At 38.3% G+C, this 144,179-nt stretch overlaps 1 pseudogene; it reads left to right on the top strand.

The window, feature by feature from the left end:
* The first annotated feature begins 9,130 nt into the window (after positions 1–9,130).
* On the top strand, positions 9,131–60,038 carry LOC122218407 (annotated as a pseudogene).
* Positions 60,039–144,179: the final 84,141 nt, after the last annotated feature.

Raw genomic sequence — 144,179 nt, forward strand, 5'->3', positions numbered from 1 at the left:
ATGACACCTTCTGAAGTTAACTGAAGAACCAGTGCACTGGTAAAGAAGAATTTATGTGTTTAAACCAGTTGTTCCTAAGTAAGTCATACAAAGTCACCTCTTCCAACTTCCTGCTCTGTCCTCAACAAACATGAGTGCAATTATGATCATCACTGCAGAGGGTGTGAGTGGCAAAATGTCATGGTCAAGGCCCTCACGAACCTTAAAACCCATCAAAATACTTCATAACAGAGTTCTGCTTAAATTCTCTTAGGATAAATAAAGATTCAATATTTCCAAACAGGAAACTCCCAAATTTAGGAGAAAACTCCAGGCCATCTGCAATGGAACCAAGAAATGGCTCCTTTATATATTAAAGCTCAGCTTCTTCCTCAACTGATTTTCCCAAAATGTTAGAGAAGAGTTCAAATCAACTCATTTTGTGCCAGGTTTCCACTACTGGATCAATCAACCATACCCATGGGCTGGAATCATATTTTACTATTATGAAACTTCTAGAACAATCAGGTTGGAGTCAGAGTGGACATTTTTCAAAAACTCATGCTTCCCCAGAGCTCTGGAGATTTCTAGACAGTTTTAAGTTCACAAAGGAGAGAAAGAAAGATAACTGAGTAGGTTCTGTCACTCTAACTTTCTTCACCCAGAATAGATAACATTGATGTGTTCGGGATATTGGGTTACTGTTGCTGAAACAGGGTATGAAAAACATAGTTCCAAAATTGTCTGAGGAAACACACAACAAAAGTATAATGATGTTGAAAGACCAGCATCCTAAATGAGGTGGGCATTCCTAAGGTCAACTAAATTCAATTAGCTAACATAATTTGTACCACCTGAGTAGCATACTGTCCAGTGACCATAATTTCTTACTTATGGGGTGATTATGAATACTAGGCACTGTGCCAAGCTCCAAGTGAGAGCAGTAAATGTTTTATAAATTCTCGGTGGCTGTGCTTATTGGTCCCTAACAGACATCAGATGCAGATTTGCTAAAAACTTTAACTGAAAAATGGACACAATGACAGTACCTGCCTCAAAGAGTTTTATGAAAATTAGTCAGTTAATGTAAAATACTTAAAATGTTGACAGACACACATTTTGTGCTTACTATGCTATCTTCTATTATTATTGTTATTATTATTATTATTGCTATTATTAATGATAGCCAAAAATTAGAAATAGCAACTTTATTTTATAAGCTTATTTATTTTTGAGAGACAGTGGGGGAGGGGCAGAGAGAGGGAGAGAAAGAATCCCAAGCAAGCTCCACACTTAGTGCGGGGCTTGATCTCACAACGTGAGATCATGACCTGAGCTGAAATCAAGAGTCAGAAGCTTAGCTGACTGCGCTACCTAGGCACCCCAGAAATAGTTATTTTAGTAAATATATTTAAAATTTGAATTGTGGACAACCTGGGGGTTGCATTCCAATTGCTGGTATCTAAAATAAAATATTTACACATTTTCTAGAAAATATCAGGCAGTTACATTTGTACATTTGTGTGAGAACTTTAGAGATTAAGATAAAGAAGGCAAGCTCACGAATGAGTCCAATATTCAGCACCACATTTCCCCTTGAGGTAGTTGCTATTTCCAACACTATTTCAGAAACTAAATAGAAACTGGTAGGAGAGAAGCTGAACAGAACCTTCAAAAGTCTCATTGGCTAATGGGAAATTGAAAAAGGGGAGGTAAGGTTGCTGGGTATAAAACAAGATACCAGCTAGCTTTGAATTTTAGATTAAAAAAATCATAAGATAATATAAGTATAAGATAGTATAAGCATGTCTCATATAATATTAAAAATTCAAAGTTCAGGGGCACCTGGGTGGTTCAGTCAGTTAAGCATCTGAGTCTTGATTTCAGCTCAGGTCATGATCTCACAGTTCCTGAGTTCAAGCCCCACATCAGGCTTTCTAATGTCAGGGCACAGCCCACTTCAGATCCTCTGCCCCCCACCACCACCTCTCTCTACCCCTCTCCTGCTCACATGTGTGCTCTCTCTCTCTCTCTCTCTCTCAAAAATAAAATTTTTTAAAAAATTCAAAGTTCAAAATTAATTGGGCAGTCTTTTTGTTTGTTTATTTATCGTTTTGTTTGTTGTTATGAACTCTGGCAGCTCCAAAAGGAAGGGCTATGGTAAGCAGCCAAGGTTTTTAGATAAGACTTCAGAAAATCTATACTCTAGGAGTAGTAATGAAGCAAAAACAAGCCAGACCTCACAAAGAGCTTCAGATCATCTCAAATGCTAAATGCATTAAAGTAATATACACTTGCCTCCTAGAAGGAAAAATAAATTCTTGCTGGAGAAATATAAAATCTTCTAGAACCTCAAATTATCTCTATAATTTTCCAGTATTTAATTACATATTACCAGAATTAGCAGAGGTTAGAAACTTGACCAAAGTTAACTCCGTGTGTGTGTGTGTGTGTGTGTGTGTGTGTGTGTGTGACAGAGAGAGAGAGAGAGAGAGAGAGAGAGAGAGAGAGAGAAATTTATAAGGAATTGGTTCATATGATGATGGAAACTGAGAAGTTCCCAAATCCACCTTCTACAAACTGGAGACCCAGGAAAGCCCGTTGTTTAATTCTGTCCAGGTTTATAGGTAGGCCTGAGAACCAGGGAGGCTGGCAGTTTAAACCCCAGTTTGAGAACCAGAGAAGATGAAATAAGATGACCAACTTAAGCAGGCAGGAAGCAAGGCCAGGCAAATTCCTCCTTAGGTCCCTTTTTGTTCTATTCAGACCTTCAGTGGATTGGGTGACACCCACCCACAATGGGAAGAGCAATCTGCTTTACTGAGTTCACTGATTCAAATGCTAATCTCATCCACAATCTGACACACACACCCATAAATAATATTTAATATAGGCACCCCATGCCCAGTCAAATTGACACATAAAATTAACATCATATGTCTGTACCTTACCTACCAGTTCCACTCCTAGTTATATTTCCAACAGAATGATATACATATGTGCCCCAAAAGATGTGTAAAAGTTATTCTTGCAGTATTATTCATACTAGCCAAATGCTGGAAACAACTCAACAGTCTATCAACAGTAGACTGTAAAAAGCATGGTGTGTGTGTGTATGTGTGTGTGTGTGTGTGTGTGTACTAGAACAATGGCTATATGCAATAATACAGATAAATCTCAAAAATATAATTCTAAATCAGAGACCAGACATAGAAGAATACATACTGTCTGATTCCATTTACATCATGTTCAAAAAAGACCAACTCCTCTCTGATGTAAGAACTCAAGATACTGACTACTTTTGAGAGGAGGGAGGGGTACTTATTGGAAGGAAGTATAAAGGAGCCTTCCAGAATTTTCCAGAATTCTCTTGATCTGTTTGATGACTACACAGACATTTTTATTGCACGCATCTGTATACAACATGTTACATATATATATGCATATGTGTGAGTGTGTGAGAAATTATATTTTTATAAAAGATGAAGTTTAAAAAATAAGGTAGAGACCTGGGACATGGACAGTTAATAAGCATAAAAGTTAATGAAGAAAATAATAAATCCATTAGCATAAAGGACAATAAAAATAATAATAAACAGCAGCTGAAATAAGGTGAAGCCCTTTCTATAAAAGTCCTAAACTATATGGATAGCCTTATTGGAGCATGAAGAATGAGACCAATTTGGGGTGCATCAACTGAGTGATGGGAATGGAGCTGGAAAGAACCTTTTCTGGGTACAAGCAGTCAGACTCCTAGCAAAGGTGCACATTTACAAATAAAAACAGGCTCTGCAAAAAAGCCCTAACCTAAAGGTTTGGCAAGCCCAGCTGCCTGCACACTAGCTTATCAGCCTCAACTCCAGGCCTAGATAACACGGCTGAGTCTAGTTCTGCAAATGTGAAGCATATGCAGGTAGATATACATGCACATATATGGTTTATTTACAGCATCACCCTCTTCCTCCTATTGTTAAATGATAAGAATAGTTCAGAGAAGTTTCATGTTCTTTGAGAAAATTGATTATTCTATTGTTAAATCATATTTGTGCTGGAAGTCCTTCTTCAGAATTGTATTTTCCCAGCCTTTCAAAGTCCTTCTGCAATATTGTTTTTTCCCCGTCTCTCTCTCCATATCTAAAATCTAGGTTTTTTTCCATCAATGAAGTTGACAAATTTTGTAAATGTTTAACTAGATGCTGGCCACGGGTATCATGTGTGTACTGAGGTAAGCAAAATGGCTTTTATTTCATTCAGTTTAACAAACATCAGTGATATTTCTACTACATATTAGATCAAACTGAGCTTTAGGTAAGGGTTTGACCCTGAAGAATTTCTTTAAATAATTTACACTGCCACTCAGATATTCCCTGGGACTTCAGTGTTTTCTGCATTTGTGTAGTTCTACCTGTTTCCACTTTTAATAAGCTGATCTTTCATATCTGCACAGAGCTCATTTCAAATTCAATAATCACAATGGAAGGCAATGTAAATCTTTAAAACTTCTGCTTCGAGAAGTTATATTTTTTTAGCGCTCATTTTTAAAAAAGCTGCCACAACTTATTAGCAGTTCATGGATGCTAGCAGAAGAAATAAGATTTCTGGGTCAGAGGCAAAGGACTCTATTTACTCATGGCATAGCAGACAGCATGAGTATTAGCATATTTACATTTCCCCCTTTGTTCCAAGTCCCCCAGAAGGGACGTGACTGGGCCCAAATACACCGCTGTGCCCAGAGTGGTTTGCATTAAAGAAAAGGAGCCTTAACCTTATATAATTGGCAGTATGTATACTTGTCCTTTGCTCTACAGAGACTTTATTTTTCCCTCTATAGTTCAGTATGCCTTTGGAGAAAGACACTATTTTTTTCAAGGCTGTTGCTATACAAACCGTAAAAGATAGCTAACAATGAGAGGGCATTTAGTATCTCTGTCATAAGACACAGAAATATGAGTGATCCATGGAAAATGATCTCCCAAACATGCAAAAGAATTTAGTAAAAAACCTACATTCTACTGACTTGGGCCAAAACTCCCTTAAATTCTCCAAATAATAATTAGAATTGGAAGATAAATTCCATGTGTGAATAGAAGTGATTATTTTGTTTTTGAGTTTGTCATTTTCATTGGGTAACTCCATAAATAATGTATGCCAAGTAATTTGTGCATGAAATAGAACTTCTTCTGGGATGATAAAAGTTGGTGGTAACTTTGGTTCGTTTTGTATCACTTCTGATTGACCTTTCTCCTCCACATGAGATGATCCAGCAAAACACACAAAGCACCAGGTACTCAACAGACATCGTGGTGTGAAATCAAATAAGGGTTTGACAGAGCAAATGATATTTCCCCCAGGGTATGAAGAGAATATTGAATATCTACACAAACAATACCACCAATTCTAATCCCTTGAAAGCTCTTGGGTTAAACACACACGAATCCCTGTTGTCTGGTAGCTCTACTTTTAGCCCTTGTAATGGTGTTGTGTTCCAAAAGCAGACCTTCTAGAATCAAATTCTCATACTCTTCTTGGCCAAGTAGGAAGGACAGTTTCCGCCTCTAGCTAGGCCATCCCTCTAATGCACAGAAAGTGATGTCAAATGAGGAGCCTTTGAGGTCAGACCCTAAATGTTCAACCTTGTTTCTGTTCCTTAAATACTTTGTGACGTTGGGGTACCACACGATGTCCTCAAGTCTTGGTTTCCTTGTCTGAAAGATGGCATTCATACTACTTGGCTGAAAGATGCAAAGACAAAAGGAGAAGAAGACTTTATGGCATAGACCCACATAGAATAGTTGCTGAATTTCTACTCATTTTGCTCTGTTCTCTGTTATGTCACAGGTGCTGAGCTCCTGCCAGCTCTTCTCTTGGGTTCTACAGGTATGGAGGTGGAGCCCAATGGACTGGTGCTGAGATACTCAATTTCCTGTCTCAGATTTTGCTCTTCTTTGCTTGTCCAATTTTTCTCCTGTCCACTTGGCTTGTGTTTCCAAGCAAAGGTGTTTCATCCAGCTTGGATTCAGCAACTATCTTCCACGACCCTGTAACCTCCAGCTCCAGAGCCAAGTTATATTTTCATTTTTATTCCCCTCTCCACAGGCCTTCTGAATAAATCCTTCTTGCTGAACTTCTTCATAAAGCAATGGCCCAGATTAAGTCATTGATGTGAATCTTCATTTTAATTATGTTATTCACAGAAACATTAAGCTCTTTTCAGAGTGCAGCATGGCTCATTCTTTTAAAGAATATGATACCTTGGGTTATGTGAAAAAGCTATAAATGAGGCCTATTAGAGACTGCTTGATCTACTTCCTCTGGCACCAGGAGATCTGGCTTGAAGCTGCTCTTTAAAAGCTCTCCTAAATATGGTGAGACCTGCATTACTCTGGCTGTTTTCTTCCATTTCTCCATGAGCATTTCATGTCATGTAAAATTTGCTCTCCATTCACAGAAAATGTATTTAATTCACTGATATTTAAGAGTGTGCGTGTCAGAAAAATACAGAGAGAGTGAGATTGAATAAGAGAGACTGAGACTCAAAAGGAAACTCAGAGGAAAGATTAAAAATAAAAATAAATGTTCTAAATGGGCTCTGAACATACAAAAGGGACATTTTCAGTAGCAGAGAATGTCAAAGATTAAAGATGACCTTGAAAGGATCCAGCTCAACCTCTTCATTCTACAATTAAGGAAATTAAGGGCCAAAGATACAGAAGGAGTAAGAGATTTAGCTTGGAAGAGAATAGAATGAAGGACAGCCAAGTCAATATGCTTTCCATTGTAATATAGACAAAAGCAAAAGTCAGTCAGACAAGCAAGGTGTGGAACACTTGCTGTTATGAGTTAAAAAAATGTTTGATATTATTCTGAGAATGTTCTATCAGAGAATCAGGAATATCTGAGTGCTGAGCTATTATTACTCATCCTTATGTGTCCCAGGGAACTTGGGAAAGTAAGACTAGTCATATGGTGAAGCAAGTATTTATTTACAAGTGAGCCAGTATTACAGACTGTCAAAGTAGGACCTTTTGGTGAAAGCTGAGTTGGAGTATGTGACTCAGACAGGAACCTAAGTAGGACTCTTACATTCTTCACTCTTCTAAAAGTAAATCTTCAGTATGCCTAGGACTAGGCTAATTCAGCATGGAATATTACTCAGCCATCAAAAAAGAATGAAATCTTGCCATTTGCAGCAACATGGATGGAATTAGAATATATTATGCTAAACAAAGTAAGTCAGAGAAAGACAAATATCATATGACTTCACTCATATGTGGAATTTAAGATATAAAACAGATGAACATAGAGGAAGGGAAGCAAAAATAATATAAAAACAGGGAGGGAGATGAACCATAAGAGACTTAAGTACAGAAAAAAAATTGAGGATTGCTGGAGGGGATTTGGGTGGGGGGATGGGCTAAATGGACAAGGGGCATTAAGGGGGACATTTTGTTGGAATGAGCACTGGGTGTTATATGTAAGTGATGAATCACTAAATTATATTTGTGAAATCATTATTACACTATATGTTAACTAACTTGGATGTAAATTAAAAAAGAAAAAAAAAAAACTTCTGGAAAAAACATTTCCTCAACTAGCCCCAGAATTCTATCTAGAGGTTTCAATTGTAAAGGTTAAAAAGATAGACAGAGAGGGGTCACAGGGCCCATGAGAGTAGAAAGATGGTAAGACCCCAAGTTCCAGGCTTCCAGCTCAGCATTTTTTCCTTTATACATCATGACCTCTGAATGCAGCATTAAAAGCACAGGCATTTTTCATTGTTCCAGTCATCAGCATTAAGGTCTGCTGCGAATACGCAGGATCTGGTCTGCTCAGAGGCAGAAAAACAAATTAATGATCAACTGGTCACAGTTATGGCCTTTAGTTTATGAGCCTGTCACAACATTTCAAAACAACTCTCCTTCAAAATGATCCTTGGAGCTTTCTATGCTACCATTTTAACATAAGACTAGTCAAACTAAACAAATGTTAAACTAGCACATTAAGGACTTATGAAATCCCACAACTACCAGAAAGTCATTGAAAATACTTTCCCAAATACTCTCAATTCCAGTACCAATGTTAAGAAGACATCTGCCAGCATTCAGATAGTGCATTCAGAAAAAGTCCTTCTCCACCCCCTAATCAGTGCAAGCTGAAATCAAAATCAAACCGTTTCTCCTCTTCCCTCTTGAACTGTGTATAACAGACATAATAGACGGACCCCCACCTGACTAAAGAGTGATATTACAATTTGAAGTGAGCTGTCAAATTGGGTGCGTTTTTCAGTCTGCTTACCCAAGCAACAGCTGCTGCCAGAGCCAGGCTTCTGAAGGGTTCAAGAGAATCTGGAGGCTTCTGAAGGATTCTCAGCAGAACCATTGACCTGAGATGGAGGGGAGAGCTCCACTGGCTGAGTAGACTCAAACCAACTTTTCTCACAAATTATCTAATACTAATATTTTAGATAGAATTTTTTAATCTCAATTATTTGAAATTATTTGAAATTGAGCTTAGCTTCTCCTCAGACACCAGTAGGAGACCCAGCAATCCGCAAACTACAATGGAGATCTTTCAACATTAAGAATGGGTCTGAAAAGGGGCATCTGGGTGGCTCAGTCGATTGAGCATCCCACTTTGGCTCAGGTCATGATCTCGTGGTTCATGAGTTTGAGCCCCACATTGGTTTCACTGCTGTCAGCCTGTCAGCCTGTCAGTGCAGACCCCGCTTCAGATTCTCTGTCCCACCCCCCCCCCCACCGCCTCTCCCCAACTTGTGTGTGCTCTCTCTCTCTCAAAACAAAACAAAACAAAAATAAAACATTAAAAAAAATAATGGGTCTGAAAAGACAGAATTTCTTTCCTAGATTGCTAATCAAACCAAGAGACTCCAGGAATAATCTAGAAGCTGGGTCTCTGCTGTGGCTTTAGTCTGTTATTGTTGGCATTCCACCACCTTACCTTAATATGCAACACTGAAGTTCACAGAGCTTTTTGAGATACATTGTCTGAGTTTGAATCTCACCACAAGGCTGTGGAGAAGGCAGAGAAGATACTATTTTCCTCTTTCATATATGGAGAAATTCTGACCTACAGATGTCAAATGCCCCCAATCTCCCAGACAATAATAGCAGAGTTAGAACTCAAACTCAAGATGATCGAAATCAAATTTAATGCTTGTTTCCACTGCCACATTGTGTTACCCAACCTCTCTAAGGTACCTGCAGCCTTGTCAAGGCCTCTAGAAGCCACAGGTAAAGTAACTAACAGCCTCTCCTTCTACCATTGACTTGGCTGATGATTGCTAGCTAGCATTGAAACAGTAACATAATGTGGTGGTTATAAGGCTCTAGAGCAAAACTGTAAAGTCGGGATCCTGGATCTTTCGTGCATTAACTATGTGATTTGGGACATGATAATCGTTCTGTGCCTCAGTTTTCTCTTTTGTAGTACTGGAATAAAAATTGTATCAATCTCATGGGTTTTGTAAGAAGTCAAATTAGCACACAAAAACCAATTAGAATATTTCCTGTTACAAAATAAGTGCTTAATACATGTTAGATATCATTTTTCTCCAATTCTTAAATTGAGAGGCAGATGGAGTCAGGTTAGATTAGGAATAGTGGGCTCTGGGTACCTCTATCTGCCCAGAATCCCTTTCCCTACAGAGTGTCTCTCCTAGGACCCTCCTACCCACCTCCCCATAATTAGTCACTTATCCTAACCATATTTTATTTTCTTGCCCCTAAAATTCTCACCGTTGGGTTCAATGGGTCAGAGCCCACAGGAAAGATGGTAAGCTCCTAATTGAACTAGTATCTATGGAATAACAGGTGTTTATTATCTTACCTTTCCCAGATACCATATTCGCATTTTGACAACAGTCTTCTGAAGGCACAACTGCACACCTCGTAGCTCACACACCTCCCACAGAAAATGAATCATCTGAGCCTACCCCGAACCTGAAGCAGAATTTCCTTGGGCAGAGTCTGGTTTTTGTTGTTGTTGTTGTTGTTTTTAATAGTGTTTAATAATGTTGAGATCTAATTCACATACCTCTCTATTTACCCTCTTAAAGTACACTATTCCAGTGAATTGTGTAATCATCACAATAATCTAATTTCAGAACATTTCATCACCCCCAGAGGAAACTCCATATCCATCAGTAATTGTCTCCTCCTCTCACTGATCTACTTTTTGCCTTTATAGATGTATCTAATTCTCAACCTTTCCTGCAAGTGGATACATCTAATATGTGGCTTTTTGTGACTAGCCTCTTTCGCTTACTACAATGCTCTAAAGATTCAACCATGTTATCTCATGTATCAATAGTTTATTCCTTTTTATTGCTTAACAATATTCCATTATAAGGATGTACACGACCTTTTGTTTATCAATCAGTAGATGAACATTTGGGGTTAGTTGTCTCTCCTTTTTCTAGGTTCTTGAGGTGGAGTGTTAAGTTATTGATTTGAGATCTTTATTCTTTTTTAATACAGGCATTTGCAGCTACAAATGTGCTCTAAGTACTGCTATAACTGCATCCAATAAATTTTGCTATGTGTGTTTTCATTTTCATTCATCATAAAGTACTTTTTAATTGCCATTATGATTTTTTTTCTTTGACCCATTGACTATTTTGGAATTGTTGTTCAAATTCCATACACTTGTAAATTTTCCAAATTACCTTCTGTTACCGATTTCTAATTTTATTCCATTGTGTTTGGAAAACTTTTTTTTTTTTTTTTTTTTTTTGTATGATTTCAATGGCTTAAGGTCTGGAGGGAAGTAAACATGATTTTTCCTGGCAATGTAACACCTACAAATGATAAATTTTTTCAGGTTTATTTATTCATTTTGAGAGAGAGGGAGAGAGCACATGAACAAGGAAGGGGCAGAGAGAGAGAGGGAGGGAGAGAGGATCCCAAGCCAGCTCTCCGCTGTCAGCTCAGAGCCCAATGTGGGGTTAGATCTCATGAATGGTGAGATCATGACCTGAGCCAAAATCAAGAGTCAGATGTTTGACTGAGCCACCAGGCACCCCAACAGATAGTCATTTTTAAATGAACAAAATGTATTGAAATTTTTGGCAAAGGTGAATAAATATGATGGGCTTATTCATGAAGCAAAGAGAGTTGTGGATCTTTTACTGTAAATTGTTACATAGATGATATACAAAGAGACCCAAACTAGAATTTGTGCTTTCTTTCTGTCAAAACTGTAGGTTTTTTTGTACTCAGAGAACAAAGGTTCTTTTTATTATTAAAATATTTTGCTATGCTCTGTGCTTTTGACATGTTCTTGCATAATTTTTATAAAATTTCCTACTAATCTTTGTAACTTATTTTTTAAAAGGTATTTCCTAGACCTATTTCTTATCTTCAGATCCTTGTTACTTGTGGTCATCCCTGGTTGCCTCTAAAAATTCTTACTGATTTTGCCACTATCTAATTCAGACCCCAAATTAAAATTAAAGCAAAAAGTGGGGCACCTGGGTGGCTCAGTCGGTTAGGCGGCCGACTTCGGCTCAGGCCATGATCTCGCGGTCCGTGAGTTCAAGCCCCGCGTTGGGCTCTGTGCTGACAGCTCGGAGCCTGGAGCCTGTTTCGGATTCTGTGTCTCCCTCTCTCTGACCCTCCCCTGTTCATGCTCTATCTCTCCCTGTCTCAAAAATAAATAAAATGTTTAAAAAAAAAATTAAAGCAAAAAGTAAAGATTTTTTTAATACACAAAATATCTTTCATTTTCCTAAATGGCTGTTATTAACCAAAACGTTTTCATCTTCATTTTATAAAAAGAATACAAAAGGAATAATTAGGTTTGCTTGATCTGTCCAAATTTTGCTTATTTCAAACACTATTGTGAGTCTTCTTTTATTTATGAAATTTAGGATTAAAATTAATCTGGGGGCTCCTGGGGAGCTTGGTTGAGTGTCTGACTCTTGATTTTGGCTCAGGTCATGATCTCGCAGTTAGACTCTGTGTTAGGCTCCACACTGACTGTGCGGAGCCTCCTTGGGATTCTCTCTCTCCCTGTCTCTCTGCCTTTCCTTTGATCGTGCTCTCTCTCAAAAATAAATAAATAAACTTTATTAAAAAATACTAATCTGAAAAATTAAAAGGGTTCAGCCTTCCTAGCTTAGCCATAAATAAAATGTGTTAATAAAATATGTTCCAATGATTGTGTACTTTTCAGATTTAAAAAAAATCATACTCATACTCAAGAATGATGAAATATCTGTCTATAAACAGATTTGTTTTCCAGTATAATACTCTTATCAATCAATCAATCAATCAAGGACAACCAGAATATACCTAACATAAAACAGTTAAAAGTCCAAAAGTTTTATTAATGCTCTTAGTTTTCATAACATCCTCTTATTCTCACAAAAGTCATTAATTGATAACAAATTAATTATATGCTATAACTCAGCAAAGGATCTCACTCTCCTCTGCTCTCATAATTATGATTGTTATAATAAATTAGCCAGTGCTTATCTGGTATTATCCATACAGGCAAACTGCCATCCCAAGAAACCATCTAATTAGTTTCTACATGATTTTTGACCAAAAGATTGGGTATCTTGAAAACAGCATGGGAGAAAGACTGCATATGTTTGTTGGACAAGATCTAGCAAGGGATTGACCCTTGGAATCATGCTTCTCGGGAAAAACATTATCTTTTTCCCAACTCTAAAAACGAGGAAGATGGCACTATTCAAAGCCATAAGCTGAAATTCTCAGAGAATCTCCAGAAGCAGAGGCCACAGAATTTAAGACTTAGTAAACGGCTAGCTCTAAATTTCTAATACCGGGGGAAAACTACTTCTGCCCAAGACCACTGAAATAAGACGCCCCCTGCTGAATGGTGGGAGCCATTTACTATGATGCACTTTGCATTTTTTAAATCTTCTTACCCATTTCTTCCCACTTCGTTGGTTTAAATTCTAACTTCTTAGTAGACAACTCTGCCCTGTAATCATGGTACTGTAATCATGGTACTGCTAATGCCATACATCTGATAATCACAAAATATAGGATTAAGGCATAAGCACTGTGGTTCAATAGGTCAAGATTATGTATGTTACCAGAAATGTTCATCGATACTTCAGTTTAGGCTGATTTATAGTGTTATTCGAGTCTTCTATATCTGATTTTCCATCCACTTGCTCTGTCAGCTACTGATAAACAAGTATTAATATTTCTAATGACATTTGTGCATTTGTCTATTTCTCCCTTCAATTTTTTGCCTCACATATGTTGATGTTTTGTTTTAGGTGCAAATGCACTTGCGATTATTCTGTCTTCTTGACAAAGTGTCATTATAAAATGTCCTTTATCCCTGGAAATATTTACATTTACTATTCTAATGTTGACTTTATCTGATATTACTATTGTCACTTGCACTCTCTTATAAAAAGTATTTGTATGGCATACCTTTTTTCATCCTTTTACTTTTAGACTGTTTCTTTATATTTAAAGTGTGTCTTATAAATACCATTTAGTTGGGTTGTGCTTTTTTTTTATCCAATCTGACAGTTTTCCTTTTTACTTGAGGTATTTAGCCAATTTAAATTTTATGTAATGATCACTTTGTTTGGGTATAAATGTGTCTGGGATAACTAATGTATGTGTCGCCTTGGCTTGACCACGATATCCAGATAACTAGTCTAGTCATCAGTCTAGTATATGTACTGACAACACAAGCACTAGACCTCAGTCTAGGTGTCTCCGTAGAGGTATTTTTTTAATGAGATTAGCATTTAAATCAGTAAATTTTGAATAAAGCAGATTACTTTCTATAATGAGAATGGGCCTCATCCAATCAATTGAAGGCCTTAGGAGAAAAAAACAAAACAAAACAAAACAAAAACTGAGGTCTCCTGAAGAAGAGGGAACTGTGCCCCAGACTGCCTTTGGATTCAAGCTGCCATAGCTACTCCTCTGAGTCTCTAGACTGCCAGCCAGCTGTGCAGACTTTGGACATCCCAGGCCCTATAGTCATGTGAGCCACTTTCTTAGAACAAACCTCTCTCTTTCTCTCCCACCCCCCTCTTTTTTCTCTCCCTCTTTCTCTCCATATATGTGCATACTCTATTTCATCTCTTCTTTGTGCCTTCTTTACTCTTTTTTTGTATTTTTAAAATTAATTGCATATTTTTTCCTATACCATTTTTTGAATATTTATTTACTTATTTATTTTGAATGAGAGAGAAAGAGAGCGGGCAAGGGACAGAGAGAAGGAGATAGAGAATCCGAAGCAGGCAGTGTGGAGCCCAATGTGGGGCTCCATCGAACTCATGAACCCTGAGATCATGACCTGAGCCAAAACCAAGGGTCAGTTGCTTAACTGACCGAGCCACCCAGGCACCCCTTTCCTACCATTTTATTACAATTTTCAACTTATGTGCTCTCCCTCTTTTTTTTTCTATTTAAATTCTTGGTGTAGGGTTACAATACAAAGACTTAACTTATAGACTACCATTAAATAATCTTAAAGTTGGGGTGCCTGGGTGGCTCAGTCGGTTAAGTGTCTGACTTCAGCTCAGGTCATGATCTCGTAGTCTGTGAGTTCGAGCCCCACGTCAAGCTCTGTGCTGACAGCTCAGAGCCTGGAGCCTGCTTCAGATTCTGTGTCTCCCTTTCTCTCTTAACCCTCCCCCACTCACACTCTCTCTCTCAAAAATAAATAAACATTAAGAAATTAAAAAATAATAATAATAATTTTAAACTAATAATGTGTAATGCCTTTACAGTCATATACTTTCATTTCCCTCATCCACTATTATAGCCATATATTTTATTTGTATACATGTATGCTTGTTATGAACTCCACAGTAAAATGTTATTTTTGCACTAATTATTTCTTTAAAAATATTTTAAACTATTAATTTTTAAATTAATTTTTTAATGTTTAAAAATACATCTTTGCTTCTGGGGTGCTTGGGTGACTCAGTTGGTTGAGTGTTGGACTTTGGATCAGGTTATGATCTCAGTCCGTGGGTTCGAGCCCTGCGTCGGGTTCTGCACTGACAGCCCAGAGCCTGCTTGGGATTCTCGCTCTCCTCTTATCTATCCCTGTCCTGCTCTCACCCCCTCTTTCTTTCTCAAAATAAATAAATGAATAAACTTTAAAAGTAGGTATTATTTTATGATGAGCAAACTGAAGTTGAGACTGCTTAAGAGGCCTGACCACAGTAACACAGCCCATGAAACCAGGATTCAAATGCTGGTCTTCTCATTTAGTTAAGAGTCTATGCCTTTTTTCTTTTCTTTTCGTTCTTCTTCTCTTCTCTTCTCTTTTCTTTTTCTTTTTTTTTTTTTTTTTTTTTTAACCCTAGTGTTTAAAAGCATGAACTTCTGGAGCCAGACTACATAGGTTCAAATCCTAGCACCAAGCCTTATTGGTTAGCCTTGAGCAAGTTACTCCAGGCCTCTGTGACTCTGTTTTCCTATCTATAAAATGAGAGAACAGATTCTACCTGTAAGATTATCATGCGAACTAAGTGAAAAAATAAATATAAATGTTTAGGACAGTGCCTGGCAAATAACAAGTGCTCTGTGTTTACTATAGTTATTTTTAATATTATTGTTACTACATCAGATTATCTTATCTTTGTGAGATGCTTTACCATACATAATCTAATGTTCTCTTTTCAACAGTCAACTAGAATGGGGAAGACAGACATTTTTATTGCCATTAGTATACAAATGCAAGCCAAAGGGGATACATTTTGCAGAAGGGCTCAGAATTCAAATATAAATCACTGTTGCTGGGTTCTGTTGCTCTCCATTGCATTTGGGGGGTAACAAATTTGCAGAGCATAGCAACATAATGATCTTACTTAATCCTGTTGTCCTGTCATCTTGACTTTTGAATGATAGTTTTGATTAATAAAATTTTTAGATAGGTCTTTTTATTTCTTTTTAACATTTCAAAGGATTAATTTCATTGTCTTCTGATATGTAATTTCCTATGACAATTCTGCAGTTATTTGTATTCTGTAACTTTTCAATTTTCTCTTTCTTCCTCTGGCTGGTTTTAAGATGTTCTCTTTATTATTCATTTTAAACAATGTGATTGCAATGCACTTTTTTGTGATTCTTCTTTGCTTTACCTACTTGAGGTTCATTGGGATTCTTTGAATTTTGTTCTTGTGTTATAGTTTTCATCAAATTTTAAAAATTGAGGCCATTATGTTTTCAAATATATTTTTCCTGCTCTTCAGACTTCTTGATATTTTCCCACAGATCACTGAAGCTGTATTTTTTTTAATTTTTACATCTTTTTTGTCTCCATCCTTCATTGTTGATACATCATATTGCTTTTGTTACAATACAAAATGTATAATGTTTTGTACATTATATTTCTTTTTATTGTTTTCAAGTATGTAGTCTTTTCTGTTACAACCTCTAAATCTGTGATTAAGCCATCTAGAAATTTTCATTTTAGATAGGGCATTTTTTTTTATCTCTAGAGCTATATTTGAAATTTTTTATATATCTTTCATATCTCCTTTCATCATATTATTTTCCTTTAAATTCTTAAGTACATAGAACATATTTATAATTGCTGTTTGGAAGTCTTTGCTAATTCCATCATCTTTGTCACTTAAATACCATACCTATTGAAAGATTTTTTTTCATTTTTTACTGATCATATTTTCTTAGTTCTTTGCATATCTAGAAATTTTTGTTAGTATTGTAGACACTGTATTTTTTTTACATTGTTGAATGCTTGATAAAATCGTATTTCCTTAAAAAGTGTTGGGCTTTGTTCTAGAAGGCGGTTATTTAAATATCATTTTGGTCTTTTGAAGCTTGCTATTAATCACATTTTAGAATGGGGCCAGACTAGTCTTTTCTCTAGATTCAGGTTAGCCCATGACTAAGGTAAGACCATCTGGAGTCTTTACTGAATTCCTTGTATATTCAATCAGGTTTCTCTATTCTGCAGAATAGAAATTTAATTTCCAATTATGTATAAACTCTGGAAATAGATTAACTCACATTTCCTCAGTAATTATGCTTTTTTTAGAAGCTTTGCTTTACCTGGTTTCATGCCCTATGCATGTGCAAAATGGTATCAATCCAAAGATTCAATGAGATGTCTTCATACATTTCTGGAGCTATTTCTCTGCATAGTTTGTTCCTTTACAGCACTCATCCCTGAAAATTCTAGCTGCCTCAAAGTCCTTTAATTCCTACACTTGTCTATTTAACTCAGCAAGACTATTGGTTTCCTCTTTGTGCTACTTCCAAGAAGAAATCTGGGAAAATAAAATGATAAGGTTAACCATTTTTTCCCCTTTTCTGAGAGCACAGTTTTGAACTGGCATTTGTCTCCTGTCTTAAAAGAGTTGTTACTTAGTCAATACTAGCCAAAGCAATCTACATCTTCAAAGCAATCTCTATCAAAATAACACAGTATTCTTCACAGAGCTAGAAAACAATCCTAATTTGCATGGAACCCTGGCAATTGCACTACTAGATATTTATCCAAGGGGTATAGGTGTGTTGTTTTGAAGGGGCACATGCACTATGATGTTTATAGCAATGCTATGGACAATAGCCAAAATACAGAAAAAGCTCCAATGTCCGTCGACAGATGAATGGATAAAGATGTGGTGTATGTATACAATGGAGTATTACTTGGCAATCAAAAAGAATGAAATCTTGCCATTTGCAACTAAGTGGATAGGACTAGAGGATATTATGCTAAGCAAAATTAGTCAGAGAAAGATAAATATCTTAAGACCTTACTCATGTGGAATTTAAGATATGAAATAGATGAGCATAAGGGAAGGGAAGCAAAAATAATATAAAAACAAGGAGGGGAACAAAACATAAGAGACTCTTAAATACAGAGAACAAACTGAGGGCTGCTGGAGGGGTCGTGGTGGGGAGATGGGCTAAATGGGTAAGGGGCATTAAGGAGGAAACTGGTTGGGATGAGCACTGGGTGTTATACATAGGGGATGAATCACTGGAATCTACTCTTAAAATCATTATTGCACTGTATGTTAATTTGGATGTAAATAAGTAAGTTGTTACTTATAGTGCCCAGTTTTTTAGTCATTTTTGATAAAAGTACAAACCCTTATACTCCATAATAACAAGAAGTAAAATTCCAAATAACTTTTTTTTTAATATTTATTTATTTTTGAGACAGAGAGAGACAGCATGAACAGGGGAGGGTCAGAAAGAGAGGAAGACACAGAATCTGAAGCAGACCCCAGGCTCTGAGCTGTCAGCACAGAGCCTGACGCGGGGCTCAAACTCACAGACTGCGAGATCATGACCTGAGCCAAAGTCGGATGCTTAACCGACTGAGCCACCCAGACGCCCCTCCAAATAACTTTTAAGACAGGATTCACACAGCCATGTATGTATTTCAAAACCTCAGGCTTTTTCCTCATCTCAAGGAAGACAACAATATTTTCTGAGTCAGCACATCAGTGATGACTCAAGATTTACTTCAACATATGATACTTTAGGTCTGAATTTAAACACCATATGTGTTAATTCCATAATGGCATAGGGAAAAAAAAAAATCTTTTCACTTCTTGCAACATCCACCACTAAATCCTGGCCTGGCAGTTTTACATGCTAATCTTCACTCCTTTGAAGGATTTTAATACCAAATCAAAAAGAGTGGTAGTGAGTGGCTTTCTCCATGCATATCAATTCTAAACAATGTCAGCTTCTCTAAAATTGCATGGAACCTAGGATCTCTGAAGAAGTCTTTTATATTTCACTGCAGGTGACACCTCTCTGGTTTTATGTAAGTTTTCTTTGCTCAGTAATTTCTTTTTGCAGAATCAAAAATGGGCAACTATCAAATCAATACAGCAAAATATTCAAGAACCAAGATGGATGCAAGGTAATGAAATCTTTTTACATTCAGTACAGCTGCTGAAAAATGCTGAGTGATGTGGCATTTCATGCTCTGTGAATCTAACTCATAGTGCCTTTTATATCCCACCACTCTGCCAGCCTGTGATGAACCTGACTGTCCTCCAGAATTTGACTACTCTTCACTAGGACGAGAAAGAGGATATCTGGAAATATAGAAATGTCAGGTAAGTCCACTATGCGTACTTTAAGAAGGTAAACAGCCAGGGTGAAGATCTTGTACAGAATTCTCAAGGGAGGATGAAAAATCCAGAAAGAAAAAAAAAAAGGAACAGCACTAATAATTAATAGCAATACTAAAGTAAGTAAGAATATAAAAAACGTTATGAAGAACCAAAGGGAAAACATGAAAGGAAGCTCTCTATCTATATATTTATAATATGTTAATAGATGAGAGCTCAATATTAAAAGCTGTCAATTTTTACCATATTAGTTTGCAAATTCCATTCATTCATAATTTAAATACAAACAATGTGTTTATTAACTTGAAACTAGGATTTAAAACTTCATATGGCATAATAATGGTTTAAGAATATCCAAAATAAACCTAAAATAAGTGAACAAAGGCAGAAGATTTGCGCGAACAGATAATATTTATTATAATTATGTAGGAATTAAAGCAATGTGGTATTAATGCAGGAATAAACAAATAGATCAATAGAATAAAAAAAGACAAGGGAAAGGAATGTATATAGAATTGATATGTAAAGTGCTAGTATTACATATCAATGGGCCTTTCCATCTTTTGACTAATTTTTCAACAAATACCTTGGGAACACTACGTGTTCTGTATGGAATAAAATATTAGATCCTTATAACACGTCACACAAAAATAAATGCTAAATGAAGATCTTCTTGTAGGTCAGTTTCCCCAGGAAACAACTCCAAAATTTATATGCCAATGGGTCACTGGGGAGTGTTCATGGGAGTGAGAAAAACAGAATCAGACAAAAGGAGAAGTTAAACTTTATAATTCAGTTGCAACAGGTTTCAGCTGACCGCACAGGGAGCTTTGGACATATGAAGGCTCTTCGGAGACATCCTGAACTGAAAAGCAGTCTGCCCCCAAGAAGAGGAGGAAACTTCTGAGGCGCAGCACCCTTTGGCCTATGGAAGGATCCAGCTATGAAACCTCGTCAGGCAAAACTCCCAGTAGCTTGAGAAATAAGTGTCATGTTTTTTAAGGTGAGATCTGAGAAGTGACGTGTAGCATTCACTATAGTCTAGTCCTTGCACTGCTCAGTTCTAATTGCTTTGTACACACTCACCCAGTTGGGAAGAACTCCTTTAGGATTCTTGTTGGTCTCTTTTTTGGGGGACACTGATAAGACAGCCCTCCTAGCTGTAACTAGTGTAATTGCCAAACAGTTATCTCCCTCTTCTGTTGCTGAGTGAGTTGAGAAGACCCTGGACCCTGGGGCCTTGACCCAGCCTATACCAAAGGAGTCATCAAACCATCTTGGTCTTGTCATGAGAAAGAATTTAAGGAAAGACAGGCAACACAGGGGACAAGCAACATAAGCATGAAAGTTTATTAAGGCAAAAATACACTCTTGAGATGCGAGAGCAGGTGAGCTCAAGAGAGAAAAAGAGCTACAACCCTGGGGTTTGGGTTTTTATCTTTTGTCCATAATTTTTAAGTAGGGGATAGAATATTCACTACTTGGGGTGGGGAAACAGGGTTTTGTGCCTTCCTTATTTGGTTAGGGGTTTCCTGCCATGGCACCTGCCATCTTGGGTCTGTCTGCTTTGATCTGGCTTTTTGTGGAATGCTGCCCAGATAGGTCTCTGACTTCCCTAATAGTTGGCCATGACCTCCTCCTTGCTGGCTTCCAGGTATCCTTTTCGAACCTAGCTAATTGCCTACTCTAATTCTAGTAGTCATTCTTTATTCCCTTCACTCTCAGCTAGCATCACCTGGTGGAGTAATCTAGACCTTCATTTCCCAGGGTTCTGCGCCAAGGGCGATCATGCCCTCTTCAGACTATGGCTTTTGCATGCTTACTCTGATAGTTAGGGTCAATCAAACTCTGTCAGAATGATGACTCTTCTCTTTGGCTACTAATCTTGTGGCATAAGGAGCCCAAAATGATTAGGTGATAGCCATAGCCATAGCTTAATGTTTAATGTTCTTTTGCTGTATCGTCTGGTGGAAGTATTATCCTTTTGGAAAATAAGATCTTTAGCATGAAGAGCCTAAAACTTCAGGAACCAAAAAATCTAAATTTTCCAAGTGGGCCTAGCAGAAGAAAGGCATTGGGACCATTCGTACTTCCACTCCTTAATTCCTAGACCGCGTATTTTTCCCTATTAAATATAGAGTACCAGGGGCACCTGGGTGGCTCCATCAGTTAAGCATCTGTCTTCGGGTCAGGTCATGATCTCACAATTCGTGAGTTTGCGCCCCGCATCGGGCTCTGTGCTGACTGCTGCCTGGAGCCTGCTTCAGCTTCTGTGTTTCCCTCTCTCTCTCTGCCCCTCCCCCACTCACGCTGTCCCTCTCTCTCAAAAACAAATAAACATCAAAAAGATTTTTTTAAGTATATAGCACCATATTCTATTCACTGATTTAGTTAATATACTATGTCCCGGAGGATCATGCCCATTCTTAAATGATAACATCTTTACGCTGGCTTATCTGTTATACTTTCTAAAAGCTATATTATCCCTTCATCTGGCTGTAAGCTTCTGGGTAGTATAGTATGTGATAGGACCACTGGATCTTATGGTTACATGCCTACTGCTGTACCTCCTTTGCTATAAAATTAGTCCCTTAGTTTGAAGCAATTGTAATCCCTGGCAGTGGTTGAGACAGTCTGTAAGTCTTTCAGTAATGGTGCTTGAAGTCCTATAAGCAAGAAAGGCAAAACAACTCAATTCCCTTTAAAAGGAACCACTACGCCTTCAGGATGGAAAAGGTCTAATATAATCAACCTATTACAAAATCTGCTTGGTTTCCTAGAAAGATGGTACCACATTGAGAGCTCATCTTTTGTTGATTTCCACTATTGACAAGTTGGACACTTGAAAGCAGTCATAGTTAAATCAACCTGGGTAGGTGAGAGTCCATATTTTTGGGCGTATGGTTATTATCTACCCCTATGATAATGATAACTCCAGTTTTGTATCCATTGTGCTAGCTCTCAGGTATGGCCTAACAACAACAAAAAAAAGGTTAATTTCAACTGACTACATCTTTCCACTTGGTTGTCTAGTGACTATTACATGAGGGATATTCTTTGGTGGTCATAATGATACGATACAAATATTATAACAGTCTCATTCGTTATACAATTGTTTCCATCTTTCTTCCAAGGCTTGAGCACCTGACCTGTAATTATTTTAGGATCATATCATCTTCTTTGCTATCAAGGAGCCCAATCTTACCATCAGCCGTGGTCTAGAAAGGACAGTTTCCATTGGGCTTCTCAATATTACTTTGGCCCCTCCTGTAAGTTCATTCTTTATTGCTTTAATAAAGGAGTATACACTGGACCCTACTATAGAACATAGTTGCTGATAGGTTTCCAGCTATATGCATTATTTTTCCAACCTTGTATAGTACATTCTCTCTAGCACACTCACTTCTCTTTCTTTTAATCTGGTCTTCCACTCTCCGCAACGGCTCTGGCATTTCTGCTTCACATGATGTGATACCTCACGTCTTCCAAGTTTTTAAGTCATCCTAGTATCTGAAACTGTGTTCCCTTCTTAGTGGGTGCTGAGCCAAAATACACAACCAAGCCAAAGAACAGGAAAAGGAAGGGTTTTACTTGCAACAAATAAAGGGGAACAGCAGGTATCTTTCCCAAAGGAGCATCTCCCCAAACAACAAAATTGGGCAAGTTTTAAGCTAAGGGCTCATGCATATTCATGAAGAAGTTTGTGCATAGGGGAATATAGTAGGGAATTGGGACATAAGTCATGTTACGGTGGCTGAGTCCAGGTCAGAGTCATGAGGGCTGGCAAAAGTCACCATCCTCAATTCTCTGGCTCCAGTTGGTAGGGTATCTGAGTTCTCAAAATGATTTAGATTCTGCAAAGATAATTCATGAATATGCATCAGGTCAATCTTCACTTTTAAATATGATTAGGTTATTTCCTGGACTGATAGTAGCTGTTTGCTCTTATATTCTTTCATAAGATGACTGGGAGCCCAAAATGACTTTCCCTATGTTAAGAAAGCTATGCCTGTCTTCTTTTTTGGGGGGTCCCTAACTCTTTCTGCTTTTAACCTAAACAGCCTGTTAGTACTGACTCCTGAGGCCCTTGTCAGAGTGTTAAAGTTTTATCGTGGATAACTGGTCCCATATCACTAAAGACTCCCTTATCCAACTTTGTATTCCAACTCCTTTAATCTAGAACTCTCAGGATATTATAGTCCAAAACACACTCCCCATCTCCTGTAAGAATATATTGGTTTGAGGCTGCCTGGGTGGCTCCGTCAGTTAAGTGTGCAAGTCTTGGTTTCACCTCAGGCCATGATCTCACGGTTTGTGGGGTCGAGCCCCATGTTGGGCTCTGTGCTGTCAGCTCTGTGCAGAGCCTGCTTAGGATTATCTCTCCTCTTTCTCTTCCCCTCCCCTGCTCACACTCTCTGTCTCTTTCAAAAGAAAGAGAAAGAAAGAAAGAAAGAAAGAAAGAAAGAAAGAAAGAAAGAAAACGAATAAATTGGGTAGATCCTGTAGCTCTTCTGAGGTGTAGCCCTGTTCTCCCCTTAGCAGGCTCAGTACTTCCCTTGGCTAGGTTCTCCTACAACTTAACCCTAGTAACTGATAAGATGTTCAAAGGGTGGGGAACCAGAGAGATTTTAAGGAGGGCAACTGTTCTCACACAGTGAAGAGGACTCTGCATAATCTTAATATAAACAAGGAGCACTAGACTCTCAGCAAGGAGTGGGTCACTTATTCAGGCTTAGAACATTTAGGAGAATATGGGAATTGAAGATTTTTGAATGCATTAACTCAAATCTTGGAATCTTACTCTTCAAATGCTACCCTGAACTTGGTGTAGTAGACTTCCCAGCACTGAGAATTCAGTTTCTTTGGAATTCCACTATCATGAAACCAGCAGCATAAGACCAGCATTTTCTGCCCCCCAGCTGCAAAAGCTGAATGTCTTATATGCTGCCAAGGACATCCTCTGGTTATCACAAAGCCTGAACTGATGATTAAAAGTCTTCAGCTTTTCTTTTCTTTTTCTAATTTATCAATAGTCCTCAGCAACAGCCATCTATCGTGATTTTTTTTAAATTAACATTTGATAAGTAGAGCCTGGAGGGTATGTGTGATGTTGAGCAACGCTTCAACAAAAGACTACAAAGAAAAATGAAATAGAGAAGTTTATTATTCACAGGTCCTAGAGGAGGTATTCAGCATATGGGAGGTCAAGACAGGGGGCAGGCAGAAAGACCCTGGTGGCAGAATCTGGGCACATGGCTTTCTTAGGGCCTGCTAGTGGAGTGCTTTGGGGTTCCTGGGCTAAAGGTAGATTCACTAATTCAAACCAAAAAGAGCAGGAGTTTGGTAAGCTTCATAGGGGTCTTATCTAAGGGCCACAAAGGGGAAAAGCCCTAGGCAGGAGGAAAGAATGCTTATCACAAAGGACAGCTGTGTAGCCAAATCACAAATTTACATTATGTGTGACTCTGTGGCTATTATCTAGAGCATGAGTTCACAGCAGGTGCTGGTGTCAGTTCAAGTTCAAAGCCCCTGCAGGCTGCTTGGCTAACACAAAACAGATGCCAGAGCAGCAACATTATGGAGCAGTTTAGCTAAACTCAACACCATCCAAGTTCAATATCCTTATAAATCCATACTGCTTCTCCTGAACCTCTCAATCACTTGAGATGTTGTACTCACCAGTGTATTTTCTTCCAGCCTCAGTGAAAGTTTTAAAAGTCACTGAGCTACCCCATGCCAGGGTTTATCATTATTTCATCTATGGCCTAATTTGCCATAGCCAGCCAGGTGGTAGATGATTCAGCTCCAAAACCCATTTTTGAATGTTTTGTAGCACTGTTTCTTGGGCCAATTGTCCCAGGTTGTCTCTAGAAAACAGACTCTGAGAGGGAGATGGGCATGAAGCTGCTTTATTGGTAAGTAATTTGGGTAAAGGAGGAAAGGAAGCAAACTTGGGCAGAGAGAGAAGCTAAATGGTAACACATTGCAACAGAGACCTTAATCAATCCCATGGAGAGACTGCAAGTTGGACTGGCCCTTCAGAGAAGTCCCAAACTGAATCCAGGAGCCCAGCTTTTGTCCTTCCGCAGGAACTTGTAATTGAACACAGGGCTATCTCTGAAGAGGGAGCTGAATCTTGAACAAAACAGGTCTCTTTGTCTAATTTGAGCGACACACTATGTTGCCAGCTTTCAGAAGACAATGCTTGAAATAGACTCTGGGCCACGCACCAGAGCACCCACTACAGCCCTAAACCTGTGAATCTAATAAAATTTTCCCTGCTGCTCATTTTGTGTCCACCTTTTATTCTTTAAAGTGGTGAGACAACGAATCTCGGATATTGAGGTAAAAATTCCAGCAACATTTCTACATAAAAAATAGTTAAAAGACTTTAAAATGGACTGGAAGAACATATTATAAATTCCTGAAAATGATTATCTTTGAGAATAAAATGATTATAATGGGTCTGGGAAGGAAAACAGGACTTCAGCTTTATCTCTGGGTATTTTTTTATGTAAAAAGTCAAAAGTAACATTGCAAAATTTTTCTTTTAAAATTCTGTGTTACTTCTCTGTATATTTAAGTTAAAATAAAAGGAGCCTAAGTGAGAAAGCTATCCTGAGTCATCATTTACATATGGTGGGCTTTACTACTCCAAATTTCAGAAGCTGCAGGTGGTATATAATGGTTCTCAGTGTAATTTCACCAGGACAGGACTTCCAACTGGCATCGCTGTCAGTTTAACAACCAAGTGTCTAATATTTTGATTAGTTTTATGTAACCCAAGACACAGTATTCTTTACTTCAATCAACTAAAATAAAATGTAAGCTTGACTGTATGTCAGAGGCACCTTTGATAACCTCTGGCTGTGGCTACAGTCTGAGGGTTAGGAATTGGCCACACAAAGCACTGGGCAGGTTTCTCAGAACAATGCCCATGGGAGTGGGGAAGTGCGTGCGTGTGTGTGTGTGTGTGTGTGTGTGTGTGTGTGAGTGTGTGTGTGTGTGTGTGTGTGTGTGTGCAGAGGCTGGGCTCAGCTGGGAGAGGCCTGCAGTGGTTGTAGGAGCTCCAGATAAGAGAAGACAAGCTGCCTTAGAGCCATCACACTGGCTCCGAAATGCTTCTCAACATTTCCCACTAAGTTTTGCTCTTCAATCCTTTCAGGGTATGCAGACGTGATGATGCTATACCCTGGTTTGCTTCCTCTTGACAGGCCAAGTTCAAAGTCCAGCCTGAAATACAATCAGCTCTCTGCAGCTAACCCTCAATAAATTGAATCTGCCCAGAACTCTGTGGCCCTTTCGATTGGCCAGATATCAAAAACAATTCATATCATTCAACACTATAGCAAATGTATCTCAAAGATTCAACAATTACTCATGAAGGATGAAGGACTCCTTTAAATAAATTTCTGCATATGGACCCTATTTCTTCATGTGGACCCTGCATATGTGAAATATATGCCCATCAAATACATTTCAAGAAAAAATCATTTTGCAATTTTTGTTGACCAAAGAATAAAATAAAAATACATAAAAGTACATGAAATGAACAAGAGATCACCAATGCTACATTAGCCCAAAGCTCAGAATCCTGGCACATTTTTTAGAACCCTGATATTTTAGTTATATTATGAACCTTAATGAGAATAAATGATTCTCATCAGGATTTTTAAGACTCAGAGCATAGTCCCAGGACGCCATCAAGAATGCTACTGACCTAAAGTTTATTGATCTGGACTTTATTTTCAGATTGAGGCTAAAATTGAATCTGGGGAGGGAAAGTTTAAGCAAACTATCTTTTATTTCATTTATTTCCTCCCAATGTTGAACTCTTAAAGTCATGGAAATCAATTGTTCCCTTACTTCTTAGTGCATTATAGCTTCACACTATGAAGTCATCTTAAAGGGACCTGAGAAAATCACGTACCTTGAATAGTACGTCAAAAGAATCACATAGCTCTGCAGAGGGGATGGAATGGTGAGAAACCATTATCAAGACTTCTATTGATTCAGTGTTCTTGTTCTTCTGGTGCATGTGATTACCCTTAGACAGACAGCCCAGCATTATGATTTCCCTGCACACAGACATACTCTGGGAATAGAAAACAAAACAATAATGAGAGGTCAAACTGTCAAACTACTTTGAACCACATAAAACCAAACTTAATAAATGTTGCTCAGAAGATGCACATGAATAATCATTAGAGCTGTTTCATGTCTGCCCTTCTCTGACAACTCAGGCCTCTGTCAAGATCCTTCTTTATCAAGAATTGTTCCACTGAATGCTTCTAAAACTATTTCACAAATAATCTAAGCATTATACTCTGACTTGATAATCAAGCTACTATCAGCATCAGAGAGTAGATATCATAAACTAGGTGAATAATCCTACCAGAAGTCTTTCTACTCAAAGAAAGACCAATCACATATTTATATATTCAACAAACAACAATCAGACAAGCCTGAAAAATGTTAAGTGTTCTTCTCCCTCATTACACAGGTAGCCGAAGTGTAATTTTTTTTAAATGGCATAGCCTTAGGTAAGTGATCGCCAGCAATGTAATTAATATAATTAATCAAAATGAAATATATAAGAATTGACAGTCTTTTTTGCTAGACTCAGAAGTAATAATAAATAATTTGAGTAAGCTGAGGGCTCATGACTACTTTCTTGTGCCCCCAGCTTACAAAAGAAACTAAGCAGATTATTGTTTTATGAAATTTGTAATGCTGTGAAAACCTGAATTTCATAGAAATGACATTGACCAAAATAATACAGTGACCTTCGAACAGTAATATACTCTTTTCAAATCATGTCATAGTCATGGTTGTAAATTTTTATCGATCTTCAGAAGCATTTCCACTCAACTGCACTTCTGAACAGTGTTACATGCTTGCAGGATGGCTCAGTGAGGCAGAGGATGGAGAATATAATAAAGAACAATTTGGTTCATCATGGGATGAGACATTTTACATGCGTCTACATCAGACAAAGTGACTATAAGCCTATGGAGGTCATTGGGAAAATCACAGAAAAACTAACAGAGTTTTCAATCCATCTAAACAAAGTTTTACCCTTTTGTTTTTATAAATTTGCAAGGAATGACAAAGATTAATTTACTTGAATAGAAATTCATTTAATTCAGCTTCTTATATCATCCTATGCAGCAATATCCACCTAGGCATTAGCAGAAAGAGGCATAGCACAGGATCAAGCCTATAGAGAAGCCATGATCTGAAAGAACTGTAGCAATTAACGAGTGGTATAGCCAATATTTTTTGTTGGACTAGAGCAGACACGATCCTACCCCCCAAAGTATTTACCATATTTTTTTCTTGATACAAGCAGACATTAATCAAATAATCACATTATGAATATATGTAAAAAACTGTGATGAGGACTATGAAGGAAATGTACATGGAGCTATGAGAGCTTTAGCAAGATGATCTGGCTTAGTCAGCAATGTCAGAGAGAGACTTCCTTAGGAAATGACCTTTGATCTGAGATCTGAAGAATTTCTCAGAATTGGCTAGGGGCAAAATAAAGAGGTAAAATGTCATGTGCAAAGGCCCAGAGGCAGGTAGGAGTACAGTGTATTTGAGGACGTAGGAAAGATCCTGAGTTCAGTTTTGAATATATGAAATGGAAATGCCTATAAAACAAGAAGGTGGTTAGATATACACATAGGTCATGATCCTGAAACTGTATTTATGTACAACACCTGTGGAATGCCACACTAACATAAATAACACCAACTTGCCCCTAGATGGTTGTGAATACACAGAGACCCAGAAGATAGTGCAAAACATTTTTTAAGCTTTTATATCTGTGGTCCTCTCTCTAGGCATAAAGTGTTCTCTAATGGGTACCCAGGAAGATTTGATCTTTTAGGCGTCCCTCTTTTTCACCTCCATTGGATCCCAGCTCCACTCTGAAGAGACAGTAAGTATTCTACTTTCAAAGCATCCACTTAGGAAGGTGACAGGACCTTACTGAGCAGAGCTAGAACTTCCTAGTAATGGGGCTTTAGGAGGGTGCCTCAGAGTAGGAGATCTGTAAGATAAACAAATGTCTCTATTTCAATATTGACTAATTTTCATAGTAGGACTTCAACATACATTTCTGCTAACAAAATATATAAGCAAATAGAATTTAACATGAGGACACTGTAAATTTTATTTATACTAAACTGTAGAGGCCACTTTTAGGCAGAAGTCTTGGGCAATGGAAACCAGATTAAGGTAAAAGGGCCTAGAGTGACCACCAGGCCAAATGCAAACAGGCTTATGAAGCCACCAGCCTCAAAATAGCCACAGACCCTAGCTGACCAATGGGCGACTTCCAACTGGGCACAGGGACCAAAAAAGGAAAATTCCATGCATTCCCCTACCTCCTCACTCCCCACCTTAACTATAGCCCCCCACCCACCACCTCCTGGTAGACAGTCTCTCCTCTACTGTCCTGCCCATTGCTCCCTTGTAGTGTATTCAAGCTTCTATCTCCTGTGTTCTGTCTTAGGTGAGTCCTTTCACTGCCTGCACCCCTGGTCTCCACCAAGTCAGGTCGCCCCCACATAACCACCCTTGAGGAACTTCTGAAGATTTTGCCTGCAGTCCAGGTAAGGTTAAACTCCTCCGGTGGGCTTTGCTGAGCTGGCATTAAAGGTAGCTCTTCTCAGAACATGAGGACGTGCCAACACCAGGCTTGTACAAGTGCTTACAGAAGGTGCTTTCTCTTCCTTAATTCTAAAAAGACTGTTCTTAGGAGGTAGAATTTTAGACCTGTCCAGTGACTAAGTGGAAATAAAAGGAAAGAGGAAAAATCCCTGATAAAGGGCTAAGATCAGTGCTCTTATCATTGCTGGTATTCATATGTGATGATACCTCTGAGCTTTACAAAGTCAGTGAAGATCCTAGTGGTGACTGCGTGTCAAACGGGCAAACTGTCTCCTCCACTATAAGGTAGCTTCTCTGAGGAAGTAAAGACTGGAGGTGTCTTGGCCTAAAACAGAACAAAGTTGGGCATGCCAACACCTAAAAGCTTCTCAGAATAATACAAAATCAGAGCACAACTACCAGCCATCACCAGAAACCAGCAGAAATCTTGGCCACTGGACTCTGGAAGGAGGGTGCCAATTTCACATGATGGGAGAAGGGGGCTCCTGCAGAGCCTGCTAACCTGCCAAAGTTAAAAGGATGTTTTCCATGAATATTCCAGGGGCTCCACAAATGCATTTCAAATCTGAGGGCCTCATATCTCAGCTAATTGTTCCCAAACAGACTTCCCAGAAACCTCTGAGGAATCAAGTCTTTCCCTTTAGTCCAAGAGCAGAGTAACATGGCTTCCCATCCTCCCAGCTGCCCCTGTGTTCCCAGGCTTCCAGCCTCCTGTGCCAGGCGGCCTTGGCTTCTCCTCATTCACCTCTGGTAGCAACCAGGAAGTTTCCTCGTGGAAGTCAGTACATCCATGGGTGAAGGCAGAGTTACCATAGCAATTTGGTCACTGGAGTGACTTCAGACTCCTGTCAGTTCAAATGCTGCTTCCCTACTCTCTATAGGTTTCCCTCCAAACCCATTCAACATGTTGTTTTTATCAGCTAGATTGTATGCTTCCTGAGGGTTGAAACCAAATTATTTGTTTTCATAGCTTCTGGCAACTTGTAAGAGGTTTAAAAAATAATTTTCTAGTTCAATCTTACTTCAGCATTTTTCTGGAAGGATATATAAAGAGTGGTTAACATGTGCTTTAGAGAGGTTCCAGAAGTCAGTATGTGAAAGGACAGCGAAGAGAGAATTTCACTTTTCATTCTATAGTTCCAATACGGTTAGAATTGTTCTTTGTCGTTAAGGATATATAAATGTTTTTAGAATAATATGCTCACTTTTAGTTTCTATTTATTTGATGCATTCTACCTATGTTATAAGATGCAAGGGAAAAATAATGGGTTTTGAGAGTTTCAGTAAAGTTAGTGACTAGTCTTTGGCATGAGAGAAAAATGCTTTTCCAGAGGATCAAGATGCCTCTCCCTCTTTCAAGGCAGATACTTCTGATTAATCATGACATCCTTTCCTGTTCCCAACCCAGCATACCTGGCAGTTCTTACGATTTGACTGGAGGTAACTTGGGATACGAAACATATACACCCTCTGAATGGATAATTTAATGCACTGACAGTTCTCTTTGAATGGCAACTTAACACTAACGTATCTAAGTTAAAAGCTGGAGAAATAGGGCCCAACGAGGACAGAAGGCAAAAAAGGGAGGCACAAAACATAGTGAAATATGATGGCATCAAACTGTAAGGCTATAATCAGATAAAAACTATCCATATAAAAAGAAAACGTTTTTCCAAAGATGATGACTTTAGCTTTTCTGGATGGATGCCTCCATGCTTTGGGGCATTCCTGTGGGGGGTTGACCAAACACTTGTCACCACAGCAGATAGCTGTCTACCATGTCAGATCCTCCCACTGCCTTTCTGTAAAAAGACTCTGTCCAAAAGGGCAGCATTTCATATTTTCCATTGTCATTTATCAAACTATGTGTGGTAGTCTCAACAGAGACATCACAGGGTGTGAATAAAAAATAATCTTTTCACTGTGTTCTGTTAATCCCATGATGACTGAGGGCAGATAAATGCTTTGGAAGAAAAATGGCTGCTCCTGGGGGCTTCGGCTCTCTTTGGGAGTGGAGCAATTCATCCACTCACTGAAATAAGGCACTCCAAAGTCCGCTGGAAATAGTAGAGGAAAATCACATTGCAATCCAATTCCAGTTCGAAGGAAAATAGAGAATTTGTTTGAGAGGTCATAAATGCACGACCTGCTCCAGCCAACTGATGTAACCAGGCCAACCAAGGTAAGGTTCTTGTATGCTCTTCAGCCTCTGATCACCTGCTATGTGACCCGAACAGTTCTTGTTATTGAGGGAGAAAAATATCCAATAGATTCAAGCTCATAAATTCAAATATTCATCTATTAAGCACCTAGTATGTGCCAGACACTGTGCTGAATGTTAGTCATGGCCCTTGCACCCAAAGTGTTTGCACCCTCAGAGCCAAGATATTTACACACTCAGTAAATAGAGAACAGTGAAAAAGAGCAGAGGGCTAAGTGTCAGAGCAAAGGAAAGACTACATAGGAAGCCAGAGTCAGAAGAGATTATTGTGAGACAAGCAGTTAAAGAATCTTCATGGACAAGGTAAATCTTAAAGATACTGTATTAATCAGGGTTCTCTAAGGAAGCAGAACCAGTGGGGTATTTTATATACTTTATATAAAATTTTTATTTATTTATTTATTAACAAATAGAGAGAGAGGTTATGAGCGATTGGCTCACATAATTATGGAGGCTGAGAAGTCCCATGATCTTCTGTCTGCAAGCCAGAGACCCAGGAAAACCAGTGGTATAAGTCAGTCAGAACCCGAAAGCCCTGAGAACCAGAGGAGCTGTTGGTTTAAATCCCAGCCTGAGAGTCAGACAAGATGAGATGAGATGTCCCAGCTCAAGCAATGAGATCAGAGAAAAGGGGCTAATACCTCCTTCTTCTGCCATTTATTCTATTCAGGCCTTCAGTGGATTGGATGATGCCCACCCACAATGGGCAGAGAAATCTATTTTGCCAAATTCACTGATTCAATTGGTAATCTCATCCAGAAACACCCTCACAGACCTGCCCAGAAATAACGTCTACTCTGGGCCTCAGTGGCCAGTCACGTTAGTGCATAAAATGAACTATCACACATAATGAGTGAGTAGGTGTAGAAGAGAAGGAATGCATTACAGCTAGAGAAGTAGCTTGAGCAGGGCATGGAAGTAAACACAAACAAGCATTGTGGGTCTAAGGAAGGAATGAGCCTGGTCAGACAAAGCTTCAGAAGGGGAATTTAGGGACTAAGATGGCAGAGGAAGAATGAAGTTGTATTATTTTATTTATTTATTTTAAGGGAGAGAGAGAGAGCAGGGGAGGGGCAGAGAGAGAGAGAGAGAGAGAGAGAGAGAGAGAGAGAGAGGGAGGGAGAAAGAGAATCCCAAGCAGGCTCCATGTTGTCAGTACAGAGCCTGATGTGGGCTCGAACTCAAGAACAGTGAGATCATGACTTAAGCTGAAATCAAGATCTGGATGCTTAACCGACAGCCACCCAGGTGCCCCTGGAGCTGTATTATTAAAACACTTGATAATGAAGCAACATCAGTGAAAATGGTGACATTGGAAACTAACACAACTTAAGATGAGAATGATTTAGCAACTTTTTGCTCCAGCTAGTCTGTGTTGAATATCAGCTGCCGGCCTGGGTCAATCAATCTACCATGCCATGTAATCCTTACAGGAAGTCACTGAAGTTGGTTCCATATTTTCAAATTAAAAACATGTGGCTCAAGGAGATTAAATAATTTTACCAAAGTTACACAATTAATGGGCATGTCTATGTGATATTGAAGCCCATGTCTTTTGCACCCTGAATCTTCTAGGTGCTATAGAGCTAATCTAAAAAAGCTCATGCAGACAGCATTAAGGGATTCATGCTCATCTATTACGCCCACTGTGGAAACCAACATGTTGTCCATAAATACTGGATACCTGGTTTGAGATTGTCTCCTTAACAATACCTACCCTGTTCATTCATTCCACAGATAGGAGGTTCTTGTCATGTGCCAGGCACTACTGTATGCTCTGGGACAGAGCCATGACCAATGCAGTGCTCTCTCACTCTCTTCATACACCTTCTTGTGGGGAATAAATGAATACTGGGGCAAAATCCAGAAAGAATTTCTTGACATGGAATTTAATGAATGGGGTGCAAATACTTATGTTGAAATTTTGTCATGTTACCCTGAGGTAAAAATGCTAACAGAAGCATAAATAAATATAGACAACCATAAATAAAACATGGCTATTGATATATGAAGTAATAAATAATAATTTAAATTTCTAAGATATTATTAAAATGTAGCCTTTAGTTAATAGAAATGCCATTGTCCTTTTCTTCTCTGGGCTTCTTGTGCTTTGTATCCTTTAACAATGTACTTTTCAGGGGCACCTGGATGGCTCAGTCGGTTTAACGTCTGATTTGGGCTCAGGACATGATCTCGTGGTTCACGAGTTCGAGCCCCATGTCGGACTCTGTGCTGACAGCTCAGAGCTTGAAGCCTGCTTCAGATTGTGTGTCTCCCTCTCTCTCTTCCTCTCCACTGCTTGTGCTCAGTCTCTCTCTCTCTCTGTCTCTCTCTGTCTCTCCCTCAAAAATAAATGAAAACATTTTAAAATTTTTGAAAAAAAAACATAAAAAACAATGTACTTTTCAGTGTGTAGAATCAGACCCTTCCTTTGGGTTAGGAGAGAAATCCAAATCTCAAAGACCTCGCAGGCTCAGACTATACCTTCATAAGGTAGAGACTTTACCACAACAACCTTTCACTGAATTCAGCTCTTTGTTCCAGCAACCGCCCAGGTGACTGCAGTGTGAGGTTCAAGGTGAGGCAGCTCCTTCACCCTTCACTGTGTGTCCTCCCAAGTGCCTGGTGGCAGTTTTCTTCTCAAATGCTTTCTCCTCTCTACCTCAGTGTTGTGGGCGACAGGGGAACAGGGCCTTTTACTTTCACTGTGCCTTTTAAGAAGAAAAGAATGTTTTTTGACTGACTGTTCCTCAAATAGCTTTCTCCATTACCTTAGAAAGCTATAATTCTATTTGTTTTCCCCCAAACCCTGTCATCTCTCCCTCCCCACACCCCCGCTCCCACATCATCTATGAAATAGGATTCTGGCTTTTTGGAAATGCTGACACTTCAAATGACTATAGTCAGCAATCTATTTGATTCATCCAACTAAAGTCAAAAGAACTACTGGGATAAGTCATGGTCAATATTGATTTTTGCCTATTTTTTCCATAAATTAATTTCTTATAATTCTGTAGCTTAAAAATATACACCAGGCACTTTTCAAATAAAAGCTTGGAAATAATTTCAAATGCTTAGAAGGTATGTTTTTAAAAACGAAAAATGAACTAAACGATTTTTAACAAGAACTGATCTTAATTCATATTGCAAATCATTTTTTTTTACCGTATGGATTAGCAACAAATATTTTGTTTATTCAGCACTGTGCAAACCAGAATGTGAAAATTTCCTCATAAAATATGAAATTCTTACATTCTCACCTTATGTCTATCTTGCCTATGGCTTGTGCTGAGTTAATATTTAAAATATATAGCATTTACTATTAATAAGTAATTTTATAATAATAGTTTATAATTCAATAATAATTATTATCCGTAATATAATATTCAAAAATATATTTCTGCCCAGGGCAGAAATAGTAGAAAAGTTCTATGGGACACTTAGAAATAGACAAAATTAAAACTCAGAACCCAGGGACACCTGGGTGGCTCAGTCAGTTAAGCATCTGACTCTCCATTTCAGCTCAGGTCATGATCTCACAGTCATAGGATCAAGCCCTGTGTCAGGCTTAGCACAGGGTCTGCTTGAGATTTCTCTCTCTCTCCTTCTTTCTCTGCCCCCTCCTCGTTCATGCTAGCACTCTCTCTCTCATTCTCTTTCAAAACAAATAAATAAACTAAAAAAACAAACAACAAAAACTCAGAACCCAAAGTTGTTTCCTCCCATGGTAACTCTCCCACCATTATGGTCTTTCTAAGATGGAAGCGATAAGAAATACCCCTGGGATAGAAAAAGTAGCACAGATTTTGGAGTAACAGTTGACACCTGCATGCATGTCAAGATCAGAAGACTTTGTTAGCTTAAGTGCAGGCCTTAATTTCCTCCAGGTATAAAATTGCCTTGTTATGCTTCAAAATTTCAGCCATCAGTAACTACCTTATAAGTTGAGAGGGTTAAGTTGGAAGGATGCATTTGAAAATATTACTTATTAAAGCTCTTTTTTTTTAACTCCTGCAAATTCCATTTCCATTTAAATGGAACCAGAAGCAGACAAATTGCTTTCATGATGCTCTTCCTATTTGTGTTTCTATGGAAATGGATTCTTGATTAGGAAGGGGAAAGCTAAAATCAAAAGTTGTAAGCAGGCAGAGCATAACCAGGGTGTTTTATGGAGCAGTTCACCAGATTTCATCCAGTCCAAGGTAATATCATATTAAAGTAGCCCAAACTTACAGAAATAAACACTCACGTCTTCACCTTACCTTGCCCAGAGCTATTTCACCTCTCATATTTTCCTGACCACATCTTAACAACATCAAACCCCACAGCCTTGATTTACAGGTCCTCAATATCTGGCACAGTGCCCTTTGTTGGGTCTTGCTTTTAAATATATCTCTCTTAACTAGCTCTCAAATATGATGCTTGCCCTAAAGTATATGTCCAAGGGCCATGGACATTTTGGGATATTATTGAGAGAATTCAGTCTAAAAAGAAAAAATTAAGTAAGTAAAAAATGAAGCTAAATTTCAAAGCATAAATAATAATTAAGTATCACTTTCATCTTTCTATCCCAACCATTTCTTAATAACTCACATTTAAATTAAAAATAAGTTAGATTTATACTGTCTCTATTCTGTGAAGAACTGTCATTAAAAAAACAAAACTTGGGGCGCCTGGGTGGCTCAGTCGGTTGGGCATCCGGCTTCGGCTCAGGTCATGATCTCACGGTCCATGAGTTCAAGCCCCGCGTTGGGCTCTGTGCTGACAGCTCAGAGCCTGGAGCCTGTTTCAGATTCTGTGTCTCCCTCTCTCTCTGCCCCTCCCCTGTTCATGCTCTGTCTCTCTCTGTCTCAAAAATAAATAAACGTTAAAAAAAAAAAAAACTTATTTGTAAAAACTTCCATTACATAAACCATGCCTGTCAGCTGCTATCAATTTCCACACCCTTTTGACTTCTAAATGGCTAAGATTTTGGCAAAAGTGCTAATATAGTCTCTTTTATGACAGGAATTTTGCAACTGTGGCAGCACAGGAACAAATTACACACTTATTTTCTGCAAATGTTCAATGCTAAGAAAAGGTACCTGATACATATTCATGAAACAAAACTAGAAAAGTCTTAGTCTAAAATAAGTTCACATAATTACATAAAATATTAAACAATAATTAAACCAAAACAAAATAATTTATATCAAAATCTATTGTGAAACTTGATTGCAATGTTGGTATTATTCTCTTAACTTTGTTGTTTGACATGAAAGATATGTTACCTCCAAACTTCTGGATCAGCCTAAGAATGAGTTTATACGTTAGTGTAGATTACCTAAAATCTCCAAAATCTCTCTGATTTCCTCAGTTCCAAACACATTACTAGTATTCCATGCCAGAAATTAAAAGGCTAACAATTAGGAAGAATTGAGTAATTGGTTACACAGAACTGAGAATTGCTTTTAAGTGTATCATGACTATAAAGTAATAATATTACAATGTTGCTCAGTGTGATAGTCAAGTCCGAAGAAAAAAAAGAGAAACAAAAGAGAAAGAAGGGGAGAGGGAGGGCAGGAGGGAGGGAGAAGAGGAGAAGGAAAGAAAGGATATCAAGGAGAAGAAAGGCATGCAAAACCTGAAGAAAGAAGGAAAGAAAGGAAAGAAAGAAGGTAAGAAATTTGGAGACCATTGAGCCAATAATTATTTTGGAATGGAAAAAAATGAAAGTAACAGAAGTCAACACTGATCAATTCTCTTCTCATGTATTGGCCATAAGAATAATGTTATTTAACATTACCAGAGAGCCAGATGCAAATAAGCCCGAAGGTACAGACAAGAAAAGGTTGAGAGAGAGGGAGAGGAGAAAAACTCCAACAACACATCAGTGTCTCTTCAAGATATACTGGTCACTTGTGTTTCTGCAGATAGGCAAACAAAAGGCCTATACACCAGGTCTGTTGAGATAAAGTCTTCTGGAATAATGGGCATAGAATAAGATGAATGCTATGGACAAAAAAAAATAGATAAGAAGAAAAGCCAATATATGCCACAAAAACATAACCACATTAACATTTGGGACTACTCATCCAACTATAAATTTTGAGTTATTTGTTAAAACAAAATTGCAATTGAACCTTGAACAATGAGGGGGTTAGGGACACTGACACCCCCCTCACACACACACAGTCAAGGATCTACATTTAAGTGTATAACTTTTAACTCCCCCAAAACTAATAGCCTACTTCTGACCGAAAGTTTTACTGGTAACATAAACAGTCACATTAACACATATCTCATATGTTATGCATATATACACTGTACTCTTACAAGAAAGTAAGCTAAAGAAAAGCAAATGTCATTAAGAAAATCATAAGGAACACACACAAAAGAAAATCATAAGGAATAGAAAAAACATTTACAGTACTATACTGTATTCATCAAAAAAAAAAATCTGTGTATAAGTAGATCCACGCAGTTCAAACCTGTGTTATTCAAGGGTCAACTGTATAACAAATACATGTAATGCCCATTCATTTTGCATCTCAGCCATTGGGGGAAATGAATACTCAGCAGACCAAAAGAGCAATAGTTAACTCGCAAAAACTCTTCTGAAATCCACTATACAACTTTCCTGGAAGGGCAACAATTTCTTAATCTTATGATTTTTTAAGTTTCTCAATATGAGTAAGATGATATGGTCATTATAAGTTGCTGACCAGATATGTCAGGTAAACAAATGGCTGGCTGCCAAAAACAAAAAAACAAAAAAACAAAAAAAAAAAAAACAAGGGAACAATGAAAATCTGAACTTTTGGAGAATAATAGACCATTGCAAGCTAGAGAAAAGATGCCATTATACAAAACCAGAGACCATTTCCATTTGGAAACATACAATACAACCAACCCCTTTCAATCCAATCTCAGAGTGGAATGATGGTGAAACTAGCTTCCTATGAAGTGTTCCTATCTGTATCTTCCCTGGACTGTTTCCCACACAATCCCATGTTCCCTTCTTGATTCCTTCCTAAACTGGTCTACCAGGACACTCTGGTGTCTTGTGGAAAAAAGAAAACTTTTTTATTCAATGTATCCTATTATTTTATTTTCTTTTTCTAAGAGATTTAGAGGATGTGGTGGCAACCACAATGGGCAAAGAGAGAATGATGTGTGAGTGTGTTGTGGTGCAGTTAGGTATAACACAAGCGTGCAGATGACCGGTGGGTTCAGGCAAAGACTGTGGATGATGCTTCTACTATAGATTTTGAAGGGATAGAAGAAACAAAGGGATCCAAATTAGAGTTCTTTGAGGAAAAAGGCAGCTAAAAATGGTAAGGAGTGCCCTGGGAAGTGTTTTCTTTACCTTAACTAAGTATCACTTTGAATATAGAGAAAAGAAAACACACGGCGATTGTTCTCTAGTTGGAAATGTGCCAAAAGGATGATTGCGATCAAATGATTAAGTTCAATGAAATAATTTCTGTCAAGCAAGAACTAAAATTTCTGTTCATTGACCCTAACAAGCTAATTATTTGAAGACCTGTTCTTCATTTTGTATCAAAATGAAGTATTCAGTGATTATATATTCATCAGAAATATGGCAGATAAAAGGGTAGAGCTCACCAGGGGGAGGCGATAAACGCACCCTTTCCTTAATTTAATAGTGGCCTCAGCTCTAATCAACACATGGGAAAATGCATCTCAATTAATCCCTTAACTAGTAAATGGGAAATGACTCAGACTCGGCATTTGTTTTACTCAGCCACACTAATCAGTATAGAAGGAAACTCATGTAGACCAAAGAGAGAAGGGGAAATGCAGGAGATAGAGCTGGGGGAGCAGGGTTGCCCTAGAAAAGGGATGAGAGGAAAAGAGACCTCATCATGCATTGCTATAGACTTAAAAAAGGATGAACTCTACAGATGTCTGTAGATTCAAATGAACTCGATTTTGTGAGTTTGTCTTAAAAGGTTGAAATTGGAATACTGATTTCAGATAATACAGAGGTTTTCAAATTTTCTTGGTTCACGGTGCCCTTAGTATCCCAGTAATTTCTTATACCCTCCCTACCCAGGCCAAAAAATATATATATGAGTTACTTAGATCCAAACAGCTTAATAAGATTTTGCGTCCTAAAGCTTAGCAGCTGTGTAAAATCGTACAATTTGAAAGGGGAAAGTAGTTTTTTTGTTTCAGTCTCAGCCATCATTACCTATTAGGAGATTAGTGAGCCTGATGGGTGCTGTGCAACTTCTCAACACTTGGAATAGCAATAGACACTAACATTCACGTTTTTTGTTCCACCTTAAATTTCCCATGGTATTTGCTTTTTATCACAGAAACCACTAAATCATGGCTCCACAAAGACATGGTGTCACTGAAAGGAATGTAGCACAATGTAACGTGGAACTATGGACTACCTTACGCTAGTAGTTCATGTGGCATCTACCGATGCTGCTGTATTTCCGTCAAAAATTTAAAATATCCTTGGGCGCCTGGGTGGCTCAGTCAGTTGAGTGTCCGACTTTGGCTCAGGTCATGATCTCGCGGTCAGTGAGTTCGAGCCCCGCGTCGGGCTTTGTGCTGATAGCTCAGAGCCTGGAGCCTGTTTTGGATTCTGTGTCTCCCTCTCTCTGACCCTCCCCCATTCATGCTCTGTCTCTGTCTCAAAAATAAATAAAAGTTTAAAAAAATAATAATAATTAAAAAAAATAATAGTATGAAGAATTTTTTACCAAAAAAAAAAAAAAAATCATGCCAGAAAATAAAAGACTGCAAGTAAATTAAAGGTATAATTAGATTCTTGTTTTATAAGAGGAAAAGGGATGAATTTTTGGTTAATTATTTTTTGATATTGTTACTCTCTCTCTCCTTTTTTTTTTTGGTAATTCTTTTTTTTTTTTTTTAGTTTATTTATTTATTTTTAGAGAGTGAGAGAGAGAGAGAATCCCAAGCAGACTCAGCACTGTCAACACGAAGACCAATGCAGGGCTCAAACTCACACACCATGATATCATGACCTGAGCCGAGGTTGGACGCTTAACCAACTGAGCCACCTAGGCACCCCAGGTAACTCTTAAGGTAGAAAAATTAGGTAGAAAAATTAGGTCACGAAACAAGTCTTAACAAACTTAAGAACACTGATATTATACTAACTATATTTTCTGATCACAAGAATGAAACTAGTAGGGTGCCTGGATGGCTCAGTCGGTTGAGCGTCTGACTTTGGCTCAGGTCATGATCTCACATTTTGTTAGTTCGAGACCTGAGTCGGGCTCTGTGCTGACAGCTCAGAGCCTGGAGCCTACTTCAGATCTTGTGTCTCCCTCTCTCTGCCCCTCCCCCACTTGCACTCTGTCTCTCTCTTTCTCTATCGCGCGCAAAAATAAACATTAAAAAATATTTTTCACAAGAATGAAACTAGAAATCAACAACAGAAAGAAAACTGGTAATTTCATAAATATGTGGAAATTAAAGGACATAAATTTGAATAAACATTGGGTTAAAAGAAATCAAAATAAAAATTAAAAAATATCTCAAGAAAAATAATAGCACAACTTACCAAAACTTACGGAATGTAGCAAAAGCTGTAGAAAGTAAGAAGTTCATAGCAATAAAAATGTACATTCAAAAAAGAAGAAAGATCTCAAGTAAATAACACAACTTCACACTTCAAGGAACTAGAAAAAATAGCAAATTAAAGCCAGACTAAGAAAAAGAAAAGACTAAGAAAAAGAGAAGACACAAGTAAATAAATCAGAAATGAAATAAATATGATTATAATTGATTACACATAAATAAAAAGGATCATAAAAGACTATAAAAACAATTTTACGCTAACAAACTGTAAGAAATAGGTAAATATGTAGAAGTATGTAACATATTAATTTATATCTGAGGAAACAGAAATATAGATCTGAGCAGATCTATAACCAGCGTAGAGATTGACTCAGTACTGAAAATCCTCCCAAGAAAGAAAAGCTTGGGACTAGAACACTTCACTGGCAAATTCTACCAAAGTTTAAAGAAAAATTAATGCTAATCATTCTCAAACTCTTCCAAAATATTGGAGAGAAGGAATAGTTCCAAACTTATTTGATGTGACCATCATTATCCTACCAAAGCCACACATAGACATCACAAAAATAAGGGAAATACAGTCCAATATCCCTAATGAACACATATGCTAAAACCCTCAACAAAATATTAGCAAACTGAATTTAACAGTACATTAAAAGGTCAGACACCATGACCAAGTCTGATTCATCCCTGGAATGCAAGGATGATTCAATATGCAAAAATCAATTAATATAACACATTACATTAACAGAATGAAGGATAAAATCTATGTGATTATCTCAATAGATTCAGAAAAAGAATTTGACAAAATTCAATACCCTTTCATGGTAAAAATGCTCAACAAACTAGATATAAAAGGAGTGTACTCAAACATAATTAAGGCCATATATGACAAACCCACAGATAACATCATGTCAATGGAGAAAAATTGAAAGCTTTTCCTCTAAGATCAGGAACAAGACAACGGTGTCCATTCGCAGCTGTACTGGAAGTCCTAGCCAGAGCAAATAGGCAGGCAGGCAGGCAGGCAGGGAGGGAGGGAAGGAAGGAAGGATGGAAGGAAGGAAGAAATGCATAAACTGAAAAGGAAGTAAAATTGTCCCTGTCTACAGATGACACGATCTTATATATAGAAAACTCTTAAGTCTCCATTTAAAAAAAAAAAAAGTTAAAAAAAATTAATTCAGTAAAGGTGCATGATACAAAATCAACATTAAAAAATCCAGCTGAGGGGCGCCTGGGTGGCTTGGTCGGTTGGGCGTCCGACTTCGGCTCAGGTCATGATCTCACGGTCTGTGAGTTCAAGCCCCGCGTCAGGCTCTGTGCTGACAGCTCAGAGCCTGGAGCCTGCTTCCGATTCTGTGTCTCCCTCTCTCTCTGCTCCTCCCCAGTTCATGCTCTGTCTCTCTCTGTCTCAAAAATAAATACACGTTAAAAAAAAATAATAAATAAATAAATAAATAAATAAAATAAAATAAAAAATCCAGCTGAGTTTCTAAATACTAACAACAAACTATCTAAAAAATAAAAAAATAAAAATTAGGAACACAATCCTATTCACAATAGCAGTAAAAAGGAATAAAATATTTAGGAATAAACTTAAAGAGATGAAAGTCTTGTATACTGAAAACTACAAAACATTAATGAAAGAAATTAAACAAGTCATAAATAAATGAAAAGACATTCCATGTTCAAGGATTGGAAGATGTAATAGTTAAAATGTCCATGCTACTTAAGCAATCCACAGATACAGTACAATCCTTATCAAAATCCCAATGATATGTTTTTACAAAAGAGAAAGAAACAATCCTAAAATTTGTATCGAACCACACACACACACACACAAAAAAACATAAATAAATACTATTCAGCATTTAAAAAGAAAGTTCTGGGGCGCCTGGGTGGCTCAGTCAGTTAAGCGGCCGACTTCGGCTCAGGTCATGATTTCACGGTCCGTGAGTTCGAGCCCCGCGTCGGGCTCTGTGCTGATAGCTCAGAGCCTGGAGCCTGTTTCAGATTCTGTGTCTCCCTCTCTCTCTGCCCCTCCCCCGTTCATGCTCTGTCTCTCTCTGTCTCAAAAATAAATAAATGTTAAAAAAAAAATTTAAAAAAAAAGAAAGTTCTATGATATATGACAACATGGATAAATCTTGAGGATATTATGCTAAGTGAAATAAGCCCATCACGGAAAGACAAACACTGCATGATCCATTTACATGAGATATTTAAAATAGTCAAATTCATAAATTCAAAGAGCAGAATGGTGGTTGGCAGGAACTGGGGGGAAGGGGATGTGGAGAGTTACTAATCAGTGGGCATAAAGCTTCAATCTTGCTCTAGAGATCTGCTGTACAACTTTGTACTTACAGTCAACAATAACCTACTGTGCAATTAAAAATTTGTTAAGAAGGTAAATGTCATGTTAAATATTCTCTCCACAATAACATACAATTTTAAAAAGAAGTAAAATAAAATGTTTCATATAAACTGATATAGTTATATGAGAAACATGATCTTACTTTTAAAATCCCTGTTCTTAATAGTCACCACTCACACCACCAGAAACTTCTCACCAACTTTCTCCAAAGATAAAAGTTTTGCTGTGTTCCTTGACTTTCCTATCTTCTCTGATATACACTATTTCCAAATTCTTTCCACTTTGTATGCAGAGAAGTTTAGTTCTTTTCTGTTTCATGGTCTTGTGAATCATTCCCTTGAAGAACAATCTTCCCCAGACACGAGGAAGCCTATCATTACATTAACATAAACAGAAACAGTTTCAGTCCTAAGATAAATTCTGGGGTCAGCTATTGAAATTACATCATTTAACCTACCTTGGTGTGTGTGCATGAGTTTGAATAGGTGTGTACATGTAAGTGCATGTGTGTGTATCATAGAAAGAGAAAGAGAGGGAGAGAGAGAAAGACATGGGGGAGAGAGAGAGGAGAGACTAATTCTAGTTGAACTACAGAACATAAAAAGCCAAGAGTAGTCTTGAGAAGGGAGCTAGTTTAATTCTAGATACATTTAGTCTGATGTGTCTGTAGACTTTGGAGGTAGAAATGAACAACAGATGGCTGGAAATTTAAGACCTGGAATTTATTAAAAATGCATTGTTAAATTAGTGTTAAATGTCATATATGAGAGAATTTTATTTTATTTTATTAAAGTTTATTTATTTATTTTGAGAGAGAGAACAGGGAAGTGGCAGAGAGAGATTCCAAACAGAGATCTATCAGTGCAGAGCCCAGCATAGGGTTCGTTCTCATGAACTGTGAGATCGTGACCTGAGCCGAAATCCAAATTCCAATGCTTAACCACCTGAGAGACGCAGGCACCCCCATATATGAGAGATTTTTAGCTAGTAGGATTTTTTGTCAGTACGAAAATAGTGATTTGTGTTCTCTAATTTTTATAATTTTACCCTCATCTTCCCAAGGAAAAGAATGTGAAATGTAAATTCTAAAATTCCTTGTCTTACCATTTTGAAGTGTCTGAAATTTGAAAACCATCCAGTAACAGTCATGACCAGCTGAATGATACAATCCTCCACTGCTTACAGAAGCCAGCATCCTGATTGCCCGAGTTTCTCTGGGCAACACATGACCCTAGAGCAACCTGAGAGCCCCTTGCCACTCTTGAGGGTTCTTCCCGGCCACCGTTTACATACCATCAGTTCACCAAAGTGCTATTTCAGTTGGTCAGATACTGAAATTGATCAAAATGCTTCAAAATGTCTCCTGTTTGTAGAGGGAATATTCCTGCCTGGACTCACAAGGAGGAAACTGCCGACCAAACCTCCACGTCCTGGCGAAGGTACTGCAGAGGGGACATCCGCTTATCTCTCCACCCTGTCATTTACTCTGAGATGAGTTATACTATGCAGAGCCGATTTAGAAAAATAGACTACTACCGGTAAAATATTAAAGTATGACTTTTTCAGGACTCATTTATTTTTCTTTATGAACCATAGCTATTCCTTATTCTCAATTTTGGCATTTCCGGCTGGAATACACATCTTAGGAAAGAAAAAAGGCCATTTTCTTGTGCACACTATCTGTTCATCCCTACACTGTGACAGGTTGTTGCATGAGTGATGAGAATGAATGAGCTCAGCCTGCTCACTATCAACAGCCTAATGGCTCACGTGGTGCCAAGATGCATCAGTTAGTACCAGGGTGAACAGCCCAGCTGTCATCGGTCACAGAACGTTTGGAAGGCTGTTCCTTGTATGATTCCTAGGCTGTGGGACAATTAGCCCAGTTCTAACACTAACCCATTCCATTTTCTCAGTTCAAAAAATTTTCATATTTTCCTCTATCCTTTCAAATGTTTCATATTTTAGGAGAGTAAAAGCAGATAAATGCTCTGTCCAACCAAATCCTGCCTATTCCCCTGGGCCTCTTCCTTTCAGTGCTATTTCCCCAGATACTGCTCTGCTTTTCGGTCTATTTATTTCTTCTCCACTCTGAGCGGCGTCTACTAGCTACATGACCCCACTGGCAGTTGAGCACAGCAATAACAATGACTTCTTCCGTGACCAGTTTAATTGAGGAATCTCACCACATTGGGGTATATGTTTAAGATGTTATTTTTCAAACAACTGACAGCAACTGTGCTCTGCCTACCCCTCGACTTCTGCCAAATACCAAACTCTATTTATGAGATCCCAGCCGGCCTCTATAACTTTTCTTTAATGTTTATTTATTCTTTGAGAGAGAGGAAGACAGAGCATGAGTGGGGGAGGGGCAGAGAGAGACGGAGACACAGAATCTGAAACAGGCTCCAGGCTCTGAGCTGTCAGCACAGAACCTAATGGGGGGGAGGAAGGGTCCTTCCCTCAGGAAGGAACTGAACTGTGAGATCATGACCTAAACTGAAGTCGGACACTTAACCAACTGAGCCACACAGGCGCCCCTGCTTCTACAACTTTTCACTTTCTGTTTAGTACTGGCTATTGCATTTTAGTTACTAAGACTCAGTACTGATCATTTTTAAGCTTTAATCCCATATCTAAGTCAATCTGACTGCAAATCCCCTCCTCCTTCACCTCACCTATGGAGGATCGAATTTGGAGTAGAGTGAGAAGGAGTATAAAATGATCTACTTTTTCATACTCCTTTCTTTCTCACATGTATTACTCTGGTTTTGGGGAGGGGAGTGGGAAAAGCCTTTTCCTTTCATGGTCATTTGATTCTTGGATTGACTATGCTTCTCTTTATGGGTCATAAACAACTTTATGTCAGTGGTTGTTAGGGGTTCTCATTCTGTTGATAATCACCACTGACCTGGCTTATTATCTCCAGACTTATGTGGATCAGTGGAAGCCCAACAAAACCTTGCTGACATGGTATGCAATCCCATAGAATCAATGGGCCCTTGCAAGAATCAGCTACATTTTCAAGCTATCCCTACCAGCACCCCCATGCCACATTCCTCTAGCATTTGAACTACATTGCCTCACATGTGTTGGTTCCAGTGAACCTACAGTTTGGTCTCATTCATTCCTTATTACCCCCAATCTGGAGCTGCTGGAGCAGGTAGGCTCTGTAATCTGCATTGTTTGAGAACTAGGAATTTGAAAGGGTAATCTCTGCCTGACCATGCTGCCCTTTCTGCAATTCTGGGACCACGTGAACAAGTAGACAAGACTGGTAGCTAAGAGAACATCCACTTCATAGTATAATTTTGTTGTAGAGAGAATAATGCATCCCCAAAGGATGTTCACATCTTTACCTTCAGAATCTGTGAATATGTCAGTCTTCACGGCAAAGGGGACTTAGTAGATGTGATTAAGTTAAAGATTTTAAGATGAGAAGTTTATCCTGAATTATCGGAGTAGATACAGTGAATCACAAGGACTCCTATAAGATGGAGGCAAAAGGGTCAAAGCTGTGAGATCATGTATGACAATGAAAGCAGGAGCTGGAGTTACACACTCTGAGGATGAAAGAAAGAGCAGAACTCAAGGCAAGTAGACAGTTTCTACATTCTGGAGAGGTAAGGAATGGTAAGGAGAAAGGTAAGGAAATGAATTCTCCTCTAAATTCTCAAGAAGGAATATAGTTCTGTTGAACTCTTGATTTTAGTCTCAAAGATCCATTTGGACTTCTGACCTCCAAAACCGTAAGATGATAAATTTGTATTGCTTTAAGACACAGAGTTTGTGTCTTAATTTGTAACAGCAGCAATAGGAAATTAGTACAGACAGCAACAGCACCTTCTTTCTACACGCACAAAATTTGCAAGTCCACCAAAGGTGTCTATTGACCAAGTATCTTCTTGCCCCAGAGAGTGGTAAGAGGGACAGATAGCTTTTCTTTAAGAGTTCTTCTCTCCTCACAAAAGGTGCTCTCCCCTAATTCCCAGGCACCCTCCTGGGTCAGAGCCTCTTTAACACCTCATGCAGAGCTGGCATCTCAGTCAAAATCTGGTTCTTTTCCAAGCTGACTTTGAAAGTTTATAATTTTATTCTCAACAGGGCCTTAATTTAGCTGTTTTCCACGAACCCTATACTGTATACCGAGGTACCTCGGTACCTCACAGCATCCTGTTACACTATTTCCAGTTATCCCACAACGAAGGCATTTTTTAAGGAGGTTAAGACACAATATCGTATTTAATTGTCACTAAACTAGTGGTGGGCTGGCCATTGTCTAACAACTAGAGAGAAAAGGGGGCCGATTTGTAGCATTTGTATCTTTCCATGATATAAATAGCCCACCCTGGCTAATTTCAAGCTGTGATATCAGTGAACATGGAGCTGGGAAGAGATGTACAGAAGCACATAATTATATAGGATTTTCATTGCATTAATATGGTAATAAATGTAAATATAATAAATAGTAAAATATAATAGATATAATAAAATAACCAGAAAGTGATGAGTTTTGAATATTTATTACCTTTTATAATTTTATATACATTTTATAATCATATCATTTATTTAATTTAAGTTTATCTACACACATATCATATATACTACTTTTAATTATGTCTATGTTGAGAAACTAGGTAAAAAATTCTTGAAAACTTTTGAGCCAGCTCCAATGCACCACTGAAAAAATAAAACCAAAAATAGCTTTATTCTTTTACTAAATCCCAGCAATAATGTTTTTCAAATTCAGAAAGCTAGAAAGCAGAAAAGCCAGTATTTCAACAGAGGTCTTCTAAATCCAAATTCTATGTTATCTTCTCTGCATTTTGCTTCTGTAGCCTGAGTTGTGACATTTATCAATGTACATTTTCCACCAAGATGTTCTCTGACCAAAGGTTTCTAAGATACAAAAGTCTGGTATACAACATTCCCTCTCTCCTTCTTGGAAATTCATGATTAACATTAGCATGTTATATGTTATGAAAATCCTTGATGTAAGCATCTAGTTAATTTTAACTTAATCAGTGCAGTGTTTCCAAAAATATCTGACCAGGAGCCTCTTCCTCATCTTTTTATGGTACAGGTATACCTTGTTTGCTTGTGCTTCATTTTACTGCATTTCACAGAAACCGGGTTTTGTGTGTTTGTTTGTTTTGTTAGTTTTGTTTTTACTAATTGAAGGTTTGTGGCAACCCTCTGTCAAGCAAGACTATCAGAGCCATTTTTCCAACAGCATTTGCTCACTTCGCGTCTCTGTGTCACATTTTGGTAATTCGCACAATATTTCAAACTTTTTCATCATTATTATCTGTGTTATGGTGATCTGTGATCAGTGATCTTTGATGTTACTGTTGTAATTGTTTTGGGGATGCCAGGGACCACACCCATATAAAACAGTGAACTTAACTGATAAATGTTGTATGTGTTCCGACTGCTCTGCCAACTGCCTGTTCCCCCATCTCTCTCTCTCTCTCTCTCTCTCTCTCTCTCTCTCTCTCTCTCTCTCTCCAAACCACCCTATTCCCCAAGAGACAACAATATTGAAGTTAGGCCAATTAGTAACTCTTTAAAGCCTTCTCAGTGTTCAAGTAAAAGAAGGAGTAGTATACCTCTCACTTTAAAGCAAAAGCTAAAAATAATTAAGCTTGGCAAGGAAAACATGTCAAAAGCCAAGATAGGTGGAAAGCTTTTGTACCAGTTAGTCAGGTTTTCAGTGCAAAGGAAAAGTTCTTGAAAGAAATTAAAGGGGCTGTGCCAGTGGGCACATGAATGCTAAGAAAGCAAATCAGCCTTATCGCTGATATGGAGAAAGTTTGAGTGGTTTGAATAGAAGATCAAACCAGCCACAACATTCCCTTAAACAAAAGCCTAATCCAGAGCATGGCCCTAATTCTCTCCATTTCTATGAAGGCTGAGACAAGAAGCTGCAGAAGAAAAGTCTGAAGCTAGGAAAGGTTGGTTCATGAGGTTTAAGGAAAGACGCCGTCTCCATAACATCAAAGTTCAAGATGAAGCAGCAAGTGCTGATGGAGAAGCTACAGCAAGTTCTCCAGAAGGTCCAGCTGAGATAATTCATGAAGGTGGCTACACCAACCAACAGATTTCCAGTGTAGATGAAACAGCCTTCTACTGGAAGGAAAGGTCATCTAGGATTGTCGTAGCTACAGAGGAGAAGTCAATGCCTGACTTCAAAGATTCAAAGGACAGGTTGACTCTCTTGTTAGGGGCAAATAACAGCTGGTGACTTTAAGCTGAAGCCTCTGCTTATTGGCCGTTCCAGGAATCCTAGGGGCTTGAGAATTATGCTAAAATCTATTCTGCCTGTGCTCTATAAATGGAACAACAAAGTCCAGATGGCAGTCCATCTGTTTACAACATGGTTTATTGTATATTCTAAGCTGTTGAGACTTACTACTCAGAAAAAAAGATTCCTTTCAAAATATTCCTGCTCATTGACAATGCACCTGGTCACCCAAGAGCTCTGGTGGAAATGGATGAGATTCATGTTGTTTTCATACCTGCTAACACAACCTCCATTCTGCAGCACATGGATCAAGATTTTGCAGTGCCTGGGTGGCTCAGTCAGTTAAGCATCTGACTCTTGGTTTCAGCTCAGGTCATGATCTCACGGTCTGTGAGTTCAAGCCCCGCATTGGGCTCTGCGCTGATTGCAGGAAGCCTGCCTGGGATTCTGTCTCCCTCTCTCTCTGCCCCTCCCCCTCTCATTCTCTATCTCTCTCTCTCTCTCAAAAAAAAAATAAAAAATAAAAGAAGTAATTTCAACTTTCAGGTCTTACTATTTAAGAAATTCATTCCATAAGGCTATAGCTGCCAAAGACAGTGACTCTTTTGATGGATCTAGGCAAAATAAATTGAAAACCTTCAGGAAAGAATTCATCACTCTATATCACATTAAGAACATTTATGATTCATGGGAAGAGGTCAAAATACCAATATTAACAGGTGTTTGGAAAAAGTTTATTCCAACCTTCACGGATAACGTTGAGGGGTTGAAGACTTCAGTGGAGGAAATAGCTGCCAATGTGGTGAAAATAGCAAGAAAATTAAAATCAGGAGTGGAACCTGGAGATGTGATTGAATTGCTACAATTTCAGGATAAAATTTTAACAGATGAGGAGTTGCTTCTTACAGATGAGCAAAGAAAGTGATTTCTTGAAATGGAATCTATTCCTGGTGAAGATACTGCTAATATTATTGAAATGACAACAAAGGATATAGAATATTATATAAGCTTGGTTGATAAAGCAGCAGCAGGGTGTGAGAGGATTGAATCCAATTTTGAAAGTTCTCCTGTGGGTGAAATGCTATCAAACAGTGTCACATGCTACAGAGAAATTGTTCATGAAAAGATGAGTCAATTGATATGGAAAACTTTATCATTGTCTTATTTTAAGAAATTGCCACCCCAGATTTCAGCCACCACCACCCTAATCAGTCAGCAGCCATCAACATCAATGTTAGATCATTCACCAGCAAAAAGATTAGGGCTCCTTGAAAGCTCAGATGATGGTTGGCATTTTTTAGCAATAAATTATTTTTTTAAATTAAGGTAAGTACATTATTACCTTTTAGATATAATGCTATTGTACACTTAATAGACTATGGTATAGCGTAAACAACTTTTATATGCCCTGGAAAACCAAAAAGTTCATTTTACTTGCTTTATTGTGATATTCAATTTATTGCATTTGCCTGGAACCAAACCCACAATACCTCTGAGGTACGCCTGTACCAGCTAAATTCCAATAGTACACTTGTTCCAGGAGACCCATTGTATGGCATATATGTTCATTTCTCATGTGTGCACTTGTCTCCCACAAATTGTTGGAAACTTATTGGCCACAGGAATTATACCTCAACTATTCTTATACCCTCCTTAGTATGTGAGGGCTTAATAGAGTAGAGACTCTGTACACATTTTTTAACTGAATGAAATTCAAATAAATGCCAGTCAGGAGCAATGAAAATACAATGACATTTCCTTGAGGTGATAGTCTCTCTCTTGCAAGATACAAACACACATTACTGATATATTTTAATTTAAGCTCATAATTTTTCTTTGCTTTCATTATTATCTCCACTTTACGGATATTGAGCCTAGAAAGAAATTAAATCTTGCCTAATAAAGGGTTGTTTTTGTATTGTATATTCCTCACATATCACTTAAATCAGTCAAGCAATAGAGAAAATATTGGAACTCTCAAATGGAGAGTACATGAATTTAGCTTTATTATCACAGCACTTAGGGGCCACTTTCCTATTAAGATAAGATTTTGAGCTTTGTCATGTGCTTTAACATTCCCAGTTAGATGCCAATCTGACCTCCAGTGTTTCTCAGTGTTAAATCAGATGGCTTCCTCCTCAGCCATAAAAAAGAATGAGATCTTGTCATTCGCAACAGCATAGATGAACCTAGAGGGCATCATGATAAGTGAAATAAGTCAGACAGAGAAAGACAAATGCCATATGATTCCACTTATATGTGGAATCTAATAGAAACAAAACAGATGAACAAACAAAAGACAACAGAAACAGACTCAGAGACACAGGAAGCAAACTGGGGGCTGCCAGAGGGTAGAGGGGCTGGGGACATAAGTGAATGGGGCTAAGAGCGATAAACCTCTACTTATAAAACATAGTTGACCTTTGAACAATGTGGGAGTAAGGAGCTCTGAACCCTCCATGCAATCAGAAATCTGCTTGTAACTTTTGAGTCCCCCAAAACTTAACTACTCACAGCCTACTGCTAACCAGAAGGCTTACTGATAACATAAACAGTTGATTAACACATATTTTGTAGGGGTGCCTGGGTGGCTCCGTTGGTTAAGTGTCCGAGCCCGGAGCCTGCTTCGGATTCTGTGTCTCTGTCTCTCTCTGTCCCTCCCCCACTCGCTCTCTCTCTCTCTCAAAAGTAAATAAGCATTAAAAAACACATATTTTTGTATGTGTTACATGTATTATATACTCTATCATTTGTTTTAATGTTTATTTATTTATTTTGAGAGAGAGAGAGAGAGAGAGAGAGCGAGCAAGGGAGAGACAGAGAGAAGGAGACAGAATCCTAAGCAAACTCTGTTCCATCAGCGCAGAGCCCAAAACAGGGCTCAGCCTCATGAACCACAAGATCATGACCTGAGCCGAAATCAAGAGTCAGCCGTTTAATCAACTGAGCCACCTAAGTGCCCCTATATATTCTATTCTTACAATAAAGTAAGCTAAAGAAAAGAAAACCTTATTAAGAAAATCATAAGGAACAGAAAATACATTTAGAGTTCCATGCTGTGTTTATTTATTTTTTTTTTAATTTTTTTTTAACATTTATTCATTTTTGAGACAGAGAGAGACAGAGCATGAACGGGGGGAAGGTCAGAGAGAGAGGGAGACACAGAATCCGAAACAGGCTCCAGGCTCTGAGCTGTCCGCACAGAGCCCGACGCGGGGCTCGAACTCACAGACCGCGAGATCATGACCTGAGACGAAGTCCGACGTCCAACCGACTGAGCCACCCAGGCGCCCCCTGTGTTTATTTTTAAATCCATGTAAACATGGACTTCTGTAGTTCATACCTGTGTTTTTCAAGGGTCAACTGTAAATAAATCTTAGGTATGTAATGTACAGCATAGGGAATATAGTAAAAAATACTAAAATAATTTCATATAGCAATAGATCATAACGACTAAATATGGGGATCATTTTGTAATGTATAAAAATATTGACTCACTGTGATGTACACCTGAATCTAATCGGATTTTTATGTCTATTTATACTTCAATAAAATAAATAAATAAGTGAGTAGGTTCAGATCCCCTCAGATATTTTCAGCTATTAACTCCTTTTAGTTATCCACTTAAAAGTCCTTAATAAGTAGTTACAATTGTAAAAAAAAAAAAAAAATCCTATGGTATCCAAATAAAGAGCAATAGACATGAGCTGCTATCCAAGTATTTATCAGAAGTTTAGTTGAAAGAAACATTTACAGAGGGTTTCCTGAAGATATTTAATAGAGTCCAACCCACTCCTTACTGATACCACCTTTTTCATTGTAGTAAGATCTTAGGAAGTTTAGAGAAATAGATGAAAAAGAATATATTTTATCATATTGTATAATATGCTATTACATGATACTTTATGGCATAAATAAAAAAGTTTTATTTTGTTTTGTTTGTCTAATAATAGAAGAGCTGCTACCGATGTTAACAGATGAATTCTAGAGGGTTTTCTGCAAGTAAACCACAAAAGCTACTCTTGCAATGGAACTGAATTATCAAACTTTCATAGAACCAAATAAGAGATGCTTGGTGGGAATAAAAAGTCGAATCTGCCCGTCAGCAACACCCACTATAAGCAGTCACTTGCAGAAGTATCACTATGGACTAAGTAAATCTACAAGAAGAGGCTCTTTGAGCCTTTTTCACTTGTAAATAGGGAATTTCTCTTTCATTCCTTGATGCATTGTATAAAATTATTTCCAGATATCTCATCATTCCTGTTGCCTGTCTCATGTTATTTGCTGCAAAGTTAAGTATGATTGCAAAAAAAATGTATGCACAAAGAGAATTGATACTTTAAAAAAATTTTTTTTTAATGTTTATTGATTTTTGAAGGAGAGACAGAGCTTGAGCAGGGAGGGGCAGAGAGAGAGGGAGACACAGAAATGGAAGCAGGGTCCAGGCTCTGAGCTCTCAGCACACAGCCCGATGTGGGGCTCAAACTCACAGACCATGAGATCATGACATGAGCCAAAGTCGGACACTTAACTGACTGAGCCACCCAGGCATCCCAAGAATTGATACTTTTTAAATACTTAACTAGGAAACATTTTTATGTTGATAAAAACAATTAATGGGGCTCCTGGGTGACTCAGTCAGTTAAGCGTCTGACTTCGGCTCAGGTCATGATCTCACAGCTCATGAGTTCGAGCCCCACGTCAGGCTCTGTGCTGACAGCTCAGAGCCTGAAGCCCACTTTGGATTCTGTGTCTCCCTCTCTCTCTGACCCTCTCCTGCCTATGCTCTGCCTGCCTCTCTCTTTCAAAAATAAATAAACATCAAAAAATATTTTTTTTAATTAAAAAAGAGTTTCTATAACAATGTTTGAAATAATGTATTTGCAGAGTTGACTGGAGGAGGATTTTAAGAGAAATGTCCATTGGTTCAAGAGAACTGTCCATTGGTTCATTGATTCCACGCCTATGCAATGACACATATAATGTGTCAAATACCAGGACACCCAATTCCTACAGAAGAGTTTTGCTTTTTGCAGATTTTGTTGCCTTCTATTATACATCTTTGTCTTTTGTTTTTGTTTTATAACTCTTTATCTTGTTTAAAGACTCATTTTTAATCTAATGGCTTGCTTACTTTTTTGTTATTTTTAACTTTTTATTGAAGGATAATGTACATATGGAAACATGTACAATTCAGAAGGGTACATATTTATGAATTTTCAAAAAGTGAATACATCCATGATCCCAGCACCCAAATCAAGCAATAAAATCTCACAAACACCTCCAGGGCCCACCTCATGCCCCTTTCCTTCACCACCCTTTCTCTCTCCTGGCCGCTACAAGCGTAGATTAGTTTGGCCAATTTTTGTAGTTTATTTATAAATGGATCACACCATATATACTGTTTTGCTTCATTTGCTCAACACTCTATTTGAGAAATTCATCCAGCAGTGTGCTGGAGAAGTTATAACAACTGACTGATTTCAAGCTCCCAGCATGCAGTCACTGATCACAGAGCCGGGAAGGGAGCTGGTACAAGCCAACTGCAGCACAACACTGAATTAATTTATCCACATTGTTGTGGGTTCATTCTCCTGATTATAGTGCCCCAAAGTTATGTGCTAATGTATATTATCCTTAAAAAGACTTAGATCTAAGAAATCCACACAGGATGTGATTAGTTAGTTGCCTTTTTTACACCATGATATTGTTGTATTTTTCTAGCTGTCTTATATATACATGAAAGCAGATTCAAGAACATTTGGGAGGTTTATTTTCCAGGGATTTATAAGCCAAATCCAACTGTTTAATGATCATAGATCCTACTTCTCAGTGAGTCTTTTAAATGCACTCTCATGTAAAACAATTAATTAAAAATTCAGTTTTTAAGGGAGCCTGGGTGGCTCAGTCAGTTAAGCATCTAACTTCAGCTCAGGTCATGATCTCACAGTTCATGAGTTCAAACCCCATGTTGGGCTCTCTGCTGTCAGCACAAAGCCCACTTCGGATCTTCTGTCCCCCTCTGTCTCTGCCCCTCCCCTGGCCCCTCCTTTCTCTCTGTCTCTCTCAAAATAAATAAATAAATAAACTTTAAAAAATCCATTTTTTAAAAAGTGCTCATCGAAGACGAATCTGAATTGTGAGCTCCGACTCTCATTAATTTCTTCATACTGGTGAGTTCTTTATACTTGAACCCATCTTTGCTGGGTCTAGAATTAAGCCTATTCCATTTTTGAAGGAAAACATTCTATTTCTTACAACTGATATGATTATTAGACACTATAAGTCTAAATAGGGGCAAATTTATTTCTACTGAAAACATTGTTTTTGAAACATCTGTTCATGATATTGCACAATGTTCTTTTTAAGGACTATTGAAGTAGTCTCTTTCTGGATCATACTAATTGTGTCTCCTTCTCTGTGCACTGACTGCCAAAATCTTTAGGACAAATCAGTGGATCACCACTAGCAACGTATCAGGGTATATGCTGTACCAGACCAACCTGGTTCAATGTGAGACAGAAGCACGGAAGGGTATGAATATCAGGAGGTAAGATGAGTGGGGGCTGTCTTAGAAGCTGGCTACTACAACCTCCAAATATTCTCTGAAACAATGTAAATATATGGGAATATATATTGTATGGGGGATGGGGAAAGAAGAGTTTTGAATAGCTTTATTGCAAGTGGAATTTATGTCCATTATGATTTATCTTATGGAATAAAGATCCTTAAGACAACACAGACACCATGCTACAGTGGAGTGGGAAGAGGGGGTAATGAGAAGAAGAAAGAACAAGGATTTGTGGCTTTAACTGGTCTAAGCAAGCTGATGAAGTTTTTAGAAACAAAAATTATACCAGTGAAGTAGTTTTATTATTTTATACCAGAAGAATTTTACTCTAAGTATGTGTTAACTCGGATGCTTTTGCTTTCAAGCGACAGAAACCTCAACCCAAATTGTCTTCGGGAAAAAAGTGTGATGACCTATGTATACCGACCCATACAACTGAATGGTTTGGGAGAGGGATGGGGGTAAGACTGGCTTCAAGTACAACTGGACATGGGCTTCTCCCCCACCCCACCTCTCCCTCTCAGACTCCCACCTTAGTTCAAGGAAGGCTGGGAAAGTGGGTTTCTGGTATTTTCATCTGCAGTAGTGAAGACAGAACTTACCTCCCCTAATTTGAGGAATTCCCCAACAACAAGTTGGCAAAGCTCCTGTACAGGGACCACCCTAAATAACAACTTTGGAATGCCTCTTTCTTGTGTGATTTGCAGCACTGGTGGTTAGGTGATCAAACAGCCATTTCCAGCCCTTTTCTCTTGTGCTCCTCTCTGCCATCAAGGCCAGAAAACCTCATCTCTTTCCTACTCTCCTGTGCCAGTAGGGGTGGCCAAAGATGTGGCCAATGAAGTATAGCTTCAGATTTCTAGGCAAGAGAAGAGGGTGCTGAGGGCTTTCAGCTCTTCCTCCACCCCACGCACATATATCACTGGTACCATGTGTGGAGCTGTAGATCCCATTTGGCATCATGAGACCAAAAATATGAGAATGAAAGGTAGCAGAAGTAAGAAGGGCAGAGCTTGGACCCCGGTGATGCTGATGAGCAGCTGAACCAATGCTACCGGGCAACAACCTCAGACTTCTTGTCATGGGAGACAGATGAACCTCTGTCTGACTACGCCATCTTCAAGACAGAGTTAACGTAACTCACACCTAATATATATTTGGACTAAAACAGGTGGAGTCCCAGAATAGAAACTAAAAAGCCATCAAACTGACCCAAGGCAGCAGCATAGAGGCCAGGCATCTGGGAGGTAGTTTCTCTAAGATGTGAACTGTTCCACTACCTCTATCTCAGGGTTCGCCAGAAGCTGCTTTGCCAAAAGGTTGGCTATCCAGATAACATGGAGCAAAGCGAGCATGCCTTAGCAAAGCAGTACAATTATAACAATTCCAAAACTAAAATCTGCATGGGACAAGTGGCTACCAAAGTGTCACTTAAGACCCTGATATGACTTTGCATCAAACAGAGCCTTCACGAGCTCTGAGTAGTAGTAGGGCCTGATTTTAAAGAAAGATATGAAGATTTGGGGAAAGACACAAGAAAAATAATAAAGATGACAAGCTTTGGAAAATAATTAATTTTTGAAAGAATAAAACGATTGTTCTTATTGTGGCCAGAAAATAGAAGGAGGCCATTTTATGATTTTAATAATCATCACCAAGCTTATGATGTGCTGTGACAACTAAATCAGAATGCTAATAAATAAATAAATAAATAAATAAATAAATAAATAAATCGGAATGCTATTCAGTTCCGCTCATTTTCCTTGGGAGTCAAAATATAAAAGCCCTATTTGGGGGAGGTGTCTGTTGTCATTTTGCTTCTCCGGGAAAATTATTCTCTCCTTCCTTGAGAAGGAGTGACTCACCAACACATAATGAAAGCTGTTCTTCTCACCTACTGGAGAGTTTCTAAGAAATTAGTCCTGTGTTTCTAAGAAGCAGTCCTGCTCTACTGTAGACAGAGGGTCGCCATGTCTTGTGTGCTTTGCATGATTGAGGATAAAAGTCCAGAGGGGAATGGTGTGAAAACACCAAGGGGGCTGGAGGGAAAGAGTAGGAGGTGGGAGCATGTCCTGACACCCTCCCTGACTGATCTCATAGCAGATGCCAGGGCTGGAACACATGACCCTGAAAGGGAAACCCGCCAAGATCCAAAAGTCCTATGGAGCTAACTCTAGTACTGTGGTGGCCTGGTGACACCTCAACAGAGGCCCACCGGCCTCAAACTGCCTACCCGCCCAAATGTCAGGACCCCTCCTGGCCAGCTGCCAAGCATCTGGTGAGCAGAACTCCTGGTCCTCAGGTATGAGTCCACACACACACACACACACACACACACACACCAATCACTGAACCTTCTCTTGAAGGCTTGTGCCTACCACACCCAGGGCCTAGGCCCCCAGGGACCTACCAGATGGGGTGGGCGCATCTCCCATGCACGACTTTGAGGTTGGAAGGGACAACTAAGAGCTGAAACAAGAAGGAGCGAACACCCCTAAGGTGAATAAAAGAGAAACTCTTATTAAAATGTAACCTATGATGGCGCCTGGGTATCTCAGTCTATTGAGCATCTGACTCTTGATTGCAGTTCAGGTCATGATCCCAAGGTTTGTGGGTTCAAGCCCTACATCAGGTTCTGTGCTGACAGGCCGGAGCCTGCTTGGGATTCTCTCTCTCACTCTCTCTGCCCCTCCTCCACTTGCACTCCCTCTCTCTCTCTCTCTCTCTCTCTCAATAAATAAATTTTAAAAACTTAAAAAAATGTAACCTATGAATTTAGGTTAAACATAAAGGAATTCCTGACATTGAGCCATGGCAAATATGAAAATGGATCACAAAGATCACAAGTTACTTCTCTCAGAAAGTCTTTAAAAACAGACTGTAGGGGTTAGTTTAATCCTACCTCATAACAGGTAAATATCCTAGATGGCTTCTCTGAGGGGTTTTCACCCCTCATAATTTCTTATGTAAGCCAAAGAAAAAACTATTATTATATTTTATTTCCTTCAAAAAAAGATTCGAGATGACTTATAGGCATGTATATAATACTACAAAAATAAGAATACGTAGCAATTATAGTGAAAGAAATGTTCAAGCAAGTGCATGGAAAAAAATTTTTTTTTTAAAGTAAGGAAATAGGTTGGCTTGGCTTTGCTAGGAGGGCAGATCATGCCAGCAGATGGAGCTGATCAATTTGCGGCGCTGAGTTCATTGCAGTGGAGTGTCCCTGAGACATTAGTAAATGCGGGCAAACTATCAGCAGCTCTCTGGAGAGCGCTGTCTCACTCCCCACCTATCGCTGATTAAATCCTCAGAACTACAGTGCCCCGAAAGAACATGACTTATCAAAGCCCTGAGACATAATTCTCCTGTTTGGTCTAAGAACTAATGAGTAAACTGAGAGGCTCGCATCGCCCAACGTGACCCCAGGTCCCCAGCTCAGTCAGCCCTGGGCATAGCAGCCACCCCATCGCTCACAAGGGCACATCTTTTGTCTCACCTTTTTTCCTCTTTGTCTGTGTTACCTGCTTTCAGAGAAAGGGCCTGATCAACAGCCTGCCTTAGCAGGCGGGTGCATTGAACCAGACAGCATTCTAGAATTTCTCTATTTTTCGTTAATAAAGGAAACGAAGTAACAACGAACCAGTAAGAAGGAACTGAATTATACTTGTTAATTACTGAACTAATCCATCATAAAGGGCATAGTTAGACCAGGGAGCTGGCTCCCCTGGGCTGGCGCTCATTTCAGTGTTGCCTCAGATCCTACTCATCCCTCATTCTCTTTCTCCACATCACATCTCCATCAGCATCATGACCATCGATGCTTCCCGAAGCCTGCTCTGGGAACCCTGGTCACAACACTCCTCCTATATGCTTCTCTCCTCCTTTCTAATCCTCTCACCCCTGCCACCTTCTTCAAGACATATCCTTTCCACAATCTCTCCTTCTTGCCCAAACCCACTGTGCTTCATTGTTTTTACTGAATTCCAGCAGCATTTGTCACTTCCTCACAATTTAATACTTACTCAGCTATTGCCTGGAAATTTTCTTGAGTCATTTCACTTATTTAAGTCTTCTTTTCTTGAAAGCATTGCACACTCATCAGGATTAGACCCCCATAGCCAGATGCTGCCTGAGTGTTTGGATGGGGCTCATTTGACCACTGGATAAGAATATGAACAAGAATCTCTTTAGAGGAAATGCGGTTTGGAAATACACAGCGAAATGTGAAGTCATCTTCCTTGTTCCTGCCCACCCCTCCCCTTCTCTTTACCGTTAATATTGCATCCGTCATCTTTTTTAATCTACTGCAAAGTGGCTCAAATGGCAGCAGATACATCAGTACTGAAATGCTGTTTTACTCCATGGTCCTGAACGTGCCGAGAATGATGACAGTGACTGAGGCTTTCATGCTGTTAATTTGCAAGTACATCGCCAGTCTTGCCTGTGCGCCTTCGGCCTCTGGGCCCTACATCACTGAGAAAAATGCTTTCCTACGAATGACTCATCCCCTTTTGGTCAGTGCCCCAGTCCTTTTGCTGTGGCTTCTAACAATTTCAGAGGAGCGGATCTTTTGTATCTCAATCTTAGGCGTGGGTTCTACAGTAGAAGAAGTGCAGTAGTTAGCTGCCTAGAAAATATCAGTAGTATTCTTAGTATTATAATTATATTATATTATATAATATATTATATATATATATTATATATATAAGTATTATATATATATATAAGTATTATAAGTATTATACTTAGTATTCTAAGTATTCTTAGAATGCGTGGCTTTAGAAAAAAAATTAATAAAGGGTTGTGGAAGGTTAAGTTTTCCTTCAATGAGTGTTAGGTACTATTTAAAATAAAACCTGCTGGTTATTACTATTGGGTGTATCATTTTGTCTCCTTCAGAAAATGTACATTGTTGATCCTGAAAGTTTAGTTTCAAAGTGTTATGTCCTACAAGGCTTTTCAACCTTTGATTTTTTTTTTCCCTTTGATTCACTTATACTAGTCCTCCTCACCTCCCCCAGGAAATATAGACAGCTAAGGGATAATTTAGGGGAAAAAAAGGACAATTGGGGAGCCTGAGTGGCTCAGTCAGTTAAGCATCAATTTCAGTTCAGGTCATGATCTCCCAGTCTGTGAGCTCGAACCCCACGTCGGGCTCTGTGCTAACAGCTCAGAGCCTGGAGCCTGCTTCAGATTCTGTGTCTCTCTCTCTCTCTGTCCCTCCCCTGCTCACTCTCTTGTCTGTCTCTCTCTTTCTCAAAATAAATAAAAATATTTTAAAAATAAAAAGAAAGAAAAAACGGACAATTGATAAAATTTCTGCTCATAAAGTCATACAAATATGAACTCTGCTTTTTCATAGCTGCAGAAACCAGTGACACTGATTATTCTTAGGCACCAAAAAGACATTTGACTCCTCCTGAGTCTTAAGATGGGAACCCCTTCAACTTTCTATAATTGTGGCTACAAATTTATCTGCATCTATAGCCAAGCTTCTTTCTTCCCTTCTGCTTAAAATAAAACAATAATAATAATAAAATAAATAATTTTTTTAAAGCGCCCTTTGGCCAATCAAGGGGCCAACACTTCTTCTTCGACCTCTCCCTCACTACTGCTTCCCATCACTATGCTAACATGATAAACTTACACTATTTAAAGGAAAAAACTTTTTTTTTTTCTACTTAGCCTGGGTGGCTCAGTTGGCTAAGTGTCCAACTCTGGCTCAGGTCATGATCTCACGGTTCATGGGTTTGAGCCCTGCATCAGGCTCTGTGCTGACAGCTCAGATTCTGGGTCTCCCTCTCTCTCTACCCCTCCCCTGCTCGTGCTCTGTCTCTGTCTCTCTGTCTCTCTCTCTGTCTCTCTCTCTCAAAAATAAATAAACATTAAAAAAATTTAATAAATAAAATAAAACCAGCAATAAAAGGAACTACTTTCTCCCTTCACTTTCTTCTATTCTTCTCTCTGGACAATCTTGTCTACCGAGTTTCAAACCCTACAACTGCAACATTACATCTCCAGCACAGCCTCTCTTCCTGCACCAGCTCTCCTATTGTTACCTCTATCTGCACATCCCAAGAGACATCTCACACTTGTCCAAAACCATATGGTGACCTTTGTCCCACTACAATTCCTCCCACAGTCGCCATCTCAGGAAATGATGCCACATTCAAGCTAGGGGCCTGAAAAGCTTGTTTGTTTCGTGGGGTTTTTCGTTTGTTTTTGTTTGTTTGTTTGTTTGTTTGTTTGCCACAGCCCTCTCTTTAAGACTTCCACCCTCAAATTCTCACCTTGTCCTGTGAACTTAGTTCAAACCAGTGCAGTCTCTCCATCTCTACTGCAAAAAAAGGAGCCCCAGCTAACAATACTTCTTGATCAATATTTCTTCAATAGCCTCTGGAACAGATGTTGTGTGGAGGGGTTTCATCATTGCCTTATCACTACAAACGGGGGCCCAAAGATGAAAACTTGAGGGTGTAAAGTACTCCTATGATAGAAGGGGCCACAAATAATTGAGGGCCAGACAGCCCCTCCAGTTATTTAGTGACATCTGAACTGATTCTGCCACACCCAAACATTATCCTTATCCTTGTAAGCAAAAGACTAGGGAAGAGGAAGAGAAGAGAGCCCTTCATAGAGAGCAACCTTTGGGGAAGTAGTGTGGCTTTTTCCTCCTCCTTACCAGAGGAGAAAAAAGGATTCTTCTTGCCCTACTCCAAAATAAGGTGACGCGTCCAAGAAAATAAAATCACTCAAAGACATGAGGGATGTCAGCAAGAAGAGAAGTATATAAGTCTGAGTTCAACCACAACAGAAGAGTAGGAAACAATCTAATCAGTTTAATGAAGGAAAATGGTTGCAGGGAATTAACAGTTTGTGGAATCACTTCTAGGACTGGTGGGAGGACTGCAGGGTATGTCCATGAGACCTCACTGCTTCTGGGAGCCACACCACCAAGACAGTTGCTGCTCCTACAACAGCCAAGAAGCTGTATGAATTGGAAGCTATGCTACAACTGCCAATTCCACTAACACATTGCTTCTTCTATGACCCCCTAAGCAAGAATGACGTTTGGAAGTCTACCTCTCTTTTCCACTTGACCCCATCCCCATAGTAGTTGAATAATAAACATAGCATAAGCATGTTTATGTTTTTGTAAGAATACATGTGCATATGTAAATTTAAGGACAAAGTTCTATAAAAGGTTATAGCTAATGACTATATACTTTGAGAATGATGTCAACAAGATGGCTGAATAGGAAGTCCCTTGCTCATATTCCCCCATGGCCTCCAAGGATAAAAGTGAATTTATGGGAGCCTTGGTTTCCAGACAGGAGGTTACAAAACTCCACAGGAGTACACAACCAAGGAGGACAATTTTGAGAAGGCAGATCCATGTCTAGGTGGCAGGCTCACCAACTGCAATCCCAATTTCAGACTCAGAAACAGTCCCAACCCCCTGTAGACTGGGCAATAGACCTGTTTGGGCTTCATCCCGTCAGTAGTACCATCTGTCTGTTTCAGACCCTGAAACAGTCCTTTGATTCAGTTCTAGTTCCTCACAGCTGCAGTCTGAGGTTAGTCCGACCTGCCCAGGGACCCTCCCAGTGGCCCGGCAGGAACTCTCCCAGGGATCTGGCAGGAGTCCCATTATCCACACACCTGGTAGCAGACCTGCTATGTGCAGATCCAACTGTGAGCCCTCAATGGGGCCCTTGTCCCAGCACCAGCCCTACTGACAAGGGTCCTGGAGACAGTGTTGTCAGCCCAGGGATCAGATAGAATCTACACACACCTGAGTACCTGGTAACAGGCTCGCCATGGACGGGTGAATGGACACTGAAGCTGTGGTAAACACACACACACACACACACACACACACACACGCATGCACACATGCACACACAATAGTATAGCAATTAGCCATAGAAAAAGGAAATCTTGACATTTGTGACAACGTAGGTAAATCTGGAGGATATTTTGCTAAGTGCAATAAACCATATACAGACAGACAAACACTATGTGATCTCACTTATATATGGAATCTAAAAAAGTTGAACCTATAGAAGTAGACAGTAAAATGGTAGTTGCCAGGGGCTAGGGGCTTAGGAATTTGGAGAGATGTTGTTCAAAGTGTTCAAACATTTTAATTTTTTTAATGTTTATTTTTGAGAGAGAGAGAGAGCACGAGTGGAGGAGCGGCAGAGAGAGAGAGAGAGGAAGACACAGAATCCGAAACAGGCTCCAGGCTCCGAGCTGGCAGGCCCAGAGCCTGACGCGGGGCTCCAACTTGCAAACTGTGACATCATGACCTGAGCCGAAGTCAGATTCTCAACTGACTGAGTCACCCAGGGTCCCCAAAGTGTTCGAACATTTTAGTTATAAGATGAATAAGTTCTAGGGATCTAATGTACAGCATGATGACTATAGTTAATGATACCAAATTATAGACTTGAAATTTCCTAAGAGAGTAAATCTTAACCGTTCTCACCACACACAAAGAATAATTATGTGATAGACGTGTTAATTTTATTGTGGTATTTATTTCACTGTGTATGCATATATCAAGTCATCCCGTTATATACCTTAATACAATACTTTATATACACCTTATATATACCACAATACAATATATACCTTAATACAAATACAATTTTTATTTGTCAATTATACCTCAATAAAGCTGGAAAAAAATAAATAAATCTACAATCCACCTTAAAAATGATTGTGGATTTCAAAATTCTTCTGAAAACAATAAATGTCAGAGGATATACAAATATAAATGTAGTTATATTTGCAAGCAGCCATAAGTAATTTTTTCATTTTTGTTTGTTTTAAAAATTTTCAGAAATTTTTTTATTACTAGTTTTTAAAATTAAACATGAAATATAAGATGTTCTTAATAAAAATCCAAGAACGTTGCCAAAGGAAAGTACTTCTTCATTCTTTAGGGAAACTTTCAACTACTTAAAATCTTTTTTTTTTTAATTTTATTTAATTTGAGAGAGAGAGAGAGAGAGCATGGGTGGGTAAGGGGCAGAGAGAGAGGAAGAGAATCCCAAGCAGTCCCCATGCTTTCAGTGCAGAGCCTAACATAGGGCTCGATCCCATGAACTGTGAGATCATGACCTGAGTGGAAATCAAGAGTCAGATGCTTATCTGACTGAGCCACCCAGGTGCCCCTTAAAATCTTAATAAGCATATGAGGTGGACTTAAGCCCTCACACTCTTTCAGTACAGTTTCTCTGGAACTTACTAGTCATGGTATTTTAATGTGGTGCTGTGTTTCCTACTGTTGGGAGGTGCAGTTTTCTGCTCCTCGCTAGACTACATGAGAATAGTCCTTGGGCCTGGAATGTTTCCTTGCCAAGAGATAAAGAGCTCTCACAGCTTCTTCTGCACGTATCACCTTGTGAGAAAATATCTTTCCCTGTTTCTCTTTGTTCTGGAAAAAGGAATTTAGCCACAATAGGTTCCTGGCCTAGGAAGCCTCTTTGTATTCATGAAGCTAAATATCCTCTCCTGCACCCAGTGACACTGAGTGCCCAGTCTAAAGAAACTCCTTTCACCCCCTCAGGCAGCACTCACAGGGACCCGTAGGAGTCATTGCATCACCAGACAAAGACAAGAACAATGCCACTGTGAAAATTAAACTGTCATTGGAACGACAGTCCACAATAGTAGTCCAGAACTTGAGTGAAGACCTAAATAGGGTTGACTGACAAAAAATAAAGGACTGAAATAGAAACCAGGTCTCCTGACATAATGAACAAAGTGTCCAGGATGCAACTGGAAATCACCCATTATACCAAGAACCAGGAAAAACAGAACTTAAATGAGAAGATACAATCACTTAACATCAGCACCAACATGAATCAGATGTTGGAATTATCTGACAAGGACTGTAAAGGAGCAGTCATAAAAACACTTCAACAAGCAATTCTCTTGAGAAAATTGAAAAAGCTGGAATATCTCAAAAAAATAGAAGTTATTTTTAAAGAATTTTTAAAAATGTAGATACGAAAGATAAATAATAAAAATAAAAGCTTGCTTGGGGCACCTGGGTGGCTCAGTCGGTTAAGCGTCCTACTTCGGCTCAGGTCATAATGTGGTTCGAGCCCCACATTGGACTTTGTGCTGAGAGTGCAGAGTCTGCTTGGGATTCTCTCTCTCTCTCTCTCTCTCTCTCTCTCTCTCTCTGCCCCTCTCCCACTCATGTTCATGCTCTCTCTCTTTCTCTCAAAAATAAATAAATTACCTTAAAAAAATTTAAAAAGTAGAATGGAGATGACAGAAGATGGAATTAGTGAACTTGAGGACAGATCAGTAGACCACTCAATCTCAACAACAAAGGGCAAACACACTGAGAAAAAGAAACTGAGCGTCAGGTATCTGTGTAACAATAACAAGAATTCCTAACATTTGCATCATTGCAGTCCCAGTAAAAGAGAAGAAGGCTGAAAGAGTATTCTAAGAAATAGTGGCTGAAAACTTACCAAATTTGGTGAAAGACAGAAGCCTACTGATTGAAGAAGTTGAACAATCTATTAACAGGGTAAATCCAAAGACATCCATGCCAGGAAAGACATAATTAAATTTCTAGAAACTAGAAACAAAACAAAGCATTAAAAGCATCCAGAGAGAAACTATACATTGCTTATAAAAATAAAAAATTGGGGAAAAAAAATGATAGCAGATTTCTCATTTGAAACCATGGAGGCCAGAGTGGTATATTATCTTTCCAAATACTGAAGGAAAAGATCTGGTAACTGCCAATTCTATACAGGGAAAGCATCCTTTAAAAATGAAGAGAAAATTGGGGCACCTGGGTGGCTCAGTCAGTTGAGCGTCCAACTTCGGCTAAGGTCATGATCTCGCGGTTTATGGGTTCGAGCCCTGCGGCAGGCTCTGTGCTGACAGCTTGGGGCCTGGAGCTTGCTTCAGATTCTGTCTGTCTTTCTCTCTCTCTCTCTCTCTCTCTCTCTCTCTCTCTCTCTGCTCCTCCCCTGCTCACACTCTGTCTCTCTCTCAAAAATAAAGTTTAAAAATGAAGAGAAAATAAAGACATTCTCAAATGAGAAAATCTAAAATAATCTGTCACTAGCAGACAAACCCTTAAAGATTAAGTGAAGGAACTTCTTCAAATAGAGAAAAGATTAAAGACAAAGTCTCAGAGTATCAGGAAGGAAGAGAGGGCCAGCATTGGTAAGTACCACAGAGGCACCAACAACCAGTTACCTACAGCACTGATTACATTAGAGACATTTACACTTCCCTCACTAGTCTCCCCTCTTCATCTTTGACTCTGGAGGACCAACAAAGGGAATAAAGAGAGGGACAGGGGGAGAAAGAGACAGATGAGAGAACTTGAGAAGTCCCCTCTCCAAATAGAAGTCCTCATACCACAGGTTAGAAATGAGCTTAGGGATGGGGGAAGAAGTTTGAATTTACTTTTTTTTTTTTTCACCAAAATTATACTGTTCATAGAGCTTATGGATCCTGAAAAGCTACCAAATATTTCCAAAAAAACTGTATTTTTCCTATTCCCAGAAAACCTCTCAAATTCAGATTTTCTCTGTCTAAAACTCAAATCCAGACAAGATTCTCACTCAGAACAGCTTATTTTTGTCCAGATTTTGTGTAGGCATAATGGTATCCTTGTCCTTTCATATTTTTGGCATTCAAGATTATACTAGTGCTGATCTAGAAACAGCTCTTATACAATGCACTTATAACCCACACTGGGCCCTTGGAGTATGTAAGGAAAATAAGGAAGAATCTCTGCCGTCAATGAGTTTGAATTAAAAAAGAAAATAAAATAGATAATGATAAAACAGAAATATTATAAATAAGAAAGGACTTTGAAGAAAGGGGTCAGTTAAAAGGTTGAGTTGATAAGTTAAATGATGCAGTTCTCGGGGAACTTTAAACTTTAAAATTTTAAATTTGGGGTTTAAAAAATACATAAGTATTTTTAACAAAAAAAAATACATTCACATGTTTAGAAACTCCAATGGTACAGAAAGGCTTTTACCAAAAGAAGCAGTCCCCAATCATATTCTTTGTACCCCTTCTCATTCCTCCAGGAAAACAATTTTTAGCTCATTTAATCTTTCTGTCCTTAGTTCTGCTGGTGATTACTTCCAAATGTCTAATATTATACATACGTATTTTTCTCAATTTTTTTTTCTGGTTTTCTGTGTAAAGTACTCTCATAGCCCTCTGTTAGATTGATTCCTACATATTGGATATTTGTGATACACTTGTTACATATATAAAAAAAACATATATATATAACAAGTGTTAGGGTTGATGGGGGGTGGGAGGGAGGGGAGGGTGGGTGATGGGTATTGAGGAGGGCACCTTTTGGGATGAGCACTGGGTGTTGTATGGAAACCAATTTGACAATAAACTTCATATATTGAAAATAAATAAATAAATAAAAATAAAAAATAAAAAAACAAGTGTTGTAAACACATAAAAAATGCTAAATTTTTAATTTTTAACGTCAACAAAATTTATTATATAATTTGTTACTATTTATTCTTATATGATTTTATATAGTCAATGTTAATTTCAATTTATCTACACATTTATACTTTCACAGCTTTTCATTTTTCCCCATATCTCTAAATTATCTACCCATTTCACAAGAAACACTCTTTAGATTTTTCTTTGATAATGATCCATTGATGACATAGTTTCTGTTTTGTTCTTGTTTAAATGTCTTCACTTCACCTTAAAGTAGGTAATGCTAGATTGGCGGTTACTTTATTTCTGCACTACAAAAATGTTACTGCATTTCCTTATGGCATTCATTGTTTCTGATTTTGAGAAGTAAGCTATCAGTTACATTGTCACTTTTGTGGAAGAAATATGAATCCCCTCCTCAGCTCCCCAGTCCCTGGCTCCTTTTGATATTTTCCTTTCCTCTGCTTCCAGCTCTTCTATTTTCATGTGCTAAATGTAGAATTGCTTTAATTACCTGGTTGGTGTTTTGGAGGGCCTCATGATCTGCAATTTCAGGCATTCATCCTTTTTTAGAAGATTCCCAGCTCTTATCTCTTCAAATATCGCTTCCACCTCATTTTGTGCTGCCTTCCCCTTTTTGGATATTTTCACTATATCCTCTACATTTTTTACTCTTTATGCATTTTCCATCTTTTTGTCTATTAGTGTTTCATTCTGATTCTTTTCTTCTGATGTATTTTCTGGTTCATTATGTCTCATCCCTGCTGAGAATACAATCCAGTGGGTTTATAGCTTTAGTTACTATGTTTTGAAATTCTAGACATTTTATTGGTTTTGTTTTCATATTTTTGTGGTTCTTTATACTTTCTAGTATCTGCCAAATTTCTCAAGATTGTCTTTATTTCCTCATAATAAACATGCTAATTTTAGAACTTGTGTCTTAATTTCCATATCTGGAGTCCCTATGAATCTGTTTCTATTGTCTGTTATTTCCCTGTTGTTCTCCTTCATATTATTCTCACATTATCTGAAATTTTTATAGTTTGCTAGATACTTAATTTGAAAAAAACAGCTACCACAAATGTATTGCTGAAAACCATATTAACAGCATAGAATAAAGAATTACGATAATCCTAATGAATTATAAAAATGCAGTTAAAGAAAATGTGCATATTAAGATCAGGCAAAATGATCAAACATAAGCAAACATGAGAGCCTTGAAGAAAAGAATCCCCAAAAGAGAAAAACAAGTTAAACAAATAACACAGAAAATCAAGGAAGATCTGAATCTACAGATCAAAAGAGTAAACTATGTTTAATGAAACTATGATACAGAACAACCAACTCTCCAGAAAAAAAAAGTCCTAGTGATTAAACTTTTAGAATGAAGAATACTGCAGAGAGAGAAAACAAACTATCTGTAAGGGGAGTAAATGCCAGAGAGTCTCAGGCTTCTCCATTGCAAAATGCGATGGTATTTATATTTATATTTGAAGGAAAGTGAAAATCATAATTATAAACAAAAATGAGAGTTTTAAATTGAAAGGAATCAAAGATTATAGAACCAATAGCCCTCTTTAAAAATAAAAAACAAAAACAAAAACAAAAACTACTCAATTATAAGCCCAACCAACTAAGATATTAATCATTACAAATACCCCAGGAATGCTATTTATTTAACAAATCTGCTGTGCTAGAACAATCCTTGGGAGTTGAAAATTTAGTGGTAAACAATATATACACTATGGAACTTTGGTCATAAGTGATGAAGAAACTATGGAAAAGGGGAACTAATTGTAAACAACCGTAGATATTGTGTTGCACATTAGAAGTGTAAATACTCTTAGGGTGCCTGGGTGGCTTGGTTGTTTAAGCCTCTGACTTCGGTTCAGGTCATGATCTCACAGTTTGTGGGTTCCAGCCCCAGGTCAGGCTCTGCGCTGACAGCTCAGAGCCTGGAGCCTCCTTCAGATTCTGTGTCTCCCTCTCTCTCTGCCCTTCCTCTGCTCATGTTCTCTCTCTCTCAAATATAAATCAACATAAAAAAAATTTTAATAAACATAAAAAATTTTTAAAAATAAAATAAATGTAAATATTCTAAACTAACAATGTAAAACTGTAAGTAAAAATTATCAGCGGGTTGTGGCAAGGAAGTGGGAGAAATTTTTTAACTATTAATCCTTCATATTCCATATCAAGAAGTCATCAGTTCTTACTCTGTAAAACTGGAATATGATGACTCCAGGTTCTTAATGATTTTCATATTAAATTTTCTGAATTTTTGAGTCCAATATACCTCTGAAGTTCAACAATTTCTTTATTATATTTAAATATGTTTTTCTTCTGTTAATTCAAGCAAAATTAAATGTAATAATTTTAATATTAAAAACATGATGTATAGCAGAATCCCAGTCTCTTAAAAATGTCTATTTATCTGCATAACTCTTTTATCAGTTTATAAACAGAGACATATTTGGCTTATTTTTAGGAAATATTAATACTAGTTATTTCTAAATATGAGATTTTTTTCTTTATATGTTGCTTTCAAATTTTCTACATTTCTTGATTTTTTTTTTACAATGAGCATGTGCCATTTCTATAAAATGTGTAGAATTCATAGTTTAAAATTTTTAACATTTAAAAAAATTTACATCTGGAAATCCATTTAACTTTATTCCTCTCCTGTTTGTTCAACATCTCTGATATCTACCCCCCATCATTATCTGCATATGCTAATAAGCAGTAAAATGGTATAGTAAGATATCTGAGGTTAGAGTGGAAATAGAGCATGATTAACTTATAAAATGAATACACTTTTCTTTTTTGAGTAATTAATAGTTCAGATTACTTGCACCTAGTACAATAAATTCTATGATTCTCAAAAGTACCATGCTCTTTCCCACATAGGGTGAACAAAAAACCTGGTTATTAGTAACAAGTACCATAAACACCTAAACAGCTAATTTTTTTAAAGCTTATAATCCCAGTCTTATAGTAAAACGATGATACTGGGGACACTTAGCATCTCTGGTCAAAGATTATTTCTGAGGATTCATTTTACCTGGGAGAAGAGAAAGGATTATTTCTTCCTAGAGCAATGACTTGGTTCCCAAATTTGTTAATACAGTACCATCACCTGGGTAGTTTAAAGACTACTGAAGACAAAGCACCAGTTTTACAGAGTCCTCTGTAACTGGTCTTGCACTTTAGGATTTGTATCAGCTCCTGGGTGATTCTAATGTACAGCCGAGATAGAGAACCACTGTCCTAGAGGAAGCAGATGTTTAATGGCCTGCCTCAGGACCAACTACATCTGAAAAGCAATTTAAAGCTTGATCACTTTCCTGGATCAATGTAGGCTTCATGCAGAAGGATTTTGCTTTTAAGAGTCTATCCATCTTCAAGGCAACAGCTTGTGTTAGCCAAATAACTATCTGATGGAGAATAGCCATAAAACTGATGGAACTTGGTGGCATTCCAGTTCTACTGGAAATTACTGATGATGATAATATGGATAAGTATAGTTACACTTTCTTTTTAAAAATTCATTTTAATATGCCAAAGTAATGAATAAGAACAACTTTAAGTTCCAGACTATCTTGGCAGTGCAAGGTAAGCTATCACAAATCCTTGATCAAGTATCATTTTTAAATATCTGAGAGATTGGGTGTCATCCCCAGAATTTCATTTCTTTAGTTAAGTACCTACCAAAACTGTCAATAAACATCCCCTGATCCATGCTCTATAAATAGATTTTTCATCCAATAATGTGATTATGGTCACGAAAAGTTATCATTGGGATATTTTTGAAAGACAGAAGACCATATGTGTGATGTAAGGGGAAGCTTAGAAACACAGGAAATCTGAAACAATCCAGTCACGAACTCAGGACTTTGTTGAATAAAGTTGTTTGTATCATGGCCATTCCATATCATTTTACAATTTTGAAAACATCAGTGCCATCCATTGTTTTTTTGTTTGTTTATTTATTTATTTATTTATTTGAGAGAGAGAGAACAGGGCAGAGGGAGAGGGAGACAGAGAATCCCAAGCAGGCTGTGCACTATCAGTGCAGAGCCCAACGTGGGGTTTGAACTCACGAACGATGAGATCAGGACCTGATCTGAAACCAAGAGTCGGACACTTAATCGACCGAGTTCCCAGGTGCCCCCAGTGCCATCCATTGTAATGAATGGCGGATTTTAATTTTAACTTTAATGTGCTGATAATTTAATCAATCATGCTGACCCTTCAAAGTGAGGAAGGTATTTCCTCGACAGGGCTGACACTGAACTAGGACACGCTGCTCTTACTGCACCAGTAATTCATGGTGGCATTTGCTCTGAAGCCCTATGTCATACCAGGTAACCATTTTTATTGAACACAGGACTGGTGGTATGCAGGTAAAGCAGCAGTCCAGTGGGGGAAGAGACTGCTTTGTATCTGTAGTGGCTAAATGGTGGGCCCCCAAAGTCCATGTCCTAATCCCCAGAACCTGTATTATTACCTTATGTTGCAAAAGAATGAATGTTACTATATGTGGCAAATGAAGTAATTAAGAATCTTAATGGGGCACTGACTTGGTGGGTCAGTGGGTTGCGCATCTGACTGTTGATTTAGGTTTAGGTCATGATTCCATGGTCTCAGGTCATGATCAAGCCCTGTGCCGGGCTCTGAGCTAGGTGTAGAGCCTCCTAAAGATTCTCTTTCTCCCTCTCTCTCTGCTTCTCCCCTGCTTGAGCACACATGCATGTGATCTCTCTCTCTCTCTCTCTCTCTCAAAAAAAAAAAGAGAATCTTAAGAGGAGGAGCTTGTCCTGGATATACCTTGGATTAGCTGGGTTGTCCCTAAACATAGTCCCATGTACCCTTATAAGAGAGAGGCAGTGGGAGGTAATGGGACCACAGAGGCAGAGATTAGAATGCTGTGGCCACAGGTCAAGGAACACCTGGAGCCACCAGAAGCTGGAAGAGGCAAGCAACAGATTCTCCCCTAGAGCCTTCAGAGGGAGCACGACCCTACCAACACCTTGACTACAGAACCCTGTCACAGCAGCCACAAGAAATAAATACAGTAGCATTTGGTGACTTCTCTGGTGTAAATAATCTCACCATGGCTGATTCTCAGCTACCAATCTACAGTCACTGGCCAGTGTTAGAAAGAGATGCACGCAGTTGATAGCTCTGAGCCACTACGAGCTCAGTTCCAGCCCACTGACCCTAAACATAGGTTCATCCTTTCAATTCCCTTCTAATTTCTTACTGGGCTTTCATTTCATTTCTTTCTGCCAGAGACAATGAAATAAGTTATCCTGCGCATGCTTTCAAGTGGAAGTCGCCCCGAAAAACACAACAAAAATGGCTAAAAATTCACTCAAGTTAGTAAACTAGAAGATAAACTGAAACTAATGCATTCTATTGATAAATTTAAATGTTTAAATGTCATTATAACACAAAAGGTATAAGCTACAAACCCATATGCTCTACAGTTCTGCCTCCATTGAGTAACTGGTGGCCATCAGCTAACCACTGAGTTCATTTTCTCACCTGCGTGCAAGGTATTTCTATACTGGTACAAGTGCTCGAAAAAAAGTCAGAATTGTTTCACTATCATCTTCATCACTGGTGAGGGTAAAGAGGGGAGTAATAGCAAAGATTAGTGATAATGGTAATAATAGCAATAGCAGTTGTGTTAAAGTGTGGAAAGATCATTTTATTCATTTGCTGGGATAAAGAAGAACAGTCAAGTCAAGAGCAGAGACCAGTTACTAATGAGCTATGCAAAAGTAATTGCCATGTGCAGGGGATCTGAATTTTGGAAGGAAGAGCAAGAAGAGGTGAGAGAAAGGGCAGTATGGCAATGAAGGTCCACAGAGGAAAAGAAGAGAGCTTTCAGCAGTTACCCTGGGGGACTGTGTGGAGGGAGATGTGTAAAGAGAACTGGTGGAGGCTGAGCCATGTGGTTTGCTGTGCTGCTCCCACAGTGGAGGGGAAGGTACAGAGACGGGTTCCCCCGTCACTAAACTAACCAAACTAATGTTTGGGAGATGAGCTGACAGATGGAAATAGATTTCAAGATAGTCAAGAATTATTTGGGTTATATACCGCCCCTTTTATTATTAGCTAGGCTGATAGAAGACTTGAGCAATTATTTGGGGATCTTATCAATGAAAACAACTCATTAGTCTTTTTCACTCCATAAAAGAGCCATTAACTAACTTCCCCAAACATCTCAGCTTAGACACCTTTTTCAACATGTAGTAAAAGGGAGGATGAAGGTAAATTTTCCCTAAATCTCTTCAATTTTCATAACCCCAAACTTTCAATGTGCTCTGTTTGCCTGCCCAATGACAACAAAGAAAATAAAGCTGCCTGTTCACATTGAGTCTGGTTTGGCTGTTTGAACCCTCTACCTTCCCCCTTGGCCAGAAGGCAAGCAGGTAGAAACAACATTCTCAGAGCAGTAACTATTGCTGGTGGATAACGGAGGGCCTCAACTGAAATCGAGCATGTTCCAAAAAAGCATACCTCTCACTGCTCATTCAGATTTGTAATTTCTTCTGCAAAGTGCATCAAGCCAATAAAATAATGTAAATTTGAGACCAAAATTGCAGAAATTAAAGAGGTAATGCTATATCTAACATTTGTCCTCACTTCCCACCTTTCAGTCCCCCGTACAAGGGACTTCCCTCAGATATGGCTGTACAGGCTAATTGAACAAAGTCAAATTGAACAAAGATCATGATCAGACTTTTCTCTGCAAAAGAATAGTAATAGGAAACATCTTTGGCATCTTTTTTGTGCATAATTCTCATGTAGTACTTATCTTCATTCTAATTTCCATTCCCAAAATCTGTTGTTAATACCACCAGACAAGGAGGTGCCTGGGTGGGCTCAGTCAGTTACGCATCCGATGGTGGCTCAGGTCATGATATCACTCGTGGTTCACAAGTTCGAGCCCCACATCAGGCTCTGTGCTGACAGCTCAGAGCCTGGAGTGTGCTTTGGATTCTGTGTCTCCCTCTCTCTCTGCACCTCCCTTACTCACACTCTGTCTCTTTCTTCTTCAAAAATAAATAAACATTAAAATAAATCAATAGAACGGAGCCAAGATGGCGGAACAGCATAGAAGTCTTTTGAGTGTCTCGCGTCCATGAAATACAGCCAGACCAACACTAAACCATTCTACACACCTAGAAAACTGATAGGAGGATTAACACAACAATCTGCACAACTGAACCACAGAATTCAGCAGGTACATGGCGCAGAGAGGAGAACTTGGAGAGTGGGAAGGGAGGTGCTTTTGTGAGCAGAGAGAGAATGGAGACTGGGGAGGGGGGAGAATACGGGAAAAGCACCCCTCCCCAAAAGCAGCTGGAGAGAAAGTGGAAAATTGGAAACAGCTGCAGGGACTAAACTAAAAAGGGAGAAAGGAGAAAGGCCAGGGTTTAAATTCTATTAAGACTGTAAACAAGGGGAGTGCAGTCTGTAACTCCATAGCTCGATACCTGGCAGTGCTCTGGTGGGAAGGGCGAATCCCCAGGAACAGAGTGGGGTCCGGGGGGTCCTCAGGCCACACGAGGAAAAGCAGTTCCACTGCTGGAAGGACATTTGGTAGAGACTGTTGAAGCCACCTGGTTCCAGCAGACCCCGGAAGGCAGCCACATTCGCTGGTGCTGGGGCAAGGTTGTTGAAGGTGAAGCCTGGTGCCAGATGTGTGTTGCGATTTTCCATAATCCCTGAAACGCTGCTGCTACACTATCTCGCAAACTTTTTCTGGGGCGGCTGGCACCTGGCCACAGTCTCGGGGCAGCAGCAGGGTCCAGCAAGTGTTCCTGGGTATGGCTGACATTCAGCCATTGCTCAGTGTGACCCTCCTACAGAGGGGCTGAATGGGTCAAAGTTGCAGTCCTTCAGAAGTAAGGGGCCGGAGAAAACAGCCACATCTGAGACAAAACTCGGGAGAGAAGTACTGCCTGGGGCCTGGTCACGGGCAGTGAAAAACCGGGTAGTGGATGAAAGCTGAAGATGGAGGATGGGTGTGCATTTGCTGATCGGGGAGAACAGTGTTCTGATACTAGAGACTGGGTAGCTGGCTGGCGCCATTTTCACTGCTCCCGCGCATGCCCATACGCACCTATGAGTGCTTCAACACTCCACCCCAGGAGGCTAGCAGCGCCATCTAGTGGATAATGGAGCCATTACACTAAGACCCTCCCAACTGGGCCAACCTCGCTCTTCAAGAACACAACTCTCACCACCTGCTTAGTTTATGGACTATAAAGTGCTTCATACTCAGACTTCTAGGGGAAAACGAAGTAATTTCAGTCCTATTTCAATCTGTTAGCAGGTCCATCTATTCAATTTTCATTTTTTTTTCTCTTTTACACTACTTCTCTTTTTCTTGAATACAGGAAGAGAAAAAATTCACTTTTATTTTCAATTTTTATTAAAAATATTCTTTAATTTTTTTTACTATATTTTTTCCTTTTGTGAAAATTTTTTCAAATTCTATCTTACTTCCATCATTTTATTTTAGTCTACTACAGTGTATTCACCTTTTCAAATTTTCAAATGATTTCTTTTTTCTTTTTTGTTTTTATTTTTTCTCTTTTTTGTTTCTTTTCCTTTTCTTGAACGCAGAAAGAGAAAAACTTCATTTTTACTTTAAATTTCTATTAAAAATATTTTTATTTAATTTTTTTACTACATTTTTTGCTTTTACGTAAATTTTTTCAAATTCTATTTTACTTTCATCATTTTATCTTAGTCTACTACAGTGTATTCACTTTTTCAAATTTTCAAATGATTTCTTTTTTTCTCTTTTTTCTTTTTTGTTTTTTTTCTTTTTCTTGAATACAGAAAGAGAAAAATTCATTTTTATTTTTCATTTTTATTAAAAATATTTTTCTTCAATTTTTTCTACTATATCCTTTACTTTTCTGTAAATTTTTTCAAATTCTATTTTACTCCCATCATCTCATTTTAGTCTACCTCAGTGTATTTATTTTTTCGAATTCTCAAAAGATTTCCTTCCCCCCGCTTTTTTTTCTCTAATCTGTCAAACCACTTTCAACACCCAGACCAAAACACACCTAGGATCTAGAATCATTTATAAGATTTGTGTGTGTGTGTGTGTGTGTGTGTCTGTGTTTAATTTTTTAATTTAATATTTTTTATTTTAATTTTTTTAATTTTAATTCTTCTACCTCATTAATTCCTTTTCTCCCTTCAAAATGACAAAACAAAGGAATTCATCCCAAAAGAAAGAGCACAGAGAAACGACAGCCAGGGATTTAACCAACACAAATACAAGCAAGATGTCTGAACAAGAATTTAGAATCAGGATAAGAATACTAGCTGGAGTTGAAAATAGATTAGAATGCCTTTCTGCAGAGATAACAGAAGTAAAAACTAGTCAGAATGAAATTTAAAATGCTATAATTGAGCTGCAATCATGGATGGATGCAGCAGCGGCAAGGACGGATGAGGCAGAACAGAGAATCAGCGATATAGAGGATAAACTTATAGAGAATAATGAACCAGAAAAAAAAGAGGGAGATTAAGGCAAAAGAGCAAAATTTAAGAATTAGAGAAATCAGTGACTCATTAAAAAGGAACAGCATCAGAATCTTAGGGGTCCCAGAAGAGGGAGAGAGAGAAATAGGGTAGCAGGGTTATGTGAGAAAATCATAGGAAACTTCCCTAACCTGAGGAAAGATACAGACATCAAAATCCAGGAAGTACAAAGGACCCCCATTAGATTCAACAAAAACCGACCATCAACAAGGCATATCATGGTCAAATTCACAAAATTCTCAGGCAAGGAGAGAATCACAAAAGCAGCAAGGGAAAAAAAGTCCCTAACCTACAGGGAAGACAGATCAAGTTTGCACCAGACCTATCCACTTAGCAGGCCAGAAAGGAGTGACAGGATATATTCAATGTGCTGAATCAGAAAAATATGCAGCCAAGAATTCTTTATCCAGAAAGGCTGTCATTAAACATAGAAGGAGAGATAAAAAAAAGTTACCCAAACAAAAATTAAAGGAGTTTGTGACCACTAACCCTACCCTGCAAGAAATTTTAAGGGGGACTCTCTGAGGGGAGAAAAGATGAAGATGATATAGATATAGATATAGATATAGATATAGATATAGATATAGATATAGATAGATATAGATATAGATATAGATATAGATATAGATATACCAAAAGCAACAAAGATTAGAAAGGACCAGAGAACACCACCAGAAACTCCAACTCTAAAGGCATCATAATGGCAATAAATTCATATTTTTCAGTACTCACTCTAAATGTCAATGGACTCAATGCTCCAATCAAAAGACATAGGGTAACAGAATGGATAAGAAAACAAGATCCATCTATATGCTGTTTACAAGAGACCCACTTTACACCTAAAGACACCTTCAGATTGAAAATAAGGGGTTGGAGAACCCTCTATAATGCTAATTGTCAACAAAAGAGATCTGGAGTAGCCATACTTATATCAGCCAATCTAGACTTTACAATAAAGACTGTATCAAGAGATGCAGAAGGGCATTATATCATAATCAAGGGGTCTCTCCACCAAGAAGACCTAACAATTATAAACATTTATGTGCCAAATGTGAAAGCACACAAATATATAAATCAATTAATCACAAACATAAAGAAACTCATTGATAGTAATACCATAATAGTAGGAGACTTCAACACCCCACTCACAGAAATGGACAGATCATCTAATCAAAAAATCAATAAGGAAACAATGGCTTTGAATGACACACTGGACCAGATGGACTTAACAGATATATTCAGAACATTTCATTCTAAAGAATATACATTCTTCTCCAGTGCACATGGAATGTTCTCCAAAATAGACCATATACTGGGACACAAATCAGCCCTAAGTAAGTACAAAAAGATCGAGATCATACTGTGCATATTTTCAGACCACAACGCTATGAAACTCGAAATCAACCACAAGAAAAAATTTGGAAAGGTAACAAATACTTGGAGACTGAAGAACACCCTACTAAAGAATGAGTGGGCTAACCAAGAAGTTAAAGAGGAAATTAAAAAGTATATGGAAGTCAATGAAAATGATAACACCACAACCCAAAACCTCTGGGATACAACAAAGGAGGTCATAAGAGGAAAGTATATAGCAATCCAGGCCTTCCTAAAGAAGGAAGAAAGATCTCAGATACAAAACCTAACCTTACACCTTAAAGAGCTGGAAAAAGAACAGCGAATAAAACCCAAAACGAGCAGAAGACAGGAAATAATAAAGATTAGAGCAGAAATTAATGCTATCGAAACCAAAAAACTACAGAACAGATCAATGAAACCAAAAGCTGGTTCTCTGAAAGAATTAACAAAATTGATAAATCACGAGCCAATTTGATCAAAAAGAAAAAGGAAAGGACCCAAATACATAAAATCAAGAATGAAAGAGGAGAGATCACAACCAACACAGCAGAAGTAAAAACAATAATAAGAGAATATTATGAGCAATTATATGCCAATAAAATGGGCAATCTGGAAGAAATGGACAAATTCCTAGAAACATAAACTATCAAAACTGAACAGGAAGAAATAGAAAATTTGAACAGGCCCATAAACAGTAAAGAAATCGAATTAGTAATAAAAAGTTTCCCAAAAAACAAGAGTCCAGAGCTAGATGGCTTTCCAGGGCAATTCTACCAAACATTTAAGGAAGAGTTAACACCTATTCTCTTGAAGCTGTTCCAAAAAATAGAAATGGAAGGAAATCTTCCAAAGCCTTTCTATGAATCCAGCATTACCTTGATTCCAAAACCAGACAGAGACCCCACTAAAAAGCAGAACTATAGACCAATTTCCCTGATAAACATGGATGCAAAAATCCTCAACAAGATATTAGCCAACCAGATCCAAAAATACATTTAAAAAATTTATTCACCACAACCAAGCGGGATTTATACCTGGGATGCAGGGCTGGTTCAATATCTGCAAAAACAATTAACGTGATTCATCACATCAATAAAAGAAAGGACAAGAACCATATGATCCTCTCAATAGATGCAGAGAAAGCATTTGACAAAATACAGCATCCTTTCTTGATAAAAACCCTCAAGAAAGTAGGGATAGAAGGAACATACCTCAAGATCACAAACGCCATATATGAACGACCCAATGCTAATATCACCCTTAATGGGGAAAAACTGACAGCTTTCCCCCTAAGGTCAGGAACAAGACCGGGATATCCACTCTCATCACTGTTATTCAACATAGTATTGGAAGTTTTAGCCTCTGCAATAAGAGAACACAAAGAAATAAAAGGCATCTGAATCGGCCAGGGGGAGGTCAAACTTTCACTCTTCACAGTTGACATGATATTCTATATGGAAAACCCAAAAGATTCCACCAAAAAAAACTGCTAGAATTGATTCATGAATTCAGCAAAGTTGCGGGATATAAAATCAACACACAGAAATCGGTTGCATTCCTATACACGAACAATGAAGCAACAGAAAGAGAAATCAAGGAATTGACCCCATTTACAGTTGCACAAAAAACCATAAAATACCTAGGAATAAATCTAACCAAAGAGGTGAAAAATCTATACACTGAAACTGTAGAAAGCTTATGAAATAAATTGAAGAAGACACAAAAAAAAAAGGAAAAAGATTCCATGCTCCTGGATAGGAAGAATAAATATTGTTAAAATGTCGATACTACCCAAGGCAATCTACATAGTCAATGCAATCCCTATTAAAGTAACACCAGCATTCTTCACAGAGCTAGAGCAAATAATCCTAAAATTTGTATGGAACCAGAAAAGATCCTGAATAGCCAAAGCAATCTTGAAAAAGAAAACCAAAGCAGGAGGCATCACAATCCCAGACTTCAAGCTGTACTACGAAGCTGTAATCATCAAGACAGTATGGTACTGGCACAAGAACAGACACTTAGATCAATGAAACAGAATAGAGAACCCAGAAACGGACCACAAACGTATGGCCAACTAAACTTTGACAAAGCAGGAAAGAATATCCAATGGAATAAAGACAGTCTCTTCAGCAAGTGGTGCTGGAAAAACCAGACAGCAACATGCAGAAGAATGAACCTGGACCACTTTCTTACACCATACACAAAAATAAACTCAAAATGGATGAAAGATCTCAATGTAAGACAGGAAGCCATCAAAATCCTCGAGGAGAAAGCAGGCAAAAACCTCTTTGATCTCAGCTGCAGCAACTTCTTACTCAACACGTCTCCAGAGGCAAGGGAAACAAAAACAAAAATAAACTACTGGGACCTCATCAAAATAAAAAGCTTCTGCACAGTGGAGAAAAACATCTGCAAAACTAAAAGGCAACCAAAAGAATGGGAGAAGATATTTGCAAATGATATATCAGATAAAGGGATAGTGTCCAAAATCTATAAAAAACTTCTCAAATTCAACACCCAAAAAACAAACAATCCAGTGAAGAAATGGGCAAAAAACATGAATAGACACTTCTCCAAAGAAGACATCCAGATGGCCAACCGACACATGAAAAAATGCTCAACATCATTCATCATCAGGGAAATATAAATCAAAACCACAATGAGATACCACCTTACACCTGTCAGAATGGCTAACATTAACAACTCAGGCAACAACAGATGTTGGTGAGGATGCGGAGAAAGAGGATCTCTTTTGCATTTTGGTGGGAACGCAAGCTGGTGCAGCCACTCTGGAAAACAGTATGGAGGTTCCTCAAAAACTAAAAATAGAACTACCCTACGACCCAGCAATTGCACTACTAGGTATTTATCCACGGGATACAGGTGTGTTTCGAAGGGACACACGCACCCCCATGTTTATAGCAGCACTATCAACAATAGCCAAAGTATGGAAAGAACCCAAATGCCCATTGATGGATGAATGGATAAAGAAGATGTGGTATATATATACAATAGAACATTACTTGGCAATCAAAAGGAATGAAATCTTGCCATTTGTAACTATGTGGATGGGACTGAAGGTATTATGCTAAGTGAAATTAGTCAGAAAGATAAAAATCATATGACTTCACTCATATGAGAACTTTAAGAGACAAAACAGATGAACATAAGGGAAGGGAAACAAAAATAATATAAAAACAGGGAGGGGGACAAAACAGAAGAGACCCATAAATATGGAGAACAAACTGAGGGTTGCGGGAGGCATTGTGGGAGGGGGGATGGGCTAAATGGGTAAGGAGCACTAAGGAATCTACTCCTGAAATCATTGTTGCACTATATGCTAACTAATTTGGATGTAAATTTAAAAAAAATAATAAAAAACAAAACAAGTTAAATAAACAAACAAATAAATAAATAAATAAAACCACCAGACAAGGATTTTTAAACAGGATTCGCGATCAACATTTTAGAAATAGAGATTCCTATGTTTATTCCCGATCTAATAACCCAATCTCAGGGAACAGTTTATAAAGTTTCCCAGGTGATTCTGATCCTTACACAGACTTGGGAACCACTGCAGTGGCATGTTAACTCTGGTGCCTTGGAAATTCATATGGCAAGCTTCCCTCCTGGAGTACTTTCTAAGGGCCCACACCATAATGGAGGACTATAGAGAAATTCCAGATCTTATGTAAAGAGAACTTAAGTTCTCCAGATTACTCTTCTTCATTCTTCTTCAACCTGTCTGTACCTTTTTGTTTAGGGCTGTCTGAGCCTTTTCTATAATGATCTTACAACTACCTTAAACAGATTGCAAGAAGGAGGAGGAGGAAAGAAAGAAAACGTACACCCATGAGAAGTATCAAAAAAAAAAAAAAAAAAAACCCAAAAAGTAGAAACTTTTTTATTATGTGGATCAGACACTTAGAAAATTTATTCTATGTAATCCTCACAACGATAAAGAGGAGGTCTATTATCATCAACCTGATGTTAGCTCTGGGATGAGAAATATTCAGTACGTCACAGGGCGATACAGCTATTTGAGTTGTAAAAGTAGGAAATGGACCCAGGCAGCCTGAATTCAATAACCACTTTGGTGAATGCTTAACCACCAAGCCATGGGACCACGGATTAGGGCAGAGTGGCCAAACAAAGCCCTGTCACTGTTTGGTGTAATCCTGAGGAACAAAAGAAACCACACCATATTTTTCCCCTGAAGTGGACAGAAAGACTGAGGTCAGAGCATCTTCAAGAATCATGGAAAGGACATGTGAGAGGAAATATTAGGCCCCCTAATCAGCCACTTCTTCCAAATCTCAGGTCTGGAAAACAGGGTACAGCTTTGCTCCCATTTGTCAAAAGACCTTTATTTAAAAAAAAAAAAAAAAAAAAAAAAAAAAACTAGTATTATGGAACCACTTCAGGTACCCTTCGAAGACTAATGTATAACACGACACATCAGGTGGCTCTGTTTCCAGGGAATCACTGCAGGGGGGTAAAGCTAAGTAGCAATGAGTACCAGTCAACAATCACAGATGTTATTTCAGAGTCTTCTCTGTGGAGACACTGTTTGCCCATGTGGAGTGCTCAGTACTTCTCCTCTCTGGAGCCCTCTCACAGCAGAATGGACAGTAAATAACATAATGATTCATTAAAACCAGACACACGAAGAAGATACTCAAAATAATTCTTAGGTGCAGTAGGAGGGAATGGACTTATCTAGGAGGGTAATGGATTACATTTGAAAATGTATGTGAGACCAGTCCTAATTCTAGGAATAGGTAAAAATTTCAACTGAGCAAAAGGCTTGTTAAAATATGACTTTGAAAGTGTGAGGTTATTAACTTGAAATGTGCTACACAGGTGACCCTTAAACAACATGGGTTGGAACTGCACAAGTCCACTAATATGCAGATTTTTTTTTTAGAAATACTGTAGAGTACTGTAAATGTATATTCTCTTCCTGATGATTTTCTTCATAACATTTTCTTTTCTCTAGATTATTTTATTGTAGTACAGTATATAATACATATAACATACAAAATGTGTGTTACTCATCTGTTTATGTTATTAGTAAGGCTATCAAGAGTAGGCTATTAGTAGTTAAGTTTTGGGGGAGACAAAAGTTATACATGGATTTTCAACTACATAGGAGTCAGCATGCCTAACCCCCACACTGTTTAAGGGCTGACTGCCTTTGTACCTGCATTTTTTGTGCTCCAAACCATTTCTTTTCATGTTTAAACACTATTATTAAAACATATCTTAATTTCTGTAGCCATCATGCCAGAAATAGTCATGACACAAAAGACATGAATTTTTCATGAACATCACAATTCTTTTTATTACCATTTCTGTTTCCAACTGCAGAAAAATTCCCCCATTAGATATCCCAGGACACAGATACCCATTCCTTAGAATGCAAAATACAATGTGGCAGAGGTGGGAAGGGAAGGGAAGGGAAGGGAAGGGAAGGGAAGGGAAGGGAAGGGAAGGGAACGGAAGGCAAGGGAAGGGAAGGGAAGGGAAGGGAAGGGAAGGGAAGGGAAGGGAAGGGAAGGGAAGGGAAGGGAAGGAATATTCTTTAACGTTTCCCTAACGAACTGCAACATCTGAACATGGTGGACGGGTACAATGCATTATCAGATGAAAACAGTAGCTAACCATGAACATGAGGGGTGCAAAATACTATTTTTTACTGTTTTTACAGGGTCACATTCCAGTCCACAAGGAACCATGTTCCAAAGTCTCGGTCAGTGAAGAAAAAAGCTCCTTTTACTGATACTGTCATCCATAATCACCTCAATACATAATTATACTTAGTGTCCCCTTTCGATCAACCATGAGGAAGAGAAGACACAAAAAGGTGAAAGGGGATAAATTACTTCATCTTTCCACACAACCCAGAAAAGCAGAAGTAACACCAAGTCCCTCAACTTTCCATAGCCCCTTCGTGCCCTTCAATTAGTAATACCAATTTCCCTTGATGAGGAATTTTCTTTAAACCTCTATGCTCTCCACTCAAGTCCCTCTCCACCAAAAAGTTTGTTGCACTGCCCTCTGCTGGAAGATCAACTCACCACTTAGCTTGGCAGGGTTAGGGTCTAGCCATTAGGAATCTCTCCCTCCGCCTTTTCAGTGTCTACTTCCCTTGTATGTTTACATTTTGCCACATACACACAGCTTGACACAATGATGTTCCACGTGCTCCTACGTCTTGTACATAACTGTACCCCCATAATATCTTACATACTAAAATCTGAAATTTTTTTAGTCAAATTAGATTCACCACCTAAATATATAAAAAGGAAAACAGTAAGTTCCCTACTCTCAAAAAGTGAAGCTGAAATTTAAATAGTCTAAGAATAAAATGTTAAACTGAAATCAAGAAAATTACTATTTGAACAGTCTTGCTTAGATGATAAATCTCATATTCCTCTAATTATTAAAAACATACTTTTGTACTATTTCTGTTAAAGGCTCATTTCTTTCCCATTTTGCTATCACACTATAATCCTGACTTTCTCTATGTCAATAAATTCTGTCTGCCTCCATGTAAAGCGTAATTTACGTATCTTGATTTTTACAAACATCTCTTCATATAAATATGCCTCATAAACAAAAATTACAAAAATCATTGAGTTGTACATTAATACTAATATTTTGCCAAAGTTAGAATATACGTTCAGTGAAAAAAAAAATGTGTGTTCTTTTATTTATCATTCTTTTCCCAAACTACATTATCTGTCAGTGTTAAATTCCCTAATATCAGTAGTTTTACCTAATGAATATAGCCAATGAATACACAGCAAATAATCCATAGTGTGAAAAAAGAGAAGTGTGTTGTCCTAATTGATTTAGCACAGCCTTGTCTAACACAATGATGATCTACGTTTCTGCCAATCCAGTTTTATATCTTTTAGAGAAGCTACAACAAAAGTTTCAAAATCTTTTGCACATTGCACTCTAGCAAAAACCAGTTCACACTGTGAATGTCGTCTCACAGTCTGGAGCTTCCACATGTGGTCTGTGCCACTCCTGCTACCAACTTCTCCACTGCCATTAGCCTTTAGTTACTTTGCATTCTTTCTTTCTGGTTTGCGTTACATATGTCATTATATATTAAATACTGAACAATTTTGATCTGCAACGCCCCCCAGGTTCAGTGTTCCCCAGCCATCATCACCCTGGTACAAAGCTTCCTCATTTATAATATATATTCTGAAAGTAGTATCTTAACAACTCTTCTTACCTCCAGTTTTTATACAGCAAACCTTGCTTCCCACAGTTATGTTATTAGTTTAAATATGCCTGAAGAATATATAATACCTAACTTCATATATCATCAAAGTCTATTAGTCAAGCCAGTAAGGGGACATAGGACAGTGACATTCAGAAAAGATCTTAAAATTGAAGGACTTCAGGAAAGATCTTAGAATTGAAGGACTTCTGCCCAGATGGACATTTAGGTCTCCATTTGGATATCAACACGAAAACCATTCTTCTCTTTACAGAAAAGATGTCAAAACAGGTTCTAGACTTTTCCCTGCACAGATATTTGAGGCTTCAGGAAAAGAAAAAGAAAAGGGCTACAATTCTTTAAGTAGAAGGATGGATTTCTAGGTGTCTCAATTTAGATTCCTCTGGAAGCCAAGCCTGAGGCAAAGACTTGGATGCAGGTATTTACTTGAGGAGGAGTCTGAGGAAGCAGCGCTGAGGGGGTGCAAAGAGCGGCACAGTTAAGGAGGAAGAGCCAGTACAAGGCTGCGTTATCAAGGTGCTGCCGTGGGCAATGGGGTCTGTTTCTACAAAACCTCAGAGAAGCATAAGAATGTTTTCAACATTGTTCACCTAGGGCAGGAGTCTGGACCTTTGTGCCTTGGCTACCACTCCGATTGGTCAAAGGCCCTGAGGAATTCAACTCCCCTGCACTTCCTGCCCCGTTTGCAGATGAGAAATGATCCATTTCTCTTAGCTTGGAGAAAGCTCTGAGGCAGAGAACCAGAGTATCTTGTCTAACGTGATCATATCGGACGTGTTATACCCATATCCCACATGAAATGTAATTATGTGCCTTAAAATGTGAAAAGATGTTTATAATTTTGTTTTCTCAATTACTATCAATTTTGATACTGCAGTTCTTGTTTCCTATTTTTAAAATGATTTTCTTAGTGTCTTAAATATTTTTCAAGGTTTGAAATCTTTTAGCCAAATGGACAAAAAAAACTCTTACACTCTTCAAAAACTGTTCCATAGGAACAAGTGGTTGCAATGACTCTAAACCCTACCCTTTAAACAGTTGCAGATAGGTACTGAGAATTCAAATTCTCTGAAATTGGTACGACAAGCTCTAACACCAGGCAGCAAACATTCCCAGTGCTAACAGGCATGGAAACAGAGCACCACAGGCAAAGAAGAAAATTATCAGAAAAGCAGAATAGCCAAAGCAGACTAGAACAGAGAGAGACCAGGAAAGAGAGATTCTATCAATTTCACCTGGTAAAGACTCAACCATTCTCTACCAAAATGAAATTGGTAATGAATGTCAGAACCATAGAACATTGATACAACCACCATAATGCATTTAGCTGTTTCATTAACTGTTCCAAATTCTGATTCTAAAATGTAGGTTCCTATTTTCTAGTTAACCTTTGGGTTTTCTTTATAAAAATCCAAGTCAGGAGCCTTTCCAAGCATCAATAAAGAAAACTGACAATTGTGAAGGTGTTTTTTCCAAAGTGAATGAAGAAGGCAAGCTACCTTCTACAAAACACTGTCTTAGCAAGGTTTTTCTTATCTCCTTCTGTTTCTTAATACACTCAGACTGAGGACCTTGTACTATCTTTCCTCCATCCTCTGGTTCACAGACGTCTCTGACAGTGGCTCAGACTCTCCACCATCACCAGCAGAGCCTGAGAGAATCATTCACCACCTTAAGCAAGTCAATCAGTCCCCAGTGGTGCACAAGTAGGACCCAATGATCCAGAGTGGCCCATGTGAAAGGAACTCGGTTGTACAAACATGTCTGGGACTCAGAAACCTGCCAGCCTTGTGATTCTAATTAAAGTTCCTATTTGAAACCTCTTTTTATTTCATCTGTCTTGGACCCTTAACCATTACAGAGATAGCCTTTTATGTAACATAAAAGTCTGTTAAAGCAGAAAATGATTTTTAAACATGACTATATATGCAAACCCTAAAGATACAAATGTATACTCATTCACTGCTCTTTTGACATTAGGCCAAGTTTCTTCTTGTTTTCACACCAATAACATCTAGTCTACCATGTCAAGCTTCATTTTTCTCCAAATACTAGTGAGAACTTAAAAGATGGAGATGAAACAATCTGAGAATCCTTTTTTATTATTATTCTGCTCTCAAATATGTTGCAGCTTGCTCACAGATACCTTTTTGATAGCAAGAGACATCAGAGTCCGAAAATTTTGGCGAGGCCCTGTTCTCCTTCATTTCTGCCAATTCATTACGATCTACCTTCTCCACATCCAGTTTAAAACTCACTTCCTCAAGTGTTTTCATAGACCTCTCCCAGACTATTTCTTGCCCCCTTTTGCTCCAAATTTCACCAGCCTGTTGCTTTCTGTATGTTTTTACCTTATACAGGTATGTTTTGTTGTCTAACCATCAGGTTCCGCAGGATAGCAAGGGATGCCTACCACCAGGGCAGCATTTTTCAAGCTGCAGGTCATGATGCCCATTGTAAGGGATGATACCAATTTAATGGAGCAAACCAAGACTGTTTAAAGGAAATTAAATAAAATAGGAAGTATCAGAGTGCAAAATCGGTAGTAAGTATATGAGTTATTTCATGGAAATTTTTATTTTTTATGTTTTGTATTGAGATATAATTGACATAGAACATTGCATTAGTTTCAAGCGTATAACATAATGATTCCATGTCTGTAGATATTGCAAAGTTATCGCTGCAATAAGTCTAGTTAACATCCATCACTATACAGAGTACATTTTGATTTTGATTTCTCCTGATAAGAACGTTTTAGAACAGCTTTCTCAATAACTTCTAAATATACGATACAGTACTATTAACTATAGCCTTAAATAGAACTTAAAAAATTTTTATTTGTGTGTCCATGATTGTGTGAACTTGCATGTGCATGATTATACAACATACAAAGTAATTCTTCCTGTGAGTTACAGTTAGAAGAGTTTAAAAGCTACTGATGTAAGCCAGTGCTGCTCAAATAGTTATTAGCCAACAAATACCCCCCTGCTGGTAGCCTTAAAGAAAAATCATTACTCAATATAAAAATTTAATCCCTTCATTAGCACTGTCTATAAAACATTAACATATACAAAAATATTTATCAATACTTAGTTGTGTTAAACCATAGCAGATATAATAGAGAAAAAAGTTTCTTTCTTAAAGGTGCTTAAAGAGTAGTGGAGAAAACAGACACGTAGAGCAGAAATTTTAATTCAATATAATAGGACATAAAATCAGAACGCATGAAGGCACTAAGAAAGTGTTCCTAATTGTCTCCCAGGAATTGGTTTTTAATTGCCCTAAATCTTTAGAAAAGCCTGATCTCCAAAGGATCAAATGTTTAGCCAAGAACCTCCCTAGCTATTAAACCAACATTCTATGCAATTAGCATCATGTTAGGTTACACAATGGAAACTCATTTGGACCAACTAGACTTTTAATCAGGCTTTTAATTCTATTTTTTCTTTTTTTGTAAAAAAAACTGTATATTTAAAGTGTAAACTTGATGTTTTGGTCTATTTATACATTATAAAATAATCATCACAATTAAGCGAATTAACATATTTATCACCTCTCACAATTACCATTTTCTTTCTTTTTGTGTGTGTGGTGAGAACACTAAGGATCTACTCTCTTAGCAAATTTCAAATATACAATATAGTATTGTTAACTACAGTCATGTTGCTATACATTAAATCTCCAGAACTTACCACCTTGTACAACCAAAACTTGGTACACTTTGACTAGCTTCTCTCCATTTTCCCCTCCCTCCAGCCCCTGAAAATCACCATTCTACTCTCTGCTTCTATGAGTTTGATTATTTTAGATGTCACATATAAGTGACATCATGCAGTATTTGCCTTTCTGTGTCTGACTTATTTTACTTAGCATAATATCCTCCAGATTCATCCAAGTTGTCACAAGTGGCAGGATTCCCTTGTTTTTAAGGCTGAATAATATTCCAGTGTGTGTGTGTGTGTGTGTGTGTGTGGTGTGTGTGTGTGTGTGTGTATCCCACATTTTCTTTATCCATTCATCCATTGACAGACAGGTTGTTTCCATGTCTTGGATACTGTGAATAATGCTACAATGAACATGGGAGTGCAGCTATCTCTCCAAGATCCTGATTTAATTTCCTTTGGATATATACTCAGAAGTAGAATTGCTGGCTCCTTTGGTTTTTAATTTTTTGAAGGATCTCCTTACTTTTTTTCTATAATAGGTGGACCAATTTACATTCCCACCAATGATGCACCATTGTTCCTTTTTCTCCATAGCCTTGCCAATACTTGTAATCTCTTGATTTTAGGATAAAAGCCATGCTAACAGTATGAGGTGATATCTTGTTATGGTTTTAATTTACACTTCCCTGATGGTAAGTGATGCTGAGCACCTTTTCCTGTACTTGTTGGTCATTTGTATGTATTCTTCAGAAAAATGTCCATTCAGGTCCTTTGCTCATTTTTCAATTAGTTTATTTGTTTTATGTTTTTGCTTTGTGTTTTTGTTTTTGTTTTTGCTACTGAGCTATAGGAGGTCCTTATTTAACTTGGGTATTAACCTCTTATCATATATATGGTTTGCAAATATTTTCTCTTATCACATCAGTTGCTTTTTCTCTCTGTTGATTGTTGATTGCTTTCTTGGCTGTGCAGAAGCTTATTAGTTTGATGCAATCCCATTTGCTTATTTTTAATTTATGGCCTGTTTATTTGTTGTCATATCCAAAAAATCATGGCCCAGATCAATGCCAAGAAACTTATTTTCTCCAGGGGAGATAAACAAGAAGCAATGAATATAATAAACCAGAAAACTGTACCACATATAGAAGATAAAAATGGAAAGTAAAAGGAAAGCTAAATGAGAGTGACCAGGAAGGCAGAAGCAGAGTACATGTAACTTTAAATAGCATGGCCAGAGTAATCCTCATTGAAGATAGAGACATTTGAGGAAAGACTTGAAAAAGGCAAGAGAACTTTTTCATTTTCCAAAAAAAAAAAAAAAAAAAAAAAATGCAATCATCTCAAAAAAACAAAAGAGATAGTATCAGATACATAATTTAGAAAAAGTTATAAACTACCCTTTTGAGTAGGGTTCATTGACATTTGAGTCCACCATAAGGGAAATATATTTAAGAAGAAAATAAATAATATAACACTGATACTGATTATTCAAGATAATTTCAATTGCAAAAAAAAATTTCTATGGGTTTCTTTTTATCTTTAAATATTTGAACAGATAGATAAAGGATCAAATTCCAGAGTCCCAGCTGGTGAGAACCCTGAAATATACAAAATATAGAAAGGGGTTTTAAGGTTGTGTGGTTGAAATAGGAACTTTACGTTTTTAAAATGTAAATTAAAATGTTATTGATCCTGATGGCTCAACTCAAGCCCCAGTGTCCTAGAAGATATGTTGTTTAAAAAATTTGTTTAATGTTTTATTTTATTTTTGAGAGAGAGAGAGAGAGAGAGTGAGTGGAGGAGGAACAGAGAAAGAGGGAGACCCAGAATCCAAAGCAGACTCCATGCTCTGAGCTGTCAGCACAAAGCCCAATGTGGGGCTCTAACCCATGAACCGTGATATCATGACCTAAGCCCAAGTCAGATACTTAACCAACTGAGCCACCCAAGTGCCACAAAGATATGTTCTTTATAAAATCATTTTAATTTGTTGAGTCTGTATAGATGCTGCTATGTTTGGGATGCTCTGGGATTAGTAAATTTTTCATAGCATAAACCATAACTTTTAATGCTTGGTATTACATTCCCTATAGTTCTTTGACATAATAGGCCCTCAAAAAATATTTGTTGATGGATATTTACACAGAGAGAGAGAAGCAAACGTGCACACCTTGTTTGCTTGTTTGTTTCATTTGGGAAGTTGATGCAGTTGGGTAGGTCTATTTAGATAAAGTTAATCATTACAATAGTCTTTATATTGAACCAAAATCTCCCTGTAAATTCAATCTGTTGACCTAATTCTGCCTTTTATTGTGAACAAAAGCAATAAATGAAACTATTTCATCTTTTATGAGCAGTTGTCTATGTTCTAAAAGAAGGCTTTACATACATTATTTCATTTAAACACATCTCCTAATGATTCCCATTTACAAAGGGGGAAGTTGAGCATCGAAAAGGAAGTGTGCCAGCATCACACTGCCACTTGGTGTTGGCTATGAACTCCAGTAAATCAGATGCAAACGTTGGTGCCTGTGCTCCTCACTCTATGGTGGGCCTCCTCTTCCTCATTAAAGCCCAACCAATGGTTCCAACTGTGACCCTCCTCGCCTCATTGTCCTCTAATCTTTTTCCCTTCACGGCTACCCTGCCCTCTCTTTCTCACACACACAGGGATCATCTCTTCTCTCCAGTGTAGTCATTCTCGCTTCAATACCTGATGCTCCGTCAACGTCTGCTGGCTCCAATGCCCACTGTCAGGGCTTGTGGATTGTGTACATTTAACATACTAAATAAAGTCAAATAGTGAACCTGTTTATTGGTTAGGCCCCCAACTTGCAAGTGGTCAGTCTTCAGAATTCTTTTTACTGGGTAGTGACATAAAAGTTTTGTGGAAGGTCCCAGTCGCCACCGTTTACTTTTTTCATCTCCAGCTTTCTCCCTGATAACAGAATCATCTGACAAAGCTGAACAAGAGCCCAGATCATCTCCTGTGCATCTGACAGATCCACTCAAACTCTTCTGTGCCTCATACTTTAGGTAAACCTATGGGACATTATATATATATATATATATTTTTTTTTTTAATACACATATACATTTAAAATACAATAGGGGCGCCTGGGTGGCTCAGTTGGTTAAACTTCCAACTTCAGCTCAAGTCATGATCTCTTCACGAGTTTACGCCCGCAGGGAGCTCTGTGCTGACAGCTTAGAGCCTGGAGCCTGTTTCAGATTCTGTGTCTTTCTCTCTCTCTGCCCCTCCCTCGCTCATGCTCTGCCTCTCTGTCTCTCTCAAAAATAAACAAAAAATTAAGAAATAATAATAAAATAAAATGCAATGTATGCAATATATTTAAAATACAATTTTAATTTATAAATTCTAAACATAACATTAGAATCCAGTCTTTGAAATCCCTTTTCTTCCCTTCTTTTACTAGCTAATGCAACAGGAACAGCATCTTTTGTGCATCCTTTGATGACTGAAGAACCACTTGCCCCCTTCCTGAGTGGAGTTTGGGAATATGGCTACAAGCGCATGGTCTCCTCCAGACACCGTGTGCCAGTTAGTCATTACCTGCTTGAAAGCACATTAGCACCATGGGGACAAGGCATTCTTTCTGCCTTTCTCATCTTTATTCAATGTGTCAAGTGTACCAAATCCAAAAAGTAATTTCAAATGAAGCTAATATAAGAGGGAGTGGGGAGCACGCAATGACAAAAGTCCTTTTCAAATAAGTTACAACTTCCTCTTAAGTAATTGTTACTAACTTGACTCTGGTACACCCAATCCTTATAATTTGGTCTTAAAATTAAAACAAAGTTTTCTTCATAAAAAGTCCCAGACAGAACATTTTGCAGTATATAAAAATATCAAATCATTACCTTATACAACTGAAAATTAATATGTTATGTCAATATAAAAAAAGAAAGTCCCAGACAGAACACTGTAATTATTTAAATACTGCAGTGTCTCATTTCGTCCTACTAGCCTTTACATTTGAATAGTTCTTTACGATTATAATATAAAGTACTTTAGGTACACCTTGGAGACTCCGAGAGCTGGAAAGGCATCTTAAAAATTACTTAAACCAATCTCATAACCTCCTTTGATTCTTACAACAATCCTGTGTAGTTTTCATATAAGTATGATTTCCATATTGTAGTTGAGAAGAGGAGCACGGAGATGTTTACGCACTTTGTAGATAGAGTTGAAAAGTGAGACACTTAGAACCAATACCAGGTTTCTGAAATCTGGTCTGGTCCCATGCTTGTTCTAAACTCACCATGCTGCCACTCCACTCATTAGTACCTCCTAGCAAATTTGATATTTCCTTTAGAATTTTCTTAAAAATCAGAATTTTCTAGAAAATTTTATTCCTCTAAACTGTGAATATCATTATTCTTTCTTAAAACATTACACTTTTGTATGCCCACAGAAAACAAATTTGTGTTCTCTTTTAAAGGAAGGTCTTTGTTCTTCTATCTTGCTCCAAAATCCAATAGCAAATGATTATAGGAATGCGGCAAGAAAGTGTGGCGAAAAATGTTCAGACCGAAAAGGAAAAGTTTTATTTTGGCATTAAACACATTTAGATTAAGGACTCTTGTTTAGGTGAAACGAGTCAAAGGGTACACATTTCCAGTTATAAAGTAAATGTCGTGGGGATGGAACATACAGCATGGTGACTAGAATTAATAATACCGTAGTGCACATTTGAAGGTTGCTAAGAGAGTAGATTTTAAAAGACCTCATCACAAGGAAGACAAATGTATAACCCTGTGTGGTGATAAATGTTGACTAGACTTACTGTGGTGATCATTCTGTGATGTAGATAGATATCGAATGATTACGTTGTGCATTAGGAACTGGTATGTGAGGTGTCAGTTATACCTCAATAAAATTTTTTTTGAAATAATAATAACATAAGTACTAAAAAAAAAAGACTCTCTTTTGGAATTATGACATTAAAAAAGTGACACTGCAAGTCTATACTGTGTTGAAAACCCCACTATGTGTTTCACTGAATGTTACCCTGCAGGAAAGCACTGTAGGAGGAAGGTAACTTGTGCAAGACAAGGCAGCTGACCAAGATGGAATGCTTGGTCTTCAGGAGCCTAGAGATCCAGGTGTGAATCCCAGTTAAGACCAGTGAGCCTATCATGTGATCTTTACCTCTCTGTGCCTCAGTTTCCTAATCTGTAAATTGGCAATAATACCCACTTCACACAGTGTCTGACATAATCTCCTTTTGTCCCAATTCATTCTCTGTACTTCTGCACATTCTCTCCTGACTTGTGAGAACTGTATCACCCAGGCTTGTAAGCCTATATTCTGTCTGGTCCCAGACAATGGGAGGTAGTCAGGAGACAGGAAGAAAGAAGTGAAATTTTGGAGAAGTTATTTCTCCTATTCTCTCCCCTTGCAGGGACCTTCCCTGACTACAGCTCACGTTCAATACCCTCTCATAACATCTCCAGATCTGAATTTGCCAGGAATCCGCCATTATCAGAGGGCTGATAATGAGTTTCTATTGTGCTGGCTCTGGGATCCTCCAGTATTTATTTCTTGATGGCTTCTTTTACTCTGCCCACACTGCTGTAAATAGTTCTTAAATAAGACAATGCCTTCAAAAATCCTAACTAAATGTGCTGTTTCTTGCCAAGACTCATGTTGATGAAACTGCTCGGTAAATATTGGGTACCATTACCATGAGTCTTAAACTATCAGTCCTTTTATACCCAAACATCGTCATTAATAAAAGGCAGAGAAGTCATGGAAGGTTCTTATAGAAAACAGGCACTGGCAATATAAAGGCTATCTAGTTGCGACTGCTGTCGCCCAATTCATTGTCAGGGTTGAGGTGGCTAATCGAGGTGGCTAGGCTGCATCCTTGGTGGAAGAAGACAACCATCCTGATAGAGGAGGAACCTCTTTGATCAAGGATATACGAATAGCTGTGCCACTTGTAGAACTTCCATACAGACTCAACAAAACAGGCATTGAGCTGGACCCTGAAGTAGAAACATGACTAGATGGAGGGCAGGCATGCACACGAGTGCAGAAATGGTCGTGCCCACTGATTATACTTTTTTTTTAAGATGGCATATGTGTGCTTGTGTATTTTCTTTAAATCAGAGGAAGCAACATGGAAACCACCAAACTAGTAAAGAAGATAGTCAAAGATGGCTCCTTTTGTATGTACTTCCTCTTCTCCATCCACTCCACCTACCATCCACAATTCCCCACCTGAGAATGCAACTAGGCATTCCGATGAAGGGCATTCCAAGGAAGGGAAGCAATAGAGTAGAGAAATGTAATTGAACATGACATTTGCAGGGTAGTAACAGAGTAGAGGATTTCATACAGTTAGAGAATCCTGTCCCTCTTACTAGACATCCTGTCTATTTCAGTGTCGGGGGGCAGCACTCCTGTCTCTCACTGTCATGGTGTCTGTCTCTCATTGATTCTCCTCCCCATTCCTTGACCTCCTTTCTCCTTGTTGCTGAATCTTGTCTGCTGTGAGTTATATAGGTAGGTGCACCCAGTTCTACCTGGAGCAAACAACATTTTGGTCAGGCAAATGACTTTCTCAGAGTCATAGGATATAAAGCTATTACATAAAATCACATAAATCTACTTTGTTTTTCTACATAATAAGCTTTTTCATACTTAAAAAAAGGGTCCTAAGGGGCCGCTATGCATCAGGCACTGTGCTAGGATACAAAGGATACAAAGACCATAAGGACCAAGGGACTGTTCTCAAAGTCCTCAGAGTTTAGTGACAGAATGAGCTAGTCAGACCACAAAGGTGACCCAGATGCCAAACTTGGCAAAACTGACACAAGGATGAGGTTTAGGATAGCTTTCACTTTGGAACCACTTGGTCAATAAACATACAGTGCAAAAGCCAGGAGCTATCAAGGACACGCGTGAAAGACTGTAGCTCCCAGAAGACTCCCATGTTTCTCAGGGAGATGCTCCTGACATTTGGTTGTCATGGAGAAACCTCTAGATGAGAGGACAAAGCACTCACTGGTTAGCTGACTGCACTGGTTTTTACCTGTGTTTGGTCCTCAGCCGCAACCCCCTCCCCCTCCTGCTCTATAACGTGGGGTTTGGGTTTGCCACCCACATTTCTTAGACTCCCTTGGAAGTTGGTTTTTTTGGGAAGGATTAGGAAGAAACTTGCTTCCTTTGTTCTGGTTCCTGGTAGCTTCACTTCAGCAATAAAATCCAGACCCTAGCATGTTTTCACATCCTCAGCATCTGGCATCGGGCACCTGAGGGCCCTCCTTGGAAGTCTGAGTACCTTCTGTGCATCTCTGTCGCCTTATAGTTTTGTTACAGCAAATATTCGGTACCCAGGAAGAGACAAGTGACACACACTCGGGGAATCAGCAAAGACTGTTTATTTCACATCGGTGCCAGCCCAGCGGAGTCCCCTCCAAGGCCTGAGCCCTGAGCCCTGGTGTGGGCCTTCTTTTACCTGGTTAGCTTAGGTACTTGGAAACATTCTATTGGCTGCACGGGGGAGGGGGGCACTATCAGTTATGTTACACAGGCAGTTGGCTGATGCAAGAGGCAAACAAGATTACAGAAGCCAAAAACATGCAAGGGGAGTATCTGGCCTCGGACATCTGGCTGGCCATTTTTTATCTGCTCCTGCCTGCTTTCCTTCTCAGTTTCTGTTAACTTTTGTGTCTCCCCCCCCCCCACCCCCCCACCCCAGATACAAGGATTGTAGCCACTTTTTTTTCTTTTTGCCATTCTAATTTCTAGGTTACCTCAATCCTAGGACTAGTAGCTGCTTCCTAGGGTCTTTTTTTTTTTCTCTTTCAGCCTTCCAACATCTGCATAATCCATTCTCTGCTGGAACCCCCTGTATTTGGAATACCCAGAATGTTTTGTATTTTTTCTGACTGGACTCTGAGAAGCACAGTGGCCTTTATGCCATTATACTGGAGGGGATACTAGTCATCATTCAAGGGCGTACCCACTTCTGTGGGAGGTTACTCTTGCTATGTCAGTCAGACAACTCTGCATTTCATTTCTCACTTTGTCTTTGGGCACAAAATCAAGTCTCATCATGGCTCATTATACGGAAATTGACATATAAGAGATAATTACAAGGTTGTAAATGTAATGGGGAATGTGTTCCTAGAGCAAAAAGTGTGAAAAAAAAAAAGAGGTGATCTATGAGGCTGAAATGGTTTTTTCAAATGTGAAGGAGCCACATATATCAGAATCACTGGAGGATCTTGATAAAATTACAGACTCTTAGGTCCTGATCTAGCCCCATCACATTAGGATCTGGGGGATTGGTAATGAGAGTCTGTATTTTAACAAGCTCCAAGTAGTGTTTATTATGCACATAAAATCTTGAGAACCATTGGACCAGACAGGGTGGAGATGTAAGATAATGGAAACCTTTTATGAAACATGACAGAGTTTGAGTTTTATAATATAAGTGAGGGAAAATCACCATTTTATGTATCAGTCTGGCATAGGAGAGATGGGGGAAGCAAAACCAATGAGATAATTTCCTCATTGGGCCAGGGAAAAAATGATAAGGGCACCAACAAAGACATATTCAAAGAAGACATATCCAAAATAATGTAGGAGGTAAAATCAGCAAGCCTTGATGAAAAGTTGAGGGAGACAAACAGGTCAGAGATTCTGCCAGTATTTATCCCTTGAAAGAATAATGAGGACTTGTTTTCAGTTTAGGATATATTGACTATGAGAAGCCTGTGGGATTTCCAGGTATAAGTGACCAGCAGGTAGTTGAGTTTCAAATTGGAGCATCATGAAGGTATCCTCCAGAATTTGGTCATTGGTCCATGCTATGAACTTGAATTGCATCCCCCCAAAATTCACATGTTGAAGCCCTATGTGACTTTATTTGGAGACAGGACCTATAAGGAGTTAGTTAAATGAGGCCATCATGGCAGGGACCTGATATGATTAGATTAGTGTCCTTATAAGAAAAGACCTGGGGGCACCCAAATGGCTCAGTCAGTTGAGCATCAGACTCTTGATTTCAGCTCAGGTCATGATCTCACATTTCATGAGTTTGAACCCTGCATTGGGGTCTGTGCTGACAGTGCAGATCCTGCTTTGAATTTTCTTTCTCCCTTTCTCTCTGCCCCTACCCCATTTGCTCTCACTCTCTCTGTGTCTCAAAAATAAATAAACATTAAACAAAAAATTAAAAATAAAAAAGAAGAGACACCAAAAGTTTTGCTCTCTCTCTTTGCAATGCAAGGACACCAAGAAGTTGGCCATCTGCAACCAGGAAGAGAGCTTTCACCAGGAACTGAATTGGCCAGTGCTTTGACTTTGGACTACCCAGCCTCCAAACTGTAAGAAGATAAATTTCTGCTTCTTAAGCCATCAAGTCTATGGTATTTTATTATGGCAGCCCAAGCTGACTAACACAGCCCACCTCTCACTCCAGCTTTGTACCATGGGACATCTCATCTATAGGCTATATGCCACCTATTCCTAAAGTGATAGGTAGCTAAGGAAAAGGGTACCTAAAGGTGTAGGTAGCATACAAAATAGCTATTCCAGGGAGGATAGGTGGAATGAGAAGAGAAATGGGCCAGGGATAAAATCCCTAAGAGCACCAACAATGAGGGATGGATGGAAGGAGACAGTTGAACAACAAAGCCATGGAAATAGTAAGTGGATAGTAAGAGCCAGGCTACAAAGACTGTTCTACCTTGGCAATTGAGTAGACCATTTAACGAGGTCCAGTTGTAGAAATTGTCCTCCGCAGAACTCAAAGTGTTGTAAATCACCTCCAAATTATGTAGAACTAAACCTATACATGATGATGTATGATCCCAAGGCAGTCAATCATGACATTAAGAAAATAGTTTCAGCTGAGAGGCAGGAGCAGTAGTCAAGGAGCTTTGAGTTGAAAAGTAAGTGAAAATTTTGAGTATAGAATAAACTTTTAAGAACTGTGAAACAGAAAGAAAGGATACTGGGTGGTAGGTAGGTAGAAAAAGAGAGTCAGGAGGGCTCATTAAAAATGGGAGAACTCAAGATCACAAAAGTCAGACAACATATCAGAGAGAACTTTAAGAAGAAACACTATTGATAATATGCTCAACGTAGGCTTAAATATCATGCTAAGAATAATTCTTAAAAACTAGTCCACCCAGGGGCACCTGGGTGACTCAGTCGATTAAGTGTCTGACTCTTGGTTTCAGCCCAGGCCATGATCTCATGGTTCATGAGTTCTAGCCCTGCATTGGGCTTCATGGTGACAGTGTGGAGCCTGTTTGGGATGTTCTCTCTTGCTCTTTCTCTGCCCCTCCCCTGCTTCCTCTCTCTGTCTCCCTCTCAAAGTAAATAAACTTAAAAAAAATTAAACAAACAAACAAACAAACAAACAAAAATGTAGTCCACCCAGTAGGAATAGCCATCTCTTCAAGACTGATTTACCATCAGAGAAACAGACCTTACTTCAGTGAGTTCTATCATATGCTGCGTTAGTGACAAAAGACATAAGTACTGTGCTTTTGCTCTGTTATACAACATTTGCACAGTGGTTATTTTATACATGTAACTTTCATAAAATTGCAGCCAATGAGTCTTCCCCTATTCCATCTTTCTCAGAACAACAACAACAAAAGATGTATGACAATGAGACAGGCTCCTATGAGATTTAGTTATAACACTAACTAGCAGTTCTGACCAATGTTAATCTACATAGTCAAGAACCCAGAAACTTTGATCTCTGTAATGCTATATAAATTAAAATTCAGACTGTCAATGCTGAGAATTCCAAGATCATCAGAGGTATTTATTCTAAGAAAATAATTGGGATTGCATTTAAAGAGTTACCCACAAGGATGTTTATCAGAAGATTACTGATAATACCAAAAATATCAGGAGCCAACTAGGTATCTAGCAAGAATATTACTTAAATAAATAACTGTTTACCCACACAGTGGGATATCATACAGTCACCAAAAATGGTGTTATAGAAGTAGATAAAAAATATTCACAATACAGGACATGTTGAGTGTGAATAGGATAGTCTATAAAGCAGTATGCAAAAAATTATTTTTATAGATAGAAGTATGTGTATGTACAGTAAAAAAAAAACAGTTAATCTCAACTAGTTTACAAATCCAGTAAGATTTGATTTTGCCTTTAGTACTTATCTGTAGTAAAAGTTTTCTTTAATAACCAGGAATTTTTAGAAATATAAATATATATTAATTTAAAAGATGTAGAAATAACAAATAATAAGTTCTTTTTAAGATATATTAAATAACATTTTATCCAAAGGATTTTTTGTTTACAGAGAGCATAATTGTATCCGTTTCTATTATTATAGTTATAAGTCGGACTGAGGCCATCTATGTAAGAAATGAAAGGATAAACAGAGAACCCTTAGAGGAGGAGAAGGATTATTACCTACAGGACCACTACCATCTGGATACTGACTTTGTCCAGTAAAGACCTGAAGAGTAAACCCACGGCACTCTTCTGCTATGGAAAAAATATCCGATAGTTCCCTCAGGACTTCAACTAGTAAATAATAAAATAAAATATGATGATATGATGTAATAAAAAATATAGTAAAATATGATGATAAAAATGAAGCTAGTTGCTTCCAGACCCTGCCCTGATCTTGTGAAAATATAAAAAATGTCAGAGTCAAAACAGTGACATAGTAAGAATTCTGGCATCTCCCAGTCGCTTGTAAGAAATCCCAAAGCATGGAAAGAAAACAACCTGCAAAATCAAAAGTCCAATATTATTTTAAATAGCCAATAAGTCTGAAATGGACCCCTCCAGATAATCACCCTAGGGTTTCTAAATTATCTGGGCATATTACCACACAAATCTCTAGCTACATCTGCAAAGGGCAATGCCATCTTCTGGGAAGACTTTCATCCCCTGGTCCAGAAACCCTGGATTTATACCAGAGGGACAAAGTTCATTAAGTAATTAAACCAAAGGTCATTAAGGCTTGTTGAATTAAGTGTGGAAAACATGTCCTTACTGAAAGAAGAGTCCGTCTCCACTATCTCTGCAGGATTCATTTGTAAATAATGTAGAGATGAACACTAAGAAACAAGCCATTGACCTCTTTGATGTACAGCAGCATTCAGATTAGTGATGGTGATGAGGTCACTAATGTGGGATCTGGGTTGTATCTCTATATAAAGAGAAGAGAAAATATACCAGAAAATAAACCCAAAATAAGCACTTAAAATACATTTCCCCAAGATACTTGATCTGGTAACAAAAGAACAGACCTTTAAAAACTATCCTACAGATGGCTTGGAGAATCTCAGCAGAGTTTCGGCAAATTCCATGTGTGAAACTACATAGGGGGCTATAAAAAGTATTCATGCCTGGGTCCCATCCTCAGAGATTGTGATTTAATTGGAATGAGTTACAGTCTGGCCATTAGGATTTTTAAAAAGCTTCTTGGACAATTCTAATGTGCAACAAGGTTTAAACGTCATTGGCAATCACTATATTGGATCATTCAGGTTTTCTTTTTTCTGTTCAATGAACATAGCATTTATTGACCTATTCTATAATTTTATTTTCATTTAGAGCAAAAATTAAAAATTACTTAATGAAATATAGTGGAGTAGGAAGGTAGACGTAGATGTGGTCCCAGCTCTAATGGTAGATTTATATAGGCTCTTCCGGGCTCAGGCTTCCTCAGGTGTAATACAAAAGGAAAAAAAATCAGATTTACTGACCAACAGGTATTTCCTCCCCACACTGTGAAGTCTCCTTTAATCCACACTCAATATAGTGACTATTTACCCCATGGATATGTAGGAGAAGACTGGAACTCAGAATATTGAAACTATCCAAGGGCACATAACTACTAAGTATGAAAATGAGGGCTTGAAGCTAGTTTAACTGTCCCTCAAAGCTAAGCTTATTCCAAGAACATATTAATGCTTTCCAGAGTCCCTGGAGCCTTAAATTCTGTAGGAACATCAGCTACAAATGTGATCAAACTACCATTTGTTCAAGGAGTGTTTCATACTGGAGTAAAGGATGGAAATCAGTTGGCACATTTATCCTTTTTTGAAAAGGGTCAAGTGAGGAGGTGTTTGGGTGGCCCAGCTGGTTGAGTGTCCAACTTTGGATTTTGGCTCAGGTCGTGATCCCAGGGTTGTGGGATTGAGCCCTGCATTGGGCTCCACACTTAGTATGGATCCTGCTTAAGATTCTCTCTCTCTCTCTCTCTCTCTCTCTCTCTTCCCAGTCTCTCTCTCTCTCTCTCTGAAAAAAAAAAAAAAGAAAGAAAAAGGAAGGGTCAATGATAGTCACTACCAAAAAAAAAAAATCCTTCTATTTAATAAAATATAGTATCTCCTTATACTCAGTGGCTTAACAAATGCATGAGGCCCAACTGCAGAATGTGACTCAAGCAGGAAAGATACCAAACAAATAACAAAATCACAGCAAAGGAAATAAGACTTAGCAGCCCTAGGAAGATGCTCAAGATAAACATCTAGCGATATACACTAATGTGCAGCATGTATCTTCAATGAGAATTTTGTAGTTCTGTTTTTTTTCTGAAATATTAACATAACACTAGTTAATATGAAAGAAAACCCATTATATTAGAAGAATGACTAGAAAAAGGAGACCATGGGAATTATGCAAACATCATAATAAACAGGTATAATATGTCCATTAGATATATTTGATAGATCATTCCTCTCAAAGGAAATAAAAACTGAAACGTTTGGTCTAAGCCTTGAGTATAAATGATTTTTAACAAAGCAAAGTAAAAATTTGATTTTTTTTTTATACTGAACCTCATTTCAGTATCTCTCATCATTGGACATTTCTGCTTAATAATAAATCATCAATCCCCTCGTAAATGTTCTAGGAAACGTGTGAAATTTTAAGAGAAAAGAGAAAAATAAAAGTACACAAGGGAAATAATTGTCACATAAATGCATGATTTCCTTTATGTCTAATCTGTCTCACAGAAACTACTCAAACCTCTCCATGGCAATTCATTATCCATTCATTCAGCTGACAAAAAATTTATGGAGTGCTTAAAAAGCGATTCTTCTAAGCACTGTTTAAGGGCAAACAAAAATAGTGTTTGACTCTATACTCATGCAGCTCTCAGTCTGTCGGGAAAAAGGAACGTTAATCACCAGAGGAGGTGAGCACATAATTACACACTGAGTTGCACTGAAAGACAGTAAATGTCCTGGAGAGCATGTAACAAAGGGTTCTCATGTAATCAGCTGGGTCAGGAAAAGGTAACTAAGAAATGATAATAGATCTCTTCCAAGAGAAAAACAGGTTTACCATACAATCAAAGTAACCAGGAAATGCAAAGGCCCTGAGGCATGGCCTCCCAAGAGGGAGTATGGCATGTTCTAGGAACTGAGAGAGGCCCAGTGACTAAGTGCAGAGAGCTAGGGTGAAGGTAGGAGAGGAGACCTAAAAGGTAGGCAGGGGCCAGATCAGATGTGGGCTTTGGGATCAGGCACTGAGACTTTTAAAAATTCTCTGGGTGATTCTCAAGTACATCAGGTTTCTAGAACCAGTAGAAGCACTGTTATACCATACTTTTTTTTTTCCTTTCAACCAAGTTAGAATTTACCAACTTAAACTATAACTTTATTTTTACAAACAGCAAAAATACGAATCACATATCCAGAAAATTTAATGGAATGATTGCTCATTGGAACTTGAACCCTAAAGCCTGGGCCCGCAGGTGCAAAGGGGGTGGTGGTAGGAGCAGAACAGACCTGCATTTTGCAAAAATCACTGGCTTCAGTGTGGATAATGACTGAAGGTGCAGAGAACCTGGTTAGGAATAGACAGGAGTAATCTAGGAAGGAGATGGTGGAAATCATGGTTTCCTTGCACCTTGGCTTTCTTATCTGTAAAACACAGGGGTCTGGACTGGATAACTCCTTTGAGTTTAACACAATCAAAGAGAGATATTTTGGTTGAAGAAAGAGGTATTACAGCCAGTGTACATGCCCAAAACAGTGAGATAAAACCTTAGGGTGCTAAAGAGGTAGATTTTCTCTCTATTATTCTCAATAGTGTCAAATATGCTATCAGAGCTGACCCATTGTTTTAAGTGCCTTGACCCTATATCTTCCTCTAGTTACTGACACTTTTTCTCTGCTCCCCATTATAGCAAAAGTGTTTGAAATAGAACCCTTACCAGCATTACAGGCTAACAGGACCAGATGAACTCTGGAGTTTATGAAAATCGTATGCTTGCCTAGAAAAGAAAATCCCCTTATTTTTTTCTAGTTTAAAGACTTAGTAAGGGCAAAATGAAAGTTTTAAGACTATTTGGGATTCTGAACTTTTGCTGCTATCCAAAATTATACACATAGACATTTTTACTCAAAATTAATTCCTTATTTTTTCCTTCTTCAGGTAAAATTCTTAACAGGGGTTTTTAGATAAGTGTAAAAAAAGAGATTTGTTACATGAGTGAATGAACAGAGGATCCTTTATAGACTTTTTTCCCTTGGAGTGCCTTTTCCTGATGAAAACAGCAATGATTTTTTTTAAAGGATTTTCTTACTCCATGGCCTGATCAGCAGCTGATCAATGTATAATTACTGCCATGAGAGATGATTCAGAACGTAGCTCTAATACCCCTTCAGTTTAGAGCACCTATCGTGCAGACACAATTCTAGACTCTGAGGACACAGAAGTGAAGACAGATTCAGTCTGACTTCATGGAGTTTACATCCTAGTGAGGCAGACAGACGAAAATAAATAAATACAGAATTATATTAAATAATGTCGGGAAGAAATAAGACCTATGGAAAAAAGTAAAACCCTATGTGGTTTTGGGGTTAACATTACTCACTTCTGTATAATATTCATTTTATTTTTTAGAGAGAGAGAGACTGGAGGAGGGGCAGAGAGAGAGAGGGAGACAAGGAGAGAGGGAGAATCCCAAGCAGGCTCTGCGTTGTCAACGCTAACTAAGCCCGACGCATGGCTGGAGCTCCTGAACTGCGAGATCACGATCTGAGCGGAAACCAAGTCAGAACTAACTTAAATGACTGAACCACCCAGGTGACCCTATGTAACATTCACTTTGACATTCACTTTGAAAGGCACTTCAGATCTGTCAGTTCCATGACAGCCAGAGAGTTCCCTAAGGAAAAGGCATGCAAGGATGGGAAGGTTGGAATCAAGACGAGGAAGGTAAAAAGCCATCATCATGGAATACTACTTTAGATGGGGTGGTCCCTGGGGTGATACACAGGGAAAGCCATGTGGGTATCTGGGAAGAGAATTCAAGGTCCCAGCAATAGCACATACAAAGGTTCTGAGACAGTGAGTGTTTGCACTTTCAAGGAGTAGCAAGAAAGCCCACAGGGATGGAGAACTTGAGAAAACTGAGGGGCAAGTGGGGATCAGGCTATATAAGGACATACCCAGAGCAAAAGCTTTTAATTTTATCTCAGAATATTGAAAAGAAGATAAACAGATGCAGCACTGCATTTTCTTTAGATTACAGTGGCTACTATTTGCAAAATAGCCTTTAGAGAGAAACAAGAGGGGGAGAAAGGAGACCATTAAAGGCTATTACAGTCTCCAGGCAAGAGATGATGGTGACACACTTTTCTCATAGCAATGTATATATCACTTCATGCAGGACATATTATGGAAGTAGAGCCAAAGTCTTCTTGGGATGTTGAGTGTGACAGAGATAGAGGATTCAAGAATAACTCCGATATTTATGGAGGGGAAATCATATCATGCACAGGGGTGGGGATTCTGAGGTAGGTATAGGTATATAGGTGCAATGTTTGGTTAATTTTATGTGTCAACTTGGCTGGGCCATGGTACCCAGCTACTTGATCACACACTTGCCTAAATGTCCCAGAGAAGGTATTTTTTAGATGAAGTTTGACATTTAAAGCAATAGACTTTCAGTAAAGCAGATAACTAAGATAGATAGATGATAGGTAGGTACATAGATAGATGATAGATAGATAGATAGATGATTGATAGATAGATAGATAGACAGATAGATAAATAGATAAATAGATAATAGATATGTAAAGCACAAGTTAAAAAAAAGTGACTTGGGGCAGCTGGGTGGCTCAGTCAGTTAAGCATCCAACTTCGGCTCAGGTCATGATCACACAGTCCATGGGTTCAGACCCCATGTGGGGCTCTGTGCTGACAGCTCAGATCCCGGAGCCTGCTTTGGATACTGTGTCTCCCTCTCTCTCTGCTCCTCCCTCGCTCATGCTCTATCTCTCTCTGTCTCTCAAAAATAAATAAATGTTAAAAAAAATTAAAAATAAATAAATAAAGTGAAAATACTGAAAATACTTGGAGAGCGTGGCAGAAGAAAATGCTCCACATAAAGAAAGTGTTTCTAGAATGAAGAATACCAACACCATAAAGAGCTCAAGGGAGATGAAGACTATAGATTAATCATTGGGTCTGCCAATGTGAAGATCATTTATCTTAACTAGAGCAATTTCACTGGGGTGAGGAGGAAAATAAGTTTTCTTTCCAAGTATCACCCTCACCTTTGCTCTGGTTACAATTCCAAACTCTGTAGAGAAGTCTAATATTTAGTATGATATATTCTAAACTACATATTGTAATGTTTATTTGGGAGACAAACAAAATTTAAATTCTACAGGACAAGCTTTGATCGCAGGCAGTAACCAGTTTCAAACTGTCAGAGTTCTGTAGTAATTCTTCTCTTGATGCTAAAGTTTTAGACAGCATAGCCAAACTTAATTTTTCTATTGAGCCCTAATTTATTTTCAAAAAACATTATTTCAACTGTAAGAATGAAAAATCAATACTTAAACTGCATAATAATTTTTTCCACAAGACTTGTCAGAATGACAAATTTTAAAAGTATGTGAAGCAATTCAGTTAAGATTTTTACCTATTTTAAGAAAACATTAGAAAACAAGTTATATAATTTAAAATATGACAAATATCTTTCCATTTATGATTACTTGTGTCTTACAAGGGAACTCTCTGTGATTATCACAAAGCTAGAACACTACAAGGGCAATTTGTATGCTTTTAACATAATTGAGTTCTATGTCATAAATTTATAGTATAGTCTTGAATAATGCATAATGATCTCAACACCCCTTCACAATTTTTGTTTTTATTAGAATGATGTATGAAATAAAATGTTCATGCTGTCAGTAATCACAGGAATACTTTTTTTGAGGACACAATAGTAAAAATCAATAATCTTTTTCTTAAGGATAAATAGGATATTATTAGAAAATCTTTATTTTTTGTTTTTTTTAATTCATAGTTGAAAATACACAAAAAATAGAATAATAAAGCATGGTATGAATATATAATCTGTCATTTAAAGTGCAATAATGAATACCAAAGGCAAAATCCATGAAAGAATAATAGTTAATAATTTTAACTTCATTACAATTAAACACTTTTGCTCTGCAGGAGAAAATATCAAGAAAATTAGAAGGCTGGGCAAAAATATTTGCAAAAGACACATCTGGAAAAGGACTATTATCCAAAATATACAAAAAACTCTTAAGACTCAACAGTAGGCCAAACATAAGAACAGACACATAGACCAATGGAATAGATAGAGAACCCAGAATTGGACTCACAAATGTATGGCCAACTAATCTTGGACAAAACAGGAAAGAGTAGTCAATGGAAAAAAGAGAGTCTTTTTAGCAAAAGGTACTGGGAGAACTGGACAGCAATATGTAGAAGAATGAGTCTGAACCACTTTCTTACACCATACACAAAAATAAACTCAAAATGGAGAAAGACCTAAATGTGAGACAGGAAACCATTAAAATCCTAGAGGAGAAAACAGGCAACAACCTCTTTGACCTCGGCCGCAGCAATTTCTTGCTCGACACATCTCAGAAGGCAAGGGAACAAAAGCAAAAATGAACTGTTGGGATCTCATCAAGATAAAAATCTTCTGCACTGCAAAGGAAACAATCAACATAACTAAAAGGCAACCAACAGAATGGGAGAAGATATTTGCAAATGACATCAGATAAAGGGTTAGTATCCAAAATCTATAAAGAACTTACCAAGCTCAATACCCAAAAAACAAATAACCCAGTGAAGAAATGGGCAGCAGATATGAATAGACACTTTTCCAAAGAAGACATCCAGATGGCCAACAGGCACATGAAAAGATGCTCAATGTCGCTCCTCATCAGGGAAACGCAAATCAAAACCACATTGAGATATCACCTCACACAGGTCAGAGTGGCTAAAATTAACAACTCAGGAAACAACACATGTTGTCAAGGATGTGGAGAAACGGGAACCTTCCCGCACTGTTGGTGGGAATGCAAACTGGTGCAGCTGCTCTGGAAAACAGTGTGGAGGTTGCTCAAAAAATTAAACATAGTTACCCTATGATCCAGCAATAGAACTACTAGGAATTTATCCAAAGGACACAGAAGTGCTGATACATAGGAGCACATGTACCCCCAATGTTTATAGCAGCATTTTCAATAACAGCCAAATTATGGGAAAAGCCCAAATGTCCATCAATTGCTGAATGGATAAAGAAGATGTGGTTTATATATACAATGGAACACTACTGTGCAATGAGAAAGAATGAAATCCTGCCATTTACAACATGGATGGAACTGGAGGCTTTTATGCTAAGTGAAATAAGTCAGTTAGAGAAAGACAGATATCATATGTTTTCACTCATGTGTGGAACCTGAGAAACTTAACAAGACCATAGAGAAAGTGTAGGGAAAAAAAAATTTTCAAACAGAGAGGGAGGCAAACCATAAGAGACTCTTAAATACAGAGAACAAACTGAGGGTTAATGGGGGGGAGGGGCAGGAAGAGGGGAAATGGGTGATGGGCATTGAGGAGGGCACTTGTTGGGATGAGTACTGGGTGTTGTAAGTGATGAATCACAGGAATCTACCCCCAAACCAAGAGCACACCGTATACACTGTATGTTAGTTAACTTGACATAAAAAAAATTAAAAGATAAAAAATAGGCCAGAGACCTTAGCATACACCTCACCAAAGAAGATACACAGATAGCAGGTAAGCATTTGAAAATATACTCCACATCATAAGTCATCAGGGAAAATGCAAATAAAATTGTTGTTTATACCCCCTGATACATACGGCTTTATTTTTTTTTACAGTCATGTTTTTAAATCATGAAAATTAAAACTGTGCAGTCACACTGAGGCAGCTTTATTTTTTTTTTAATTGAGATATAATTGACATATAACATTGTATTGGCTTTAGGTATACAAAAAATGATTTGATGTATGCATATATTGTGAAATGGTTGCCACAACAAGTTTAGCTAACATCCATTACCACACAGTTTCACATTTTTTTCTTGTGATGAGAACTTTTAAGATATACCGTCTTAGCAACTTTCAAATATACAATACAGTATTATTAACTATGGCCACAATGCTGTGCACTACATCCCAGGACATATTTATCTTATAACTGAAAATCTGTACCTTTTGACCACTTCCATCCATTTCACCCAGTCCCCTAACCACCACTCTGGCAGTCACCAGTCTGTTCTCTGTTTAAGTTTATATTGTTTTGTTTTTAAAGTTTACCTAAGTGTAATCATACGGTATTTGTCTTTCTCTGACTTGTTTCACTCGACACAATGCCTCCAAGCTCCATCCATGTTGTCACAAACAGCAGGATTTTCTCCTTTTGTACGCTGTATAATATTCCATTGTGTGTGCATACATGTATATAATACATATTATGTTTTTCACCCACTCATATATCAATGGACACTTTAGGTTGTTTCCATGTCTTGGCTTTTTTAATAACGCTGCAATGAACATGGGGGTGCATATATCTCTTTGAGATAGGGATTTCATTTGGAACGTATACCTAGTGGTGGAATTGCTAGATCATATAGTAGAACTAGCTTTCATTTTTTGAGGAATCTCCACACTGTTTCCTATAGTGACTGCACCAATTTACAATCCCACCAATAGAAGACAAGAGCCCCCCTTTCTCCACATCCCCACCAATAGTGGTTACCTCATGCCTTTTTCATGATAGCCATTCTAACAGCTATGAGGTGATATCTTATTATGGTTTTAGTTTGAATTTCCTTGATCATTACTGATATTAAGCACTTTCCACATACCTGTTGGTCATCTGTATGTATGTTTTCTTTAGAAAAATGTCTATACAGATCTTCTGCCCATTTTTTTTAATCAGCTTATTTAGATTTTTTTTCTATTGAGTTGTATGAGTTCTTTTTTTTCTCTTTTTTTAATGTATTTTTTTTCTTTTCAATATATGAAATTTATTGTCAAATTGGTTTCCATACAACACCCACTGCTCATCCCAAAAGGTGCCCTCCTCAATACCCATCACCCACCCTCCCCTCCCTCCCACCCCCCCATCAACCCTCAGTTTGTTCTCAGTTTTTAACAGTCTCTTAATGCTTTGGCTCTCTCCCACTCTAACCTCTTTTTTTTTTTTTCCTTCCCTTCCTCCATGGGTTTCTGTTAAGTTTCTCAGGATCCAATATGAGTGAAAACATATGGTATCTGTCTTTCTCTGTATGGCTTATTTCACTTAGCATAACACTCTCCAGTTCCATCCACGCTGCTACAAAAGGCCATATTTCGTTCTTTCTTATTGCCATGTAGTACTCCATTGTGTATATAAACCATAATTTCTTTATCCATTCATCAGTTGATGGGCATTTAGGCTCTTTCCATAATTTGGCTATGTTGAGAGTGCTGCTATAAACATTGGGGTACAAGTGCCCCTATGCATCAGTACTCCTATATCCCTTGGGTAAATTCCTAGCAGTGCTATTGCTGGATCATAGGGTAGGTCTATTTTTAATTTTTTGAGGAACCTCCACACTGCTTTCCAGAGCGGCTGCACCAATTTGCATTCCCACCAACAGTGCAAGAGGGTTCCCGTTTCTCCACATCCTCTCCAGAGTCTATAGGCTCCTGATTTGTTCATTTTAGCCACTCTGACTGGCGTGAGGTGATATCTGAGTGTGGTTTTGATTTGTATTTCCCTGATGAGGAGCAACATTGAGCATCTTTTCATGTGCCTGTTGGCCATCCGGATGTCTTCTTTAGAGAAGTGTCTATTCATGTTTTCTACCCATTTCTTCACTGGGTTATTTGTTTTTCGGGTGTGGAGTTTGATGAGCTCTTTATAGATTTTGGATACTAGCCTCTTGTCTGATACGTCATTTGCAAATATCTTTTCTCATTCCGTTGGTTGCCTTTTAGTTTTGTTGGTTGTTTCCTTTGCTGTGCAGAAGCTTTTTATCTTCATAAGGTCCCAGTAGTTCATTTTTGCTTTTAATTCCCTTGCCTTTGGGGATGTGTCGAGTAAGAGATTGCTACGGCTGAGGTCAGAGAGGTCTTTTCCTGCTTTCTCCTCTAAGGTTTTGATGGTTTCCTGTCTCACATACAGGTCCTTTATCCATTTTGAGTTTATTTTTGTGAATGGTGTGAGAAAGTGGTCTAGTTTCAACCTTCTGCATGTTGCTGTCCAGTTCTCCCAGCACCATTTGTTAAAGAGACTGTCTTTTTTCCATTGGATGTTCTTTCCTGCTTTGTCAAAGATTAGTTGGCCATACGTTTGTGGATCTAGTTCTGGGGTTTCTATTCTATTCCATTGGTCTATGTGTCTGTTTTTGTGCCAATACCATGCTGTCTTGATGATGACAGCTTTGTAGTAGAGGCTAAAGTCTGGGATTGTGATGCCTCCTGCTTTGGTCTTCTTCTTCAAAATTACTTTGGCTATTCGGGGCCTTTTGTGGTTCCATAAGAATTTTAGGATTGCTTGTTCTAGTTTCGAGAAGAATGCTGGTGCAATTTTGATTGGGATTGCATTGAATGTGTAGATAGCTTTGGGTAGTATTGACATTTTGACAATATTTATTCTTCCAATCCATGAGCAGGGAATGTCTTTCCATTTCTTTATATCTTCTTCAATTTCCTTCATAAGCTTTCTATAGTTTTCAGCATACAGATCTTTTACATCTTTGGTTAGATTTATTCCGAGGTATTTTATGCTTCTTGGTGCAATTGTGAATGGGATCAGTTTCTTTATTTGTCTTTCTGTTGCTTCATTGTTAGTGTATAAGAATGCAACTGATTTCTGTACATTGATTTTGTATCCTGCAACTTTGCTGAATTCATGTATCAGTTCTAGCAGACTTTTGGTGGAGTCTATCAGATTTTCCATGTATAATATCATGTCATCTGCAAAAAGCGAAAGCTTGACTTCATCTTTGCCAATTTGGATGCCTTTGATTTCCTTTTGTTGTCTGATTGCTGATGCTAGAACTTCCAACACTACATTAAACAACAGCGGTGAGAGTGGGCATCCTTGTCGTGTTCCTGATCTCAGGGAAAAAGCTCTCAGTTTTTCCCCATTGAGGATGATGTTAGCTGTGGGCTTTTCATAAATGGCTTTTATGATCTTTAAGTATGTTCCTTCTATCCCGACTTTCTCAAGGGTTTTTATTAAGAAAGGGTGCTGGATTTTGTCAAAGGCCTTTTCTGCATCGATTGACCGAATCATATGGTTCTTATCTTTCCTTTTATTAATGTGATGTATCACGTTGATCGATTTGCAAATGTTGAACCAGCCCTGCATCCCAGGAATGAATCCCACTTGATCATGGTGAATAATTCGTTTTATATGCTGTTGAATTCGATTTGCTAGTATCTTATTGAGAATTTTTGCATCCATATTCATCAGGGATATTGGCCTGTAGTTCTCTTTTTTTACTGGGTCTCTGTCTGGTTTAGGAATCAAAGTAATACTGGCTTCATAGAATGAGTCTGGAAGTTTTCCTTCCCTTTCTATTTCTTGGAATAGCTTGAGAAGGATAGGTATTATCTCTGATTTAAACGTCTGCTAGAACTCCCCTGGGAAGCCATCTGGTCCTGGACTCTTATTTGTTGGGAGATTTTTGATAACTGATTCAATTTCTTCACTGGTGATGGGTCTGTTCAAGCTTTCTATTTCCTCCTGATTGAGTTTTGGAAGAGTGTGGGTGTTTAGGAATTTGTCCATTTCTTCCAGGTTGTCCAATTTGCTGGCATATAATTTTTCATAGTATTCCCTTATAATTGTTTGTATCTCTGAGGGATTGGTTGTAATCATTCCATTTTCATTCATGATTTTATCTATTTGGGTCATCTCCCTTTTCTTTTTGAGAAGCCTGGCTAGAGGTTTGTCAATTTTGTTTATTTTTTCAAAAAACCAACTCTTGGTTTCGTTGATCTGCTCTACATTTTTTTAGATTCTATATTGTTTATTTCTGCTCTGATCTTTTTTATTTCTCTTCTTCTGCTGGGTTTAGGCTGCCTTTGCTGTTCTGCTTCTATTTCCTTTAGGTGTGCTGTTAGATTTTGTATTTGGGATTTTTCTTGTTTCTTGAGATAGGCCTGGATTGCAATGTATTTTCCTCTCAGGACTGCCTTCGCTGCGTCCCAAAGCGTTTGGATTGTTGTATTTTCATTTTCGTTTGTTTCCATATATTTTTTAATTTCTTCTCTAATTGCCTGGTTGACCCACTCATTCTTTAGTAGGGTGTTCTTTAACCTCCATGCTTTTGGAGGTTTTCCAGGCTTTTTCCTGTGGTTGATGTCAAGCTTCATAGCATTGTGGTCTGAAAGTATGCATGGTATAATTTCAATTCTTGTATACTTATGAAGGGCTGTTTTGTGACCCAGTATATGATCTATCTTGGAGAATGTTCCATGTGCACTTGAGAAGAAAGTATATTCTGTTGCTTTGGGATGCAGAGTTCTAAATATATCTGTCAAGTCCATCTGATCCAATGTGTCATTCAGGGCCCTTGTTTCTTTATTGACCATGTGTCTAGATGATCTATCCATTTCTGTAAGTGGAGTGTTAAAGTCCCCTGCAATGACCACATTCTTATCAATAAGGTTGCTTATGTTTATGAGTAATTGTTTTATATATTTGGAGGCTCTGGTATTCAGCGCATAGACATTTATAATTGTTAGCTCTTCCTGGTGGATAGACCCTGTAATTATTATATAATGCCCTTCTTCATCTCTTGTTACAGCCTTTAATTTAAAGTCTAGTTTGTCTGATATAAGTATGGCTACTCCAGCTTTCTTTTGGCTTCCAGTAGCATGATAAATAGTTCTCCATCCCCTCACTCTCAATCTAAAGGTGTCCTCAGGTCTAAAATGAGTCTCTTGTAGACAGCAAATAGATGGGTCTTGTTTTTTTATCCATTCTGATACCCTATGTCTTTTGGTTGGCGCATTTAATCCATTTACATCCAGTGTTATTATAGAAAGATACGGGTTTAGAGTCATTGTGATGTCTGTATGATTTATGCTTGTAGTGATGTCTCCGGTACTTTGTCTCACAGGATCCCCCTTAGGATCTCTTGTAGGGCTGGTTTAGTGGTGACAAATTCCTTCAGTTTTTGTTTGTTTGGGAAGACCTTTATCTCTCCTTCTATTCTAAATGACAGACTTGCTGGATAAAGGATTCTCAGCTGCATATTTTTTCTGTTCAGCACATTGTAGATCTCGTGCCAATCCTTTCTGGCCTGCCAAGTTTCAAAAGAGAGATCAGTCACGAGTCTTATAGGTCTCCCTTTATATGTGAGGGCACGTTTATCCCTTGCTACTTTCAGAATTTTCTCTTTATCCTTGTATTTTGCCAGTTTCACTATGATATGTCATGCAGAAGATCGATTCAAGTTACGTCTGAAGGGAGTTCTCTGTGCCTCTTGGATTTCAATGCCTTTTTCCTTCCCCAGTTCAGGGAAGTTCTCAGCTATAATTTCTTCAAGTACCCCTTCAGCACCTTTCCCTCTCTCTTCCTCCTCTGGGATACCAATTATGCGTATATTATTTCTTTTTAGTGTATCACTTAGTTCTCTAATTTTCCCCTCATACTCCTGGATTTTTTTATCTCTCTTTTTCTCAGCTTCCTCTTTTTCCATAACTTTATCTTCTAGTTCACCTATTCTCTCCTCTGCCTCTTCAATCCGAGCCGTTGTCATTTCCATTTTGTTTTGCATTTCGTTTAAAGTGTTTTTCAGCTCTTCCTGACTGTTCCTTAGTCCCTTGATCTCTGTAGCAAGAGATTCTCTGCTGTCCTCTATACTGTTTTCAAGCCCAGCGATTAATTTTATGACTATTATTCTAAATTCACTTTCTGTTATATTATTTAAATCCTTTTTGATCAGTTCATTGGCTGTTGTTATTTCCTGGAGATTCTTCTGAGGGGAATTCTTCCGTTTGGTCATTTTGGAGAGTCCCTGGAGTGGTGCGGACCTGCAGGGCACTTCCCCTGTGCTGTGGTGTATAACTGGAGTTGGTGGGCGGAGCTGCAGTCAGCCCTGATGTCTGCCCCCAGCCCACCGCTGGGGTCACAGTCAGACTGGTGTGTGCCTTCTCTTCCCCTCTCCTAGGGGCGGGATTCACTGTGGGGTGGCGTGGCCCGTCTGGGCTACTTGCATACTGCCAGGCTTGTGGTGCTGGGGATCTGGCGTATTAGCTGGGGTGGATAGGCAAGGTGCACGGGGGCAGGAAGGGCAGGCTTAGCTCGCTTCTCCTTAAGTGACCCACTTCAGGAGGGGGCCCTGTGGCAGCGGTAGGGAGTCAGACCCACTGCCGGAGGGGTGGCTCCACAGAAGCACAGCGTTGGGTATTTGCGCGGAGCAAGCAAGTTCCCTGGCAGGAACTGGTTCCCTTTGGGATTTTGGCTGGGGGAATGGGCGAGGGAGATGGCGCTGGCTTCCCCACCAAACTGAGCCCTGTTGCCCCGGGGGCTCAGCAGCTCTCCCTCCCTTTGTCCTCCAGCCTTCCCGCTTTCCGAGCAGAGCTATTAACTTATGACCTCCCAGATGCTAAGTCGCGCTTGCTGTTGGAACACACTCCGTCTGGCCCCTCCGCTTTTGCGAGCCAGACTCGGGGTCTCTGCTTGGCCGGCGGGTCGCCCCTCCGCCCTGGCTCCCTCCCGCCAGTCCGTGGAGCGCGCACCGCCTCTCCGCCCTTCCTACCCTCTTCCGTGGGCCTCTCGTCTGCACTTGGCTCTGGAGAATCCGTCGTGCTAGTCTTCTGGCGGTTTTCTGGGTTATTTAGGCAGGTGTAGGTTGAATCTAAGTGATCAGCAGGATGCGCGGTGAGCCCAGCGTCCTCTTATGCTGCCATCTTCCTCCCCTCCAATACATATTCTTTGAGAAGATCCACATACAAGGGAGCCCCCGTGAGACTGTGAGAGGATTTCCCAGCAAACCCATGAAGGTCAGGACAGAGGATACACTCAAAGTGAATTCTGGAGGCTGGAAGTTCAAGATCACAGTGCTGGCAGGGTTGGTGTCTGGTGGGATCTCTCTTCCCGGCCTGCAGATGGCCACCTCACCATGTCCTCATATGCCTCTCCTCTGTGCTCCGATTTCCTATTTCTCAAGAGTCCGTGGTCAGCCGAGCAGTTCTGGACTGGGCCAGATCAGGTGAGACTGGATGGCTTAGGATGTCGTATGAGTTCTTTAAAATTTTTGAATATTGGGGCACCTGGGTGGCTCAGTTGGTTCAGCGTCCAGCTTTGGCCTAGGTCATGATCTCACCAGTCGTGAGTTTGAGCCCCGTGTCAGGCTCTGTGCTGACAGCTCAGAGCCTAGAGCCTGTTTCAGATTCTGTGTCCCCCTCTCTCTCTGTTTCTCTCTCTCTCAAATAAATAAACATTTAAAAAATTTGCATATTAATCCTTTATCAGATATATGACTTGCAAGTATTTTTTCCCATTCAATAAGCTGCCTTTTCATTTTGTTGATTTCCTTCCGTATGGAAGCTTTTTTGTTTGATGTAGTCTCACTTGTTTATTTGTGCTTTATTGTCTGTACTTTTGGTGTCATATTCAAAAATCATTGTCAAGACCAAAGCCTAGGAGCTTATGCTCTGTTTTCGTCTCAGAGTTTTAAAGTTTCAGATCTTACATTCCAGTCTTTCATTCATTCTGAGTTGATTTTTGTGTATTATGTAAGATGATAGTCCATAGGTTTCATTCTTATGCACATGGCTGTCCAGTTTTCCCAACCCATCTATTGCAGACACTGCCCTTTACCCAACGTGTAGTCTTGGCTCCTACATCATACATTAATTGACCATATAATTGTGGGTTTATTTCTGGGCTCTCTACCCTTTTCCATTGATCTGTATGTCTGTTTTTATGCCAAAGCCATACTGTTTTGATTACTATAATTTTGTAATATAATTTGAAATCAGGAAGGATGATGCCTCCAGTTTTGTTCTTTTTTCCTCAAGATTGCTTTAGCTACTTGGGGTTTTTGTGGTTCCATAAAAATTTTAGAATTTTTTTCCTATTTCTGTGAAATATGCCATTGGAAGTTTGATAAAGATTGCATTGATTGAATCTGCATATTGCTTTGTAGAGTATGGACATTTTAACAATATTAATTCTTCTAATCCGTGAAAGATTATCTTTGCATTTATTTTTGTCTTTTTTTATTTCTTTCATCAATGTCTTACAAGTTTCAGTGTGTCGCTTTCACCCTTTTAGTTAAATTTATTCCCAGGTACTTTATTATTTTTTATGTAGTTGTAAATGGGATTGTTTTCTTAATCACTCTTTCTGATAGTTTATTATGAGTGTATAGAAATGCAACTTCTTTTGTATATTGATTTTGTGTCCTGCAGCTTTACTGAATTCATTTTTTAGTTCTAATGGTTTTTGAGTGGAGTCTTCAGGGTTGTCTATATATAGTATCATGAAAATCTACAAATAAAGACAATTTTACTTCTTCCAATTTTGTTGCCTTTTATTTTATTATTGTTTTTTTAACATACTGCTGTGGCAAGAGTGGGAATAAAAGTAGCAAGAATGGGAATTGTTGTCTTGCTCCCAAGAAGACATTTAAGTTTGGGATTCTAGGGTGAATATTATGTTCGCTTTGGGCTTATCATATATGGCCTTTAATATACTTTGAGGTACATTTGCTCAATACCCACTTTGTTGAGAGGTTTTACTCTAAGTGGATGTTGAATTTTGTCAAATGCTTTTTCTGCATCTGCGAAGATGATCATATACCTTTTATCCTTCATTTTGTTAACGTGGTGTATCACATTGCTTGATTTGTGGATGTTGAACCATCCTTGCATTTCTGGAATAAATACCACTTGATCATGCTTTTTGACCCTATTAATGTATTGTTGAATTCGGTTTGCTAATATTTTGTTGAAGATTTTGACATGCAATACAGAGATGGAGCTGGGTAAGAGGAGTATGGGAGGGTAACTATTAACTTTTTCCACATATACCTCTGTATGATTTCATATTTTTTATGGATTCCATTCTACTTTTATCATTTTTAAAGGGTCAGAGTTTCACTTATGGTTTTGGAAAATCCATGAATTCGTTAATCCATTAATTCATCAAAATCCATTAATTCTGAACCCAATAAGACTAAGCATTTAACATTTAGTTCTACTTTTTGTGGTTTTAATCGAGCATTTTACATGATTCCAATTATCTCCTTTATTATCATATCAATTATGATATGATATGATATTAAAAGCTTCTTTTTAAGCTTTTTTAAATGGTTACCTTAGCGTTTTCAATATACCTTATAACTAATCCAAGTCCCACTTCAAATAATACTTTATCACTCTACAGTTACTGCAAGCACCATATAAGAACAAAATATTACCAATTCCTTTCTCCTATCCCTGTATCATCATTTGTCAGTCATTTCATTTATAAATAAGTATACGTGTGTGTGTGCAGCATAAGCAAAATAAATATACAAATAAAATATATAATACATAGCAGACATCATTGAATATATGCATAAATATATACATAACCATACACAATCAAATACATTGTCACTATCATTACTTTGAACAAACTGTTATCTGTTAGATCAATTAAGGATAGGAAAAATGAAACTTTTTCTTACTTTCCTTTATTCCTTAGCCAGTACTCTTCTTTTCTTTATGTATATCCAAATATGTGACATATCATTTTCCATCTTTCTGAAGAATTTCTTTTAACATTTCCTGCCAGACAAATCTACTGGCAACAAATTCTCTCAATTTTTGTTTGAGAAAGTCTTTATTTCTCTATCACATTTAAAGGATAATTTCACAGGAAACAGAAATCTAGTTGGTGGATCTTTTTTCTCCTAGCACTTTATTTCACTCCATTCTATTCTTACTTGCCTAGTTTCTGAGAAGTCAAATGTAGTTCTTATCTTTGTTCCTCTTACGGGTAAGATGTGTTTTCCTCTGGCTTCTTTCAAGGCCTTTTAACTTTGAGTTTCTGAACTTTGAATATGATATGCCTTGTATCTTTTTGTTGTTTTTATTTTTCATCTGTATATTGCATTTATGCTGCCTGATGTTCTCTGAGGCCACTGGATCTGTGGTTTTGAGTCTGGCATTAATTTGGGGAAATTCTCCATCATTACTTCAAATACTGCTTCCATTCCTTTCTCACTTTCCTCTTCTCATGGCATTTTCATTATGTGTATGTTACACCTTTTGTAGTTGTTCCACAGTTCTCAGATTATCTGTGTTAAGTTGGGCTTTTCAGTATTTTTTCTTTTTGTCAGTTTTGGAAGTTTCTGGTGTCATTTCCTCGAGCTCAGACACTCCTTCCTCAGCTGTGTCTGGTCTACTAAGGACTTCATCAAAGGCTTTCTTCACTCCTGTTATGGTGTTTCTTATCTCTAGCATTTCTTTTTGATTTTTACTTAGAATTTCCATCTCTCTTCTTATATTACCTATCTCTTCTTCTATTACCTATATTACCTTCTTATATTATATTACCTAAGAATAGGTAATATACTTTCTCCACTAAAGTCTCTAGCATATTATGGGTTTTTTTTTTTCTTAATTCCTGGTCTGATTATTGATCCAGCATTCTTGCTGAATGAAACTCTGGTTCTCATGTTTATTCAGCCTCTCCAAATTGTGCTTTCTGCCTTTCAGTATGTCTTATAATTTTCTGTTGAAATGTGGACATTATGTAGTGAGTAAAAGGAACTGCAGAAAATAGGCCTTTGGTAATATAGTGGTAAGGTATGGTGAGATGGGAAACATCCTATAGTCCTATGATTATGTCTCTGTCTTTTGGTGAGTATGTGTCCCTGAACTGTAGATCTCACCAGTGCTTCTCTGTTTTTTCACCTCTTATATGGAATTAGATAGCTAGAGGGGGCTGGAATTAATATTTCCCTTCCCCCAGGTAGGTTAGTCTCTGCTAAAACCCCAGCAGATTAGGTTCTATAAAGGTGGACCTTGTTAAGAAAACAGAATGCTTTGGTATATTTCTAAATTGTTCCTTTTTCCACTCTTCCATCCAGAAGCCCCAGGAGATTTTTCTCCAGTATTCATCATGAGAACCAGACTGGGCTCTGGGTGACAAAAATCACAAAAGTGTGGGGACCTGGTGAGTTTTTAACTTATACTTGTCCACACTGAGCCTGTAGAAATTTTTCAAGTATAGTTCAAGTTTTCCTCCCCAGAACTAGTTCCTGTAGAGATTTCTGCTTAAGGGTTTCTGCTTTAGTGACTTGTGATTTTCTGTCTGACTCTCCAGTTTTAGCGGCAGCAATGTGCCCTGTGACCCCACTTTTTTATGGATCTAAGAAGAATTATTAATTTTTCAGTGTGTTCAGTTGAAGCCCAGGTGAACAGTTAAGACAGAGGGGTGACTTCTGAGCTCTTTACATACTGGACTTGAAACAAGATTCCTGGGATAACTTGTAAAACATAACAAGTTGCACTTCAGTTGTAAATGTCAATAGTAATGACATTATGAAATAGCTTTGAAAGGTACCAAGTGCCATGTAAATATAATTATTGTTTAAAGTAATGGCCTATTGAGATATCATGATTTCAATAGATTGTATATGCAGAAACCTTAGGCAACATTGTTTCATTAAAATACTAGTTCATGCCTAATATATTAGGTTTTCCTTCATTTTGAAAAATAAATTGTCCACATCCAGTTTAACTGACCAGTAAAACAATGCTCCCTGAATATTTCAACATATTAGGTATTTAGGGGATCAATGAATCATCCATTTAGCTTAAAATGCATTGAAGCTTCCTCAAATTTATAACTTTCATCTTCTTGTGCAATTCAAAAGTAACCATGCAAAGCCAAAGAATCACCACCCACAAAAGAAAACTGAAGTTCAGTGTTATAAACTTAAATTTAACAACCCAAAGATAGTCTCCCTAAACAGACTACCAATGAATTCCTAGCTGAATCCTGATAGAAATCTCAATAGGAGGATTTTTTTGAGAGAAAAACAATTTATATTTTAAAAATCCAGTAAGTGAAATGGAAAAAAAATCTTGTGAACAATATTTTGTGAGACTTGTGAACTAGAGCAGATGTTTTTCCCCCAAATTATTACAATTCCCCTGATTTCCTGAAAGCGATTTTCTTAACTGCTTTTGTAATGTTAGCTACTTCAAACTTGCATGCACCATTTATGAAGGGAGAAAAAAAGGTAGTTAACTTGTCTTCTGTCTGCTTTATCCAAACATCAAAGTTTCCATTCCCCTATTCTGAATCTTTGCTTTATAAGATAGGGACTTATACCCTTTGCTTTCAAAAGGAATTCCTTCAACAAAAAAGAAATGACTCAATCAATATTCCAAGTGCTTGCCGAGTACCATAGAGGGCATATTGTCTCCTAGGGTTTATGGAGTACAAGAATTCTGCTCCTTGATTCAACCTTCCTGTAAGTACTCCGAGAGTATCACAGACAACACAATGTTTACTAAGATCCACAGGATACAGGGATGGTTTCTACATCCAAGATGTTTATAATATGCTATGCTTAGCAACTGTATTTATGGCACCGGAAGACTTTGAAGGTATTGGTAAAGAACTTCAGAGGGGGTTAAGAGATCTAAAACATAAAAACTAAATATAACAGCTCTCAAACAAAACTTTACTTGGCAAAATTCTTAACAATCCTGCCATCTGACTACTAGAACGGAAAAGAAGCCTAACCTAATGACAAATTCCTAAATCTAGAAATCAAGCTACACTTAATGTCCACCGGCAAATGCACTCAAAACAGTGACCTCCTGGAAGCATTTTTCAGTTTATGATCATAATTATGACTTTTTTGTCCCACTTTGGTGCTAGCGATAAAAAGGAAGAGAAAGCAGACTAGGCTAGACTAAAAGACAATGGAATAATATTTTAGAAATCATCAACATCATTTAGTAGAACAACAGCCCATACTGTTGACCTGATGAACAAAAGTTACCCTCGCAGTGACTGAAAAGCCAGGCAGGCCTCCAGATTCCTGGTCTACGGTGTCCTTTAAACCAGAACAAAAGCTAAAGAGTGAATTTAGAGGAGGAACTGGTAAGTCACATCAGAATCGGAAACACCTCTTGCAACACCGCACACTGAAGCATAGCTGCTGATAGCGAGGAGCCGCGGCAAAGAGACCGCTAATAACAGCAATGGATGTGCAATTAGGGATAAAAGGTATGCTGTTCCCAAATCAAAGAGAGTGAGCACTAAAAGGTTATCTCTGCGTATGGAGAAATTATACTGAACAAACACAGAGTTAAGGGGAAAGGCTAACACTAATGCATGGGCCATTTGGGCCATTTCTTGCGCCTTTAGACCTGAGGTGATGTTGTAACAGGTCATCTTTCCTAAAAAAACACAAAAATTCCACTTTCAAACAGAATTTAGCACGCTGTCAACTTTGATCACGCTGTCAAGGAAACAGTATTGATTTCAGCGTTTGCTTCGAGAATTATCTGTATAGAATGATGAGGGTGTGTTGGTTAATTATAGATTCCCGGGCCTACTGAATCAGAATCGCTCAATCAGCTGATTCTTACAACAGCATGAAGTTCGAGAACCAGGAAAAGGAACCTCTCACCTCTTACCTACCTTTAAATCCTGCCTTAACAGTTGTGATTTTTATTTTCTTGAGTCAGTAAACAAAAGTTTGAAATGCTTCAAAAATCACTTATATCCTCCTACGTTTTATACTGAACAGTTTTTAAAGCTTGGTTTCTAGTTCTCGGAGCCTAGGATGATATTGTTCCAAGTGTTTCCAATTTCTGCCTGAACTGGGATGAGAATAATGGAAAATAAATATATTCAAGAGAGATCTAGGATGAGGGGAATAATAGCTGAAACTTACAATGTACGAGGTATTATTCTAACTGCTTTATATGTGCTAACCCAAAACAAATGCTTCAAGATTTATTATCACTGTTAACATTATTCCCATTTTGTAGTAGTGGAAAGCAAGATGAAAAAAAAAAAAAAAGAGTGAAATAACCTTCTCAGCATGAAGAGCTAGTGAGTGGGAGCAATCGGACTCAAAACAAGACAGTTGAGGATAATAACCAATATTCTTAACCACCCTCCTCTTGACTCTCTGTAGAAATCAGCAGGATTTAGTGACTAGTTATGGATTAATTGCAACATCATAGTGACTCTTCGTTTCTGGATTAAGATGTAAACATGAGTCATGTTTACTGAAACAGAAATAGCTACTAAGAAGGGTAACGACACATACAGAATGGTTTTATTGTAACAATTAACTTTTTAAAAGAAATTGCAGATTTTGGTAAGATGGATCTTTCCTACTGATTACAACCACAAACTCTGGAAAAAAAATTTGAAAAGCAACTATCTGAAAGTGAAACAACTGAAGGACAATTGGGAAAGAACTCAAAACCTAGAAAATGACCAATAGCAGTGAGTTTACTGGGTTTTTTTTTCTTCTCATTTATGTCTAGATTTTCACCCAAAAATGGACCAAGTCTCAAAATTGTGCAACAGGCATGGACAGTGAAAACTCCAGGAAAAAAAAAAAAAAAAAAGAAGCTCACTCTCTAATCATAAACCCAGGAAAGAGGATCTCTGCATTCTGGCAAGTGTCCAGCGATTCCTCCTTCTTTCTCCTTCTTTTCTTTCCTCTTTTGACCTTCCCTGAAGCCAGTCCCAGTCTCAAAATGGCACTGTTATGGCAGCATATAGTCCTAGACGCCACGTAGTGGGCACCTGAAATTTTAAGGGAAAACATTTCCCTCTGGCAAGAATCAGAAATGGAGCTCTTATGTGTCCTACAGTGTAGGGGAGGATTTCTTTCTTTTTTTTCTTTTTCTCTTTTCTCTCATTACTGTATTCTGAGGGCAGCCACCACGGCTCAAACTGTGCAATTTCATGGGAAGCGAAAACCCTGAGAGTTTTCGCTAGGGTTTCCTGGGCGCCAAGGAACATGGGAGGAATCCGAGAGAGAAGAGAAATGGAGAAAGAGATTTCCAACTTCTGTATTTTAACCAACACAAATCCCAGGCTAATCCTCTAGCTACAAATGCACAGAACAGACCCAAAAATTCATAGCAAATTTGTTGAGAAAGCCTATGCAATCTCTTCCAGAAAAGAGAAGAGAACATTTCCCAGTTTAAGGAGGCCAACATTACTCGATACCAAAGTCAAAGGTGTTACAAGAAAATAAAACTATAGACCAATGTCCATTATGAACATAGATACAAAAATCCTCACTAAAATATTAGCAACTTGAATATAAAGCAATATAAAGAAGGATAATACATCTCAACCAAACTGGGGTTGATACCAGGAATGCAAAGCTGATTCAATATTTGAAAATCAATCAATGTACTTGACTGTATTAATGGACTAAAGGAAAAATATCATATGATCATCTCAATAGATACAAAAAAAGATTTTAGGGGTGCCTGGGTGGTTCAGTCAGTTGAGCCTCCGACTTCAGCTCAGGTCATGATCTCACAGTTCATGAGTTCCAACCCCACGTCAGGCTCTGTGCTGACAGCTCAGAGCCTGGAACCTGCTTCGGATTCTGTGTCCCCCTCTCTCTCCACCCCACCCCTGCTTGTGCTCTGTCTCTCTCTGTCTTTCAAAAATGAATAAACATAAAAAAAATTTTTTAATAAAAAACAAAAAAGATTTTAACATGTATTCATAATTTTTAAAAATTTCTCAGCAAACTAGGGGAAAAAAGGAAGCTTTCTTATCTTGATAAAGGGCATCTATAAGAAAAAACCCTACAACTAACATCAAAATTAGCGTGAAAGATTGAATGCCTTCCTCCTAAGATTAAGAACAAGGTAATGGTTCCTGCTGTCACCATTCCTTTTAACCTTGAATTGGAAGTACCAGCCAATTCTATAAGATAAGAAAAAGAAGTAAAAGCATTCAGAATATAAGTAAATAAATAAAACTGTCTATATTTGCAGATAATTCTATTCTCATCATAATAAATACCAAGGTATCCACAAAAAAGCTTCTGAAACAGTGAGTTTAGCAGGTTCACTGGATACAAGGATAATATATAAAAATCAACTGTATTATTTATATCCTTGCATTAAAAAATTGAAAATCAAAATTAAGAGAAAACTACTATTTATAATAGTCTCAAAAAATTTATGTGAAATACATAGGCATAAATCTAACAAAATATCTTCAGGTTTTATATGCTGAAAACTACAAAGCAATGAGGAAAGAAGTTAAAGAAGATCTAAATAGTTGGAGAAATATGCCATGTTCATAGATTGAAAGGCTCAATGCTATTGTCAGTTCTTCCCAAAATGATCTATAAACTTAACACAACTACAATCAAAATCCAGAAAGACTTTTTACAGATATCAACAAGCTGATTCTAAAATGTATATGAAAAAAATAAAGGAACTGGAATAGCTAAAACAATTTTGAAAAAAAATAAAAAAAGATTACTCAGACTACGTGACTCCAAGACTTACTATAAAACTACAATAATGAAGATAGTGTGGCATTGGTGAAAGACACATAGATCAATAGAACAGAACAGAAAGTTCTGAAGTAAGCCTATAGTTGATTTTTGATAAATGCAATGGAGAAGAGATAATTCTTTGCATCCACAAATTGTGATGGAAACACTTGGATATCTGTATGCAAAGAATAGATCGTTGGCGTATTTCTCACATCTATACAAAAATTAGCTCAAAATGGATCACAGACCTAAGTATAAAAAATAAACCTATAAACTTCAAGAAGAAAACATTGCATAAAGTTCTTTGGACCTTGAAACAGGCAAAGAGTTCTTAGATGCAATTGGTAAAAAAAAAAAAATGGTCCATAAAACAAATTTATAAATTAGACTTACTTTAAAACTTTTGCTCTATGAAAAAAAACTGCTAGTGAAATGAAATTATTAATCACAGGAAAAATATTTTCATATCACACATCTGATTAACATTTCTATGCAAAATATGTTTTTAAAATTCTAAAAACAATATGAAAACAAAAAATCCAACTAAAAATGGGCAAAAGATTTGAGCAGACATTTCATAAGAGAAGATAAGCAGATGGTAAATAAGCATGTTAGAAGATGCTCACCATCATGATTCATCAGAAAATGCAAATTAAAACCACGAGATATCACTACTTACCTACCACAATGGGTATGGAGAGGGTGTGGGGAGACAAATCCTGGACAGGATGCAAAACAACTAGAACTCTCATATACTCTTTGTAAGAATGCAAAATCACAGTCACTTGGGAAAACAATTTGGTGTTTCTTATAAAATGAAGCATACACCTACCATTTGACCCAGCAATCCCACTCCTCAGTATTTACCTAAGAGAAATAAAGACTTATCTCCACACAAAATCTTGCATATGAATGTTTATAGCAGTATTAGTCATAATTGCCAAAAACTGGGAACAATCCAAATGTCCTTCAATGTGTGAATAGATAAGCAAATTGCAGTACAAATTATAATACTATTACTCAGCCACACACACAAAAAAGGAATGTGCATTGATACAAGCATCAATATATTTGAATCTCAAAGGCCTTTTGTGAGTCAGGGATGCCAGGCTCAAAAACTACTCCAAATTTGATTCCACTCAGATTTTTCCACCTGGAAAAGGCATAACTATAGGGACAGAGAACAAGTAAGTGGTTGCCGGGGGCTAGGTGTAGGGGGAAGATTTGACTATAAAGGGAGAGCAAGGACTTTTGGGGCATGATGAAACCATTCTGTATATAGGTGGTGGTTACACAATTTTTTGATTTGTCAAAACTCATATAACTATAGACTTAAAAGTGATTTTTGCTGCATACATTTTAAAAATAAATTTCAAAATAAAAATACACTTAAAATGCTAAGGTGCTCGTGGCTTATGGGAAAGGGGAAGGAGGAGAGGGAAAAGTACCCAATGAGAAGAAATGTTTTTCCAATGTATTGTTCACAGTTTGCAGTGTAGTTAGAATTTTCACCATGATATATACAAAAACAAGGATAGGAAGAAGCATCTTATACATCTAGAGCACATCCATAGACTCTTAATATTGATCTGCATTTATTAACAATATTGTATTGTTTATGCCTGACTTTTATTTGCACATTATGCATTTGGTTCAGCAAAAGAATGATCACAGATCTTTTGCCAAAAATAGTGTTACACAATAAATATGTATTATTATCTTGCAATTACCTGAGACATATCATTAAGTTCTGCTCTTCTTCCTTGCCAACAATCCCAGTTTTTGAGGGAGATGGAATTGAACTTCAGGCAAAATACTGGTTGCTTTACTATGTAAATCCCACTTCCCCAGTGGGATTCAACTCCCTGCTCTAATTTTAAAGGGGATGATATTCCAGCAAAAGATCCATGGCAATAATTCTCATTTCTACATTCTTCCAACATTTATAGAAAAAATGATTAAATGGGAGAATACAGCAGTCTACTGGGTGAGCACAAAATTCTCTAGAATTTAGAAATTAGAATTGGTTCCTCCCTCTTCCGTTGATGGAAAAAAAGCAGAAGAGCACCTTGAACTACATCCTCAATCTCTCACAGTAGTAGTCCCTGAGAGAACCACTTATACATTTTGAAGTTGTTAACAGTGATTGTAATGGATTTTTAAATATAATGGACTTGTAAATACTCCAGCATGGGCTGTGCAATAATATATATGTAGCAGTTAGTTAAGGCTTAAAGTTTAAGCTCCAGAGGCAGTTGTCTTAATCCAGAATGCACAGCTCAGGGTAGTCAACTAATATTATATCAAAAAGGTCCAAATTCTATAAGTTGCTATTAGAAGTACTTCTTTTACCCTATGTTAATCAACTATTGACACTTTGATAATTATAATACTTAATATCAGACATGGGTCTTTTCATAACTAAAAACCATGGCCTGATAACTAGCACATAAATCTCAGAAATTGGCTCTTACTGGTGAAACAATCAAACATATTCATGACATGTGAGTTGAGTAAAATATTTGAGATATGCTCATCATTCTTTGATGAAAAAAGTTTAAGAATCTAGCAAAACCTCCATCTTTCACCATTAGAGTAGAACCTGAGGCTTGATTCCCTAATCTGTCCTTTTGTCTAGTCATTGATACAGAAAGATGTCTGAATGTTTGATTCTAACTACAAGAATAAAAGAATCCTCTGGAATGCTGTTGTGTCTGCTTTAAGTGCACCATTCATTCAAGGTATGATCAGAGTATCCAAACAAAAAGGAGAGCTGGGACTTCATTGAGCCTCTAGAGTAGGTTGTAGGAAATACTGAAGATATTGTATTCTAACAAACTGTAGTTTAATTCATCTTTGTATATGAACATAAACTTTCTTTCATTATTGTAATATAGAGAAATTGTAGTCAACCCTCACCACTTTAAATGTGTTATATACCATGAAGAACCTATCATGGTGCAAATTATTTTAGGTCAATTCTTTCAACTATAGGGAGGTCCTTCTTCTCCCTGGAGGTACTAAATAGTTTGTGATTCACATAAATGTCTAGAACTGTGATAATTTAAGGATTATGGTATGGCATATTTATATACAGAAAGTATGTAGATATCCCACAGCTTGGGGGAGGGAAGCACAAAGTGAATCCAGAAAGTTCCCACAATCCTTAGCAGGTTTCTCCTGAAGAGCTTTACCACTTTGAGAGGATCATGCACACAGAGAAGTGGAAGTGAGACCCACTGGTGTAAATGATGAAAGATAGGACTTTGATGAGTCACCCTGCCTTAGCCAGACCATGGGGGATAGTACTTGGGAGCAGTAACACCCACATCAAGACCACCCTGCTTACAGAAACCCCTGCTAGACACATCTATTCAACCATGCCCATTATAGTAATAAAAATGCCCTTGGAACATAGCACAGTGTTTCCAAAACAACCCTTTACTAAATACTAATTAAACAATAATGCCTTTTCCCAAGGACTTAAAACAATTGAAACTGAAAGACATGAAAATCCTCAAAATATTCTTCTAGTCTACCATCTTCTCCTGGCTTTACTTCCCTCTCACTAGGCTGAGACTATGAGTTTAGTCTTTAACCACTGTTCCCCATAATGTCACAGAACCTTTCATGTTCATTCCCCTCAACCATGCCAAATTCAACCAGAGGCCATTCTCAACATCAGTTTTCTCTAGTTCCACTCCTAGGGCTGCCAATTTTTTTTTACTGGATCCACTTAAATGCAACTTAATCTTATCTGGGTCTTTACTGATATTCAACTCTCAAAAAATCTTAGGGTTCAAAGGACTTTAGATGATACCCAGTTCAATGCCCCCATTTAAAACAAATCCCCTCTACAGTTTCCCTGAGAGATAACCATCCAGTTTGTGAATGAATTCATTAAGCAATAGGTCAACAATTTACCCTGAAAGAATTCCCCTCAAGTTTTACAAAATGTATATATTGCCTGATGAAAAATCAACATCCCTAAGTTTTCTGACAAGCCGTCTTGGTTTTATCTCTGTCAAAAGCAAAATAAATCTGCTCTCCATGCCATATGGCATCCCTTCAGTCACTTGAAGCCCATTTCCTTGTCTCTCCTGTCTTGTCATCATAAATTAAGGTTACAGTTTCCTTTTATGACATGTTTCTCAGATCCTTCTCTCAAATTATAGTCAGTATGCACAAGATTTGATTGTGTTATGGTGGGGTGAATAGTGAAGAGACGAAGGTACTCTGATGCCCATGGAGAGCATTATTGGGTTTGGGACGGAGAGATGGAGGGGAAGCAGAAGGTAAGGAAAACAGGTCACTATCACAGTAATGTCCACTTGATAATGTTTTTCCAAAGTTTCAACCAAATTAAAAGGTGTCTAGTTCCAGAGACAATCCAGATCAGTCTTGGTCTGCGAGATTTTATACACAGTACACCCACTCCAGTGCTTGCCAGCATGCCTAATAAATATTTATTAAATGTTTGAACAACCAAAATAGAGAAGTTCCTGGGGTTTAAGAATTTTTGTCATTTTGTAATTTTTGAAATGTGTCATTCATAACTTGCTCAGAAAAATCGTATTTTAGAGAAAAGGTGAAAACCCCAGGGGGAAAAAATGATATAATTATTAAATTTTTTTGGTTGTTAATGAGTAGTTCTTGTTTAGTTTTTGTATTACTATTATAGGGGAAAAACAAAACCAAAATTCTTTGGCCATCTGGAAGAATTTTATTCAGGGCTTTTCAAAAATTCACCTTTTTCCAACTAAATCCTTCCCTCCCTCTGTTCCCAAGAAATTGATAATCCTCATCTTAATGCTACCCTGCTCTCAGCTCAGGCTGAGCACCCCTAAAGATACCCATTAAAGCTTATTTCTTCTGATCTTCAGGTCCTCCTTAAGACACATCAGCAACTTAAACATCTCTTTCACATTCCTCCAAAATGCTTTTAACTTTTGCCCCAAGGCTTATTGACCTACCTTTGACTTGAATTTTCAAGAATAATCTGTTACTGCAGAAATCTAGACAGGTCTCTTTAATTAAAAAAATCACTAACTCCTGGGGCACCTGGGTGGCTCAGTTGGTTAAGCATCCAACTTTGGCTCAGGTTATGATCTCATGGTTCGTGAGTTCAAGCCCTATGGCAAGCTTACTGCTGTTGGCACAGATCCTCTGCCCCTCTCTCTCTCTGCCCCTCCCTGGCTTGTGCTTTCTCAAAAATAAATGAAAAGAGTTAAAAAAAATTTAATGTTTATTTTTTTAGAAAGAGAGACAGAGTATACGAAGGAAAGGGGAGAGAGAAGGAGACACAGAACTGGAAGCAGGCTCCAGGCTCTGAGCTGCCAGCACAGAGTCTGATTAAGGGCTTGAACTCACGAACAATGAGATCATGACCTGAGCAGAAGTCAGATGTTTAACCGACTAAGTCACCCAGGCGCCTCAATAAAAACACTAAAAAAAAAAATCGCTAACTCCTAAGAATTATCCATTCTGTACAGATGGACAAAAACAGCAAAATTACACCAGGAGGAAATCACCAACAGGCTGCAGTCGACTAAGCTTTAGTATAGGTAACTCAACTTCTTTCCTTTCAAGCTTGGATTTAGCCATGAAAAGACAAGAGAGGAGAAAGCTGCTAGGAAACAACCGTAAAATGAAAGGTGAAATGGAGGAATTGAGTCAATTTTTTATAGATAAGAATTATATTAACAATAATAATGTTTGGGTTTTGCAGTACAGTGCTCAACCCTAGACTATGGGGTTTTCTCTAAATGACTTTGGAAATGTGGAGTATTTTGAGTTTCCCTGAATTTTGTTCAGAGTTCATGCTGACATTTTTGGAGCAGCCAATATATTCCTCATTGATCTATTATACTGTTTTGTTAATTCAATTAAATGCTGCTTTTCAATTGGGAATTTTTAAAATTCTGATGGATAGTAAGCTGTCTGATCCTGCCTGGCTGGAGGCCAGCAATGCCAGGAAAACATTTCACAAGGGAAAGTGCTTAAATATAAATGTCCCCAGAATAGCTCTCAAAATTATGGTTCTAAATGCACCTATCAGCTTTGAACCATACTAGACAATGCCAAATTCTCAGAAAACAAAATCATGAAGAGAGAATGGATATTGAGAGAGTTAATCTAAAAATATATGTATTACAAAGAAAGAAGGTAGAAGACCCACATCACATTTCCAGGAAAACCTTCCACTCACATACACAATCAGAAAGATCAGAACCTGTGTACCTTACCCAGAAAAATGCAGGGGCCAAGATCTAAGAAAGGGTGTGACCTTGAACTAGGCACGTAAACTCCCTGGGCCTCCGTTTCCTCCTTGTTAAATAAAATGGGAGTGAGTCTCTTTCCACTCTAAACTACTGTGTTTCTACTTTTGATCTGAAAGTTTCCAAGAGAAATTGCCCATTTTCTCTTCCTTTTTTTTTTTTTTTTTCATTCCTTCCACAATGGTGATTTTGGAAATCCTTAAAAACACCTTGGTTTGTACTCAATAATTATCCACCACCTATACAAAAGATTTAAATCTTAAGTTCTTGGCATATTTAGGAGGGAAGTGGAAGAAATATCTTTTATATCAATAAAAATAATAAGAATTAAAACATATGAAACACGTGTTCAAAAAAGGAATGTAGTAATAGCAGTTTTTTTTTATTTTTTTTAACGTTTATTTATTTTTGAGACAGAGAGAGACAGAGCATGAACGGGGGGAGGGTCAGAGAGAGGGAGACACGGAATCTGAAACAGGCTCCAGGCTCCGAGCTGTCAGCACAGACCCCGACGCAGGGCTCGAACTCACGGACCGCGAGATCATGACCTGAGCTGAAGTCAGCCGCTTAACCGACTGAGCCACCCAGGCGCCCCAGTAATAGCAGTTTTTAAAACTTCAAGGCTTAAATTATGGAAAGAGCCTAAATGTCCATCAACTGATGAATGGATAAAGAAATTGTGGTTTATATACACAATGGAATACTACGTGGCAATGAGAAAAAATGAAATATGGCCTTTTGTAGCAACGTGGATGGAACTGGAGAGTGTGATGCTAAGTGAAATAAGCCATACAGAGAAAGACAGATACCATATGGTTTCACTCTTATGTGGATCCTGAGAAACTTAACAGAAACCCATGGGGGAGGGGAAGAAAAAAAAAAAAAAGAGTTTAGAGTGGGAGAGAACCAAAGCATAAGAGACTGTTAAAAACTGAGAACAAACTGAGGGTTGATGTGGGGTGGGAGGGAGGGGAGGGTGGGTGATGGGTATTGAGGAGGGCACCTTTTGGGATGAGCACTGGCTGTTGTATGGAAACCAATTTGGCAATAAATTTCATATATTAAAATAAATAAATAAATAAATAAATAATAAAAAAATAAAACTTGAAGGCTTTTCTTTTTCTGAAAAAAAAGTCCAGAAGGAAGTTAACAAAATATTAGAAGTGTCTCACTATGTGTGGTAGGATTGTGAGTAATTCATATTATTTCTTTATTGTGTTTCCTAAATTACCTTCAATGTCCATGTATAGCTTCTATTATCAGTAAAAGAAATGAGTCTGTTTAGAAAGAAAGGGAAAGGGAAAATAAACTAGTTTATGTATCAGTTATGAGGTATTTTTTTCATATAGAATATGTTAATTGAAATAGTATCTGCATAAGTATTCTGGTTCTTTTGCATTATGTTGTTATTTTTCTATTTATTTAAATAATTTCCTCAGTTTAAAAAAAAAAAACTGAGGTAAACCATGCTTAAATTTAGACTGAAAGTAAGACACTAAGGACATGTCCAGCCTCAACATAATTAGATACCTTAAGAGTCACAAACAGCCTAGTCAGGACAATCCTTCCGTGACATAGCCTTCTTGAAGAAACAGGATTTGACCAGAGTAAAGGGGTCTCTGAATCCATATAGGGCGAGCCAAAGGGTGAAGGGCTTGGCAGGGGTGTAAAGAATACACATGGCAATCACAGCAAGGACAACCTTGCTGTGAAATCTTAGGTAGGTCCCAAAGTCAATGTAATGAGCTTTCGACCACTCGCACTAAGACAAAGGTGGAGATGTGGCAGCAGGAGACATAAGGGGAGGGGGGTGGGCAAAGAAGAAGCATGGAGATCTCTATGGCCCTCAGAATGCCTTGAATAGAGTCAAACTAACCACTACTTATTAATAAACATTAACATTTATGAGCAATTACCATGTGCCAGAGACTACTCTAAATGTATTAACTCATTGAATCTTCACAATGGCACTATGGAGCAAATGTTTTTACAGATCAGGAAACCAAAGCATCCAGCAATTCAATGAATTGCTCTAAACCTCAGAGCCGGTTAGTGTTGGGAGCAGCATTCAACCCAGACAGACCCCAAAATTTGGTATTCTTAATAACTTCACTCTACACGTGGAATAAAGGAAGGAAGGAGGTAAAATATCTCATAGTGAAGAGAAGATATTGAAGAACAATATCTCATATGTTGTAAGCATATAGGACAGTCAAGAAAATCAGCAAAATGTAACCCTGGTAATCCACAAGGCAGTAGAAGGCTATCACTTCAAGATGTGGATTCCTATTGTCTTAGATGGAAGTTACTTCATCAGTCTCCTGGATCCCGAGCTGGAGGATGCTTGAAAGCCAAGACAATAAGGAAATTATTCAAGTAGGTTAGAAATATACATCCACTATGCTAGAAGAAGGTTGAACCTCTAGCCAGCAATGCCAAAATAAGCCCTTTCCATAATATTTTTTTTTACTCTCAATTATTCTCCAATCTAATTGAAATCTACCTCTGTGGGATAGATTAAGATATTTAAAATCACTGACAGCAGATAAACCAATAACAATGTTTGGGCTGAATTCTCAGACGTAAATACTCTTCAACTTAGACAAAAGCAAAAGTAACAAAACAGCAGTCATTATATATCTGAAATTCACATACAAGAATGTTTCTTTGGGAATATATACTGTTTTTGTGTGTGCATGTATTTTTTTTAATTTCTTCAATATATTATTTGTACATACTACAATGCCTGGCTAGCAAATGAGATGGGGATTTGGGGGAAAGGATTAAGGGAGTGCTCCCAGGATGAGCCTGTCAGGAAGTGAGGGGGCAGGCTCAGGCAGGTGGGGAAGGCTCAGCCACGATGTGGCCTCCACTGGGGACCACAGGGATGATCACTCCCTAATGCAAGAGAGCTAGCGTTTTGTACCCCCGTTGTGTGGGTTCTGCAGTATGGAGGATGGTGAAAAAAACAGGGGCATAACCACCTGAATGGGATGACTCCCATTTGGCCAAGGGTAGCTAGCTATCTGGGGAAGGACGCCACTGTGGGCTGTTAGCAGCCAACACTCACAGCAGCTGGGAGCAGGTGCTATGGATTGGTGGTGGGTGAAGCACCAAAAGCAACAACAAAACGCACTGTTTTAAAAATAAATATTGAACCCCATCAAAAAATAAATCAAGAAAAATGTGTACCTACTGATTTCAATTAGGTAAAAGTGTATTTAGGACTATGCATGAAACATGTCTTTCAGGTAGGGTTCCCTGTCTCTTTGTTAGGTTATCTACTTCTGCTTCACATGTAGTGGGCAAGCAATAAATGTGAAAATAAATAGTTGTTAATTGGGCTAATTACTATTCCCAGAACAAGAACCCATTGCCACATCAACCAAGTAGTTATCCATGGATTTGTCACAGATCCTGTTAATGCTCCTGAAAATAAGTAGGCATTGTCACTATGTGGTTAATAAAGATGAGACGTTCTTCCGAAATTCAGCTCTGCTGTATGGAAAGTGCTTAATATGGAGTCTGTTGCTCATTCCCAATTAAACCTTCTTTCTCTAACGTATTTTCAGAGCTTACTAAAAAACAATAATACATGATTACAACTGGATTTATGTTAAAGGAATCCAAACACCTAATCGCATATGCCTTTCTTAAATGTCAGAACGTTAATATGAAAATATTCACAGAATGCAAATGGTAATAATGACGTTGTTGCTGTAATCCATTTGTTTAAAATGTAGCAGTTGCAGCATTCCATATGATCTACAACCAAAGCTATACCCTCAATAAGTAGGCTAGGCACACATCCCAGGGTGCCCAGCCCCATCCAAGTTTGTTCCTAAATCACCATATAAACAAATGCCAGCCTTAAAGGGAGTTAGAAAGACCCCAGAAGGTACCCAAAGTTTTGGAGATCCAACTGAACTTCGACCTCCTCGGGCAACTTTAAGCAAAATCCTCACAACGTTAAGCTATATTTTGTCCTACCCCTACTCTGCCATATAGTCTATCGACATCTTGGGTTTCCTTAGAAGGTGGGTGACAGAAAATAGTGGTCTTAAGTCTATCAAAGGACTATGGCTCTGAGGTCTCTGCCCCTACAGCCTTGTTTTAGTCCCCGGGTGCCTAACCTCACAAGGAATCTGGCCTCTTAAGTCCACATCTTTCATATCTACCCTATACCCCACCATTTTTAAATTTACTTCCCTTTTCTGACTTAAATGAACCTAATGCTGGTTGTTTTTTCAGATATTTTACAGTTACTACCAATATTCTTTATTCTAGCCAAATGGAATACACATAGTTTTCTAAATACCAATACCATTTCAATGAACTAATCTTTCAAAATATAAGACCAAAAAGAAAATATTTAATTTTAATAATCACTCGTAATCCCAATGCTTCAAAGACAATCACTGCAAATCTTTCGTTATATTTTCTTCCCACACTTTTTTTTTTAACGAATTAATATATGTGCTACTAGACACAAACATACTATAATGTTACCGGCAGCCTGTTTCAAATATTGTGCTTTTCCTGCACAATCTTCAACAACATGATTTCCGGTGATTTACTGGAACCCATTGTAGGGATGTATCATCATGTGTTTACTCAAGCCCCGTTAGGTTTTCACTCTCTCACCCACATTCCTCCCTTTTCCCCAGTGAGTGCGGTAGCTTGTGAGCAAAGGAGAAGAGGACAGGAGGTGTTGGGAGTGGCTCCAGGCTGGCTCGGGTGATAAGCTGGGAACCCCTCTAGGGTCGTTTATGACACATGCTACCCCTGCAGTGTCTTCAGCACAAGTTTGAATGGCAAAGAGATCTGAGGACTCTTTCAAACCTAAGTGTAGTAAAGGCTGGTTTGGCTTTTTTTCTCCCTTATTTCCTGCTACAAGGTCTAAATTTAAATTTGGTTAGTAAAGAACTTTAATTTCAACTTCCATTTCTTTTTTTTAAGTTTATTTATTTATTTTGAGAGAGAGAGAGAGAGAGAGAGAGCGAGCAAACTCACATCCATGAGCGAGTGAGGGGGGGACAAAAAGAGAGAGAGAAAATCCCAAGCAGACTCTGCCCTGAAGCCCGGTGCCCAATGCAGGGCTCGATCTTAGGAACCATTAGATCATGACCTGAGCCAAAATCAAGAGTCCGAAGTTTAACCAACTGAGCCACCCAGGTGTCCCTCAACTTCCACTTCTATTTAAACTTATGTTTTCCTATGGAAAATAAACTTTATGATGCCAGTAATACCGAAAAAATACAATTGGCTTCTATTTTCTATGTCAAATCTGAAAATAAATTGGAAAAGCTGCACTTCACAATTCTGACATTTTTCTTTCCTGACTTTTTGTTCTAAGAACTAGCTTTATTATACCTATGGACCAAGTTCAATTACCGCTGGTACAGAGTAAACCCAAACTCAGAGTGTTAGGTTCACAAAGGAATGCCCACTTTCTTAAATATGAAACATTGGGAATGGGCTTACAGTCAATATGAAAACACAGACAAACGTGTGTCCTCTCTAATTTGTACTAGGAGTAGGCAATTGATGGCGTTCCTGCCTAAAGTAACATGTAAGACAACCTAGACCATGACTGATGAAAACATTTAAGGCCAAAATTGTTCATTTTAATGATAATTTATTTCTTGACAACTCTAATTTGGAATTGGAAATAGCACTACCCCTAATCTACCTTGGGCTAGACTTACATTATTTTTGTTTGGTGTCCATAGAAATTCAAAAGTATGGATACTATAATTTTTCCCTTCTATATGGGACTCAAATATTTTTACCAACCCCACCAAAATCCTACCTTCAGCTAGTCAAATAAAATTAGCTTGAATCACATCCCTTGAGGAGAGTTAGCTCATCATTCCTCCAAGCACTTAGAAGAATGGCATCTTATGAATTCAGATTAACCTCTGTCTCTGAGCTCCTATTTTAGCTTATGGATCATTTAATCTTACTCAGCAACATGTCAACCCAGAAGTAAAACTCAGAACCATTCCCTGGTTTTTTTGCCACCAAAAATCCACTTGCATAAAGCCTTTGGATTTAGAACATTGTACTGAAATCTTTGGTGAGATAAGGTTTCCAATTTAAAACTGCAAAGCAGTATTTTAAAGCTATTCTCCCCGCCCCCCACCCAAACAGTTATATTTTGGTTGCTCTTTTGTGTTAGCGTATTACCAAAAGCAAGTCCCTTTCTAAGCCTTTGAACTATCCACTTTGCAAGAGTGAGGTTTTGTTTCCCTACAGCCTCTTCAACTATATGCAGCACAAATTTCTATGCCTCCTCCTTTCTTCTTCTGGCAGTCTTACCAATAGAACATGTGTCCAAACTAGCACTCTTATATATAAAAAGAAGTTCCCGATATCTGTTGTACATGGAGACACATACCTATTATTGTATCCATTGAGGTGTTCATAGTGGCAATTAAGAATAAATGTCAGGGCGCCAGGGTGGCTCAGTTGCTTAAGAGTCCGACTTTGGCTCAGGTCATGACCTCATGGTTCAGGAGTTGAAGCCCTGCATTGGGCTCTGTGCTGAGAGCTCAGAGCCTGGAGCCTGCTTCGGATTATCTGTATCCCTCTCTCCCTTCCCCGCCCCACTTGTGAATTCTCTCTCTCTCTCTCTCTCTCTCTCTCTCTCTCATAAATAAATTTAAAAACGAAGAAATGTCAAGTGGGGTGCCTGGGTGGCTCAGTCAGTTAAGAGCTCAACTCCTCATTTTGGCTCAGGTGATGATCTCACAGTTTGTGAGTTCGAACCCCACATCAGGCTCTGTGTGGGCAGTGCAGAGCCTGCTTAGGGACTTTCTCTCTCTCCTTCTCTCTCTGCCCCTCCCCCACTCACATTCTCATCTGTCTCTCTCTCTCTACCCCCCTCAAAATAAATAAATAAACTCAAAAAAAAAAAGAAAGAAAAAGAAAAAGAATAATATCAAGCTACATTCAACAACAAAGGAATTTGCCATGTTATTGGAAAGACTAGAGGCCATGTGAGCTTTAGAGCTGGTTTATACGGTGCTATCATAAGGATATAGTGCCTCTCACAGTCAGCTCCATGCTCAAGTTGGCTCAACATAGCTGTAGGAAAGCTACTAATGTCACCTCATTTCACCAGTAAGAGATAGAACTTGATTTCTACAACCACTGAGCAAAATTCCTCAGATTTTCAGTGACCAGACCACACCAAACTAGCCCCTGTGGCTAGGGGCATGCCATTCACTGCCTGACTTGGTCGTAAATTACCAGAACTGGGAGAAGAATGGGATTACCCTGCTTGGTTTATATCCCGCGAGGCTGGAGATGGGGTCCATCCCACCCAAACCACATGAATATTACACAATAGGGGAGCGGCTTGAAGGGATGTTGAAGAGAGCCTCAAATGTCCACTGCGAGAGGGAGTCCTCATCTGAGGAGCCGGCAGCCCAACACCACACTTTGCGGGAATTGTCTACTAGAGAGATTTCTAAGTTCCAGCAGTCTTAAAAAGTCAAGAAAAATAAGAGGAAGGGTGGTCCAAAGACTTGAAGACAGAAAGGGAAAACAGATGCCTAAGCTATGGAGATGGAAAATGCCCAGGAAGAAAGCAGGACGCATCCCTGAAAACAAACCCTCTGGGAAGACAGGAGTGCAGACCCTGCCCGGGAGTCCCATTCTGTCAAGTCACTACATCTCCCCTCAGCAGGGGGGCACACATGACATAAAAAGGTAACTCCCCATAAGCTGTTGGTGCTCTCATTTCCACTTTGTCTCACCATTTCGACTTTATCATGTAGCCCCATTCCCTCACTTCAATCTCGGTGATTCTAAGAGTAACCGTGCTTATTCAAACCAGCCACAATTGCCTGCTTCTGCTTTAAAAGAACGGCACAGTCCAGTGGTCCTCCAGCTCTGCTTTCCTTCACATCCCTCCAGGCCCCTCCACCCCTGAGGAGGACTCCCCCCTGGGCTCTGCCAGTGGGATGCCAGACACTTACAGACATGCAGGAAGCACATGTCTATTTAATAAATCTAATTACAGGTAAACCTTTCTCTTCGCCTAGAGTGCTCTCATTTCCTTCTTCGTTTCCTCAAATTGGTTTTGCTGTTGGTTTAGCATTATGTTCTGTGTCTAGCACTGTACTAGACATAAATCCAATCCCAGTAAATCTTCATAACAGCACTGTTTTACAGCTAGTTTACAGAACGGGAAACCATGACTCAGGCGAAATAATGTGCTTGGGTCGTTTATTGCAGCGGGAGGACAGAACTGTCCGATTCTCTCCACTGCATCCTAGCGGGAGCAGCCTGGTCCACCCTTGCCTTCTCCCTGAGAAAGTTCTACTACTTACATATAAAGAAGGCAAAGAGATAAAATAAAATAGTTTATTATTTAGCTGAAGCTTTGGACTCAAAATCCATTACAGAAATCTAAGATATTTGGCTGGACCACAGAAAAAACAATTTTTTTTTTTTTTTGGCCTAGGTTACAGACTTGGGAAGCCTCCTTCCTTCCAAGCCCAGACTCAAATCTTGAATCTTAAATATCAATTGTAAAAAAAAAAAAAAAAGATCTATATCCCATAGGACCATGGATATTAGACATGGAGACAAAGGGAAAGAGGGAGCAGATTACTCAATACCTATATTAGGGTTAATCCAGGCCACCGCCCTGGATTGCCAGGCTAATATAAGAGCAAAAGACTTGATTGCATGTGGAAAAAAATGAGAATGAGAGCTGGCCAGGGCTGCTTGAGCCCCAGATTCTTAAGTCCAGACACATGGAAGAGACACAGCATCCGAGTGATTCAGTGAAAGAACACCAGCTCTAGGAAGGAAAAAAAAAAAAAGTGCCTCCATAATATTCTACCATCTACACAACACTTCTCCTTTTAAGGACTGGAAGTTCTTGTTCTAACTCCTCTCTAGAGAACAAAAGAGAGATATCAGGGTAGAGAAACTTTGAATTCCCTCTTCACATACACATCGCAAATGCTAATTATAACAAAAAGAAAGTGCCTTGCTGATGACTTTCAATATTTATTCCTTGCAACAGAGAATAAAGTTGCAAGAAATTTTCCTAGAACCATTAGTCGGTGTGGATTCAATATGATTAAAGGTGGGGGGGGGGGGAATTAAAGTGTGTCATTGTAATACTAATTTCAATTAGAAGAACCCTTCTTGAGATAGCCATGTTCTACCTCCACAAACTGAATAATTCACATGCTTGTATCCTAGCATAGGAGTGAGGGATACTCCACTCACTGCTCCTCTGCCAAAAGCCACCCCGTCCCTCTGACAAGGATGTTTGTAGCCAAAGCTGTCCCAGTCACAGAGAAAGAAAAAGAACAGTTTGGAAGGAAGGAAGGAAGGAAGGAAGGAAGGAAGGAAGGAAGGAAGGAAGGAAGGAAGGCCTGACTAGAGTGTAAAGCAGTTTTCTTTAAGACAGCCCTATCTGCCGGTTCAACTTACCAAGCTATTTCCCCCATGAAAGCATAATAGTCTCTTATGAATTCAAGAGACTGAAGAGCCTGAAAAGCTATGAGTCACTGCAAAGATGAGTTAGTCACCCTATTTTCTTCCTGCTGCATGTGATTAGTAGTAATGAAGCCTGCATTTAAAAATTGAGTCTGCTTTGGGGTTGTATGGGTGGCTCAGTCGGTTGAGCATCTGACTCCTGATTTTGGCTCAGGTCATGATCCCAGGGTCATGGGATGGAACCCCACATTGGGCTCCACCCTGGGAGTGGAGCCTGCTTGAGAGTCTCTCTCCTTCTGCCCCTCCCCCATACACTCTCTCTCTCCCTCCCTCCCTCTCTCTCTTTCAAATAAAAACAACAAAATCAAATCCGTGGTCCTTATTCCTACAACTGTGTTTTCAGGCCCCAAGATCTCTTGATATTTTTCAAGAACTTCTTTACTAATCTCGACACCTTCTCCTTCCCTCCCACCTGGATGAAGAAGAGGAAGAAAATGGACCTAAAAATATTCATAGACCCCAGATGAAATTCTGGCTTTTGTTTTATTTTACTTTAG

The sequence above is a fragment of the Panthera leo genome, chromosome B1 (genome assembly GCF_018350215.1).
Source record: "Panthera leo isolate Ple1 chromosome B1, P.leo_Ple1_pat1.1, whole genome shotgun sequence".
Lineage (NCBI taxonomy): Eukaryota > Metazoa > Chordata > Mammalia > Carnivora > Felidae > Panthera > Panthera leo.